The 144179-nt window shown below is 40.0% G+C and overlaps 2 protein-coding genes and 1 long non-coding RNA gene across 12 annotated transcripts; 2 read left to right on the plus strand and 1 right to left on the minus strand.

The window, feature by feature from the left end:
- Window positions 1–19958: 19958 nt before the first annotated feature.
- ZCCHC4 (zinc finger CCHC-type containing 4) lies at window positions 19959–70809 on the plus strand. Of its 7 annotated transcripts, none has more exons than XR_011567132.1 (13): window positions 19960–20126; window positions 21087–21205; window positions 21922–22004; window positions 35639–35914; window positions 36342–36422; window positions 45668–45740; window positions 51303–51453; window positions 53010–53110; window positions 61086–61207; window positions 61464–61539; window positions 61711–63098; window positions 64472–64523; window positions 65020–65136. XR_011567132.1 is itself a non-coding variant. In XM_070791242.1 (13 exons), the coding sequence occupies exons 1-13, from the start codon at window positions 20000–20002 to the stop codon at window positions 65844–65846; spliced, it is 1413 nt and encodes a 470-aa protein (XP_070647343.1). In that variant the 5' UTR covers window positions 19960–19999; the 3' UTR covers window positions 65847–70091. The 7 variants fall into 7 exon arrangements, 6 of the variants coding, with proteins under 6 accessions (XP_019818100.2, XP_070647343.1, XP_070647344.1 ...); XM_070791242.1 differs by lacking the exon at window positions 61711–63098 and adding an exon at window positions 65840–70091 and having other exon boundaries at window positions 65020–65164; XM_019962538.2 differs by lacking the exon at window positions 61711–63098 and adding an exon at window positions 70099–70809 and having other exon boundaries at window positions 19961–20126; window positions 65020–65164.
- A 1987-nt stretch (window positions 70810–72796) lies between these two features.
- On the minus strand, window positions 72797–77142 carry LOC109560376 (uncharacterized). 4 transcript variants are annotated; one of them, XR_011567134.1, is made up of 6 exons: window positions 76968–77142; window positions 76084–76160; window positions 75318–75535; window positions 75137–75223; window positions 73971–74069; window positions 72797–73182 (listed from the first exon to the last, which is right to left on the minus strand). It is a non-coding gene; the product is annotated as an uncharacterized lncRNA (long non-coding RNA). The 4 variants fall into 4 exon arrangements; XR_002180916.2 differs by having other exon boundaries at window positions 73971–75223; window positions 75444–75535; XR_011567133.1 differs by having other exon boundaries at window positions 73971–75223.
- A 42-nt stretch (window positions 77143–77184) lies between these two features.
- Window positions 77185–110333, plus strand: ANAPC4 (anaphase promoting complex subunit 4). Its single transcript, XM_019962542.2, has 28 exons — window positions 77185–77498; window positions 79799–79904; window positions 81871–82003; window positions 83541–83615; window positions 83757–83783; window positions 83878–83922; window positions 84560–84644; window positions 85259–85363; window positions 86647–86730; window positions 87887–87973; window positions 88389–88453; window positions 89194–89236; window positions 89343–89419; window positions 90869–90969; window positions 91053–91104; window positions 95058–95113; window positions 97788–97834; window positions 99539–99595; window positions 99910–99966; window positions 101802–101895; window positions 105712–105809; window positions 106424–106485; window positions 106565–106603; window positions 106703–106804; window positions 107741–107815; window positions 108674–108847; window positions 109514–109637; window positions 109993–110333. Exons 1-28 carry the CDS (start codon window positions 77370–77372, stop codon window positions 110218–110220), a joined length of 2427 nt encoding a protein of 808 aa, XP_019818101.2. The 5' UTR covers window positions 77185–77369; the 3' UTR covers window positions 110221–110333.
- Window positions 110334–144179: the final 33846 nt, after the last annotated feature.

Raw genomic sequence — 144179 nt, forward strand, 5'->3', positions numbered from 1 at the left:
ATCAACTTAGCAGGCACATGGATCAATGAAACTGAATAGGGAATCCAGAAAAAAAAAGTGTAAATATTAGTTATACATAGTAAACTAATTTTCAACAAAGATGCCAAGGCATTTCAATGAAAAGGGTAGTCTTTTCAAAAAATGGTGCTGCAATAACTAGACACATAAACACACACACACACTCACAGAACTTTCACCTTAACCCCATACAAAGACCTAAGTATGAGAGCTAAAATTTACAGAAGAAAACAGGAGAAAATCTTTCTGACTTTGTTTTCATAAAGATTTCTTAGAGCACAAATGGCACAAACAATTAGAGAAAAAATTGATAAATTGGTCTTGATCAAAGCTAAAACATCTTGCTCTTCAAAAGATACTTCAGAAGTTAAAATTTCTAGTCACAAACAGGGAGAAAATATTTGACAAATATATCTGATAAAGAATTCCAAAGTATATAAAGAGATTGCACAACTCAAGAATAAGAAGGTAACTTATTTAAGAGATGAACAAAAGATTTTACATAGACACTTCACAAAATAAGATGAATGGCCAGTAAGTACATGAAAAGAAGCTTGACATTATCACCAGGGAAATACAAATAAAACCCACAATGAATAAAGTTAAACTTACACCTATCATAACACCCAGGCACTCTTCTTTTACTAACCCAGGAGAAATGAAAGCAAATGGCTAGGTAGAACCTAAATTTGCCAACAGGTGAATGGATAAGCAAAAAATACATTTATAAAATAAAAAGGAAAAGATAAAAACTGATAGACCCAGCAACATGGATGAACTTCAAAATCATTATGCTAACTGAAAGAATTACTGCAGTGTTGCACTCATTCCACATGCTAGCAAAGTAATGCTCAAAATTCTCCAAACTAGGCTTCAATAGTACAGGAAACAAGAACTTCCAGATGTTTAAGCTGGATTTAGAAAAGCCAGAGGAACCAGAGATCAAATTGTCATCATCTGCTGGATCATAGAAAAAGAAAGAGAATTCCAGAAAAAATCTTCTCTGCTTTGTTGACTATGCTAAAGCCTTTGACTATGTGGATCACAACAAACTGTAGGAAATTCTTAAAGAGATGGAAATACCAGACCACCGTACCTGCCTTCTGAGAAATGTGTATGCAGGTCAAGAAGAAATTGTTAGAACCGGATATGGAACAATGGACTCGTTCCAAATTGGAAAAGTATGCCAAGGCTGTATATGGTCACCCTGCTTATTTAATTTTTTTTTATCTTGCCTTTTATTTATTTATTTTTAATTTATTTTATTTTTTTAATTTTTTAAATTTTATTTTATTTTTAAACTTTACAATATTGTATTGGTTTTGCCATATATCAAAATGAATCCACAACAACTGCCATACGACCCAGCAATCCCACTGCTGGGCATACACACTGAGGAAACCAGAATTGAGAGACACATGTACCCCAATGTTCATCGCAGCACTGTTTATAATAGCCAGGACATGGAAGCAACCTAGATGTCCATCAGCAGATGAATGGATAAGAAAGCTATAGTACATATACACAATGGAGTATTACTCAGCCATTAAAAAGAATAAATTTGAATCAGTTCTAATGAGGTGGATGAAACTGGAGCCTATTATACAGAGTGAAGTAAGCCAGAAAGAAAAACACCAATACAGTATACTAACGCATATATATGGAATTTAGAAAGATGGTAACAATAACCCTGTTTATGAGACAGCAAAAGAGACACTGATGTATAGAATAGTCCTTTGGACTTTGGGAGAGGGAGAGGGTGGGATGATTTGGGAGAATGGCATTGAAACATGTATAACATCATATATGAAACGAGTCGCCAGTCCAAGTTTGATGCATGATACTGGATGCTTGGGGCTGGTGCACTGGGATGACCCAGCGGGATGGTATGGGGAGGGAGGAGGGAGGAGGGTTCAGGGTGCTTATTTAATTTATACGCAGAGTACATCATGCGAAATTCTGGGCTGGATGAAGCACAAGCTGGAATCAAGATTACCAGGTAAAATATCAATAACCTTAGATATACAGATGACACCACTCTCATGACAGCGAAGATGAACTAAAGTGCCTCTTGATGAATTTGATAGAGGAGAGGGGAAAAGCTGGCTTAAAACTCAACATTGAAAAAAACGAAGATCATGGCATCTGGTCCCATCACTTCATGGCAAATAGATGGGGAAACAAGGGAAACAGTGAGAGACTTTATTTTCTTGGGCTCCAAAAATCACTGCAGATGGTGACTGTAGCCATGAAATTAAAAGACGCTTGCTCCTTGGAAAAAAAGCTATGACCAACCTATATTTCATATTAAAAAGCAGAGACATTACTTTGCCAGCAAAGGTCCATCTAGTCAAAGCTTTGGTTTTTCCAGTAGTAATGTATAAAGGTGAGTTGGACCATAAAGAAAACTGAGCACTGAAGAATTGATGCTTTTGAACTGTGGTGTTGGAGAAGACTCTTGAGAGTCCCTTGGACTGCAAGAAGATCCAACCAGTTCATCCTAAAGGAAATCAGTCCTGGCTGTTCATTGGAAGGACTGATGCTGAAGCTGAAATTCCAATCCTTTGGCCACCTGATGCAAAGAGCCAACTCATTAGAAAGACTCTGATGCTGGGAACGATTGAAGGCAGGAGGAGAAAGGGACGACAGGATGAGATGGTTGGATGGCATCACCGACTCGATGGACATGAGTTTAAGCAAGCTCTGGGAGATGGTGATGAACAGGGAAGCCTGGTGTGCTGCAGTCCATGAGGTCACAAAGAATTGGATATGACTGAATGACTGAACAACAAGCCAAAATAATCTGCCAGGCACAAACAGAACATACCATCTGATTCCATTTACATAAATTTTTTAAAAATGAAAACTAGTTCATTGCTAAAAAAAACAGTCCAGTGATTACTTGGAGACTGAGATTGGTCGGGTATGGGGTGGGAGGGTGGATGGTTTGCACAGGGGCCTGAGGAAATTTTGAGGGATGATGGTAATACTTTGTGTCTTTAGTGTGGTCCTGATTTCATAGGTGAATACATTCGTCAAAGATCATCAAATCGCACAACTCATTGTAAGTAAAGTATTCTTCATGAAACAAAAAACTGAATTACTACTGTAAACCTATCAGATTTGGGAGAAGTAAAAGCCTGTAGCTTGGTACAATCATTTTTGAGATCAATCTCTTGTAAAATTGAAGATACAAGTTTGCTGGTAGTATATGCATTCAAGGAAACATATACAAGATTGGTCAATGCTGTAGTGTTTATAATACTGAAAAATTGAGAACAACCTGAGTATTAGTAGGAAAATGGATAAGTAAATTGTGGTATACCCATACAATAGAAGACCACAGTGCACTAAAAATAATTGTTAGCCACATGTATCAAAATGCACACATAAACTTCAAAACAATGTTGAAGGAAAAAATGTTAAGTTGCAAAAGTATTTACACATTTATGTAAATATAAAGCAGGTTGATGGTACTTTCTTATGGTTGCTTTTTGATATATGCATACATCTAGTATAATATATTAAAAAGTCAACAGGAAACATACAAATTGGCCTCCAACTTAGAAAGAGTTGTTACCTCAGGGCTAAATAGGAAATGGAGTTCGTCAAGGCTGTATATTGTCACCCTGTTTATTTAACTTATATGCAGAGTACATCATGAGAAATGCTGGACAGGAAGAAACACAAGCTGGAATCAAGATTGCCAAGAGAAATCTCAATAACCTCAGATATGCAGATGACACCACCTTTATGGCAGAAAGTGAAGAGGAACTCAAAAGCCTCTTGATGAAAGTGAAAGTGGAGAGTGCAAAAGTTGGCTTAAAGCTCAACATTCAGAAAACGAAGATCATGGCATCTGGTCCCATCACTTCATGGGAAATAGATGGGGAAACAGTGGCAACAGTGTCAGACTTTATTTTTCTGGGCTCCAAAATCACTGCAGATGGTGACTGCAGCCATGAAATTAAAAGACCCTTACTCCTTGGAAGGAAAGTTATGACCAACCTACATAGCATATTCAAAAGCAGAGACATTACTTTGCCAACAAAGGTTCGTCTAGTCAAGGCTATGGTTTTTCCTGTGGTCATGTGTGGATGTGAGAGTTGGACTGTGAAGAAGGCTGAGCGCTGAAGAATCGATGCTTTTGAACTGTGGTGTTGGAGAAGACTCTTGAGAGTCCCTTGGACTGCAAGGAGATCCAGCCAGTCCATTCTGAAGGAGATCAGCCCTGGGATTTCTTTGGAAGGAATGATGCTACAGCTGAAACTCCAGTACTTTCATGCGAAGAGTTGACTCATTGGAAAAGACTCTGATGCTGGGAGGGATTGGGGGCAGGAGGAGAAGGGGATGCCAGAGGATGAGATGGCTGGATGGCATCACTGACTCGATGGACATGAGTCTGAGTGAACTCCAGGAGTTGGTGATGGACAGGGAGGCCTGGCGTGCTGGGATTCATGGGGTCGCAAAGAGTCAGACACAACTGAGCGACTGATCTCATCTGATCTGATCTGAGGAGGAAATGGAAGCAGATCTAAAGGGTACCAATTTTAAGTATGAACATTTTGTTTCTTTAAAAACAATCTGTTGTTTGCTCTGTTTGCAAAGGAGATGCTTCTGGCTGGAATGTTTGTACAGAGTTCTAAGACAAGGGCCTAATTGTTTTGTAACATTATCTCAACTTTTTTCTTGTTAAATTGCAAAGGAAGATCAATAAACAGATTTCTTTCATATGAATGTAAAAATAATTAAAAATAAAAAAAAAAAATTTTAATCTGAAACAAGTATGACCAGATGTCCACATATGTTAAAATCTGGGCAGCAGATTTTAGGTGTGCTTTTAAATATTCTCTGTTTTCCATATGTTTCAATTATTTCATTTTTTAAAATAAGTTTTTATTTGGGAACATTTATGTGAATGCTTTGTATACCACCTTTCTTAATTTTCTAGGTTGACATGAAAAAAATACCACAGAGTGGCTTAAACAATGGAAATAAATGTTCTCAGAGTTCGGAAGGGCTGGGAGCCCAAGGTCAAGGTGCCAGCCAGCTTGTTTCCTGGTGAGGGCTTTCTCCTGCCTTGTATGTGGCTGCCTTGCCACTGTATCCTCACACGGCCTTTTCTTCTTGCACTTATGTCCCTCATGTCTCTTCTTATTTTAAGAACACCAGTTCTATTGAATTAGGGCCTATCTCATTTAATTTTTTGTTCTGTTTTTTAATGTTTAATTACTTTTTATTGGAGTATAGTTGCTATACAGTGTTGTGTTAGTTTCTACTGTACAGCAAAGTGAACCAACTGCACATGTACATACATCCCGTCTTGGGATTTCCTTCACGTTTAGGCCATCGGAGAGCACTGACTAGAGTTCCTTGTGCTATACTGTAGGTTCTCATTGTCTATTTTATACATCGTATCAATAGCGTTTATGTGTCAATCCCAATCTCCGAATTCATCCTGTATGCCCCCAATTTATTTAATCTTAATTAACTCTTGAAAAGTTGTGCCTCCAAATATAGTCACATGGAGGCTAGAGCTTCAGCATATGAATTTGATGCAGGGACACAATTCAGCTGATAGCCCTATCCAAACCAAAAATTATTAGGCACCTCCATATGCATTAGTCTCTCTGAAAGTGGCCATGATCAGCCTCTCCCTTGGCCACTGCTGCAGTTCCAGCCACCTGCTTAGTCATAATCCTCAGTGGAAGACTGAAATAATAGGAACACCCATCTGTAAATATTTTCTGAAGTGAAGATTGAGAAACTTTCCTCTTCATAACGTGTGGGACTCTTTTGACCTTTGGATTTATAAGTATTTTGACAACTGAAATAAATGTCTTGCTTACTGCTGGCCTCCTGGTTCTGTTCTACATAGTTGTGAACCAGACCAGCTTGTTTCTCAAACATGGCACATACATGGATTTGCTTTACTCTTTCTCATTTGCTAAAATTCCAATTCCTTCATGGACAACAGTTTGTATGATATGTCACACATGGATTTCAACAAACATTCATGGGTATTAACGTGTGCCAGATTCTCCAACAGGCAGGAGGAAGACAGAAATCAGTAGCAGTTTCAGCCCTTGGAATCACTCTTTATGTACTTCTAGGACTCCCCAGGTGTCACAGCTGGTGAAGAATCCGCATGTCACTGCAGGAGACTCAGGAGATGTGGTCATGAAGATTCACCGGAGAAAGAAATGGCAACCCACTCCAGTATTCTTACCAGGAAAATTCCAAGGACAGAGGAGCCTGGTGGGCCACAGTCAATGGGATAGCAAAGAGTCAGACATGACAGAGAACAATGAGTTTGTCAGATACTGCTCAAAGGCAGAAAGAAAACCAGAAAATGGTGTTAGATCTAAAAGTGTTTTCTAGGGAATAATGTTTTCATCTTTGATTGTGTGTGCACATTTCTATCTTTGCTTCTTAAATTGTGCATTCTATGCATACAAGGTGGGGGGAATGAAATGCTTTGTAAACAAAGTGCTTCACTGGATTTGATTTGAGCACTCAACATTTTTCTTATTTATAATAGGAGCATCTACTCAACATCTAGATTTGTACTGTGGAGAGTGTGGATTTCATTCAATGGATATATTTAATCCGTTTTTTGGATGGAAGGGTGTAGATAGTCTCCAAAGATGGCTGTCATCACTCCCTTCCCTCTTTGCAAGCATTGCTTTTCCATCCATCAGGAAGTGGAGTCTACCCCTCCCCCATTTCTATCTGACCTGGCCTTGCAACTTGCTTTGATCATCAGAATGTAACAAAAGTATAGCAATGCCAGCTTTGGGCTTAACTTTAAAAAGCCTGGCAGCCTCCACTTACCCTTGGAAGTCAGCTGCCATGTAAAGAAGTTCAACTACCCAGAGTCCACCATGCTGTGAAGAAGCCTAAGCTAATCATGTGGAAAGATCATGTTGAAAGAGAAGCAGATAAAGGTCATTCTACTTACCACAAGGTTGTTGCTACTAAGAAAATTAACAAAAAAAAAATCCTATTTATTATATACACCATATTCAAATATCTTCAATTATTCACCAAGTGTATATTTTATAGCTGGGTTTCTTTGAATTGAGATCCAATCAAACTTCATACATTACATTTGTTTTTTGTATCTTTTCATCCAGAACAGTCCCTTAACTTTCCCCATGACTTTAATTTTTGGGATATCCCCCATTCTGGATTTGTCTAATTATTTCCTCTTAGTGTTCCACTTGATTCTCTATCCCCTGTATTTCCTCTAAACTGAAAGTGAGATCTGAAAGCTTAAATAGGTTCAGGTTAAACATTTTTGGCAATATTTCCCAAGTTATCCTGCATACTTCATAATGCATTTATATCAGGAATTAGATAAGAGAGATTTAATTTTTAAATTAATTTAATTGGAAGCTAATTACTTTTCAATATTGTAGTGGTTTTTGCCACACATTGACATGAATCGGCCATGGGTGTACATATGTCCCCCATCCTGAACCCCCCTCTCACCTCCCTCCCCATCCCATCCCTCTGGGCTGTCCCAGTGCACCAGCTTTGAGTGTGCTGTTTCATGCATCGAACTTGGACTGGTGATCTATTTCACATATGGTCATATACATGTTTCAATGCTATCATCTCAAATCATCCCACCCTAGCCTTTTCCCAGAGTCCAAAAGTCTGTTCTTTATATCTGTGTCTCTTTTGCTGTCTCTCATATAGGGTTATTGTTACCATTTTTCTAAATTCTGTATATATGTGTTAATATACTGTATTGGTGTTTTTCTTCTTGACTTACTTCATTCTGTATAACAGGCTCTAATTTCATCCACCTCATTAGAACTGATTCAAATGTGTTCTTTTTAATAGCTGAGTAATACTCCATTGTGCATATGTACTACAACTTTCTTATCCATTCATCTACTGATGGACATCTAGGTTGCTTCCATGTCCTAGCTATTGTAAACAGTGCTGAAATGAACCTTGGGGTACACATGTTTCTTTCAATTCTGGTTTCCTCACTATGTATGCCCAGCTGTGGGATTGCTGGGTTGTATGGCAGTTCTATTTTCAGTTTTTAAAGGAATCTCCACACTGTTCTCCATGGTGGCTGTACTAGTTTGCATTCCCACCAACAGTGTAAGAGGGTTCCCCTTTCTCCACACCCTCTCCAGCATTTATTGCTTGTAGACTTTTGGATAGCAGCCACTCTGACCACCATGAGATGGTACCTCACTGTGGTTTTGATTTGCATTTCTCTGATAATGAGTGATGTTGAGCATCTTTTCATGTGTTTGTTAGCCATCGATATGTCTTCTTTGGAGAAATGTCTGTTTAGTTCTTTGGCCCATTTTTTGATTGGGTCATTTATTTTTCTGGAATTGAGCTGCAGGAGTTGCTTTTATATTTTTGAGATTACTTCTTTGTCAGTTGCTTCATTTACTATTATTTTCTCCCACTCTGAAGGCTGTCTTTTCACCTTGCTTATAGTTTCCTTTGTTGTGCAAAAGCTTTTAAGTTTAATTAGGTCCCATTTGTTTATTTTTGCTTTTATTTCCATTACTCTGGGAGGTGGGTCATAGAGGATCTTGCTGTGATTTACATCAGAGAGTGTTTTGCCTAGGTTTTCCTCTAAGAGTTCTATAGTTTCTGGTCTTATATTTAGATCTTTAATCCATTTTGAGTTTATTTTTGTGTATGGTGTTAGAAAGTGCTCTAGTTTCATTCTTTTACAGGTGGTTGACCAGTTTTCCCAGCACCACTTGTTAAAGAGATTGTCTTTTCTCCATTGTATATTTTTTTGCCTCCTTTGTCAAAGATAAGGTGACCATGCTGCTGCTGCTGCTAAGTCGCTTCAGTCGCGTCCGACTCTGTGCCACCCCATAGATGGCAACCCACCAGGCTCCACCGTCCCTGGGATTCTCCAGGCAAGAACACTGGAGTGGGTTACCATTTCCTTCTCCAAGGTGACCATAGGTGCATGGATTTATCTTTGGGCTTTCTACTTTGTTCCATTGATCTATATTTCTGTCTTTGTGCCAGTACCATACTGTCTTGATGACTGTAGCTTTGTAGTATAGTCTGAAGTCAAGCAGGTTGATTCCTCCAGTTCCATTTTTCTTTCTCAAGATTGCTTTGGCTATTTGAGGTTTTTTGTATTTCCACACAAATTGTGAAATTATTTGTTCTAGTTCTGTGGAAAATACTGTTGGTAACTTGATAGGGATTGCATTGAATCTATAGATTGCTTTGGGTAGTCTACTCATTTTCACTATATTGATTCTACTGATCCATGAACATGGTATATTTCTCCAACTATTTTTTATCAACAAATTCATCATGGTAGGAGAGAAAATCCCAAAAAAGCCAGAGAGCCATGGCAGCAAGAACTCTTTTCACAAATCAAAATATATTCTTGTCTATGGAGCATGGCTAGATCTCCTTCCACTCCCATTTATTTGAAAACTTAATTCTTGTCCCATCTTTTTTTTTTTTTTTATCAATGAGATTTACTTATTTAGCTCTCTTTTTTGATAATGATGATGAGTTGATTTCCATCAAACAAATGTTCTAATCTGTCATGATATCAAAAGAATATTTTCATGAATGGTAGTAATTAAGCATAAAATCTCAGGAACAAAATACATAACTTGGAACAAAGTCGTGTTTAACTTTTGCTGCATTTATCCATTGCTGGGAGCTATTTTGCTTTTCTCAGTGCTTCTTGTATGAAGATCCCTAAATGTTAAGTGTGCTCATGGATTGAACTGTGAAAGTATATAACACAAATAAATGTATCTAAGCAAAAGTGAAAGTGAAAGTGAAGTCGCTCAGTCGTGTCCGACTCTGTGACCCTGTGGACTGTAGCCCGCTAGGCTCCTCTGTCCATGGGATTCTCCAGGCAAGAATACTGGAGTGGGTTGCCATTTCCTTCTCCAGGGGATCTTCCCAACTCAGGGATCGAACCCGGGTCTCCTGCATTGCAGGCAGATGTTTTATCCTCTGAGCCACCAGTGCATTATTCATCAGCGTCACTTTGTTTTCAGTAAGTTTTGACCTGCTTCAGCTGAAGCTGAAGCTCCAATATTTTGGTCACCTGATGCAAAGAGCTGACTTATTAGAAAATACCGTGATGCTGGGTAAGATTGAAGTCAGGAGGAGAAGGGGATGACAAAGGATGAGATAGTTGTATGGCATCACCGACTTGATGGACATGAATTTGAGCAAGCTCTGGAAGATGATGGACAGGGAAGCCTGGCCTGCTGCAGTCCATGTGGTCACAAAGAGTTGGACACAACTGAGTGACTGAACAACAAAACTGCTTCAGAACACATGTAAAAAGTTTTTTGATGAGAAATAAATCCTTAGGCTTGAAGTTTTTGTTCTAATACTAATACAACAGATGTAACTTTTGTCATTTTGAAATACACTAAACTTATATTCTAATATTGCTTATCTTCAATAATTAAAAGGCAGGTCATAGTTCTCTTTGGACTGAGAGTCTGAGGTTGAGAGAGACCTGTATTTAAGTCCCAGCTCCATCTTTCATTAGCTCTGTGCCCCTGGGCAGATCGGGCAACCTCTCAGAACAACTTCTCTCCATATGTAAATTACAAGAGCTAATGCTAACTTCAGAGTTTGCAACGAGGATGAAACATAACATATATGTATTTTGTGAAAAGTGCAGTACAAATTCTGTTATAGATTTGGTTTCTATCCGAGCAGCTGTCTGTGTGTATTAATGGCACTTTTGGATTTTAGGTTTCAGATGATAAAGCACACATCTGTGTTTATGGATTTGGATTATTGCATACATTTCTGGATTGAATATCATGTTTCCTGGAGCATGGTGACAGATTGGGAATCAAAGGCTATTTTAAAGTTTTCTGTCGTGTGACACCTGGGGTTGATCTGGGGTTGAGAGGAAAAGTCACCTGAGGTCACTGGGTAACCCTGAGAGCTTTATGCAAACCTGACTCCCTAGAAATTAAATGGCATTTCAAAAGGTATTTGCTCAGAATCCTGACACTCCTTTCCAGCCAGTGAAATGCTAACCTGGCAGTTGGTGGCTGGTACTTCTGCAGGTCGCCTTGTGGGGTTTTTTAAGATCCAAAAATTGAAAGTACATGATATCAAAAAGGAGCCTCTAATCTACTCTGTATGCAAAAAGATGTGTTTATTTTTCCTTTGACTCCAGGAACACTGGCTGCTCCTCAGCTCTGGATACACAACCCCCACCTGACTGTTAAGGCTTCTGAAACTACTGAAGCTTTCAGAAACAGTAGAAAAACCAGGTAGCTTTGCCTTCTGCAAGAGTCAGAAAGTTGTGTAAACATTTAGGGCTGATCCCCTGGCAGCTGGAACTGGTTTAACCAGATTCAGTGAGGCTTGTGCAGAAATGCCTGTCTGGGTGAAGAAGCCTGTCTTTAATTTCAGTGGGGCTTTGGGAACTATCCAGAAAGCTGCTCTACCCTTCGAGTGTTTATTTTAAGTTGTGACACTTACAGGTAATCAGGAGCTGCCTTTCAACCAAGGCACTGGTTTAAACCAAGGTCACCACCACTCTGGCACAGTGTTTAAGCAGTTTAACATTCAGCTACACTGGCTCGCCATGCTGCAGGTGAGGAATTGCAAACGCACAATTTCATCAATCTCTAGCCTAAATGCTGCTCATTTACTGGGACATCATCCACCCTATGTTTTGAGGGCAAATATTACTATTTTTTATTTTAAAAGTTCAAAAGTCTGTGGTTCAAAGCGGGCAAGTTGTCATTGCTGATGTGGAAATTTGATATATAGAGGAATGCAGTAGGAAAAAGTCTTTGACTCTGAATAAATAGATGGAAAGTAACAGAATATGCCACTTTGGCTTAAGCATGATTTGGAGCTTAAGGCAATTGAGAATCAGCAGATATAAGAAAAGCTCACTGTCCTCTTATTTACCTAAAAGGGGGACATACTCTGTAAAGATAACTTGTAAAGATGCCCCCTTCCCTCCCTTGATCCCCCCCACACCTCCCTTCTCTATCAAGAACAGAAATAAACCACTAGAGATAATTCTAGATCCTTGTTTACCATTAGTTTCACCATCTCCTTGCCTTCCTGAAATTTGCCATCCACAGGAGCTCAAAGTACTTCTCATATCTTATGTCTCTAAACATAATACTGTTCTTTTGTCAAGAGATTGAATATAAGCCTAGGTTCTAACCAACTCTGTGAAAGACTCACTTCTAATGTTCCCATGTGTATGGTTGACAAAAAATGTTCATAAATGTCTGCTTGTTTTATCTTATTAACCTAGGTTTTTTTTTTTTTTTTTTTTTTTTTAGTTTAATTTGTAGGGCCTCAGCCAGAGAACACAAGGTGAGTAGAGGAAAAGACTTTTTTCTTTTTCTTTCCCTACAAGATGAACTAGATTCTAGTGGAGTTTCTATTCATACTTTGGGGAGGTTGAGTTTCTCGTGTATGTAATATGTATATAATATATATACACTATACGTGGGTATGTGTGTGTGTTTGTTCACTTATTTAGTTAATGTGCTGCCACTTATGAAATTTCTTACTCAGCCGTGTACTATGTTGCATGTTTTTTGTGCTGTGTAAACATCTGTTTGCTCCTCCGTATCTACTCTCCACCTTCCCCCCTCTGCTCTATGTTCTGGGAGGCTGACCTTCATGGACACCATCAGCAGGCATCTCCACATCTCACTTCTGTGTTTTTTGTTTGTTATCTTTCTTTTTTTTTTTTTTTTTTTTTTTGCCCATAGGGGATGAAAAGATGAAAGATCTGAGAGCCAAAGGAAGAAAGTGAGGTTGGATATTTATTCCCCCAGCTTCTTCCCTGTGGGCCTGTCATGGCTGGCTGAGGCCCTCTGCTGAAAGCCATCGCTCTGCAGGGCTGTTCCTTCCACATAATTATTCTCTTTGGGTTTCCAGTAACTTCCTTGGCCCTGTAGACCTGGTGTGGAAATAACTTCCAGCTATTAATAGACCTATGGGAACACACTTTCCCTGGGTAGTTCACCTTAACTCTGCCCGCAACCTGGTAAACAGTCCCCTTACAAGACTTCCTTCAGTTACCCCACGTGATTGTGCCATCTGTTTCCAGCCAGGATCCGAATGTTGCACATGTGCTTTCATTTCATTCTTGCCACGATTCAGAAGCCACATGTATTATTACATATAGTAAACCTGAGGAAGACTCAAGATGCTGAGCACCTTGCCTGAAGTGGGTGGCATAATTAATTTGTGAACGGTGGAGCAGGATTCAAAGGGGGCTCTGTGTGGTTCAGTGACCCACCCTCACCAGGCTAAGCTGTATGCGTTGGATTACCTCTATGGTCCCAACCTTTCCCCTTTGTCCTCTTTTCATAAAAAATACTTTTCCAACCCCCTTGACTCCCTCCAAATGAAATTCATAGATGAGGCAATCTAACTAAACACCTAATTTTTAATAAAGTGTACAAAATGTTTTAAAAGGACAGTTACTTACAATACAGTATATATTTCACATGTACGTGCTTGGCATGACCACACTGTTACATGATAATGTAGCTGTCAGGTGTACATGCTTGCTTTATTTTTTTATAAAATAATTTTATTTATTTCTTTGTTTTTGCTTGTGCTAGGTCTTCATTGCTGCTCAGGCTTTCTCCAGTTGCAGCTGAGTGGGGGCTATTCTGTAGTTATAGTGCTTAGGTTTTTCACTGTGGCGGCTTCTCTTGTGGAGCACCAGCCACTAGCACCACCCGGGAGTGGTTGCAAACAGTACCACCAGTACTTGGTTGCCCCAGCAAAGAGTGCTTTTGTGGTAGACTGTGTCGCTGCCTCCAGTCCTTCAGCCCTTTGTGACCTATTCCCTTTGCCTTGTAACTTATTAATGTTTGACCACATGACCTGCTTGAGCCGAAAGAATGAGGTAGAAGTGACAGTGCAGCTGGAAGCCTAGGCCTTGAGAAGCTTGTCTGTTTCTCCTAGCTCTACTGTGTTTCTGTCATTCTCACGAGAAAAATGTGCCCGAGCTGGCCACTTGGTTACAGCAGGAGGCTGAGGCACACGTGGAGAAGAGCTGAGTCATTCTTGTCAAGGTGGATGCAGATCACCTAGACAATGACTTAGCTTAGGTAAGATTAGAGAGCTGAACCCCTCCGCTACAAGAAATCGCTGAGATGACAAAATGGACCTGTAACAGCTTCTTTTGCAGGCATTCCAGCAGAAGCTCCAAGTCATCTGCCCAAACCCAAGCCAGTCTATACGGTTCTTTGTACTCTCAAACTACAATGGACTAAGGACTTCCCTGGTAAAAGTGGTTAAGAATCTGCCTTCCGATGCAGGGGATGCAGGTTTGGTCCCTGGTTGGGGAACTAGGCTCCCACATGCTACGGGGCAACTAAGCCCAGACGCTTCAACTAGAGAAACCTGCATGCTGCAACAGAGAACCTGAACTTCAAAGACTTAGCACAGCCAAAAAAAACCCCAAAACTACAATGGGCCAAAACTGAGGATGGTTGTTTTCCCAAAGGAAAACCGGAAATCTGTTAGAGAAAGTAGAGAAGACAGTCAGAGAACCACTACCAAATGCTTCACCCATGTTCTATGCAGGAGATTTAGGGACTTAGGGCTTTTTATCATGGCTTCATCCATGTTCTCTGCAGTAAATTTGGGGACTGAGGGCTTTTATCCAGAAAGTCAAGGAGTAAGACTTCCTGATCTCCATAGGAAGATCACCAGTTTGTCCTCTGTTCAGGGTGGAGTACCAAAATCGATTGTTTCTTAGCAGCATTAAAGATCATGCTCTGAGATGGAAATGTGACAAGGGTCTGTCTCAGAGTCCTGCTAAGACTCGAGCTTTTCTCTACTCAAGGATTTTTGTGTACAAACTAAAAATATTATGAAACAATAAAATGAAACATTAAATTAATGCTCATATGCATGGCCTCTCTAGCAAAGAACCAACATATGCTATTTAACATTTTGTTGTTCAGTTGCTCAGTCATGTCCGACTCTTTGTGACCCCATGGGCTGCAGCATGCTAGGCTTCCCTGTCTTTCACCACCTCCTGGAGCTTGCTCAAACTTATGTTCATTGAGTCTGTATGTCAGTCAACCACCTCGTCCTCTGTCAGCCCCTTCTCCTCAGGGAGCAGGTTCAACCCCTGGCTGGGGAACTAAGATCCCATGTGCTGCAACCAAGACCTGGTGCAGACAAAGGTGTAGTCTCCAAAGGAGAGTAGAAGCAAGCCTGGAAGACATTTAAAGAGGCAGAGGCCGGCATTTGAGAACATATTTATTAACCTCCCACCCCAAAATTGGTAATTATTTCTAGTGATATGATTTCATGAATTCAATTGCAAATTTTGCAAACAAGCCTTTAAAAGATTACAGATATGTACCTATAAGCCAAAACTTTAAAAATAGAGGTGTTACTGCTAATGTGAATGAATAATTAGGGCTTGAGATACATCCATAAGTACCATCAACAGCAGGTCCTGAAAGTTTCCTAACTGGAAATGTAGAAGTGCAGATAATGTGCTCCAGAAATCCATGCTAGAGAACTTGAAAAGGGGCATTGTTATGTCAAAGACCAGATGCTACAGGTGCAGGTGAAGATCTGAGTGAAACTACTGCATAAAAAGTGCAGGAAAAGAGCAGTATTTCTAAATTAATATACATTAGTATTAAATGAGTGAGTCTAAATATGTATGAATAGCATCATTTTTTTTTACATACTATCAGTTTAGTTCAGTCGTGTCCGACTCTCTGTGACCCCATGGACTGCAGCACACCAGGCCTCATTTTCTATCACAAACTCCTGGGGTTTACTCAAACTCATGTCCATTGAGTCGGTGATGCCATCCAACCATCTCATCCTCTGTTGTCCCCTTCTCCTCCCGCCTTCAGTCTTCCCTGCATCCGGGTCTTTTCCAATGAGTCAGTTCTTCCCATCAGGTGGCCAAAGTATTGGAGTATCAGCTTCAACATCAAGTCCTTCCAATGAATATTCAGGACAGATTTCCTTTAGGATGGACTGGTTGGATCTCCTTGCAGTCCAAGGACTCTTAAGAGTCTTCTCCAACACCACAGTTCAAAAGCATCAATTCTTTGGCACGTAGCTTTCTTTATAGTCCAGCTCTCACATACATACATGACTACTGGAAAAAACATAGCTTTGACTAGATGGACATTTTTCGGCAAAGTAATGTCTCTGTTTTTTAATACGCTGTCTACGTTGGTCATAACTTTTCTTCCAAGGAGTAAGCATCTTTTAACTTCATGGCTGCAGTCACTATGTGCAGTGATTTTGGAGCCCCCCGAAATAAAGTCTGTCACTGTTTCCACTGTTTCCCCATCTACTTGCCATGAAGTGAAGGGACTGGATGCCATGATCTTTGTTTTCTGAATGTTGAGCTTTAAGCCAACTTTTTCACTCTCCTCTTTCACTTTCATCAGGAGGCTCTTTAGTTCTTCGCTTTCTACCATAAGGGTGGTGTCATCTGCATATCTGAGGGTATTGATATTTCTCCCAGCAATCTTGATTCCAGCTTGTGCTTCTTCCAGCCCAGCGTTTCTCATGATGTACTCTGCATATAAGATAAATAAGCAGGGTGACAATATATAGCCTTGATGTACTCCTTTTCCTATTTGGAACCAGTCTGTTGTTCCATGTCCAGTTCTATCTGTTGCTGCCTGACCTGCATACAGATTTCTCAAGAGCAGGTCAGGTGGTCAGGTATTCCCATCTCTTGAAGAACTGTCCACAGTTTGTTGTGATCCACACAGTCAAAGGCTTTGGCATAGTCAATAAAGGAGAAAGCAGAAATAGATGTATTTCTGGACCTCTCTTGCTTTTCTGATGATCCAGTGGATGTTGGCAATTTGATCTCTGGTTCCTCTGCCTTTTCTAAAACCAGCTGGAACATCTGGAAGTTCACGGTTCATGTATTGTTGATGCCTGGCTTGGAGAGTTTTGAGCATTTCTTTACCAGCGTGTGAGATGAGTGCAATTGTGCAGTAGTTTGAGCATTCTTTGGCATTGCCTTTCTTTGGGATTGGAATGAAAACTGACCTTTTCCAATCCTGTGACCACTGCTGAGTTTTCCAAATTTGCTGGCATATTGAGTGCAGCACTCACAGCATCATCTTTCAGGATTTGAAATAGCTCAATTGGAATTCCATCACCTCCATTAGCTTTGTTCATAGTGATGTTTTCTAAGGCGCACTTGACTTCACATTCCAGGATGTCTGGCTCTAGGTGAGTGATCACACCATCGTGATTATCTGGGTCATGAAGATTTTTTTGTATAGGTCTTTTGTGTATTCTTGCCACCTCTTCTTATTATCTTCTTCTTCTGTTAGGTCCATAACATTCCTGTCCTTTATTGAGCCCATCTTTGGATGAAATGTTCCCTTGGTATCTTGAATTTTCTTCAAGAGATCTCTAGTCTTTCGCATTTTATTGTTTTCCTCTATTTCTTTGCACTGATCACTGAGGAAGGCTTTCTTATCTTCCCTTGCTATTCTTTGGAACTCTGCATTCAAATGGGTATATCTTTCCTTCTCTCCTTTGCTTTTTGCTTCTTGTCTTTTCACAGGTATTTGTAAGGCCTCCTCAGACAGCCATTTTGCTTTTTTGCATTTCTTTTTTTTGGAGGGATGGTCTTGGTCCCTGTCTCCTGTACAATGTCATGAATCTCCATCCACAGTCCATCAGGCACTCTCTATCAGATCTAGTCCCTTAAATCTATTTCTCACTTCCCGTGTATAATCATAAGGGATTTGATTTGGGTCATACCTGAATGGCCTAGTGGTTTTCCCTACTCTCTTCAACTTATGTCTGAATTTGGCAATACGGAGTTAATGATCTGAGTCACAGTCAGCTCCCCGTCTTGTTTTTGCTGACTGGATAGAGCTTCTCCATCTTTGGCTGCAAAGAATATAATCAATCTGATTTCAGTGTTGACCATCTGGTGATGTCCATGTTTAGAGTCTTCTCTTGTGTTGTTGGAAGAGGGTGTTTGCTATGACAAGTGCGTCTTCTTGGCAAAACTCTACTAGCCTTTGCCCTGCTTTATTCTGTACTCCAAGGCCAAATTTGCCTGTTACTCCAGGTGATTCTTGACTTCCTACTTTTGTATTCCAGTCCCTTATAATGAACATCTTTTTTTGGGTGTTAGTTCTAGAAGGTTTTGTAGGTCTTCATAGAACTGTTCAACTTCAGCTTCTTCAGCATTACTGGTTGGGGCATAGACTTGGATTACTGTGATATTGATTGGTTTGCCTTGGAAACGAATAGAGATCTTTCTGTCATTTTTGAGATTGCATCCAAGTACTGCATTACAGACTCTTTTGTTGACTATGATGGCAACTCCATTTCTTCTAAGGGATTCTTGCCCACAGTAGTAGATATAATGGTCATCTGAGTGAAATTCACCCATTCCAGCCCACTTTAGTTCACTGATTTCTAAAATATCAATGTTCATTCTTGCCATCTCCTGTTTGACCACTTCCAATTTGCCTTGATTCATGGACCTAACATTCCAGGTCCTATGCAATATTGCTCTTTACAGCATTGGGCCTTACTTCCATTACCAGTCACCTCCACAACTGGGTGTTGTTTTTGCTTTGCCTCTGTCTCTTCATTCTTTCTGGAGTTATTTCTCCACTCTTCTCCAGTAGCATATTGGGCACCTACTGACCTGGGGCATTCATCTTTCAGTGTCCTATCTTTCTGCCTTTTCATAGTGTTCATGGGGTTCTCAAGGCAAGAATACTGAAGTGGTTTGCCTTTCCCTTCTCCAGTGGACCACGTTTTTTCAGAACTCTCTACCATGATCCGTCCATCTTGGTTGGCCCTACATGGCAAGAATCATAGTTTCACTGAGTTATACAAGGCTGTGGTGAATGTGATCAATTTGATTAGTTTTCTGTGATTGTGGTTTTCAGTCTGTCTGCCCTCTGATAGAGAAGGATAAGAGGCTTATGGAAGCTTCCTGATGGGATAGATTGACTGAGGGGGAAACTGGGTCTTGTTCTGATGGGTGGGGCCATGCTCAGTAAATCTTTAATTCAATTTTCTGTTGATGGGTGGAGCTCTGTGTATATATAGTATATATTACATACTATAGATATTGACTATTTCATCACAACCATTCATGTGTTTACTGCAGTTACATAATAAGTCTTGAAACTGGGTAAACTAATTTCTCCTACTTTATTATTTTTCAAAACTGTTTAGGCTATTGTAGTTTTCTCACCTATCCTTATGAATTTCAGAATAATATTGTCCAAATCTACAAACATCTGACAAAGATACGCTGTAAATATGGGTATAACTGGCATCTTTACTAAGTTGAGCCTTCAGCTATTTTTATCAGTCGTGGCTGGTGGTGGTAGTTATGTTGCCTTTTGGATTTTTAACCAGACAAAATCTTTGCTGCACTGCTAAGAGTCATCTGTGGTCATAACCTTCAAAGAGTGTAAGAGTGAAAGTTGTTCAGTTGTGTCTGACTCTTTGCGACCCCATGGACTATACAGTCTGTGGAATTCTCTAGGCCAGAATACTGGAGTGGGTAGCCTTTCCCTTCTCCAGGGGTTTTTTGCAATCCAGGGATAGAACCCAAGTCTCCCCCACTTCAGGCGATTCTTTACCAGCTGAGCCTCAAGGGAAGCCCAAGAGTCATTTCATCTCCTGGCTATATTCTTACGCAAGGAGGGTACTCACGGATCCTAAGGTATTAAGGCTGAGGCAGAAAATAGGTGAGCTTACTGCACAGGGTCCAACAAGATGCCTGTCAACCCATCCCGTCTCCCACTCACTCCCAGGAGAGGGACCTCTTAGCCTCCAGCTAGCTAGGGACAGGGTTTAGGGGCATGACCTCCGCTCCAGCGGCCGAAGTTCCTCCTAGGCGCGTGGGGGCGCTCTAAAGTGGCTGCAGGTCCAAGCGGCGCTCTTTCTCAGCCTCTTTGGTCCGGACTGAGGCTTTCGGGACGGCGGTGGGAAGATGGCGACCTCCAGGGACCGGCTTGGAACCTTGGAGGCAGAGGGGAGCTCAGGTCGCCAGGGATACTCGGGAGTCGAGGTGGTGCTTTCTTCTGATCCCGCCACCCCCGCCCCGCTGTGCCCTCACGGTGGGTCCGCGTCTGGGCTCTGCCTGGCTGTCGAGCGCCAAGGGGCGTGGTTAGCCTGAGGGCGCCTGGGGCATTTAGGGCTCCCAAATTTTTATCTGCCTCTCTCTCCCACTGAGTATAGTTCTAGAAGACGCTCCTTCCTCGGGAAGTTGAGCTTTTCCACTTACTTAAGAAACCTTCAAAGAAGCCTTCCTGTTGTGATTTTGGCTCCATCGCGGTGACATCTTTTTTAAAGGGACGAGGCAGAGGCTAGGCACAAAGGATGTGTGTTATTGAGTAATTCCCAGTGCCAAGTACTTGGATATTTCATTTGTTGATTTGCTTTATTTTTAGTTAAAAAAAAGTTAGGGAGGCGCGAAATAATGAATTCTTGCTTAGAAACCAGACCCAGGTTTTCTCTAACTCGCGGAGAGAAAGTGTGTCCAAATCTAAAAGCTGAGGGTTTCACTGAAAAAATAACTGAGCGGAGGTAACAGTTGTTCGAACTCTGTTGTGTCAGGACCTAGACGGTTCACCATGTGGACTGCAACTGTACTGGCACTAGCATTTTCTTTCTGGAGAGACTGGTTTTCAAAATATATTTCCTAAGTAGTCGGTGCCTGAATGTTGTGACTTTCGGTAAAAAAAAAAATATCTATATCTATATCTATCTCAAAGTATTGCATTTAAGCTCAGAAGGTAAAGCGTCTGCCTGCAATGCGGGAGACCCGGGTTCGTTTCCTGGGTCTGGAAGATCCCTGGAGAAGGAAATGACAATCCACTCCAGCACTCTTGCCTGGAATATCCCATGGACGAAGGAGCCTTTTAGGCTACAGTCCATGGGGTCGCAAAGAGTCGAACACGACTTCACTTTCACTTTCATCCATAAAACTAAAACATTTTATTTAAGGTCGGTGAAAACTAGAAATTTGAAATTTGATTGATATCGACTGTTTGACATGTTTTTTCTCTTGGAACTAGGACCTACTCTTATGTTTGTAAAGGTGAACCAAGGGAAAGAAGAAACACGGAGGTTTTATGCCTGCTCAGCTTGTAGAGACAGAAAAGATTGTAGTTTTTTTCAATGGGAAGATGAAAAGGTATATCACCTTTTTGGATATATTTATTTATTTTTGACATGTGTGACATTTTGTTGAGAATGTATGAGATAAACCTCTTAAGAGATGAAGATACCATGTTTTTTGGTCCAGAGATTGGAATTTATATTTACTTTGAACTTACTCTATTGATGTCTTAAACTACTGTCTCAAAGAATGAATTTCCTTTAAAACTTTCTGAGGTATTAATATTGAGTTTGCAAATATAGATTTCTTTGTGAAGAATGCAAGTCATGATCATTCCAGGAAATGTTTTAGAAAAACCCTTTTTGGGAAGTGTTTGCATCAAAGATCCTTTTTTCAGCTACTGGATGGCTGAGGAAGGCACTTAGAGATACATTTATGAGCTTGGTATCCTCTTGGCTCAGTGCCAATTCAAGTTTCTGAAAGTTTTGACTAGAAAACTTTCAGCTTTGTTAGGTTTATTGGCAAACAATCTGTGTGCCACTCTTTTGTAGACTTGTTAAGATCACCATGTGTGAATTAATCTCTCAGTGCTTCAATACGTTGTTTACTATTTGAAACTGCTCTAGAGTTTCCCCAGGTTAATGTCTTTTGTTTTCCCCTGAAATGAATGCCTGTTTACCGCTTTGAGCTGCTTGAGTTTCTGGCTTCTTGGTGTTTGAATATGATACCACTTTTTCTAGGATATTAGCCAGTTTGATGATTTACTAAGTGGGTTTTGTACTTTCTTTCAGTTGTCAGGAGCCAGACTTGCTGCCCGGGAAGCCCATAACCGAAGCTGTCAGCCTCCTTTATCCCGATCTCAGTGTGTGGAAAGGTACTGATGGGATGTCACTTTTAATTTATTATCCCATTGTTGATTTTTTTCGCTGTGCCTTCAAGTTTACTTTAAGTAATTAGTGTATTTTTGTTGTGGTAAAATGTATGTTTAACATTTGCCAGTTCAGTTGCTCAGTCGTGTCAGATTCTTTGCGACCCCGTGAACCACAGCACGCCAGGCCTCCCTGTCCATCACCAACTCCCAGAGTCCACCCAAACCCATGTCTATCGAGTTGGTGATGCCATCCAACCATCTCATCCTCTGTCGTCCCCTTCTCCTCCTGCCCTCAATCTTTCCCAGCACCAGGGTCTTTTCAAATGAGTCAACTCTTTGCATGAGGTGGCCAAAGTATTGGACTTTAAGCTTCAGCATCGCTCCTTCCAATGAACACCCAGAACTGATCTCCTTTAGGATAGACTGGTTGGATCTCCTTACAGTCCAGGGGACTCTCAAGAGTCTTCTCCAACACCACAGTTCAAAAGCATCAATTCTTCAGTGCTCAGCTTTCTTTATAGTCCAACTCTCACATCCATACATGACCACTGGAAAAACCATAGCCTTGACTAGACGAACCTTTGTTGGCAAAGTAATGTCTCTGCTTTTTAATATGCTGTCTAGGTTGGTCATAACTTTTCTTCCAAGGAGTCAGCGTCTTTTAATTTCATGGCTGCAGTCACCATCTGCAGTGATTTTGAAGCCCAGAAAAATAAAGTCTGACACTGTTTCCGCTGTTTCCCCATCTATTTCCCATGAAGTGATGGGACCGGATGCCATGATCTTCATTTTCTCAATGTTGAGCTTTAAGCCAACTTTTTCACTCTCCTCTTTCATCAAGAGGCTCTTTACTTCTTCTTCACTTTGTGCCATAAGGGTGGTGTCATCTCCATATCTGAGGTTACTGATATTTCTTCCAGCAATCTTGATTCCAGCTTGTGCTTTCTCCAGCCCAGCATTTCTCATGATGTACTCTGCATACAAATTAAATAAGCAGGGTGACAATATACAGACTTGATGTACTCCTTTTCCTATTTGGAACCAGTCTGTTGTTCCATGTCCAGTTCTAACTGTTGCTTCCTGACCTGCATACAGATTTCTCAAGAGGCAGGTCAGGTGGTCTCATAGTCCCATCTCCTTCAGAATTGGCAGGTCAGGTGGTCTCATAGTCCCATCTGTTTCAGAATTTTCCACAGTTTATTGTGATCCACATAGGCAAAGGCTTTGATGTAGTCAATAAAGCAGAAATAGATGTATTTCTGGAACTCTCTTGATTTTTCGATGATCCAGCGGATGTTGGCAATTTGATCTCTGGTTCCTCTGCCTTTTCTAAAACCATCTTGAACATTTGGGATTTCACGGTTCACATATTGCCGAAGCCTGGCTTGGAGAATATTGAGCATTACTTTCCTAGTGTGTGAGATGAGTGCAATTGTGTAGTAGTTTGAGCATTCTTTGGCATTGCCTTTCTGATCACGTGGACCACAGCCTTGTCTAACTCAATGAAACTGAGCCATGCCATGTGGGGCCACCCAAGATGGCCAGGTCATGGTGGAGAGGTCTGAATGTGGTCTACTGGAGAAGGGAATGGCAAACCACTTCAGTATTCTTGCCTCAAGAACCCCATGAACAGTGTGAAAAGGCAAAAAGATAGGACACTGAAAGATGAACTCCCCAGGTTGGTAGGTGCCCAATATGCTACTGGAGATCAGTGGAGAAATAACTCCAGAAAGAAAGAAGGGATGGAGCCAAAGCAAAAACAACACCCAGTTGTGAATGGGACTGGTGATGGAAGCAGGGTTCGATACTATAAAGAGCAACATTGGATCAAATCAGATCAGTCTCTCAGTCGTGTCCGACTCGTTGCGATCCCATGAATCGCAGCATGCCAGGCCTCCCTGTCCATTAACAACTCCCGGAGTTCACTCAGACTCACGTCCATCGAGTCAGTGATGCCATCCAGCCATCTCATCCTCTGTCGTCCCCTTCTCCTCCTGCCCCCAATCCCTCCCAGCATCAGAGTCTTTTCCAGTGAGTCAACTCTTCGCATGAGGTGGCCAAAGTACTGGAGTTTCAGCTTTAGCATCATTCCTTCCAAAGAAATCCCAGGGCTGATCTCCTTCAGAATGGACTGGTTGGATCTCCTTGCAGCCCAAGGGACTCTCAAGAGTCTTCTCCAACACCACAGTTCAAAAGCATCAATTCTTTGGTGCTCAGCCTTCTTCACAGTCCAACTCTCACATCCATACATGACCACTGGAAAAACCATAGCCTTGACTAGACGAACCTTTGTTAGCAAAGAAATGTCTCTGCTTTTGAATATGCTATCTAGGTTGGTCATAACTTTCCTTCCAAGGAGTAAGCATCTTTTAATTTCATGGCTGCAGTCACCATCTGCAGTGATTTTGGAGCCCAGAAAAATAAAGTCTGACACTGTTTCCACTGTTTCCCCATCTATTTGCCATGAAGTGATGGGACCGGATGCCATGATCTTCATTTTCTGAATGTTGAGCTTTAAGCCAACTTTTTTACTCTCCACTTTGACTAGGACCATAGCCTTGTCTAACTCAATGAAACTAAGCCATGCCCGTGGGGCAACCCAAGACGGGCAGGTCATGGTGGAGAGATCTGACAGAATGTGGTCCACTGGAGAAGGGAATGGCAAACCACTTCAGTATTCTTGCCTTGAGAACCCCATGAACAGTATGAAAAGGCAAAATGATAGGATACTGAAAGAGAAACTCCCCAGGGCAGTAGGTACCCAATATGATACTGGAGATCAGTGGAGAAATAACTCCAGAAAGAATGAAGGGATGGAGCCAAAGCAAAAACAATATCCAGCTGTGGATGTGACTGGTGATAGAAGCAAGGTCCAATGCTGTAAAGAGCAATATTTCATAGGAACCTGGAATGTCAGGTCCATGAATCAAGGCAAATTGGAAGTGGTCAAAGAAGAGATGGCAAGAGTGAATGTCAACGTTCTAGGAATCAGCAAACTGAAATGGACTGGAATGGGTGAATTTAATTCAGATGACCATTATATCTACTACTGCGGGCAGGAATCCCTCAGAAGAAATGGAGTGGCCATCATGGTCAACAAAAGAGTCCGAAATGCAGTACTTGGATGCAATCTCAAAAATGACAGAATGATCTCTGTTCGTTTCCAAGGCAAACCATTCAATATCACAGTAATCCAAGTCTATGCCCCAACCAGTAACACTGAAGAAGCTGAAATTGAACGGTTCTATGAAGACCTACAAGACCTTTTAGAACTAACATCCAAAAAAGATGTCCTTTTCATGATAGGGGACTGGAATGCAAAAGTAGGAAGTCAAGAAACACCTGGAGTAACAGGCAAATTTGGCCTTGGAATACGGAATGAAGCAGGGCAAAGACTAATAGAGTTTTGCCAAGAAAATGCACTGGTCATAACAAACACCCTCTTCCAACAACATTGCATAGGAACCTGGAATATTAGGTCCATGAATCAAGGCAAATTGGAAGTGGTCAAACAAGAGATGGCAAGAGTGAATGTCGACATTCTAGGAATCAATGAACTAAGATGGGCTGGAATGGGTGAATTTAACTCAGATGACCATTATATCTACTACTGTGGGCAGGAATCCTTTAGAAGAAATGGAGTAGCCATCATGGTCAACAAAAGAGTCCAAAATGCAGTACTTGGATGCAATCTCAAAAACGACAGAATGAAGTGGCGATAATTATATTAACAGTGTTGTGCAACCATCACACCACTATGTTCCTCACCCCAAAGAGAAATTCTGTCACTGTTAAGTAATAACTCTCCATTGCACCTTCCTCCAGTCTGTGATAACCTCTGATCTACTTTTTGTCTCTATGAATTTGACCATTCTGGGTACTTAAGATAATGGAATCATCCGTATTTGTCCTGTTGTATATGGCTTATTTCACTTAGAGTAGGGTTTTCAAGGCTCATCCATGTTGTAGCATGTATCAAAACTTCATCCTTTTTATGGCTGAATGATATTCCTTTGTATATGTGTACCACATCTTGTCTATCCATCAGTGGACACCCAGATGTTTCCACCTTTTGGCCGTTGTGTGTAATAGTCAACACATGTTGGTGTATAAATAGTTTGAGTCCCTGTTTTCATTTCTTTATATATATCTCTAGGAGTAGAATTACTGGATCATATGATAATACTGTTTAGTTTTTTGAGAAATTACCAACCCGTTTTCTACAGTAGCTGCACCATTTTACATCCCCCCCAGCAGTGTAGGCAATGGCACCTCACTCCAGTACTCCTGCCTGGAAAATCCCATTGGACGGGGGAGCCTGGTAGGCTGCAGTCCATGGGGTCGCTACGAGTCAGATACGACTGAGCGACTTCACTTTCACTTTTCACTTTCATGTCTTGGAGAAGGAAATGGCAACCCACTCCAGTTTTCTTGCCTGGAGAATCCCAGGGACGGAGGAGTCGGGTGGGCTGCCGTCTATGGGGTCACACATAGTCGGACACGACTGAAGTGACTTAGCAGCGGCGGCAGCAGCAATGTAGGAGGGTTCCAGTTTCTGCATGTCTTTGTTAATGTGTACTATTATTATTTTTTGCTAGGAGAGACATCCTAGCCGTTGTGTAGTGGTATGTCATTATGCTTTTGATTTTTGTTTTCCTTCTGTATTAATGGTGTTGACCATCTTTTCAAATGCATTTTGGCCATTTATATATCTTCTTGGAGAAATGTCTATTCATGTCCTTTGTCTACTTTAACAAGGTCATTGCTGTTTTTGTAGTTGAGCTGCAGGAGTTCTTTATATGTTCTAGGTGTGTGTGTGTGCATGCATGCACTCAGTCGAGTCTGACTGTTTGTGACCCATGGACTGTAGCTCGCCAGGCTCCTCTGTCCATGGGATTCTTGGACAAGAATATTGGAGTGGGTTGCCACTCCAGGGGATCTTCGCAACCCAGGGATTCAACCTGAATCCCTTGTGTCTCTTGCATTGGCAGGGGGATTCTTTACCACAGGAGTGTATCAAAGGGTCTCATCTTTCAATTTTTTTTGTTGTTGTTGTGTGTGCTTTTGTTATCATAGCTAAGAATCATTGCCAAATCCAGTTCCATGAAGATTTACTGTAACCTTCTTTATTGAAGTAGTATTAATAAAAGAACTAAACAAATTTTTTAAAGCTATAACATCTGTCTTTAAAAATCTACATTTTTAAAATGTTTTATTGGGTTAACTGGAATTGAGTCACAGGTTTAATTTGTTGGTAAACTTGTGAAGAAAATTCATCCTTTCCTTTGTGGTAGGCATTGTGCTGTATGTGCTGGGAGATGCTTACAAAGCCTCTAGTCTGGGTTGCTGATGACAAACAGGTTTTCACTCTCGTGACAGCTCTTTCTGGTTACCTGGGCTGCTGTGTTGAGAAGGATTCTGAAGTCTTGTCTAGGTTAAGTGGAAAGGATACTGGGATCTGTTAAAAATGTCTTCCTGAGCTTTTAATAGATTTTAAAGTCCTTTGATGGAGGTGACTTTTTTTAAGATAACTCGATTGCCCCTTAACTACAGTACTTAGTCATATCTACTTAATTTACGGGAATTAACTTGGTATCTACTTAATTTATGGGAATTAAATCAATAACGAAAAACGTTGAAAGGAGAATTAATGAAAATTGGGTATCACTGAGCCAGGCATTATGTGAGGTGTTTTCCATGAGAAGTGAAGTGAAAGTCACTCAGTTGTATCCAACTCTTTGCGACCCCAAGGACTGTAGCCCACCAGGCTCCTCTGTCCATGGGATTCTCCAGGCCAGAATACTGAAGTGGGCTGCTGTTTCCTGCTCCATGAGATACTATTTAATCCTGCCAAGGTGGTTTACTTAGATGAAAATTGAGGCTTGGAGAAGTTAAGTTAACCTCATCAACTTCATACTACTAGAATGACTGAGTGGTGACTCAAACTTATGCCTCTCTGATTCTGAAGTGGTATTTTTAAGCATATAGTTCAGTTGAGTTCAGTTAAGTTGCTCAGTCGTGTCCGACTCTTTGCAACCCCATGAATCACAGCACGCCAGGCCTCCCTGTCCATCACTAACTCCTGGAGTTTACCCAAACCCATGTCCATCAAGTCAGTGATGCCATCCAACCATCTCATCCTCTGTCGTCCCCTTCTCCTCCTGCCCCCAATCCCTCCCAGCATCAGGGTCTTTTCCATTGAGTCAACTCTTCACATGAGGTGGCCAAAGTATTGGAGTTTCAGCTTTAGCATCATTCCTTCCAATGAATACCCAGGACTGATCTCCTTTAGGATGGACTGGTTGGATCTCTTTGCAGTCCAAGGGACTCTCAAGAGTCTTCTCCAACACCACAGTTCAAAAGCATCCATTCTTCAGTGCTCAAACCAGATAGTAATTAATATATGATGTGTAGTAATTTAATTTAAGGAGATTTAAGAATATAAAAGTTATATAGAGATATATTATTATGAGGTTATTGTAACGAGATAGAATAAATGCAGAAAGTAGAAAGTAGGAAAGCATCATTGTGGTTTCTCCTTTTGAAGCCATCACTTTGGTCATTTTCTAGTACTTCTGGCCTTTTTCCTGTGCAAAGGGGTTGTGGTCATAATGTGTACTTAGTTTTGTACTCAACCATGTCACTTTTAGCTAATAAGCATGTATTTCATGTTATTGCATAAAAATATTGGTGATTCAGTTAAACTCCATAAGAAAATTTAGATGATCTTCTTTCCTTACATAATAAGATTTTAGCCTGGAGCTAAACCACTGTGCAAATCTTTGTACTGCCAGAGTATGGATTTTGATACTGAAGAATTTTTGAAATGCATATTTCATGATAATTAGAAATAAAAACACTGGCTAGAATATGAAAATATTAAAATTTTTTCAAAAGGTTATTTCCTGGGGGCCATAATTTCATCTGTTCCAGTGCTGATTATTGAGAGCTTGTCTTAAATCATCTGTGATCCAAAACCTCAGATTTTGTTTCCCAGGCCTCTGTCCGTTTATCTATCCTTCCATCCATCCAGTCATTTATTCATTCTTTGGCGAGGACTCAAAAAGAACTTAAAATGCTAGTAATAATGGAGTTGAGATATATTTAAAAATAATACAGTTCAAAGAAGAATGTACTGTGTTGCCAGTATTCTTAGAAAAAACTGGGTATTTTGGAAGGTCAGAAGCTTTACAGATTACTTGTGCCTTCACTAACTGATTTCAGTTTAAGGATATGGTATTTAAATAGGTTTTGGAGGATTGGTAAAAGTTTCCACTTTTTAAAGTGTAGTGTCATTGATTTTACTGTATCACTTTATAGCTGATGCTCTTATGCTTTCTTATTTGCTTGCTACAGAGTGAAAAGTTTGAAATTAGTCATTCTTCAAAATTAAAAATGTTGCCTTTCTAAAACCAAAGCTTATTAAATTACCTGTTCTATGCTATTAATTGCATATTCTTTTAGTGTGTCTTCAGTTTGAGACTAGCAAATTATTTTTGTGTGTAATGGACCTAAGGATGACATACTATTACTTGAGATTATAATTGTTTTCTAATTTAATTTTATACAACTCATTTGTGTTATCTTATTAAGTAACTATATTTGAAAGTGTTAAAATGCATTTAAACATTATATCTATTCTATAAAGCACACTTTTATCTGTTACTGTGACATAGCATTAGCTTTTCATTGATTTACTTTTGAAGTTGTTAGAAAAGAACAATTGTAGTTATTGAGATAAATTGACCTTTGCTACTTGATTTTTATTATGGAACTGGCAGTGCTGCACAGACTTCTAAGTTCTACAATATAGGATTTGATAATCATTTTCCTAATGTTACTCTTTGAACCATGCTTTATATTTCATATGTGTTCAGCTGACTGATTTACATTTTGTGCCTGAGACTTGACTTTCCTTACAGTTTTTAGCTGCCTGGTATGTATTCTATTATGTAGTATGGTGGCATCTTTATCATGATCCCTGAAGTCTTAGAGAAGATATATTTTAATGCTAAAATCAGCATTAATTTATGTGCATCCAAATAGTTTTGTTTAGTTGATAATTCATTTGGTTATATTTTTTTCAGAGCTCATTTAAACTCAGATTTTCAAGGTCTGCTATTAGGGAAATGCCATAAACATAATTTGTCTACTCCTGGAAAGGCAAATGGAACGTCAAATGGAGATCAATAAAAGTGACATTCAGAATGCTAGCCTGCAGTTTGTGAGTCATGCTGAGCCGTGCAGCAGAATGAATTTCTTCTTGCCCCCGGGTGTGTGTAGTAAGTACAAATGAGGAGGGAGCGCTGAGTAATCCTTCGCTCTGGAGAGTCTCATCTTCTTCCTACCAAGCTTAAAAAAACTCTTATGTCTGAATGTTACATAAAGCCATGTCTTTGAATGATGATGTAATTTTGAATAGAAATATGCCTAAGATCTCAGTTGTTCTTGTCAAGAGAAGGTTACTAAACTAGCAATAAAAACTTTCTGAAGGATAGTTTTGACCAGACACAAAATATGTAAGTGGAGGTTCATTTAACATTGTTCTTTTTCTTTTCTTAAAAATAATTATACTAAGTGCCTTAAGATAGTCCCATGTAGTTAGTGAATTGCCACACTAGCCCCTGGCTTTGAACTTTAGTCTCTTCCTGGTGATTTGCACTTTCTCCTGCCTTCAGTTGGCTTCAATGGGTGTGTGATAGGCAGTCTTTTTGACTGTTTTTAAGTAGCAGAAGCTGACATATCATCATGTCTTTGGGGAGCTTCCTTTCTCCTTTTTCCTGTAAAGCCTTTGATTGTTTTTGTCATTCATTCAATGATGAGTATTTACTTCTCTGATATCAAAAGTGTGCTTCGGTTCCCAGGGCTTCTTCAGGCGGTGCTAGTGGTAAAGAACCTGCCTGCCAGTGCAGGAGTTGTAAGAGATGTGGGTTTGACCCCTGGGTTGAGGAGATCTCCTGGAGAAGGGCATGGCAACCCACTCTAGTATTAATGCCTGGAGAATCCCATGGACAGAGGAGCCTAGCGGGCTATAGTCCATAGGGTGGCAAAGAGTCAGACACAACTGAAGCAACTTACATGCCTCAGCTCTGTTGCTCTGGTTTGGTCCTTGACTGCAGTACAATAACTTTGTGTTTCGGGACTGAGTCATAGGATGATGGCAGTGACACTCCACCTACAGTCTGGCTGGTGGCAGTTTTAAATCATGTCTCAATATCCTTGATGCTAAAATATGAAAATATATGCATCTTAGAAGTGATGAAATAGGCTGATTGGATTTTGCTTTTGTGATCCAGTCTTTCTTCTAATGGGTGGGTTTATTTAGCCTGTTTGAATGGTAGGTACGATAGATACGCTTGGTCCTGGTTTTGTTGTATGATTTTTATTGCTTCTTTTTATTCTCTTTCACTCTATGGTCTGTGTTTGCTTTTATTTTTTTAATGTGTGTTCCTTCTGTATTTTTGTTTTCATGGTTGCCTTTGTGGTTTTTTAAACCAGATTTAATTTTTTTTTTATGTTGCCTTCCTTCATCTAAAAATGAGAAATGGTGACTTTATATATTTCTCCTTCTTCTGTCTTTCCTTCTCTGTAGTTACTATCTGATTTCAGTTGATTATTTCTTTTTAGGGTTAACCTCATACCTTTGATTATTGCTTATAGCACTTTTACTTGATTTTTCAGTTTTAAATTATATTTGGCCTTTGGCTCTAAAACATGAGAAAATCATCACTGTACTTCTGCTAACTTCCCCTTTCTCTTCCCCTTCTTCTGCTGGTTTTATTTGGATTTTTATTGTTTCCATTTTATACTCTGATACTCATATTTTTTTCTCATATTAGTCTGTGGTCAAATGGATTTAGTGCTGACTGACAGTCTACTGTTGTTTCATTTGGCTGAAATTTATCCTCCAGCAGTTTTAATTCTTTCATAAAAAAGGCTTTTATTAATTAAAAAATAATTTACATCAAAATATCCATGTGGCTATTGTGTGATTCCATTTATATTAAAACATGTATTAATCATAATAACTTCTTTTCTGTACAACTTTTGTTTTCCAACTAGCTAATAACAGTTTTGAGTTTATTTGTTTTGTAATGACTGTCTGTTTAATTATTTATGTGCTTCAGAAATGATTCAACTGCGAACTCTCTGCCTGTTGTCCGAACTCCCTCAAAACATTTAGATGTAGCATAATCTCTCAGCTTCACCTTCTTGAAGAAATCTGTCCTCAAACTTTCTGAACTGCTCCTGACTGGAAAAGTTGCCCTTTCTCCTTGACATCCAACTGACCAGCAGTTTCTGCATGAAGTACCCAGATTACAAAACCGTATAACCCGTATTCTTCCAAGTCCAAAAATATTTAATGCCTTTATTCTTTGTTGTTTTTTTTTTTGCAATTAGAAATTTAATCTCTGTTTTTTTCTTTTCAGTCAGTTCAGTTCAGTTCAGTCGCTCAGTCATGTCTGACTTTTTGCGACCCCATGAATCGCAGCACGCCAGGCCTCCCTGTCCATCACCAACTCCTGGAGTTCACTCAAACTCACGTCCATCGAGTCGGTGATGCCATCCAGCCATCTCATCCTCTGTCGTACCCTTTTCCTCCTGCCCCCAATCCCTCCCAGCATCAGAGTCTTTTCCAGTGAGTCAACTCTTCGCATGAGATGGCCAAAGTACTGGAGTTTCAGCTTTAGCATCGTCCAATAACAAAACTTGCTTCCTAAGGCACTTTTATCTAAGAAATTGCTGGGAGAAATATTAATAACCTCATATACTCAGATAACACCACCCTTATGGCAGAAAGTGAAGAAGAACTAAAGAGCCTCTTCATGAAAGTGAAAAAGGAGAGCAAAAAAGTTGGCTTAAAGCTCAGCATGCAGAAAACGAAGATCATGGCATCTGGTGCCATCACTTCATGGCAAATAGATGGGGAAACAGTGACTGACTTTATTTTTGGGGGCTCCAAAATCACTGCAGATGGTGACTGCAGCCATGAAATTAAAAGATGCTTACTCCTTGGAAGGAAAGTTATGACCAACCTAGACAGCATATTAAAAAGCAGAGACATTACTTTGTCAACAAAGGTCCATCTAGTCAAGGCTATGGTTTTTCCAGTAGTCCTGTATGGATGTGAGAGTTGGACTATAAAGAAAGCTGAGCACCGAAGAATTGATGCTTTTGAACTGCGGTGTTGGAGAAGACTCTTGAGAGTCCCTTGGACTACAAGGAGATCCAACCAGTCCATCCTAAAGGAGATCAGTCCTGGGTGTTCATTGGAAGGATCGATGTTGAAGCTGAAACTCCAATACTTTGGCCACCTAATGCAAAGAGCTGACTCAATGGAAAAGACCCTGATGCTAGGAAAGATTGAGGGCAGGAGGAGAAGGCGATGACAGAGGATGAGATGGTTGGATGGCGTCACCAACTCAATGGACATGGGTTTGGGTAGGCTCCGGGAGTTGGTGATAGACAGGGAGGCCTGGCGTGTTGTAATTCATGGGGTTGCAAAGAGTTGAACACGACTGAGCGACCAAACTGAACTGAACTGAAGTTTGTTATTAGTCTTTGTTAGTTTGATTAGTATGTGTCTCGGTGTATTTGTCCTTGGGTTTATCCTGTGTGGGACTCTCTGTACCTCTTGAACTTGCTTATTTCCTTTTCCATGTTGGGGAAATTTTCAGCTATAATCTCTTAAAAATTTTCTCATACCCTTTCTTTTTCTCTGCTTTTGGGACCCCTATAATTTGAATGTTAGTGCATTTGATATTGTCCCAGAGGTCCATGACACTCTCCTCAATTCTTTTCATTCTTTTTACTTTATTCTGCTCTTGAGGAGTTATTTCCACCATTTTCTCTTCCAGCTCACTGATTTGTTCTTATGTTTCAGATATTCTGCTATTGATTACTTCGAGTATTTTTAATTTCAGTAATTGTGTTGTCTCTGTATGTTTATTCTTTAATTCTTCTGGTCTTCGTTAATTGATTCTTGCATTTTCTCCATTTTGTTTTCAAGATTTTTGATCACCTTTACTATCATTATTCTGAATTCTTTTTCAGGTAGTTTGCCTCTTTCCTGTTCATTTATTTGGACTTCTGTGTTTCTAGTTTGTTCCTTCATTTGTGTGGTATTTCTCTGCCTTTTCATTATTATTTTTTTTTTTTTAACTTACTGTATTTGAGGTCTCCTTTTCCCAGGTTTCAAGGTTGAATTCTTTTTTCCTTTTGGTTTCTGCCCTCCTAAGGTTGATCCAGTGGTTTGTGTAAGCTTTGAATAGGGTGAGGTTTGTGCTGAGTTTTTGTTTGTTTGTATGTTTTCCTCTGATTGGCAAGGCTGAGTGAGGTGGTAATCCTGTCTGCTGATGATTGGGTTTGTATTTTTGTTTTGTTTATTGTTTAGATGAGGCCTCCTGCACAGGGTGATACTGGTAGTTGGATGATGCCGGGTCTTGTATTCAAGTGGTTTCTTTTGTGTGGGTTCTCACTATTTGATAGTTCTCTGGTAGTCAGGGTCTTGGAGCCAGTGCTCCCACTCCAAAGGCTCAGGGCTTGATCTCATGAAATGGGCTGTTGTCCACCATAAAATGCCTGTGGTACTGCACACAGTTCCTAGTCTCCAGGTTCCAGTAACTCATTGTCAGAAGATTGTTGGCACAGGATCAAAACCAAATTTCTCTGCTTAACTTTAAGTGCTCGAGAGATGAAGGATTCCTCTGAGTCCTCCAAAGTGCTGGCTTAATGAGTTACTGGTCTCTGTGACTCCAGCTCCAAAACCCTGTGGAGCAGCAGAAAAGCCCCCGAGAAGGGCACTTCTGCACACCAGCCTGTGGAACCCCAGAGGTCAGCAGGACAGAATGTTTTGCTGTTTTGCACGTGAGCTTCTCAGAACTGCCTCCATCAATAGTGCTAAGAATAGAGGAACTTTGTGGGAACATTTTTTCTTTTAAGAGGTAATTTTTCTTGCTAAGTATGCCATAAGAAATTGAAGAATGATCTTAATTTCTCATTTTAAAATGACTGTCTTACTGAGCCAGACTGGTTAACACTTCCAAGTTGGAATACATGGATTTGTCAATAAATTTAAAGGTGATAGTAGTCTCCATTACTATTAAGTTGTTTGAGTAATATATTATATTCACATTTTAAATGAATATTGATCTTTATCCAGTGGCTAAATTGGAGCATCTCAATTCTTACGAAATCGCTGATCCTTTTCTACTTTAGGTATGCAGCCAGACATAAATTCTAGCCAACATTGTACAGTTTTTTGTACCTTTACTTCCTCATACAGCACTCTTTGGGCTTCCCAGGTGGTGCTAGTGGTTAAAGAACCAGTCTGCTAATGCAGGAGACATAAGAGACACAGGTTTGATCCCTGGGTCGGGAAGAGTCCCTGGAGGAGAGCACAGCAACCCAATCCAGTATTCTTGCCTGGAGAGTCCCATGGACAGAGGAGTCTGGTGGGCTACAGTCCATAGGGCTGCAAAGAGTTGGACACGACTGAAGTGACTTAGCATGCATGCTTGCACGCGCAGCACTCTTTAAGAAGTAATACTTTTTGCATATTAAAACTGGCAAAAATCAAATGCCTTTAAAGTCACCAACTGAGACTGTATTGCTTTGTGTTTTGTCACGTCTTGAAGGTACTTGAAGTTTATCGAGTTGCCCTTGTCTCAGAGAAAGTTTTGTCAGAGCTGTCAGCAGTTGCTGCTGCCGGATGATGAGGAGAAGCATCATGAACATCAGGTAGTGGGTGATGTTTCTATCACCCAGTTAAAAAGGCCCAGTAAACTCCTCTATCCACTGGAAAACAAGAAGACAAATGCCCAGTATTTGTTTGCTGACCGGAGCTGTCTGTTCTTGGTAGACCTGCTCTCGAACCTTGGATTCAGAAGAGTACTGTGTGTTGGGACCCCAAGGTATGTGATAACAGTGTTTTAAAGGCTTCTCCCATCACCACTTTCTAAACTGTAAGAAAATGTAGTGAGTAGTTATTTGCTGTATAGAGGGTACAACGTGCAACCTTAAGTATACAGTGTAGTCCTTCTCTGAAGGAGTTTGTAATTTTTATTCCATTCAAGAGAAATCTTTCCAGATTTCTGATGTATGGTAGAAGATTCTGGTTTGAATCTTCAGTTATTTACTATTAATTCTAGAGTTTTCTGTTTTAGATGAGATCCAGCATTTAAAAATACTTCAAAATTGAAACTTTGCCTATACCTGCCAAATTTTCTTCAGTGTTTCATTGAAATGTTAGAAATATCAGGAGACCACTGATGGGTTTTTTGTTTGTTACATGTGACATTAGTCGTTTCTTACTAAATTTGCTTTCACTAATTGCTTTAGGTTACATGAGCTGATCAGGTTGAAAGAATCAGGTGGCACGAAGTCTAACATTAGAAGCCTTTTATTGGATATTGATTTTCGGTAGGTTTACAAAGTATAATATTTATTCTCCTTCATTGTGTTCTGTTTTTTTTTAATGTTTTCCTTTTACTAATCCTGTTATAATCCTTTACTTAATATAGAAGTAGTAATTGTTTATAAGGTATTTTTTCAGTTAGATAAACTCAACATGTAAAAGTGAAAGGCACTCAGTTGTGGCCGACTCTTTGCGACCCCATGGACTATACAGTCTGTGGAATTCTCCAGGCCAGAATACTGGAGTGGGTAGCCTTTCCCTTCTCTAGGGGTTCTTCTCAACCCAGGGAGTGAACCCCAGTTTCCTGCATTGCAGGAGGATTCTTTACCAGCTGACAGGGAGGCAGTAGGCTTTTTGCTAGTATGCTTCCTAAATTTTTTCTGTGAATGTATCTAGTTGTCTTTGGCTTATAATTTAGACATACATTTCTACTGAGTGAAATTTCTTCTTATATACTTACTTTTCAAGGGTAATTCTGAATTTCGTCTAGGATTTTGTTTTATCATAATGTCTTAAATGGGATAAGATGTGTATTTTAATATTTTTAATGAAGGATGTGCATACTACCTTTCACTGGGGGAAGCCTGGAGTGAAGGGAGTGCTAACTAGGAAATAGGTTCTGAGGCGGAGGCTAATTAATAAGCAAACAGATAAGCTTTGTGGGAGAGAATCAGAATTTAAACAGCACCTGATATGTTCGAACAAATAGATGAGACAGTGGACCACGTTTTGAGTCTTCCCTCTGGTTGTAATTGAGAAGATACAGATTTTTGATTTACAGCACAGGATGGCAGATGTGTCCATCCACGGACTCTCTGATTCTGTAAACTTGAAGCACTCTTCCTGTTTTCTGTAATTGTTTGAATTCTAGGAGTTCATGGTAAGTCTGTGAGACACCATGTCCTTAGTATATTTTTCTTGTTCTTGAGTGTATTGAAGGAATGAGTCTTTAAGTTTTTTTTTTAATCTGATAGAACCTATTTGGCCAATAGTCCAGTAGTTGTTGTGTTCTCTCCAGCGTTACTCAGATTCTCTGTGAAATTACATATGCTTTTTCTCCCTAAAAACAAGGCAGACAGAATTTTAAAGTGTAGAAGTCACAATAAAAAGTACAACTTTCATCATTTATTTTTCTTTAGATTTCCAGGTTAGCTTTGGGTTATCTACTGTAAGCCTGTATGTGTCTCAGAAATAACCCACATTTTCTGCAACTCATTCCTTATTAACAAGACGAGCACACTCTTTACAAATACCTATTTGATGTTAGTAATCTTTGGGAAAATGAAATTCCATGAGTGATAATACAGACTTCTTAAAGATAAAGTCAATTTATTTTTTTAAACTGAGATATAACTCATTTAAAATAGACCATTTTAAAGTGTGTATTTTAGCAATTTTTGGTATATTCACTGTTTTGTGTCTGCAATCTATCACCCATAATTGCAGAACATTTTTAATCATGCTAAAGAGAGACTCCTTACTTCTCCTGATAAGCTCCTTACTCCTCCTGATAAGCGTCAGTCTTCTTTCTTTCATTCGGATTTGTCTCTTCTGGATATTTTATATAAATGGAATCATGCAATATATGCCCTTTGTGTCTGACCTTTTTCACTTAGCATAATGTTGTCAAGATTCCTCCATGTCGTAGCATCTAAGTGTACTTCCTTTTATGACCGTATACTATTCCATTGAGTGAATATATCAATTTCTTTTTTAACTACCTTGTTTATTTCCTAAAGTATTATTAAATGATTATAAAGGTATTATTTTAAAGGTAGAAATTTAACTTCTGAATTCTTATAATAACATGAAATATTAACTATAACTGATATTTAGTAAATGCTTGTCACATATCAAACCCTATTCTAAATTCTTTGGTCCCCACAGTAGCCCTCTAGGATAGATACTATTAACATTCTCCTTTCCTCAGAACAGAAAACTGAGGTACAAAGAAATTAAATAACTTGACCAAAGTCACAGTCATAATTGTCCTATGGTAATCCTATGTTTAACTTCCTGAAGGACTCCCAAACTGTTTTCCAAGGTGACTGCACAGTTTTTCTTTCCCAACAGCAATATATGAGAGTTCCAATTTCTTCACATGCCCATGAACACTTGTTACTGTCTGTCTTTTTGAAATAGTATCTCATTGTGGTAATGATGTTGAGCATCTTTTCATGAACTTATGGCCAATTGTTTATCTTTTTGGAGAAATGTCTATTCAGTCATTTGCTCAATTTTAAAAATTGATTATTTGTCTTATTGTTGAATTGAAAGAGTACTTAATGTATTCTGGGTACTAGACTCTTATATATAATTCATAAATATTTTCTCTCATTCTGTGAGTTGTCTTTTCACTTTTATGTAGTCAAAAGTTATTCTCTTTTCTTTGGTTGCTTGTGTTTTAGGTGTCATACCAAGAAACTATTACTAGTCTAAAAGCATGAATATTTATACTTCTTTTCTTCTAAGAGTTTTTAATTTTTAGTTCTTACATTTAGTTAATTTTGAGTTAATTTTTTAGTAGGATGTGAGGTAGGGGTCCAGTTTCATTCTTTACATGTGGATATCCAGTTGCCTTGGCATCATTGTTTAAATGATTATTCTTTTCCCGTGGAATGCTCTTGGAACCTTATTGAAAACCATGTGACCATATATGTGTGGATTTATCTGTAGACCTTAGATTCTGTTCCATTTATCTGTGTCACGTGACCATGTATCTGTGGATTTATCTGTAGACCTTAGATTCTATTCCATTTATCTGTGTCTGTCCTTATGCCAGGCCCATGCAATCTCAATTGTTGTTTTGTAGTGAGTTTTGAAATTGGGAAGTGTATATCTTTCAACTCAATTCTTTTTTGAGATTATTTTGGCTATTGTGGGCTTATTACATTTCTGTATGAATTTTAGAATTACCTAGTCAGTTTTTGTAAAAAGCTAGCTGAGCTTTTTAATAGGAGTCACATTGAATTTGTAGATCAATTTGAGGGGTTGTTGTTTAGTTACTTGGAGAAGGCAGTGGCAACCCACTCCAGTCCTCTTGCCTGGAAAATCCCATGGACGGAGGAGCCTGGTAGGCTGCAGTCCATGTTACTAAGTCGTATCCAACTCTTTTGTGACCCCATGCACTATATAGTCCACTGGGCTTCTCTGTCCATGGGATTTCCCAGGCAAAAACACTGGAGTGGGTTGCTATGTCTTTCCCCAGGGGATCTTCTTGACCCAGAGGTCAAACCCACATCTTTCCATCTTAAGTGTTCTGTTTCATGAATATGAGCTATCTTTCCATTTATTTAGCTCTTCTTTAATTTCTTTAAACAATATTTTATAGTTTTCAGTGTGCAGGACTTGCACTTCTTCTTTAAATTTATTCCTAAACACTTCATTCTTTCTGTTGTTTTTGTAAATTAAATTTTAAAAAAATTTTATTTTGTGTTGTTCATTGCTCATGCCCTGATTTACTTGCTTTTTTTTTAAAGTTGCAATAAAATATACATAGTATAACATTTACCATGTTAGCCAGTTTTTTAAGTATACCATTCAGTAGTGTGAAGTAAGTGAAGCATATTCCCATCAGTGTGCACTGTTCTCCAAAACTCTTTTTTGCATCTTATCTGATTTACTAGTATTATTTTTTTAAGTTAATCATTGTCACATTAATTTTTAAAAATTGCTTAAAAAGAAATTCTAAGTCTTATTACTGGTTTACTTTTAACTTGAAAGATTTATATTGTGCTTTGACTCTTTTGCCTTAAATGCCATACCTTGCAGTTTCACCTTTCTTGAGCCTATAGTTAAATCCCCTGGTCTAAGTAGGGAGTAGGTAATGTAGATAAAGTTGTTTTATAACCTATGGAACACACAGATGCTTTTTTCTTTCTGTGTCTGCAAACCTCTGTGTGTTGCAAACAAAAGCTGAAGGTATTGAACTATGGTCTCTTGGCTTAGCTTCTTTGAAAGCTACTCTATTTTTGAGTCAGTTCTGTAAAAGGTCAGCACTGAGTGCTAAGAGAGAGCAGGTTTAACTGAAATATGTTACTAGTCAGAATGAACTCTGCCTGTTGCCTGTATTTACGTTATGATGGAGTGTGGGGTTGGTTCACATTTTTCACAGAGACCACAATTAAATCAGGGAAACATTCCTGTGTAGTATAGTGTGGCAGTAGATAGTTCCTTCGGCACTTTGAATTTGGCTTGTTGTTGCCCTACAGAAGGTCTTTGCAGAGCTGCAGAGAACCATCTCAACTCTAGGGCTCTGTGTATACGTGCTGTACATGTTCTTTCCTTTCCTTCCCTCCCTCCTTCTATTTATTTTTGCCTGCATTGGGTCTCTGGGTATGGGCTTTCTCCAGTTGCAGCAAATGGGCATCTTATTGCAGTGGCTTTTCTTGTTGCAGAGCACAGGTTCTAGAGTGCAGGCTGAGATGCTGTGGCTCGCAGTCTTAGTTGCCTTGTAGCATGTCAAATCTTCCTGGACCATGGGTAGAATCCATGTCCCCTGCATTGGCAGGTGAATTCTTAACCACTGGACCACCAGGGAAGTCCTAAATGCCCTTTTCTGAACATCTAAGATATGAACTTCATAAAGAGATGGAAATACCAGATCACCTTACCTGTCTCTTGAGAAATCTCTATGCAGGTCAAGAAGCAACCGTTAGAACCGGACATAGAACAATGGGCTGGTTCAAAATTGGGAAAGACGTATGTCAAGGCTGTATACTGTCACCTTGGTTATGTAACTTATATGCAGAATACATCATGTGAAATGCCAGACTGGATGAATCACAAGCTAGAATCAAGATTGCCAGGAGAAATATCAACAACCTTAGATATGCAGTTGATACCACTCTATAACGGCAGAAAGCGAAGAGGAACTAAAGAGCCCCTTGCTGAAGGGGAGAGTGAAAAAGCTGGCTTAAAACTCAGCATTCAAAAAAAGAAGATCCATGACATATAGTCCCATCACTTCACAGCAAATAGATGGGGGGGAAAGTGGAAACAGTGACAGATTTTATTTTCTTGGCCTCCAAAATCACCACAAACAGTGACTACATGAAATTAAAGATACTTTCTCCTTGGAAGAAAAGCTATGACAAACCTAGACAGTGTTTTAAAAGGCAGAGACATCAGTTTGCTGATAAAGGTACATATAATCAAAGCTGTGGTTTTTCCAGTAGTCATGTATGTATGAAAGTTGGACCATAAAAAAGGCTGAATGCCACAGAACTGACTCTTGAATTGTGGTGCTGGAGAAGACTCTTGAGAGTCCCTTGGACAGCAAGGAGATCCAGCCAGTCAATCCTGAATATTCATTGGAAGGACTGATGCTGATGCTGAAGCTGAAGCTTCAGTACTTTGGCCACCAGATGCAAAGAGCTGTCTCACTGGAAAAGACCATGATGCAGCTGTCTCACTGGAAAAGACCATGATGCTGGGAAAGATTGAGGGCAGGAGAAGAAAGGGGTGACAGTGGATGAAATGGTTGGATTGCATCACTGACTTGATGGACATGAGTTTGAGCAAAGTCCAGGAGATAATGAAGGACAGTGAAGCCTGGCATGCCGCAATCCATGGAGTTGCAAAGAATCAGATGTGACTTAGCAAGTGAGCAACAAGAAAAAGAAGATATGAAGTTAACATTTGCTAAGATGGATTTCTGTATGCTCCAATTTTAGCATGAAAGATGTGAAATTCTGTTTGGCAAACTACATCCAAATAAAGTTATATCAAAAAGCTGAATTTCTTAAGTTCATTTCGTGAACTAATTTTATTCAGCTCTTGATTACATTTCCTGTGTGTAGAACATGTTTCATACTTGGTAACTGGCTCTCATTTAAAGAGAATGAATGGCCAAATTAAATGGATGTCCTTTTGAGCAGTTTTCAAGTGTATGCATTTCTGATTGGTTTTGTTTGCCTTATTCAATGGAGAGAATAATTCTTTGTGGCCAATTTCATTTTAAGAGGGTAATGTTGAGTGCTTTTTCGTAATTTAAAATATGAATAATTATGCTCCCTTATTTGTGTTTGATGGAAGCTTAGAGCTGAAACCTTGGCTTTTTTCTCTCTCTGGCTCTGCCCACTGCTACTGAGAACATTTTGGACAAGTGTGCTGTGCTGAATTTTATGTAAATAACATTTTCTTTTTTAATTAAAAAAAATATCTATTGCATTGTGAAGCAGTGAAAAAAGTGGAGGGCGGTAGAAATACATTTAAAAAGGGATTGTACACTGGGATGACCCAGAGGGATGGTATGGGGAGGGAGGTGGGAGGGGGGTTCAGGATTGGGAACATGTGTACACCCGTGGTGGATTCATGTTGATGTATGGCAAAACCAATACAATATTGTAAAGTAATTAGCCTCTAATTAAAATAAATAAATTTAATTAAAAAAAAAATTCCCACTGTTGGTGGGAATGCAAACTAGTACAGCCACTATGGAGAACAGTGTGGAGATTCCTTAAAAAACTGGAAATAGAACTGCCTTATGATCCAGCAATCCCACTGCTGGGCATACACACTGAGGAAACCAGAAGGGAAAGAGACACGTGTACCCCAATGTTCATCGCAGCACTGTTTATAATAGCCAGGACATGGAAGCAACCTAGATGTCCATCAGCAGATGAATGGATAAGAAAGCAGTGGTACATATACACAATGGAGTATTACTCAGCCATTAAAAAGAATACATTTGAATCAGTTCTAATGAGGTGGATGAAACTGGAGCCTATTATACAGAGTGAAGTAAGCCAGAAGGAAAAACATCAATACAGTATACTAATGCATATATATGGAATTTAGAAAGATGGTAACAATAACCCGGTGTATGAGACAGTAAAAGAGACACTGATGTATAGAACAGTCTTATGGACTCTGTGGGAGAGGGAGAGGGTGGGAAGATTGGGAGAATGACATTGAAACACGTAAAATATCATGTAAGAAACGAGATGCCAGTCCAGGTTCGATGCACGATACTGGATGCTTGGGGCTAGTGCACTGGGACGACCCAGAGGGATGGTATGGGGAGGGAGGAGGGAGGAGGGTCTAGGATGGGGAACACATGTATACCTGTGGCGGATTCATTTTGATATTTGGCAAAACTAATACAATTATATAAAGTTTAAAAAGAAAAGAAAAAAAAAAAAAAGGTAGCCTTCTCCAAACAGACATGAGAGCCTGTGGAAGGCCTGCATGCAGCCACCTGTATGCCAGGGATTGACTTTTTCACTCACTGTAATTTCCTTATGATCCATCCAAGTTGTTTGAATTTTTATTACTGAGTTATGCTTCATTTATTATTTTGTTTCTTATTATTGCCAAGTGATGCTCTATTGTAAAGAGATATCAGTTTATTCACCCATTAAAGGATATTTTGGTTCTTCCAAAAAAAAAAAGGGGGATTGTATTTTTCCCTTGCTCACACAAGGAAGAACACCTCAATGATGGTTGATCTACAGCTATACTGGTCTTAATATATATGTAAATTAAATAATTGATATGGATATATTATCAGCTATTTGGGATTTGGTTAAAGAGGAAGACATTTGTTAAATAATGGTAATTGACATTGTCCCACAGTTTTTGGAGTATTCCTTAGGTTACAGTGTATAGTTTAAATATTTTCCGTTATTTAAGCCTTCTGTTTATTTCTTCAGTTTAAATTTATGTCAGCAGATGTACTAACAGTATCTTAAATGATATTGAGGGATATTGTATTGAGAATGGTGAACAGATGTTCTTCTGTCTGCACAGAATAAGAGGAAATGGGTTTAGATTACAGGAGGAGAAATTTTGGTTGGACATAAACCTAATTCCTTAATATTAGAGACATTGAGACATAAATCTTTATAGCTGGTATTTATTAAAATAATGATACCTGAAATCTCAGTATGTGCTTTATAGCTGGCATTGTATTAAACACTTTACATAATTATCTTATGTATTCTTACCTAGTCCTATGGGGTAGAAATCATTTTCCCATTTTGCAGATGAAGAAACTGGGGCTCAGATAGGTAAAATAAATTACTAAAGTTATACAGCTAGTAACTGAGAGACTTAAGAGTTTGAAACCATGCCCCTGACTCTCGAGCTGTACTCTTAGTCACGGTGTAATAGAAAGAAGATAAACTAGGCTTGTCCATTGTATTAAATACTCAACATGGTTGGTGATTATGCAGATGGTATTAAATAACTATCAGTAGAAGTAGACGCAAAGAAGTGCCTCTATCATGATTCGGTAAAGAAGTTGTATAAGTAAATATGTGTCCATGATTTTTTTCAGTCTTTCCACTAGCTTATGTGTTCTGTAGAAGGATGGTGTGGTCCTGTGTGAATCGTTTTTGACAAAACTATGAAAGTTCAGAATCCTATTGAGATGAAAGAGGTTTCTATATTACACAAAGAAAACCCTCAGAAGTCAGCAAGAAAGACATTAAGACCCATAGACATAAATGGGGAAAACAGAGATAGGCAGTACAAATAAAATTAAGGAAGAAAGAAATTTCAGTTTTGTAAGAAATCAAGTAAATGCAAGTTTAAGCCATAAATGTGATATGAATTTTGCCTAGTAAATTAGTAGAAATTATAATGTGTTAATACCCAAAGCTGGTGTTCCCATTCATTAGTGATTGCATTTTCAAGTACTATGTTAGAAGAATAAAATGATTCAATCAGTAAATAAATATCCTCTTTCCTGGCACTAATTCAGTAAATATGAAATGCACATAAATTCTTTTTCTTATGTATTAAGAAGCATATTTTATTAAGCTAATGTGCAGTAGACAAAAAAAACTGTATTAAATACCTTTTTTGTTAGCCACAGAAGAAAATAACAGCTATTGAGCAGAAATGTTGATTCAGTATTTTCCTTAAAGTTATTAGCTTTTAATATTAGAGACATATTTTAACTGCCAAACCAACTCAAGCTTAAAATGCGTAATAATCTATCAGGAACATAATTATTTATTTATAATCTTCTGGTCCATAGGAATATGTGTGTTTTTTGTGTATGAGTTTTCTGTAGTTTTCCCACTGACTTGTTAAAACTTGGGACCATAATCTAAGTTTGTTATTCATCCACTATTGTTAGCTTCTTGAGGTTTGGGGAAAGTATTCTTTATTTCAGAAACCTGAAGGATGATGAAATTGATTTTATTTAAGGTGTGATTTCATAATTTTAAAATTTAGTTTACATTTATTTACTATATGTCTGTGACCAGACAAGTAACTACAGTAATAAATTATTTTACAGGTATTCACAGTTTTATATGGAAGATAGTTTTTGCCATTATAATATGTTTAACCATCACTTCTTTGATGGAAAGGTAAGAGTTATGACCATTATCTCTTTCTTCTTTTCTTGTATTTCCTTCATTATTTTTCTACAGTCTCTCAAGAGCAAATGGTGACTGTTCCTCTATTTATTGATATTTACTTTTGTTTGTTCACTGAGTGTTATCGAGCATCTAGGGGTGATCATGTTATTCACCTTTCATGCATTTCACTGCTTCTTGGGTAAAGACCTACTTTCTCAGCAAGACCCATGTAGCTTTGTGTGATTTGACCCTTCTGCCCTCCAGCCTGTCTTCTTTCCGTTCCTGCTTTGCTATTTGTATTCAGGGCATATGACATTCGTCTCAGGCTGGCCTTTCCATCACAGGGGCTTTTGCCATGCTGTTCCCTCTTTCTTCCACTCCCTCTTTGCCCTGTTAATTTCACCTCATCCTTCAGAACCCTGTTCCAAGTTCCTTTCTCCAGCTTCTCCTACCCTCAGACAAGGTCAGGTTCTCCTTTGTAGATTTACGATACTGTAATTAAATAATTCTGTGGTTAGTTGTTTGATGTCTTCCTCTCTGATAAATTTCATGTCCTAGTTAAGGGGATTTATGGTTTTATTAAACTAATCCTTAAAAAATAGACAGTGTCACGAAGAGTTAACCCCAATATATGAACTCTAGGTGATAATGATGTGTCAGTTTAGGTTCATCACTTTTAACAGATGTCCCACTCTGGTGGGGGATATTGGAATAGGGGAGGGGTAGGAGCAGGGGGTATGTAGGATATCTTTGAACCTTCCTCTCAGTTTCACTGTAAACTTAAAACTGCTCTTAAAAATTAGCCTTAAAAAAAGGAGAGTGGCTTAAAAAAAAAACCTTCTTTCAGTATGATGTTAATAATGTCCTTGTGAATAAACAACATAGCAAGAACTGATATTTCTAATCTTGTTTTGAACTCTTTGTTAGTCCCATTACAAAATAAAATCTGTAACCAACAAGTAATCATACCTGACAGAAGGCTGGCCTAAAATATTTGAAATTATCAAGACTACCTGAAGCATATCCACACATGTGCTGTGCTGTGCTGTGCTTAGTTGCTCAGTCGTGTCCCACTCTTTGTGACCCCATGGACTGCAGCTCTCCAGGCTCCTCAGTCCATGGGGGTTCTCCAGGCAAGAATACTGGAATGGCTTGTCATGCCCTTCTGCAGAGGATCTTCCCAATCCAGGGATCAAACCCAGGTCTCCCACATTGTAGGCAGATTCTTTACTGTCTGAGCCACCAGGGAAGCCCGAGAATACTGGCTGGAGTGGGTAGCCTATCCCTTCTCTAGGGGATCTTCCCAACCCAGGATTGAACCGGACGTCTCCTGCCATTGCAGGTGTATTGTTTATTAGCTGAGCAATAAGAGAAGCCCATGTCCATACATATATGCATATATATTTATATTTTTTAAATGGTGAACTATGCTTAAGTATATATTGTGCTTTAAGATATTAACTGACAGACTGAAAATCAAGAAGACCAAAAGACCTATGCATTTAGGAAATGAAAGTAGATTCTAAATTGTTGGTTGGGATTGAAAAGTGAGTCTCCTGATTTAATAGGTATAGCCAATGAAGTACTCCTTCCATCAGAATCAATTTAGCATTGGGATACACATTCTTCAGCAGTGAAAGCTATGAAAACCAAGTATTGAAGTAAATAGCAGTTACAATTAGATGTATTTCACTGTTTCCTGAAGGGCTTATGTGGTTGATAATCAGCAGAATTTGAGGACTGATTAGATGAGCTTTAAGGAGAACAAGAAATTGAAAAATCACTTGACAGTAGATGAAGAGGGGCTTTTCACCTCAGACAGTGACAGTAAGAAAAGGAGAGGAAAGAAGTGGATTCTGAAGACATTTCACTGATGGAAGCCAGCAGACTTGATGTAATTACTATGTGTACACATGGAAATTATACCTCATTTGGAAAAAAAAGATGACTTGGTGATACCTGTGTTGGGGAAGAGATCAAAGATACCATGGGGCCATGACCTGGGTTCATCTTTCACTCTTCAAAATGCAGAGTGGGAAGTTTGTAAGTGACATTTGGAAATGTTGAGTTAGTGGGGCTGGCAGAACATTGACATGCAAGTGTCCAGGGTGGCCTCTTGGAATTGTGGGGCCTTGAGCTCGGGGGTGCTGTCAGTGTTAGTGACACAGATGAGGGAGTAACTGAGCTTCTGTTACTGCTTGATGGTAGTGGTCAGGTATTCATTTGTTCTTAATACTAGACCATGACTTTGCTTTTTATTTTGAACCATAAAGACGAGTAAAATTATATTTAAATATCTAACAGTTGGCCAGCAATTTTGTATATTTCAAGAAAGTAACACATAATTAGCATTTCTCTAGGAAATTCTGTGTAAGTTTTATTGAGAGTTTATAGAATTACATTGCAAGTTTCTAGAATAACCGTTGGAATAAGCTGTAAAGACTGAGCTCCATGTTTTCTTTCCTAAAAGAAAACAGTCATCCAACTCAGGCTCTCCTTTCTCTGTGTTTTAGGAGCAGCCTCTAAATAGCACTGCGGTTGTAGAGAATGATCTGTAGAAAACTATTGTTTAATGATTTTATTGTCTGCCCCTTTTCTACCTACTGGGAGTCAAGGTTTTCAGTAGAGATTACCATGTAATAATCACTAAAGTATTTAAGTGTCTACCAGGTGCCTGTCTGTGAAGGCATATAAGCCTTTGAGGCACCAAATACCTTTGAGGATCTAAGCCTCTGCCACTGCACAGCTCTCCACAGTTGACTGGATTAAAAAGCAGAAGTTTACTGTACAAGATTTTTTTCATAACAATATAGTCTCTCGAAAAATAAAAAATGTCATACACCTTAATGGTTAAGTTGGTTAAAGTGTATACAGAGGGTGCCTATTTAAAATGCCAGCCACAAGTCGCCAGTCCAGGTTCGATGCACGATACTGGATGCTTGGGGCTGGTACACTGGGACAACCCAGAGGGATGGTACAGGGAGGGAGGAGGGTGGAGGGTTCAGGATGGGGAACACATGTATACCTGTGGCGGATTCATGTTGATATATGGCAAAACCAATACAATATTGTAAAGTTAAAAAATTAAAAAGAAAAAATAAATGCCAGCCACTGAGATGAAGAAAAGAGTTAAGTTATTGTCAGCTTTGGTGGCATATGCAAGCATCTTATTTCCCGCCTTGTTTCCTAAGGTGATCAACCTTAGGACCTTCAGCCACTCAGAACAGTACACCTCACCATTGATTCTTACCTGGAAGGATACTCTTTAATGTTTTCTAAAAATTTGGTTAAGTGTTCAGGCTTTGTTTACTTTTTTTTTCCTACTTAAAACTCTTAGGGATTTGAAGGTTTTTCAATAACATCATCTGTAATTTTAGTCCTTGATCATGTAGGCAGGTTAAGGAAATGCCAGGCAGCACTTGAAAAATGATTAACCTTCTTGACACCATCCTTTGCTGTAGGACTTCCAGGAGGAAGTTAATACTTTCTTAGAGAAAAGAGATTAGGGTGTTGTGATTTTTCCTTTCTTCAATTGGGTCTTCTAAGTTGATTTAATAGTAGAACAAAAGTACATATAGGTTTATTAAAGTTTAAATGCCATTAAACTTTAAAATCTACTGTTTTGTATACTAAAAGTGTTGATTTGGTTTTATAGATGAGTACTTGAAAGCTACTACAAAGTCAGTAGACTGGAGCTAGTATTATAGGTCTGTCTCTTGTTGATCTTTCCAGAAGCAAAAAAGGGATAAATATACTGGACAGTTTTTAATGTTAACTTTGCAGTTACTGGTTCAGTTCAGTTTAGTCACTCATTCGTGTCTGACTCTTTGCAACTCCATGGACTGCAGCACACCAGGCCTCCCTGTCCATCACTGGAGTCTACTCAAACTCATGTCCATTGCATCAGTGATGCCATTCAATCATCTCATCTTCTGTCGTCCCCTTCTCCTCCTGCCTTCAATCTTTCTCAGTATCAGGGTCCCTTCAGATGAGTGAGTTCTCCGCATCAGGTGGCCAAAGTATTGGAGCGGCAGCTTCAGCATCAGTCCTTCCAGTGAATATTCAGGACTGATTTCCTTTAAAGTGGACTGCTTGATCTCCTTGTTGTCCAAGGGACTCTCAAGAGTCTTCTCCAACACCACAGTTCAAAAGCATCAATTCTTTGGCTCTCAGCTTTTCTTTATAGTACAACTCTTATATCCATACATGACTACTGGAAAAACCATAGCCTTGACTAGATGGACCTTTGTTGGCAAAGTAATGTCTCTGCTTTTTAAAATGCTGTCTAGGTTGGTCATAACTTTTCTTCCAAGGAGTAAGCGTCTTTTAATTTCATGGCTGCAGTCACCATCTGCAGTGATTTTGGAGCCCCCCCCAAAATGAAGTCTGTCGCTGTTTCCATTGTTTGCCCATCTATTTGCCGTGAAGTGATGGGACCAGATGCCATGATCTTAGTTTTTTGAATGTTGAGCTTTAAGCCAAATTTTTCACTCTCCTCTTTCACTTTCATCAAGAGGCTCTTTAGTTCTCCTTCACTTTCTACCATAAGGGTGGTGTCATCTGCATATCTGAGGTTATTGATATTTCTCCCGGCAATCTTGATTCCAGCTTGTGCTTCATCCAGCCCAGCATTTCTCATGATATACTCTGCATATAAGTTAAATAAGCAGGGTGACAATATACAGCCTTGACGTACTCCTTTCCTCATTTGGGACCAGTCTATTGTTCCATGTCCAGTTCTAACTGTTGCTTCCTGATCTGCATGCAGATTTCTCAGGAGGCAGGTCAGGTGGTCTGGTATTCCCATCTCTTGAAGAATTTTCCAGTTTGTTTTGATCCACACAGTCAAAGGCTTTGGCATAGTCAATAAAGCAGAAGTAGATGTTTTTGTGAAACTCTCTTGCTTTTTTGATGATCCAGTGGATGTTGGCAATTACTAAAAACACTTTAGTTAGTTTGTTGGGAAAATATGTTAGTAACACAGTTTCATGGCCTGGATAAGCTTTGTTATTTGTGAACTTGCATTTATTTACTTTTCATTTTTCAAATATGCCTGCCATTTACCTGGCACTCAAAAATACATGCGTGTTTAACTGGTGATTTGGGGCTCATTAAATTGAAATTATGGTGGTGGACAAACCAGATAGGAAAAATATGTCTTATTCATCTTTGTGTCTCCAGTGTTTAGTACAGTCCCTGTTTGTTGTTTGTCGTATAGTTTCTGTTTGTTGAATTGAATTTAGCATTTTAGATAGTCTTCATGGATAGTGAGTTTCTCTCTTTTAGGTTACTAAGTTTAGTTTTTTAATATAACTATTTGAAATGTGTAGTCCTCTGATAGTGATGGTATTTGAATTTGCAATTTTATAAACCCACTTATCAAGGAACCTGAAGATAAAATCTTACGAGGCCAAATGAGAGAGGCTTCAGGATGTCACTGAGGGACTCTGGGGTGATAGGGTGGGTGAAGTTCAGGATGAAGAGAGAGACTGAGCCAGTGCATTCTCCTTGAAGTAGGGCGAAGTACCTGACTCTAGTCCTGATTTAGAAATGAGTTTTTGTTTGTTCCAGGCTGCCCTTGAAGTGTGCAAGACATTTTTACAGGAAGATAAAGGTGAAGGAGTCATCATGGTGACAGATCCTCCATTTGGTGGCTTGGTTGAACCTCTGGCTGTTACATTCAAGAAGTTAATTGCTATGTGGAAAGAAGGTCACAGCCAAGGTGTGTGATTTATTATTTACTGCAAAATAAACATGTATATGCATCTACTTCCTATCACATATTAGCAAACCTTAGTGAATCAGAGCACTGAAAAAATACACATGCCTTGAGTTCTCTTCTTTGTTGAAAAATAGGCTTATTTGATGATGACTTCATCATGATACACTTAGTTTTATTCTAATTATGTGTTTGAAAAATGGCTCATAAGTAAAATGTTTGATTTTGGTGGGCATAAGGAGGCATTATCCGTGAACATTTAACAGAATATCAGTGAACTCTTGTCACTTATTTACTATTTACTAAATGGGCACTATGTTCCAGATACTGTTTAGGTACTGGAAATGGAGTGGTAAATGGACACTCACCTCTGCCCTCATGGACCTTATATTTCATCTTCCAGAAGCCTTACCCACAACTCCAGAAGGGCACCTAGCCTCTGGGCCAAAGCTCTGAACTATGCACAGATTTGTTGGGGAAGGCTGGCCATCAAGTAGCCTAGCAGCCACGCGTGGACACCTGACTCTAGAAATGGGTTAATGACTGGGGGATATTCAGCTTAAAGTGGCTTAGGACTTCAAAGTGTTTTATATAATTGCCTAATTAGTCAGTTTAATCATTTTTCAGTTTCCAGCCTGCAAATTGATAAATATAAGAGTGTCAGAAATTAAGTGATCAAGCCTCTCCATTAATTGTGCTATATAAATAGTGTGCTTTGGGGATAGGATGCAAATGAAATCTGAAAAGTGACTCATAGTGCTAAGTATCCTACTTATTTTTGGTTCTGAGGTCTACTTTTCAGAGTGGACAAGTCATTGTTGTTGGGGAAGCAGTAAAGAACCCTGTGGGCTTGAATTTGTTTCTACTGCTTATTAGCTGCATAAATTTGAACAAAGTGCTTAAATTTTGCAGCTTCGGTTTCCCCATCTATGATATGAGATTACTATATTAATATCTGACGCCAGGTGTTGGTAAAGAGATAACATATAAAAAAGTTCCTAGCATTGTGCTCAGCCTGTATGAGGTGTTCTGTAAATAATAGCTATGTCCACTGTCTCTCATAAAAATTAATTTTGATGGAATTGTTCATAAGAATCTCCCATGATTCAGAAAAGATGTATCCACCCTGAAAGCTGGCATAGTGAGTTATGGCAGAGATAAGGATTCAAATCTAAGGCCTTCTGCCTTCTGGTCTAGGAATCCTTCCACTGTGTCACAACCACTTTTGTGCTTCATAGTGAAACTCATTTTTTATTTCTCACTTTTTAGGTAATATCTTTGCCTTTACCTAGACCACAGTGATATGCATATAAAGTTAACTTTTATATACATACCCCGTGTAGCTGTGGTTAAATAGACGAGAATGTTTCCATTGACTTTGGGGAAAAGTCAAGTTGTAAATGGTACTTCAGTAAATAGTCTCTCCTTTTGTATGATTTAAATGTATTGAAGGATTACAGTTTCTCCCAATACCATATTTTTTTCAGTAACAACTCTCTTCTTTATGTTTTCTCTGATATCAGTTTTTTCTTTTCTGTTTTTTTTTTGTGATCCATTAGATAACAGTCAGAAAGAACTACCCATATTCTGGATTTTCCCCTATTTTTTTGAATCCCGAATTTGTCAGTTTTTCCCAAGCTTCTGCATGTTGGATTACCAGGTATAGTAAATATTCTGTTTTCTGGCATGGTTGGGAAGTAGATATTCTGCTTAAATAAATATTCTGGTAGGACTATCCATCAGTTTTAGTAAATGCAAACACTATAAGCTATAGGAGACACTAAAACTCTATCATATGTAACTTAGTGCAGTGGTTCCTGGTGTCTGTAATCTCTAGGGTGCCTATTAAAAATATAGATTTTTAGGTACCAAAATAAGCCTACTAAATCAAAATCAGAGGGTAAAGCTGTAAGAAAAAATATTTTACCAAGCTTCCCAGGTAATTCTGAACTCAGCCAGGTTTTAAACTAAATGATCTAATGTTTCACATCACCAGGAGAGTGGGCAGCACCCCAGGATCATCATTATGAACATGGGATTTCTCCATTCAGAGGTGGTAGAGAAGTAAATCACTTTTTCTGGTGGGTGGAATGCCTTGTACACTTTACTTTGTTGTCCAGAGGATGCCAGGAGCTCCAAGGAGGGGTTTGCCCAAAGTCGTGTTGAAACAACTAGTGTTTCAGAGAAGTGAAGATGCTGAGGTGTGAGTGTGCTGATTCAGGGCACTGACCAGACCTTCTCCGTCACGTCCCTGCCGTTCAGCTCGTCTGCTTTAGTGTCCACTCTCCTGGATTCATTTCCTTGAGTTCTGAGTTTAACCCTGTTGTTGCCATCACAGTGTGTGGTCAGCAAGTGGGCACTGTTTCTTCTTCTGTAATGACATTTTTCTGTTTGAGTTTTCTGAGCAGTTGACTAGTCTCTGATCAAGGTTTTTCAGCCCCCAAACTGTAAAAGTCTTCACTAGTCATTCCAAGCCAGCAGTTGATTCTTTTCTTTTATTAATTGAAGCATAGTCCATTTACCATACTGTGTTACTTTCAGGTGTACAGCCTAGTGATTGTATTATATTATATAATTTATTATATAATATACATTATATTATATGCAGATTATATTATATTATATGCTATTACAAGATAATCAGAGAAGGCAATGGCACCCCAGTCCAGTACACTTGCCTGGAAAATCCCATGGATGGAGGAGCCTGGTGGGCTGCAGTCCATGGGATCGCTAGGAGTCGGACACAACTGAGCGACTTCACTTTCTCTTTTCACTTTCATGCATTGGAGGAGGAAATGGCAACCCACTCCAGTATTCTTGCCTGGAGAATCCCAGGGATGGGGGAGGCTGGTGGGCTGCCATCTCTGGGGTCACACAAAGTCAGACACGACTGAAGTGACTTAGCATAGCATAGCATAGCATTACAAGATAATAGGTATAATTCCTGTAGCACTTGGCTCTAATCTTTGTACGTCCTGAAGATGTATACTATTATGAAAATTATTTAGAAATAATGTGAGAAACAGTGTTACTAAAAATGAGGGCACAGATCCTACCTGTAATTCTACTCCAAACAGCAAATATATTGTTGAAGTAGAGTTGACCCTTGAATACCCAGGGGGTTAGGGGTACAATTGGAAATCAGTGTATAACTTATAATTAGCCCTCTGTATTTGAACTTTCTCCATATCTGTGGTTCCGCATCTGTGGATTCAGCCAAATTTGTTTTGATAGTATTTACTATTGAAAAAGATCCATGAATAAGTAGACCCACACAGTTCAAACTTGTGTTGTTCAGGGGTCAACTGTATTCACTTCTAGTCTTCTCAGAAAATAGTTTTACATATTTGTAATCATAGCAGATGAATATGAATTCTGTTTCCTTCATGGTGCCTTATATAAATGTATGTTTTAAAATGTAGCTATATAATCTTATGCTTTATTATTTCATTAGCAGATTGTATTGTTATTCTCTCTTTTTTCAGACTTAAGAGGTTGCTTCCACCTTTAAACATCTTTTATTCATAGAATTTTTTAATATTATACATAACTCCCTTAAAATAAATTTCTAAAACTGAAATAGAGTTAAAAAGTTACATTGTCAAGTTTAATGGACATTTTCATGGCTGTTGAACCACATTAACAGATTCCTTTCCAAAACTGTGTAGCACAAGTCATTTTAACCTTGATTTCTTGAGCTCTGCTTTAGGCAAAATCTGTATCATAATTCTTCTCAAAGCTGGTTTACTTTCCTTTTTAGGGCATCCAGTTTTCTGTTGCTTATCTGAAGGATGCTTCTACTGTAATATGGACACTTGCAATGCAGAGATAGCTGACATATCCTAGAGATGTTAACTGAGCAAGCCATTTCTGGCTTCCAGGTACACCTGCTGCCTTTGACAGTGAATAATCATACAGTATAATGTTTGGCACATAGTAGGTGCCCTATACACATTGAGTGAGTAATTGAATGAAAAAGAGAATGAACTCTGGAGTTGAAAAGGAACTAGGTTTTAATCCTAGTTCTGGCACTTAATAACTAGGCCTACACATTTTATCTAACTCTCTGAAACTTATCTTGTTAAATGAGCATAGTAACAATATATCTGGCTCATAAGGTTTTAAGAATTACTTGAGATAATATCTTAAAAAGCTTAGCCTTGTCTCTGACCCACAGCAAACGTAGAATAAAGGTCATTGCTATCAGCATTGTTGAAACCATCTTGATACTGTCATCATTCAGATGGTCCCAGAGTCAGGGTAAAACTTTCCTTCAGGTCTCGTTTGTACAGCATCTGAGACATTAAAATTGTGAAACACATCATTCCTCAGAAAACTTTCATCCACATTTTGTTGTTGTTCAGTCACTAGGTCATATCTGACTTTTTGCAACCCCATAGATTGCAGCGTGCCAGGCTTCCGTGTCCTTTGCTATCTCCTCGAGTTTGCTCAAACTTATTTCCATTTTTTCACTGTGGGCAAGAGTTTGAAATGGTGAGGAGGCAGAAGAAGGCAGATCCAGGATAAGGCAGATGCCAGCAATTAATGTGGATTAACCAGTTATTGTTTGTTTAGACAGGCTGTGTTACTACCAAAGAACTGTTACAAATGTTGGAGTTTTAGTTTTGAGAACTAGTTCCAAGGTCCAAGTTTACTGAAAGTAGTTATATAACTCAGTGCACTGGGGGAAAAGGTTCTAATTAGATCATGTATATCAGACAGGGTGAAAGCAGTGTTTTCAATTAGAGAGAAAGCCAACTTTTGAGAAGAATTAGAATAAAACTATAAAACAAAACAAATCTTCATTTTTTTGTGATTCCTACTAAAGATAAGAACTACTGCCCCATTACATGCTCACTGGGAGAAGATTTTGCCAGATCTCCTGGGGCGAATGTAAACCTCGTTTATTGTACTTCACCTTTGATGGTTTTTCTGTTTTTTGTTTTTGTTTTGACACTTTCTCTAGACTTATTATTATCCTTTCCAAACCTTTTGCATTCTTTCTTTTTTTTCTATTGTTACTTTAGCTTCATTTTGTGGTAATTTTTTCCCTTTTATATTAAACTGCCTTCATCAATTGAAAAATTTTCAAGTTTCCTCTCCTCCTTCACAGATCTTTTCCCATAGACCTTGATTAGGCTTTCTTTCTGACTTGGTCTGAGATAATTATATGCCCCCAAACCACAATACAGTAAAACACACACACACACACACACACAAAATCTCTTTTTTCAGAAATACTTTTTAGGTTAGAGGAAGGCAGAAATGCTGCAAATCTTCATAAAATATAAATCATGTAGAATCTTCAGTGATAAAGTACTTGATGAATACAGAATAAATAGTTATCTAAGACCTAGAAAGGAAGGATTTGGTAATGAAAAGAAATTCTGATTTAGAGTCAGAAGTTTGAGTCCTAGCACTGCCTTTTAGAAGCTATTTAATCTTGAGGGAAGTTACTTTATCTTTCCAGGTCTCTGTTTCCTTACCTGTAAAATAAAATAATTGAACCAGAAAAGGGATGGCAGATAAGTTTTACTTTTAGACGTAAGCCTGATGAATTGTCAGTGACTTCCTGGAGAATTTGTTGAGAATACCATACTCAGTGGCAGAAAGTAGTGAGATTGATTAGTCATGTCTGCCACAGGGTCAGGGTCAGAGAGTGGTAGATTCAGGTCCTGTATTTACCATATCTGAGCTGGATCATCTCACTTCCCTTCCACCTGGAACATGCTATGATCTCTTGTTTCTACTTAGTCTGGGACATTTATCTGGATTGTTAAAAGTAGAGATCTTTGCTTTTCTGGTTTTTTTTTAAAGCTATCATTTAAAAAAATCATCCCATTAGAAAACAGTTTTTCGAGGCTGATTTCATGTTAAGAAATGAAGACACTTTGACAGGAATTTCTGAGAAATGATTGTAAATTATAAGGTGACAAGAAATTCTCAAAACTCAATATATAGTAAACATAAAACATTTAATGGATTTGAAGTGATGAATAACACACAAACATGTCTGTGTATGTCTCTGTATATATCTATATGTATCTATACATATGATATTTAAAATAAGAGGTTACATGGAATAAGGTTTTTAACCTTTTAGAAGTTCTTTAATCTTGAGGGAAGTCACTTTATCTTTCCAGGTCTCTGTTTCCTTACCTGTAAAATAAAATAATTGAACCAAAAAAAGGATGGCAGATAAGTTTTACTTTTAAACTTAAGCCTGATTAATATATTACATATGTAATATATATGTAAAAAACCTTATTGCTATGGCAGAAGTTGAGTGATGGAGCTGAAGAGTTCACTTGGGATCTTTTGAATATAATGAAATTAAACAACATACTTTAGGGAGTTCTGAAAATACAAGTATGTACTGTTTTTATTTAATCTTTATTTCCCAGCATGACATTTCAAGCATAGTAGGTGCAGAGTAATTGTCAACTTGAATGTCTTGGTTTCCATAGAACTAGTTTCAGTCTTGTGTTGCAGAAGACATTTGCTTATAGATAAAATTAAAAGTTAGGAATTGCAGATATTTTGTACTTTCCCTCATTTCTATACAGTACTTCATCACATTAATCAGTTCCATGGGAGAAATTTTCTATTTGAAAATGCCTCTCATCATCATTGTGAGTGAAATGTCAGGGATAATGATGGGAAAATGGTGTATCAGCTCTACCACTAGTGATATGCAATTTGCAAAATTGTGTTTGCTTTACAGCACTTCCATAGGAGGTTTATTTGTGTGGATGAAGCTATGAAATATGGATGTATGTTAGAGGTACATTAATTTACCCTAGCAGCATGCATTTTACATACCATATGTTTATAGTTAATTAGCACAACAAACCCACATTTAAAAATAATAATAATCTCAATTAGGTTATGCAAAATCAAGTAATCAACCACCTTCCTGACACACACATTCTCTGACTCCTTGGGTAATCATAAAGAAATTGTTCTTTTCCCCCCTCTCTTCCATCTGCTATCTATTCTATTGCATGGAGTATTCCATTTACTTAAAGTCTTTCTAAGATACTCTTTTCCAGCATTTGAAAATCTTCATAAGATTCTCTTGGAAAGAATTTTTTTTCTTATGACACTCATAAATGTTCAGAATATCTTTGTTGGATTTAATAAGGTGCCATATATTTATTGAGTACATTGAGGAAGTGCGTTAGGGAAAACTTATGAATTTAAACCATTTTAAAAGAAAACTACTTAAAGTACTGTTTTAAGGTGATTGAAGTAAAGTCTGCTTTTGTGTCTTAGCCTCTAATAGGTAACATATATTCATAGAATTTTAAAGTTGGAAACAAGCATAGCTTTAGCATAGGCTAACTTCCCAATATAATAATCCTCTCCACTAAATTCATGACAAGCAGCCATCTAGCCTCACTTGAATGCTTTCAGTGAGCAAAGTCCTACAGCCTTACAAGGCAACTCAATTTATTTAATAGCTCTAATCATTAGAAAATTTTCTCATATGGAGATAAAATATGCTCCCTATTAACTTCTAACCATTGGTCCTACTTCTCTTTTCCAAAGCAATGAAGGAGAAGTCTAATTTCTATTCCACATGACACTCCTTCAGTTATAAAATAGCCATCAGATCCTCCCAGTCTTCTCTTTTCTGAATAAACACCCCCAGTCTGTAAAACTGTAAGTCCTATTTATCCTCATTACTTTCAGTAGAAATGAACTGGCTTTATTAATGTCTCTCTTAAAATGTAGCAACTGAATGCAGAGCTTTGAAAGTGATCTAACCTCTTCTCCTTTCCTTGTTAATGATACTGTAGTTGTTATACTCCTGAGCAATCCAGCTGTAGACCCACACCTACTCTTACATGCTTACTCTAGACTGTGGACTCACTACGCTGACCTGTGTATGCTCACCATGCAGAACACTCTAGGGCTTTTTTCCTCACTGTCTCTCATTTAGTTGGGTCTCCTCACCTTGTACTTTTCTTTCCCCCCACTGCTGAAGCTTGTTAATCAGTCTTCCTAGATTTGTTCCCCTGTACATCTAGCCAGCAGTGCTACGGCCATGGGAGAACCTAGGAGTCTCCCATTAAAGGCCTCTCTTTCCATTGTGCTCAGTGCCTCCAGTTCAGTCAGTTCAGTCGCTCAGTCGTGTCTGACTCTGTGACCCCATGGACTGTAGCACGCCAGGCTTCCCTGTCCTTCACTATCTTCCAGAGCTTGCTCAAACTCATGTCCATTGAGTCGGTGATGCCATCCAACCATCTCATCCTCTGTCGTCCCCTTTTCCTCCTGCCTTCAATCTTTCCCAGCATCAGGCCATAAGGGTCTTTTCCAGTGAGTCAGTTCTTCACATCAGGTGGCCAAAGTTTTGGACACTTTGACAGGAATTTCTGAGATGCCTTATGCCTTATATTTTTGCAGTTCTCTCATTAAATAGCTAGCTTGTGAGTTAGTTCTGTTGTAAATTCTTAAGTGTAATCTTATGTAGAATCTATGCAATTTATTACTTGAAAGTTGGGATCTATCTTATAAAAATCTCATAATACTCTTGTGGGTGATCTAAAGCAGTGTTTCTCAAACTTTAGTGTGTGAAGAGGGCTTGTTAAAAATAAGATTGCTAAGCCCCACCCCCAGAGTTTGTGTTTTTAGGTCCTAGGTGGGACAAGAAATTGCATTTCTAACATGATCCCAGGTGATGCTGATATTGCTGATCCAGACACCACACTTTGAGAGTTAATGATCTGAAGAAAGATGGACTTAGTGGCTAGGTGGAATTCACGGCAGTTTTAAAACCAAACTGAGAATGTTTATGGTTGATAGGCTGGAGGAGGAGACGGGAGCCAGAAGCTGATAGGAATCATGCTTGTTGGTTTCAGTTTACTTTCCAGATAATCTGTAGAAAGGGAAAGTTGAGTTAGGGATATTAAGGAGAGAGGTGAATGCTTGAAGTAGTCATTGTGGGGAGAACTGTAGTTGATTTCCATCTGTGTCTCCATCCTTCTATCGCCAACATATGCCAGGTCCTGAATTCAGTGTTTTACATACACTGGCTCATTTAACTTTCACAGCAACTCTAAGGTAAGTGTTAGTAACCTCCTTTTCCAGATGAAAATGATGCAGGCTTGCCTGCAGTCATATAACAAGTGAGCGGCAGAGCCACTGCCTGGCCTCGACCTGGCTCTGTCAGAAAGTGACGGTGGAGGGCCAAACCAAGGTGGCACTGAGCCTCAGGGAGCTGAAAACTGACATGCAGTGAATGCAGCCTGAAAAACCCTAACCAAGCTGGCACAGACCATCAAAGGTGGAATTTTTTAACCCCCAAAGCTAAATTCTTAATTATTTAATAGCACTTCTTGCAGAGTCTGTTGCGTTGGATACAAGATTAGAGTTCTTCTCTTAATCCCAGGTAACATGAATTTGTCATAACAAATTTTAACTTTTTTATAATAAAATTTTACTCTCATGGAGTCCTCTCTGAATCTGTTGACTAATAAATAAATTCTTGCTTTTAAGAACTTATTGTCAAATGCTCTGATTTAATTTGTATCTTGGCATCAGTTTGTTCACTTATTGGTTAAAGAGTCTTAACAAATGTTGACTCAGTTGAGGAATTTTTATTTTAATTTTTTTTTTTTTTTACTTTCTAGGTAGATTATGATAATCATGCACTTTATAAACATGGAAAGACGGGACGGAAACAGTCTCCTGTGCGTATTTTCACGAATATCCCACCTAACAAAATAATCCTTCCTATTGAAGAAGGGTACAGGTAGGATCATAGAGGGACCTTGAAATACATGAGTCACTGAAAATGAAGTTCCATATATCTGACACAAAAATGCCTTTCATATTGACTCATGTAGTACTTTTATTATTGTTAAATGTGGCCTAAAATGTTGTATTGAATTTAATTTGAATTATACCGAGTTTTTGTAACATGCCTTGTGAACTTTTATCTACCTTGTGAATCTCAATAGGTATAAATATATGCAGCTCATTTCATCGAGTCTTTCTTTTCTCCTTAGATTTTGCCCACTGTGTCAACGATATGTTTCTCTAGAGAATCAACACTGTGAACACTGTAATTCTTGTACATCCAAGGTATAGTTTTCTTTAGAATGTGTTTTTACTCAAATATGTTAGTTTTATTTTAGTTCACTAGTTTCATTACATTTGCTTAATGCTATTTTTTTAATATTATAATTCATATTACTGTATTAATGCCAAAGAATGTTCAAACTACTATACAGTTGTGTTCATTTCGCATGCTAGCAAGGTTATGCTCAAAATCCTTCAAGCTAGGCTTCAGCAATATGTGAACCAAGAATTTCCAGATGTGCAAGCCGGGTTGAGAAAAGCCAGAAGAACCAGAGATCAAATTGCCAATATTCATTGGGTCATGGAGAAAGCAAGAGAATTCCAGAGAAACATCTACTTCTGCTTCATTGATTATGCTAAAGCCTTTGACTGTGTGGATCACAACAAACTGTGGGAAATTCTTAAAGAGATGCAAGTACCAGACCACTTTATATGTCTCCTAAGGAACCTGTATGCAGGTCAAGAAGCAACGGTTAGAACTTAATATGGAACAATGGACTGGTTCAAAATTGGGAAAGGAGTACATCAAGACTGTATTCACAACAAACTGTGGGAAATTCTTAAAGAGATGCAAGTACCAGACCACTTTATATGTCTCCTAAGGAACCTGTATGCAGGTCAAGAAGCAACGGTTAGAACTTAATATGGAACAATGGACTGGTTCAAAATTGGGAAAGGAGTACATCAAGACTGTATATTGTCACACTGCTTATTTAACTTATAGGCAGAGTACATCATGTGAAATGCTAAGCTGGATGACTCACAAGCTGGAATCAAGATTGCCAAGGGAAATATCAACAGCCTCAGATATGCACATGATACTACTCTAATGGCAGAAAGTGAAGAGGGACTAAAGAGCCTCTAAAGAGGAGAGTGAAAAAACTGGCTTGAAACTCAACATTCAAAAATCTAAGATCATGAAATCCAGTCCCATCACTTCATGGCAAATAGATTGGGAAAAAGTAGAAGCAGTGACGGATTTTATTTTCTTGGGCTCCAAAATCACTGCAGATGGTGACTGCAGCCATGAAATTAAAAGACATTTGCTCCTTGGAAGGAAAGCTATGATAAACCTAAATAGCATAATAAAAAGCAAAGACATCCCTTTGCTGACAAAGTCCATATAGTCAAAGCTATGGTTTTTTCAGTAGTCATGTACGGGTGTGAATGTTGAATCATAAAGAAAGCTGAGCTTCAAAGACTGATGCTTTTGAATAGTAGTGTTGGAGAAGACTCTTGAGAGTTCCTTGACCAGCAAGGAGATCAAATCAGTCAATCTTAAGGAAATCAACCCTGAATATTCATTGAAAAGTCTGTTGCTGAAGCTCCAATACTTTGGCCACCTAATGCAAAGAGCTGACTCATTGGAAAAGACCGTGATGCTTGGGAAAGATAGAAGGCAAAAGGAGAAGGAGGCAGCAGAGAATGACATGGTTGTATAGCATCACCAACTCAATGGACATGAATTTGAGCAAACTCTGAGAGATAGTGGAGAACAGAGGAGCCTGCAGTCCATGGGATCGCAAAGCACTGGGCACGGCTTAGCAATTGAACAACAACAAGTTAGTGAATTATTGTTTATTAATTATATTTTAATACAGTACCTTTCTCTAATCATAAAGTACTGCAGGCTTTTAAAAATATTTAGTTGCCTTTATTATCATTAATAATCTTTGAGTTATTTTTATACGGTACTGTGTGACTGCTAAAATTATTAGTGTTTCAAATAAGGCACTAAATGAGGACTAAATTTTGTTGAGGGCAAAATTGTTTCAAATAAGGCATTGAATTATTAGATACCAATCACTGTTCTGATGAAGCAGCAGTTAATAACAGGACTTTTTATGTGCCAGGCCCTGTCTTAAGTGCTGTACATGGACTGAGTCATTTACTCCTCACACAGCACTAGTAGACAGAGCTTTTCACGGGTGGGGAGGGACTGCAGAGGACACGCTTCCTAGTGACATTGTTAGGGAGGCAGGATCACCCTTGGGATATTCTGTTATTTTAACTAAATCCAGTCAAAAAGAACATGTGAAGTTTAGTTGGCTGATAAGCACATACTATTCTCTAAAGGAAAGGCTATATTTTTATAACTATTGGAAAGTACATTTTTTATAACTTTATAATTGTATTACTGGTTATACTGGTTTTTTACTATGGTAGCATTGATTATATTTATTTCCAATTAGTTTAGAAAGTGTCTGTATTCTTCATTAAAAAAAAATTGTGCCCAAATGATACAAATTACAAAATGAGGAAAAAAAAGAAACAATTTTTTTAATTTAGAGATGCACACATAAGTGGAAAAGATAAAAACAAGGAAGTGAGCATCAGAAAAGCTAGGATAGGTGCTTCTCAGTGCGGAAGGAGGAATGCTGGACTAGAAAGGGGCATTTGGGGAAGTGTCTAGGGGACTGATGGTATTCTGTCTCTTGACTTAATTGGGTTCTTCAGTGTTCACTTTATAATACTCACTAAACTGGATGTATGCATTTCATGTACTTTTTAAGGTATGTTTTATTTCATAGTTTTTAAATTACCTAGATAGTAACCTCCATCCTTCTAAATTACATTTTCTCAAATATGAACGTTATTAAGGATTATGACAGATAGACTATAAAAACTATGAGTCATTAATTCTCTTGAAATTTTCTTTGAGTCCTTCTTCATGCAGTTTGGGTTGATTTATCTGGAGTGGACTTTCAAGATCATTTAAATAAATCCCCCAGTTTTAGTGTTAAGGAATCTGGGGCATTTGAGTTGAGTGGAGAAATGCATAAATTAAAATCAAAGTATTTAATTGTAAAGCTCAGGAAAGTGAGAAATAAGGAATGAATAATTTACATAGCTTTTAATAAGCCATTTTAATTTTTAATTATCAGACTTGATTCTTAATGACAAATTAATCATAATTTAAAAATTGTTTTTGTAGGATGGCAGGAAATGGAACCATTGCTTTCTCTGCAAAAAGTGTGTAAAGCCTTGTAAGTATTTAGACTTAGTGTTTGAGATCCTATGAAAACATTTGGGTTTTTCTTCATCTAAATAGAATTTTTATTTAACTGTATTGACAAAAGAAAAAAATTAATATAGAGACTTACATTAATTTACTTTCTTTTTAATTTTTACACTTATTAAAATGAACTTTCTCTTCTTCAGAGAGAGAGATGACTTTACCTTGTTTGGTTTGGCTTGTTTTAGTAGGATTTTGTATTGTTCAGCCAGTCCCCATTGTATCAGTGGTTTGTGACTCATTGCAGAAGGGTGGAATTTGTTGCCACGTATCAGAAAGAAGTTAGCTGGTTTATGTGGGATTCCAATCTCTTAACCTTGGCCTCTTTAGCCAAACTATAATTAACTAGGCAAAGCGATCACAATATTTGAAGTAAACACTATTCATACTTAGTCATCATAAAGATTAATCTAATGAAAAATTCTATTAAATGAACCTCTTCTAAAACCTAATTTTTTATTTTACAGCCTGGATCCACTGTAGCATTTGCAATCACTGTGCTCTTCCAGATCATTCTTGCAAGGGCCCTAAAGACGGCTGCTTTATTTGTGGTGAATTAGATCATAAACGGAGTGCTTGTCCTAACATCTCTACATCTAAGAAAGTTAACAAGTTAGTTGAATTCCTTTATTTACTAGAAAAAATTTTTCTTGTGTACAGAACAATCCACAAAAGTGTGCAATACCTGAAGGACCCATAAGTGCTAAATTAATTGTTGCTTTCAGTGTCAGGCATTGTTTGCATAGATGGGGAGGAAGGGTATCAAGGTGAGTCAGAGAGCTTAAGATTTTACAGGCAAGACCAGTAAATAACCAAAATATAAGGTAGAAAATGACTGACGAACTTTCCTGTATGTGTATGTAATATAGTAGTTACAATTCAGAGCAACATTATACCAATGACAGTAGTTGATTTAGAAATATTATTGGTATTTCAAATGGGCTGACTTGTGATTACATTTTTTTCTTTTTAAACTAAAGGGATGACATGTATTGATTGAGTTCTCTTGTTTTGCTGATGTGAAAACCAGATAGCTAAGTTTAATATTACATTAAAATTGAGATCAGGATAAAAATTTTGAGCAATCATATAACTTGTGATAAAAAAACATCTTTTAGTATTACAAGTGTTAGGTTGGTGCAGAAGTAATTGCGGTCTTGCATTGTTGAATTTTGCCATTTGATACTGAAATACATTCTTAAATAGATGTTACTTTATACATCCTTTTAATGCACATTTCTTTTCTTTTTTGCTAATGAGTTATTGTTTATTTTGTATTTATTTTAGACTATAGAAATGATATTAGACAAAAAAACAAATTTGAGCAATTCTTTTATTCGAGGTCAAAATGGGTTGTAAAGCAGCAGAGACAACTCACAACATCAACAATGCATTTGACCCAGAAACTGCTAGCATACATACAGTGCAGTGGTGGTTCAAGAAGTTTTGTAAAGGAGACAAGAGCCTTGAAGATGAGGAGTGTAATACAGCTGGTCGTAGGAAGTTGACAACGACCAATTGAGAGCCATCATTGAAGCTGATCCCCTTACAGACAAGTTGCTGAAGAACTCAACATTGACCATCCTATGGTCGTTTGACATTTCAAGCAAATTGGAAAGGTGAAAAAGCTCAATAAATGGTTGCTTCATGAGCTGACAAAAAATAAAAAAAGTAATTGTTTTGAAGTGTCATCTCTTATTCTCGGAGAAGGCACTGGTGACCCACTCCAGTACTCTTGCCTGGAAAATCCCGTGGCTGGAGGAGCCTGGTAGGCCGCAGTCCATGGGGTCGCTAAGAGTCGGACACGACTGAGCGACTTCACTTTCACTTTTCACTTTCATGCATTGGAGAAGGAAATGGCAACCCACTCCAGTGTTCTTGCCTGGAGAATCCCAGGGATGGGGGAGCCTGGTGGGCTGCCGTCTATGGGGTTGCACAGAGTCGGACACGACCGACGCAACTTAGCAGCAGCAGTTTCTCTTATTCTGTGTAGCATTTCTTGATTGGATTGTAATGCGTGATGAAAAGCAGATTTTATATGACAGCTGTCAATGACCAGCTCAGTGGTTGGACCAAGGACAAACTCCAGTGCACTTCCCAAGGCCAAACTAATACCATAAAAGGTCATGGTCACTGTTTGGTGGTCTGCTACCTGTCTGATCCACTACAGCTCTCTGAAGCCTGCTGACACCATTACATCTGAGAAGTATGCTCAGCAAATCGATGAGATGCACCAAAAATTGCAATGCCTGCAGTCAGTATTGGTTAACAGAATGGGCCCAGTTCTCCACAACATCGCCTGACCGCGTCACACAGCTGCTTCAAAAGTTGAATGAATTGGACTACAAAGTTTTGCCTCTTCCACCATATTCACCTGACCTCTCACCAACCAACTACCACATCTTCAAGCATCTCAACAACTTTTTGCAGGGAAAATGCTTCCACAACCAGCAGGCAGCAGAAAACGCTTTCCAAGAGTTGGTCAAATCCTGAAGCACAGATTTTTATGCTACAGGGATAAACAAACTTATTTCTCACTGGCAAATATGTGTTGATTGTAATGGTTCCTATTTTGATTAATAAAGATGTGTTTGAGTCTAGCTATAATAATTTAAAATTCATGGTCCAAAACAATTACTTTTGTACCAACCTGAATACTTGATGCTTTACTAACTACTTATGATTGTATTCTTTTCCATCTGTTTTTATTTTTTTGGTCAGTAGAAATTTTTTTCCATTAAAGCCCAGCCATTTGAATTCTGCCTACTATTTAAACTACCTTTTCCACTGAAAAGTGAAAATGAGAGTGTCAGTAACTTAGTCGTGTCTGACTCTTTGCGACCCCATGGACTGTAGCCTGCCAGGCTCCTCTGTCCATGGAATTCTCTAGGCAAGAATACTGGAGTGGGTGGCCATTTCTTTCTCCAAGGGATCTTCCCAACCCAGGGGTCAAACCTGAGTCACTTGCATTGCAAGCAGATTCTTTACCATTGGAGCCACTAGGGAAGCCCATATTGAATCTACTTTAAATAATTTAAATAATTTTATTTATTTACTTATTAAATAATTTAAATAAATTTAAATAATTATTCCCACTAAGTAATAAAGGGTAGAAGTGGTATTATAAAAATTAATTAAAGAGGTATATTGAGTCTTAGAAAATACTTCTCCTTATAAACCTTTAAGAATAGAATACAATCTCATAAAGTAGGGGTGATCTAGGGGTGTTTTACTATTTACAGTTTAATTCTAGTTGCAAACAGGAGTTGGTATCATGCTCAGCCTTTGATCCTGTGATTTTATGATACATGGAAACTGAATTTGCATTTTGGTAATACACTGTAGGCTCTTCCTTAGTTCTTAAATAGCTCTGACTAGTCTATTTGTTAGTAATATATTGTTTTCATTGAGGAAAATCATGTAGTATCTTTCAGTACTAGATTTTATCCATTTTAATTTAAGACCAAATCTTTTAGGACGTGGTATACCTGATAATTCTTGAATAATATCACCTTCTCTCAGAGAAGACACCTAAATTGTTAATGGTTATTTTCAGATATTGCTTTCAAAAAGTTTTTACAATGAATTGACAAGGCATGAACTTTTTACAATAGTAAAAAATAATTTTTATGCTTTTTTTTTTAGCCTATATGGCATAAAAGGTCTTTTCATCTTGTATGTTTCATAGTCGTCTTATGTTACTTTAGTTTTCCTTAGTGTTTTCGTTTGGTTATGAACTAGAATGATGCTGGCTCCCTCTTGTGGTTAGAGCTCGTTTTATCAGTCACATAAATACTTGTAATTTAGAGGACAAATATCAATACCAGGTCAATTTAATTTTAAGGCAAAATAAAACAGCCAGTTGATTTATGCTCAGTTTATCACTGTTTAAAGACTCTACCTCTGGAACATTTTGTTTATTCATATTACAAATGAGTATTTTCTTTCTGTTTTTGTTTACCATATCTTCTAGTGAAATCTGGTTCATGTTTAGTTCTTATCAGTGGATAAGCCAAAGAAAATTTGTTTGAATTTTGTATACAGGCATGCATAATAACATCATTGATTTTGCCATCAAGAGATTATACGTCATCACATTTGCTAAATCATCACTTTCCAGGACATTTTCCTACTTTAAAATAAATGGCTAGAAAAAAAGGAGACTTTTATAACATGCACAAAACAGAACGATGATGACTGTTTTGTTTTATTTTGAACTTAAAAGATACCCTAGTGCAAAATCTAAACACTTTGGAAAAATATTAAATTACCAAGCAAAATTCTGAGTAGTAGTCATGTGGAGCTACTAATAATAGCTAGTATTTATTTAGGAGTTACTATATGCGGAGCATTTTATATACCTGAATAATTTATAGTAGTGTATGTAGTATCAAGGTAAAATTAAGAGCACAGTTCCCTGAATCATGCTGGTTCTGCCACTTCCTCATAGATGATTTCTTAGCCTCAGTTTCTTTCCCTAAAAAAGAAAAAGTGAGGAGAAGGAAAGGGAAGGGTGATGTCTGTCTGTCTTGTCTGTCTCCCAGCTCCTTGAAGTCAGGTGTGCCCATTCATGTTTGTAATCCCAACACTTAACATGTATACTGAGGGAACCAAAAGAGAGGCTGGGTTTGTCCACTAGGAGATTATAGACTGTATATGAAGCTGCTTTCCCAGATTTTGGTCCTGGGAAGATCAAGAAGAAGCTTTCCCCTAGGACTTGTGGTGGTTTATAAGAAGGAGTCTAACAGTTGATATTGCTGGGCAGCCTTGGAAGTTTCCAGGTTTGCCAGTGCTGGCAGCCCCAGCCCACCCCTTTGTTCATGATATAATAAATGGCATGATTCTGCTAGCTTGGAGAAAGTGAATGAACAGACCAGTAATCTTTCTCAGCTATAGATTGCCTGTAACTTAGTTCAGAGAGCACCTGAAACAAAGGATCTGTTTTTGTTTTCTGGTATGATTTAATATTTTTTAGAGATTGACTTTCAGCTTATTCATTTTGAAGCTAGTCTTCAAGAGACCACTAAATGTGGACTTCCTGTATGGCACTTGTCAGGCTTTTAGGATACTGAGGAAAGGAAAATTAAGACTATAAGATGAGCTTCTGTAAGCCTTTTCAGAGCTGCAGCATTCTTCTACCATTGCTAACTGTCAGTGTATCGGTCTTTTTCTGAAATATGTAATTCAGGGATTTGGAGATAGAAGTGCTGAGTTGAGCGGTACAGATGTACAAGGGGAAAAAAAAAAAAAAAACCCTCCCAACTCATTGGCTTGACTATTTACCTCTGTGGTGTATTCGTCCTGAATAGATTGTTCTAAATCTGTAGTAACCATCTTTCAAAGAAATTTCTTCTCTAAAACATTTTGCTTGGTCAGGACTCTATCTCCTTGTTACTGTGGTTAGGATTCTGAGGATTTATACTTATAATACAGTAAATTCTTTCCCTTCTGTTTTCTTATTTGGTTAGCTAGTTAATTAAACTTCAACATAATTACATAATTCACTGTGCTCATTCTCCAAAATAATTTAGCACCTTGTTTTTCAGAGCTGTCAGAAAGCAGAAGCAAAGAAAAAGCAATAAGATGAAAATGGAGACCACTAAAGGACAATCCATGAATCATACATCTGCTACAAGGAAGAAGAAAAGGAGAGAAAGAACCCATCAATATCTTTGCTCTTAAATGTCCAGTGACTGGAGAATAAGAAAGATTTATAGTGCAACCTTTGATGCCATTTTCTGAAAGTGCCATGTTGGACTTAAATTCTGTTGCTTTCAAAGGTATGCACCTTTCTAAGCTTGAAAATAAGGAGGAGGTATTTTGCTGGTTTATAGACACCCCCCCTTTATACCCTCCTCCCCGCCCCCCCCACACACACACTGCAGCCCCTCTGGAGACCTTCGCTGACTCACTAGCTTTTGGTGCCTTTTTTCTCTCTTTACATCTCTTCCAGTCATACTATTTTAGCCTCTTTTATCTGAAAAATGGGCACAGAGCATTCTTTTGCAGAAAGAAAGAAAAAAATAAGAATGAAAACCTGAGGTTTTGTTTACATTGAACATAGGAATATGTTGCTAGATATTTTAAATTAAATATTAAAATATTGTACAGTGGCTTAAATCTCATTTGTAAAGAGAAATACAGTGTACAGTTTTTTTTTTAAGACAGAATCTGAAGATGGAAAGAATTTTGACAAAGGCAGTCTAAAACAATTATGATTATGGTTATATTAATATTAAATATTTATTTTTCAACTACTCTTTGCAGTTATCCTTTGATGGTATAGAATCACCTAAATGTTTGTTGAATTATGACTTGCTCTGTCATCTTATTGTCTTTTAACTTATGCAGGATGTTTCTTTATAAAAGTTGTAGCAGAGGCAGTCTATTTTGGTGATTCAAACTCTTCTTTCCTATTCTAACACTTCCTGGTTGTATGTCTTTGGCCAAGTCATTCACTCTCTAGAAGCCAGTGTTTCTTATCATTATAACAGGGACAACACATCTCAGGTTTGTTTGTGGTTAAATTAAATGAGGCACATGCACCTGGCTCTCAGTTCGCTTGTTAGCCTGGAGAAATGTTAACAGGTGAAGATGGTAATTATCTGGTGGTCCAGGGTTGCAGCACTAAAGAGGAGTTTGAACAAAGAATTCCCCTCCCCATTTCTCTGCTAGGTATCTGACATTATCTTCTTCAGACTTAGTAGTTTTGAATGGCTTGTATTTGCATAATGACTCTCCTCTCTTTCCCACATGACTAATTTAGAGCACGTTTGGAGGCATCTCTACTTGGGCTTAGCTGGAGCCCTCTAAGTAAAAGTAGAAGAACTGTACTTCATCTTTTATTTAAATTCCACCTGGTATTTTACGTTTGGATGGTTTGGTACCTGCTGTGGAATCCTCACACATGGCCCTGACAGTGTAGTCCTGATAGATCAGGTGACATCAAAAGATGAGCCAAGCTCCTGGATTTAACAAGCATCAGAAAATTCTTCTCTTGCCCCATTTTTGTGGGTTGCTGTAGTGATAGGAGGGGCAGGTTTTGAGGTGATTGGATGAGATATGAACCTTGTAGAGTCATTGTAAGAGTCTCTCTGATTCAGGCATAGGTGTGGACATTGCCTGACTTTCATGGTGTCCATGATACTATGGTTAAAATCTATTGAAATCTGCCCAGAAACTCAGACACCTGAGGGACCGTGACTGCTGAAGAATTGGGTCCTGATGGCCAGTGGTTATCATTACCACGTTTTCTTAGTTTTAAGATACCATCAATTGTAAAGTGTGCTATTGATGGAATCATCTTTTCAGGGGGAAAACACCCTTATCTTTTTAATTGTATATATTAAGTTTTAGATGTATCTTATTTCAGAAATACTGAAATGTGAAAAAAAGCCCATATTAGTATTGAGCAAATAGGGTGTTACTTATAATCAGGAATTCTGTACTTAAAAACTTCGTTACCTTCTCAGAGAGTTAAAAATAGGAAGTTTGATGGTTTTGTTCTTGTGTTCAGTTAATGGTAATTTTAAGGACTTAACCTCTTTCTTTTCTCAGAGGATAAACTAACAGAATGTGAAAATGTCTCTGGCAGGTATAAAGTGTGATGGGAGATGAGGTCATTTGTTCTAATTAGGAATCTGCATAGCTGAACATTAAGATAGTTACTTAAAACAGCAGTAAAAGAAAATCCCTGAAATTTGACAGACAAACCTTTTTAAGCTTTTTAAAAGGAAATTTTTTTTTGGCCATGCCTTGTGGCATGTGGAATCTTAGTTCTCCCACCAGGGATTGAACCTGGGCTCCCTGCAGTGAAAATGTGGAGTCTTAACCACTGGACCACTAGGGAAGTTCCCGAAAAGGACATTTTTCTTAAATAATTGCAGCTAAATTTCATTCTGTTTCTTGTTTATATTACATAACGTAATGAAATATGACGTTACTTTGTCATATTTTTGTACTTCGTCACTTTTTGTCACTTTGTAGGCCCTGAATGAGATTAGATTTTTTTTCCCCTACATTTAGTGTGACATTTGGACTAATTTGTTTCTCTGGTATGCCTCAATCTTTCCATCCCATTCTCTTTTTTCTGTTTGGAATATTTCCCTCCATACAGCCATCTTTTAAAGTGTTACGGAGCCTTTAGGCCCTGGTCCCAATCCCACTCTCTCCTGGTGAGTTTGAGACTGATACCAGCTAAGACCTTCCTCTCCAAGCCGATTACTATTCTGCAGCACACTTGAGTCACTTTTTATGTATTATTCCATGATTGTATTGACAGCTTCTGTTTCCCCGAAAGGTTTCAGTTTCTTAATGTCAGTGCCCACTTCCTAGAGTCTCATGTCTCCTAAGTGTTGTAGGTACTCAGTAGAAACTTGAAAGTATGGAATTTTCTACAGGTTTTCAGGTGGTAGGTATATTAATTTGCTAGGGCTACTATAACAAATGTATTGGATGGCTTAAACAACAGTAATTAACTTTGTCACAGTTCTAGAGCCTGGAAGTTCAGGATAAACGTGTTGACAGGCTTGGTTCTTCTGCGGCCTCTCTCCTTGGCTTGCAGGTGGTTGCCTTCTCTCTCTGTCCTCACATGGTCTTTCTTGGGTGTCTCTTTGTGTCCACATTTCCTCCTGTAAGGATGGTCAGATTGCATTAGTGCCCACCTTAATGGCTTCATTTTACCTTTATCTCCTTTTTAAAGATGGTGTCTCTAAATCCAGCCCCTGTCTGAAGTACTGGGAGTTAGGTCTTCAGCATATAGATTTGGAGAGATACAGTTCAGTCCCTAACATTAGGCTTGCCTAAGATATGGAGACAAATTGCTCTTTTTCTTAGAAGGATTGAAAAAAAAAAAAAACCTGGAGGCTGAGATGGTAAGGAATCTGCCTGCAGTGCAGGAGACCTGGGTCTGATCCCTGGGTCAGGAAAGTCCCCTGGAGAGAAGGAATGGCAGCCCACTCCAGTATTCTTGCCTGGAGAGTTCCATGGATGTAGGAGCCTGATGGGCCACAGTCCACGGGGTCACAAAGAGTTGGACACGACTTAGCAACTAACACACAACACTTTATTACTAAAAAATGCTAACCATCATCTTATAACAAAGGGATGCCACAAATCTTCAATTGTAAAGAAACAATATCTGTGAAATACAATAAAACATGGTGTGCCTTTGACTTAAATATAAAATGACAGCCTACGAAAGGTTGTGGTCTGATGCCACCTCCTTCATGATGTCCTCGATGGTGTCTCCAGTGAAACAGTCTTCTTTTGCCATTGAAATATAGGTGTGTGTTTGTGTGTCTTGGACTTGTTTTCAGGCACTTAAATCACACCCTGCACTACAATGACTCTCTGTGCTTGTTTCCCTCTCTAGCTTAGAAGCTTGTTGGGGCTGGGGCCTGTGGACTTCATGGTATACCTTCACTGGCTCCCTGAGCTGTGTCTTGCACACGGTGATGTCAGAGACAACCAGCTGCAGGACCCATGGCTGCCTTCCTTCTTCCACAAGCCTGGGAAGCTAACACAGTTAACTGGAAGTTAGTACCCAGGCTAACACTGTTCTTCACTCACCCAGTAGAAGCTCCTCATAAATCAGGGTTGGGTCATGTGAATGGAAATGGTCATTCATGCCTTCAAACCCAACTGTGCTGCCTAATAGTAAGACGCTAATACACTTAGAGCTGCCAAGAAAGAAAAGCTTTAAAAAAAATGCAAAGGAAAAATCTAATTTGACTTATTTGATGTGGTTTTAACTGGAAATTAGGACATGGATTAAATTACTTGAGGGTCAGCTAGAAGGTCATTGATAAAGTGACGGTAAGATCTCTACAATTTGATTTCAAGAGACTTAGTATAAATGTTAACTCTGCAAGATTGAGGGGGAGGGAAAGCATCAAAACTGAGCAAGCAGATCTCAGAGATTCAAGGGGTAAGTTATATCCCTTTAGCTGAACAGTCACAAGATTCTCACACTATTGCACAGCTTAGTACCCCTGCAGACTGCAACTGTGACATCCGTTTGTCTTTAAGAAACTAACCCTAATTAGATAGGCCAGTTTCTTCACTTGCAAATGTGGAGGTGAGGAGTGGGAAAAAACGAGATAGCCTAAACGTTCTACATGTTTAAAGAAGACAAAAGGAAATAAAAGTTGCTGCCTGTTAACTTTACACTTAATACATGAGCCACCTGAGTCAAAGAAAATGAAAAGTAACTCTGATTCTACTACCCAGAGATAACTGTCACAGCTTATGTGTATTTTCTTCCAAAAATAAGATTACTGTATAAATAGCTACAGACACTTTAAATTTTTAAAAAATAGAATTGTAAAAATAGTTTTGTAATCCTCTCATAAAGATGTGAACATCAGTTTATATATATAATGACAGTATTATTCTTAAGTATGGATATATTGTATTTAATCAGTCTTCTGTGGTTGGGCAGCTGTTTCCATTTTTCACTATTGTAAACAATTTGATGAATGTACTTACAACCAAATTTTTTCTTATTTCCAGATGGCCACATCTGGAACTTCACACCTATGATATTTCCTATGTTGTTATACTTATCTTGGGGGAAATTCATACTTATCTGTGAAGGTTTCATAATATGTAGGTAGTTACTCTCCTCTGTCTTGTAACACTGAGGGTATAGCTTTGTTCACAGTCCTTTTCCTGTGTGGTATGAGAGACCATATTCAGGATAAGTTTCAGGAAAGTGGGCATTCAGTTTTCATAAGATTGTAAAGCAGGTAGACAGTGGATTTACCTAAATGCACCCCACCATCTAGATTATTGCCATGTGTTAGAGGATGGAGAAGGTTATCATGAGACCCGGAAACCAGGCAGCCAGCTCCATATTATCAATGGATCAGTTTTTTACCAGGTAACTCACAAGTTGGGGTCAGGCAGACAATGATCTGGAAGCATTTGCAACTGCACTCAGCACCACCAAAGGAGCACTGCAACAGTTTTATATTAGTTCACCTAGAGAAACAGGAAGTGCATTCTGAAGTCAAGATTTATGAATGGGTAATTAGTCTTGGCCTTACCTAGTGGCTCAGACTATAAAGAATCCGCCTGCAATGCAGGATTTGATCCCTGGGTTGGGAAGATCCCCTGGAGGTGGACATGAAAATCCACTCACAGTATTCTTGCCTGGAGAATCCCATGGACAGAGGAGCCTGGCAGGCCACAGTCCATAGGTTGCAGAGTCAGACGTGACTGAAGCGACTTTAGCACTAGTCTTGTGGGTGCCAGGAATACGTCAGGGAAGGTCTTCATCATTGTTTGGGGACTAACAGAGCATAAAGGCCACCTGGGCCTAATAATTATTTAACAGTATTAACTGCAAAGCTCTTGATGACAGAGAAGTGATTTACCACACAGTACAGTCCTGGGTAGGGCAATGGAAGGACAGGTGGAACTGTACATGGCTCAAGGTGGCACTGGTTGTGCTAACAACTATACAACACTCCAGAACATTAATACCCGAAAATGCATTTCATTAATAACAAAAGCAAGTCCATTCTCACCTTGGGATACTGCCTCTGGACAAATTTGGGGACCATGCTTAATAGTTTGCAGAAAAAGCAAGGTAAAAGACCCATCTCTGAAAGGGAGCAGGGTAAACATCATGAGTTACAAACTGCCTGGCATAAAATATGCCTGAAATATTTGTTGCTGAATGAATTAGTCTACTTCTGTCACCTTTTCCCAGGGGCTAGATCCAGATAGATGGCAGGAAGATAGGGCTTATTTAGAGTTGAAGATCTTCCCACATTTCTTGTTTGAGCAAGTCAAAGGAAGTGAAAGGTAGATGGCTTTCTACCATAGATTTTAAGATGGAGAATCACAGGATGATAGTCACATTATTTTAACCAGGTCCATAACTTATGGGAACTTTTGAACAAGTTAACACGTTTAGATGTGTAACAAGAGGCATCAGATGGACACTGATTCACACAACCGCCCAGGCTGAGCCCATGTCCCCTGCACTTGTGGAGCCCAGATTCCTTCGTATAGTAGACGCTCCAATAGCTATGAGACAAATCCTGACTGAGCCCACGGTCCTCATTTATTACAATGCGGCTACTAATATCAGTAGTTATGAAGCTTAAATGGGACAAAGAATCAAGGTATTTGCCTATGTCGGAGATTTTAAAGCAGAACTCTCCTACGTAGGCTGCAAATTGGCAGCACTCTGAGTGTTCCATAAATCCTGGGTCCCATTCCGTACTGCGCTGTGCTGTGCTTAGTCGCTCAGTCGTTTCCGACTCTTTGCGTAGCCCCTAAGGCTCCTCTGTCCATGGGGTTTCCCAGCAAGAATACTGGAGTAGGTTGCTATGCCTTCTTCTAGGGGATCTTCCCAACCAAGGGATCGAACCCAGGTCTCCCGCATTGGAGGCGGATTCTTTACCGTCTGAGCCACCAGGGAAGCGCTTTTCATCAGTCTGGCTTGCTGCCTGGGCACGGTGTTTAAAGCAAAAGAAACAAAAAACCTCTACTGAGCAAGCAAGACTGAGGACCACCGGTTTGGAGACTGTTGAAGGGACTCTGGCTGATCGAAACCTCGCCTCCGTGCTCTCGCGAGGAAGTTCGGGCACCGGAAGTGCTCGGAAAGCGCGCGGCGGCGGCGGCAGCGCGGCTGGCGCGGGCAGGAAGAGCGGGAGGCGGAGACCGCCCGGGCCGCGTTGGCTGCGGTGGGGCACCTCGCTGGTACCGCCGCCGTCGGGGCTCTGCCGGAAGGGTCCGGGGCGGGAGCGGCCGCGGGGGCCCCCAGCCAGCCTCCGACTAGGGAAGTCATTGCAGGGCCGTCCCCATGTTGCGTTTCCCGACCTGTTTCCCATCCTTCCGGGTGGTGGGAGAGAAGCAGTTGCCGCAGGAGATCATCTTCCTGGTCTGGTCACCCAAGCGGGATCTCATTGCTTTGGCCAACACCGCGGGCGAGGTGAGTGAGCCGGCGCGCAGCCACGAGGACACCGAGCCCGGGCCACCTGTCTACCCTGCCCCTCTCTGCAGTCTTGCTGCATAGTCTAAGTGAATATAAGGGACCATACACAGGAAAGGTCTTTCGTATACCCATTTCGCGCATTCTGTGGCCAAGTTTTCACACAGCTTGACACAATCACACGGTCCTGCATCCCGGAGACTCTCATAGTTATTTGTTAAATGGGGCTTTTAAAGGCTCATGAATCACTTATGAGTTGACATAGTAGTGGGTCCACAGATTCCGCCCTTCGTTTACTTACAGTTCAGGCAGAACAAAGGTGAGTTGTCAGACTCGAGCTGTGAATATGCATGTCTGTAGCTGCCAAAGAGGATGTTTAAGAATCTTTATTCTGTTGTCCAGCATTCACAGTGTTGGTTGGTTGGCCACTTTCCATTAAAAATACCTTTAAATTGAAACAAAGAGTCATGCTTCACCTGATGGAATGTTCCTGATTCACTGATTCCTGATGGAATGTGCCTGAGTGTTGTCAGTATTTCTGCTGCTGCTGCTGCTGCTAAGTCGCTTCAGTCGTGTCTGACTCTGTGCGATCCCGTAGACGGAAGCCAACCAGGCTTCCCCATCCCTGGGATTCTCCAGGCAAGAGTACTGGAGTGGGTTGCCATTTCTGGTTCACATTATATTACACGTCATCAAGTGTAACCCAGTTGTAACTATCTACTGAAAGTTTCTAATTACTTGGCAGACATTTTGTAAGGAAACCTTCACCTTTGTGTCTTTACTCCTTTGTCCCTTTGGCAGGTGTCCTAATAGTTACTTGGCCAGGTGGGAGTTGTCTTCAGCCAGGCTTAGAAACTAGTTGGAAAAGGGAACTTAGCAGTAAGGGAAACGTAGCAGCCTGGAAAGTTGTGTTGATTGTCATGGCTTTGTCGCCAGGGTATTGATGTCTGCTTTCTCAAAGCCCTCTATGAAATCTAGTCTCCTTCCGCATCCAGAGTGTTCTGGAATTCTGTCATGGCTCTGAGAGGAGTGCAGTTCCTTCAGCCACAACTGTAGAAGGGAAGGGAAAAAATAGGAGCATCAGTGTGACCAGATGAGTAGGTATAATTGTGGGCACTTGTTGCTTCCATTTTCTTAGTGAAGAAGAAAGGGCACTGTTTAGGAGTGAGGATGGAGAAGAAAATATTGGACTTTTGAGGACGGAAGAGAAGTTTGAAGAAGCCGACAGGGCGAGTGGACTAGTGAATCTAATAGGATTGTTCTTCAGTGTTAGAAGGCACATGAGGTTCGTGGTTCTGTAGTGAAACTAGTGAGCACGGTTGTGTGTCTCGTCTGTTCAGCTGCGTGGGTGCAGGTGTGGTTGGGTTTAACCAGAGTTGTTGTGACAAAGGGTGACAAAAAGCAGGAGATGCAAGGGAGTCGAAGTTATGTACAAGAGAAATGATTGTAGTGATGAACTTGGATTCTAACCTGATTACGTAGGGAAGTGACGTCATGTGTGGGGTGAGGGAGAATCGGTGGTAGACTCATTGGATTGTATGTCTTGGTGAGGTTGAAGAACTGAAGTTGGGTATTAGTCGGGATGAGCAGGAAAGATACAGACAGTGATGGAAAGTGGGAAGTTTGCAGCTGAAGTTTATGGCAGCATTTGTAGTTGTCGGTAATGACAGTGTAACAGACATGACCCTGGGAATGACTGAGGTGAGGCAGAAGCTGTGATCATTGAAGAAGAGGTAGTTGAGAACCAAAAGCCAGGACATTGTTGCTCTTGAAATCACCAAAAATGATGATGAGTAGTGTTGGAAGGCATGAATGAGCCAGTGCATGCGTGTGTGCTGAGTCGCTTCAGTTGTGTCAGACTCTTTGCGACCATATGGACTGTAGCCTGCCAGGCTTCTCTCTTTCTGGGATTTTCCAGGCAAAAATACTGGAATGGGTTGCCATTTCCTTCTCTAGGGAATCTTCCCCACCCAGGGATCATACCTGAGTCTTCTGCTTGGCAGGTAGATTCTTTACCGCTGAGCTGTCTGGGAAGCTGTATTCCTTTCTAAAACATAAGTCTCTTGTTGACATAAAAGTTAGGAAAATGTGTAGAGTACAGGGTTAAATTAGACCTTGTTTCACTCATTTCTTTGAAAATACCTTAAGTTCATTCAGACACTCTTGACTTTGAATTTTTTCTGATGGCTAAATATTATACTTGGTACAATTTAAAAAAAAATTTATAGTGGGGTTTAGATTTATTTTATTTTTGGAAATGGATGTTTTTATTATCTGCCATTATATCTGTTTTGTGTTAGGTTTTACTTCATCGACTTGCAAGTTTTCATCGAGTTTGGAGTTTTCCACCAAATGAAAATACAGGAAAGGAAGTGACCTGTCTCGCTTGGAGACCAGATGGCAAACGTAATGACAGTATTATAAAATATATGTTTTTGTTTTTCAGAAAGAGTATTCTGTAAAAAGAACTTATAGAAAGAATTTATTTTTCTTACAGTGTACTAGAATTCTAAATACTGATTTGGGAATTTTGTTTTTTCAGATGCTTTATAGTATTTTCATGGAACTCAGATTAATTCTGCCATCTTGTTTCATGGCAGAGATATCTCTAAAATGAAATCTGACTTCTTGGCAAAGATAAGTCTAACAGGAAGTTTTATGAGAATATACAGGGTACTTTGGTTTTGTTCTTTTGCTGTCTTGTTCTGTACTGTTTTCCCAGAGCTTCATTTGCCACTTACTAGTCAGTTCAGGGAGAAGGCAATGGCAACCCACTCCAGTACTCTTGCCTGGAAAATCCCATGGATGAAGGAGCCTGGTGGGCTGCAGTCAATGGGGTCGCAAGGAGTCGGACACGACTGAGCAACTTGACTTTCACTTTCATGCACTGGAGAAGGAAATGGCAACCCACTCCTGTGTTCTTGCCTGGATAATCCCTGGGACAGGGGAGCCTGGTGGGCTGCCATCTATGGGGTCGCACAGAGTCAGACACGACTGAAGCGACTTAGCAGCAGCTGCAGCAGCAGTCAGTTCAGAGCCACCATGGCCTTTTCTTCCCAAAATGTGTTTTAGCATTAAATGGGTGTTTCGTAAATATTCCCTCTGCACAATTGTTTACCTCACCTGAAGGACTGTCAGTTTTGACCCCCTTCCTTCAATTTCCATGTGATCTTACTCCTGTTGGTACCCTGCATGTTGTAGCTTATCATGCTACTGCTCTGAGGACTGAACTCTCCTCTTCCATGTGTTGTTACACTGACAGTCATTTGAGCTGCTGTATATATCGGGTCAGCACAGGAAAATGCTGCAAGTCATCTGTATCATTGGTGCCTAAAAAAAAACAAATTGTTTTTGTAAAATGATATGTATTCCTCCTTGTTGCCTCCTTTTTTCCCTAGATAAATATAAGTATGTAAAAATGCCCTGAAAGCCTGTCACTCTACAGATAACAGCTATTTTGGTCTATATTCATTTTGCTCAGTTCTTGTTTCTTCTACTGGAAAAAAAAAAATAAGTATGTGCAAAATTAGAGAACTTGTTTAAGTAGTATTTTGAGATCTTGCTCTCTTCATCCAAAAACATCAGGATCTCAAAAATCATGAAAGTCAGTGTGTGTGAAAATGTATTTAAGTAAGTGATATTTTTATCATTAAAAAATGTCTTCTGTTTTTGGACAGTAAAATAGGGCTTAGCTTGGTAATGATTATTTCAAGATTGCTTTAAATTGTTTTAAAGAAGAGGAGACTTGGATTGCCTCTCATCTCACAGAGTTGTGTGTATTGGTATACAGTGAAACACACAGCCTTCTGTCTAGACGTTCTTCAATTTTATATGTTAGGAAGACATTAAAGACTTCTGTAGAGAAACGATACTAGATGATTCAGCCACAGTGAAAGGAAGAAGACCCATCAGTATTTGATATCCCTGTTCAATAAGGGTTAAAAATTAAAAAGAGGAATAAAAAACCTTCCCAGGAACCAAGCAGACGGAATCACTTTGTAACTTTCAGGTGGGGACTGGTATGTCTTGGTGATACAATATTATTGTTTATATGTTGATGTCTGTCTGTGTTTTCTGCTTGGCATCAAGGTTCCAGTCTAGAGGCTCTGAAATGTAAGATGTTCAGAACAGTACACAAGACAGGAGTAGGTTGCTCACAAAAGTCTGAGCATTTGAAAGTAAGTGTCGATACCAGCGTAACTGTATGCAAAGATACCTTTCAGTTTTTTACTTATTTAAAGGAAGGATTTAAGGGTTAAATCATTTCTATGATTATGATATATTTAAAATAGTAAAATTGGGCAAGAAATGAAATACCCATTTTTCTCTTAAAATTACACTGACTTATTCTGATTATTTCTTCTTGTTTTAGTTTTGGCCTTTGCTCTTGCTGATACCAAGAAAATTGTGTTGTGTGATGTAGAAAAACCTGAAAGCTTGCACTCTTTTCCTGTGGAGGCCCCAGTTTCTTGTATGCATTGGATGGAAGTGACTGTTGAGAGCAGGTAGAGTGATAAAGAAAAACCCCAGTGGTCCCAGTAGGATGTTCATGAAATTTTCATTTTTTAAATGAAAAAGTGGAAACTTAGGTGTATCTGAGTATTGAGTATGTGTATTTGCTTTTAACCTTTTGTCTTAAGCTTATCAAGATGAATTTTTTTAATGTTTGCTAGATTTCTTTCTCTTCTGGAAAAAAATCTGTTTTATTATTGGAGCAGCAATGCCTGAACGGCCAAGATTTTTCTTCTTGGTTATTTTTAAAAGTTTATATCAATGACTTATAGTTTCAAGTAATATTAGTTAATATTGCTGATTAGCGAATTAAGGTTCTGTTTTTCTGTTCACCATATATTTCATCCTGGAACTTTGTGTTTCTGTGTCTGAGTACATGTTCTTCGACGATGAAAAGTGCTGAATTGAGCATTTTGTTTTGATGCTGAATGAGTTCTTTTTGTTTTTGTGGTCCCTATAGGTTCCTTATTTTGTGCAAATAGTTTTGCCTTAGTCTGAAATCAAGTACTCTGCCACGTTTGCAGTAAAGATAGCCTAAAGGGTCAGTAGGCTTAGTGAGTACTGAACATGAAAGTTGTTTTGGTTTTTTTTTGAGGAAATAAGATCATTTTCTTCTTGTTAGCTTTTCTGTTCTAATTAGGTTTTAAGTTAATATCAAATGAATTTGTAAATCCTGATTATTAATTCACAAATTTCCTCAGGAGGGGCTTGTAAAAATATTAGATAATAAGGTCTAGCCTGGGGTTTAAAATTCACTGTAGATAAAACAAGGATCAATCCATCATCAAATAATAAAGGTTGCAAGTGGTCATGTGAATTTATAGAGGAACAGAGTATACCATGTAATTTCTGTCCCAGTCCAGTTACCTGCTAAGTGTATTCCTAACACACTTTCTGTTAAGAGTTCAGAAATGTTATATGGAGATTCCAGGGTCTTTCAGGACACCACTTTTCACCTTATTCATTTCCGTCTGTATTTGGAGGTAGGATTGAAAAAAATGGGAGGATAAATAAAACTGTTTCAAAATACTTGGTGTCATCTTATATACACCAACTGGATTGTTACGTCTCCAAATGTGTGTAAGTCATAGAACCCATCATTACATCATGTAATAACTGCAGTGTTCTTTAAAAGTACTCTTGGTACTCCTATGTTCAGTGTTGGTTTTTAGAGGAAAGATAAGGAATCATAAATTCTCAGTCCATATCTGGTACTGATACTGAATACATATGGATGCATTTCATATGCTGAGAAAATTGTTTATGTTCCTCTTAACATAAAGTGGGTAGGCTGATTTTTTTTCTTTCAGAAATAAAGTTCAAGATAAATGAAGAATTTCCAACTTTTCTATTTCTTGTGTGTGATTGTTAAATGCCATACACAGTTTTACCACTGTAAAAGTCACTATTTTATTTGGTAATGTGTCATATGTAAAATTGGGCCTTTAAAAATTAATATTTTTTAATGGAAAGAGAAGTAGAATCTTTGTTTTTATAAAACTTATTTTTGTCTTATTTTCCCCTTTGTAGTGTTCTAACATCCTTTTATAATTCTGAGGATGAATCAAATCTTCTCTTACCTAAACTTCCTACATTGCCAAAAAAGTAAGTATCAGAGTTTAACTCATTAGAATTAATCTTACAGGTTTCTTTCTTTTACTTTTAATATTGACAATTTTCTCATGTGTTTTAAAAAAATGCATTTCTATTGAGAGTTTTTTACCCTAATCTGTTTGTTTTTTTTAGTTATAGCAATACCTCAAAAATATTTAGGTAAAGTATGCCTTTTTTGTTTTCAAGTAAGATAAATCTTTTATTATTTGAAGCATATAGTTGAAAGATAACCCAATTTATTTTTATATTTTAGTGAAGAAAATTCTGATGAAATTATTAAGCTTTTGGGAGATGTCAGGTAAATCTTGCAGACATCTTAAATAACAAGTTTTATTTTCTTAAATTTGATACTTTAGGCAGTTTTATACCAGAGTTCCAAAGATATTTTCTTTGTCATTTTATTTCATTGCTGACAAATACCTCTGAACAATAAACAGACAATATCTATTATTCACTCATTTTTATTGTATGACATTTGTGTCAAGTTTAATATTATGGTATACTTTGATTTTTAAAAAGTAAAGGAGGATAGAAGTGCTTAAGTTTCTGAAATTTAAATTGAAATCTTCAGGTTCTTTAAGCCCACTTAATATGTTTAGCATCAGGGCCATGATAAAACTGATGGCGCTTTATATTAACTGGAAAAGAGATGATTTTATTATTGAGGGTATATAAATACAATTGTTAAAATAATATATTCTTATTTTACTGTAAACTGAGGTTTTTTAGGCCGAATGAAATTTATGTTGTTCTTTAGAGGGGAAAAAAAGAACAAACCCAATGTAATTGAAACTTGGTGAATTTATTTAGAGGTTCAGTCTCCCTGCTAGGCAGCTTGAGTGTGCAGATTATATGAGGGCAGCAACAACTTGTATCTTGGTGTAAGAACTTGGTCCTCTCTGTTGTCCTCAGCTTGTTGCATTATTTTTAATCAGGCTTAATATTCTTGTCCTTGGAGGAAGCTCTGGTTTTATTGAGCTTTATGCTTATGGAATGTTCAAAATTGCTCGAGTCACTGGGGTAAGTTTTTCTTTAAGATTCTTTATTTTTGTCTTAGAATGTAACAACTGACTGATTTATGGAAAAGAATAAAACATTACTTTTTTCTCAGTTTCATTTCTTGGATTTACTTGTCCTTAAATGTTAAGAGGATAATTTTCTTACTAAGATAAAATAGTGATATGATGTCTGTGAAGATCAGAGGTTCTTAGTAGAATTAGTCAAAAAATTTTTTCTTAACTAAAAGATTGCTATGGTATACTTGATTATGATTTAATGTTTTTCTAGCCTTGCGTTTAAGAGCTACCATTTGTGATTGGAATGTGATGAAAGTCATTAGAAGCAATCTTAGGCTCAGTCTTGGTCTTCTCCATACCTTTTTCTTATTCTTACAGTTCCCTAAAAGGATGGAAAATGTTGCAGGCTCTGTGGGCTGTATTAGTTCTCCAGCACTTGGGTGCATTGTTAGGGTCTGTGTCCGTGTCCTTGCAACTAAGTGGACACATGCCTTTATCTGCCACATACGTGGCAGGAGTTAACTGCTTTTTAGAGCTCTGAATTTTTGCTTCCTGTATTGTAAGCAGATGCAGTGTAGCAGTAACACTAAATATAATGGGGATTTGACTGTTTTACAGATTGTTGGTACTTGTCTTGCGTTATGTCTGTCAAGTGATTTGAAATCATTGTCAGTGGTCACAGAAGTTTCTGCCAGTGGTGCTTCAGAAGTTTCGTATTTTCAGGTGAGTATTTGAACCAGCAGAGAGTAAATATATATTTTTAAAGGTTTGATTTTTATTATCCATATCACTGGATTCTAATGGTCATTAAAACAAAAAATTGACTTGGAGCTTCTAAATCTTAGAGTGTTACTGGTGAATACCTTATTATTCCAATTGCTAAGCATAATTTTCATCAAAACAGTGTTTCGATGGTCTGTTAATGACCAATATTAACTTGTTGCTGTACCAGTTCATGTTTGTAACAAGTGTTTTCTTGGGATTTTGACCATAATAATAATAAAAGCTAATATTTATTAATTATTTAATGTGTGCCCAGTACTGAGTAATTCAGTATAATTTTATGTGAATCCTCACAGTAACCTAATAGATAGGTACTGTTATTATCCCCATTTTGTAGTTGAGTAAATGGCACGCAGAGGAACTGTAACTTGCTTGGTAAGGACTTGAAGGTGATACTGGGCAGTCTGGCTCCAGAGCCGGGGCTCTTAACTAACACATCGCCTCTTGTGTGAGATGCCTACTGAAAGCCAGGGAAAACCTTTTCATTGTGTGCTGTTTGTGTCATAGACTGTGGAAACTGGGCTCCTACAGAGTATTTAGATGGTAGCTTTGCCTTCAAGAAAATCTTCCCGAAAATTTCATCTCAAATAACCGAGCCACTTAATCTAAGTATGTGTGAACTCTTAAACAAAAGTAGGACGAAAAGATGCAGGATGTGACGCAAATGAGGCCTTAGAGTTTCATTGTGTTCACAACAGCAGAGAGCTCTTGACTTCCTGCTGTTTGCTGGAAGAGTTGTTCATGGTTGCTCTTCATCTTAAGGGTCTGTGAAAATACGATTTCCTGAATTGTGTTTGGTGCTATAGTAAAACAATTCACTCTTTATGTGGAAATTGTAAGAGATGATTTTAATAACAACTCTATTGTGATCATTCATGTACCTCTGTAATAGATAACTTGTATTTATTAGTAGCTATAATTCCTTAAAAATTTTTTAGATACTTGTGATCATTTTAAAAGTCTCTCATAATAGTGGTATAAATTAGATTATTACATTTATTCTAAGTAGAGAGTACTGCTAACTTAGAGGGGGTAATCTGTACATAGTTAGACGCTGCAGATGAGAGAATCCTAAAATTATATTCTGTTATTTTTTAATTTGTTATACTGAAAAGGAGCAAAATTCTGAGGTAGTCTTTCTGATACATAGTTATACCTTGACTCTTCCTTAAAAGTAGTAAATATATCTGTTTGTGACTCACTTTAGTATTTTGATTTGACAGCTTGAAACCAATCTATTGTACTCTTTCTTACCTGAAGTAACTCGAATGGCCAGAAAGTTTACTCACATTTCAGCTCTTTTACAGGTATTTATTTATAGCTTGTTTTATGTGACTGTTTACTATAAGTTTCTAATGTTGTATAAATAAAAAACTTGAAAATCTTACTTTTTAAAGCCAACTATACATGGCAGAGGGGTCTAGTCTGATAGATAAGCTTATAATGTCCACTGAAACAAGAAAAAGAAATTTAATTGAAAATCTATTCCAACCCATCTCTATATCTCCAAAAGAAAAGAAAAAAGTAGTTTAAATCTTTTTAAACATTCTCATAAATAAGATACTTTGTAATTTTAAAAGTTTCTTTGCAAATCAAATATTATGGAAAATAGTCATTCTAACAGCTTTTGAATATAATAAATACCCCCAATTAGCAGGTGATTAGTGTTTTAGTTAGTTGACTGTTTGGGCCAGGCCCAGCTGAAGGTTCTGTTGTTCTGGGCTAGGTTCAGCTATTCAGGCTGGTCTTGGTCGTACAGCAGTGGTCAGCTGGCTGGTCCAAGTATCTCTTAGCCATGATGGCTTTATCTGAACTCCACACTCCCCATTTCCCAACAGGCGAGATCAGGCTTGTTGGGTAAGTGGTGTCGACAGCGGGAGTGTCAGGAGTGTAAGTGGAAGCTTGCAAAGCCTTCTGGAGCCTTGGACTCAGTGACATTCGTGCTACTTGTCACACTGAGACACACGGCCAGCCCAAATCGACAGACTAGAGAAACTGACTATACACCCGGATAGAGGAGCTACAAAGCGCTGTGACCTTCTTTCTTCAGTCTGCCACAGTCACTAGTGTACTTCGCGTCAAAGATTTCTGGAGATCAGTATCTTTTTAAAAGGATACTGTTTGAAGATTGAATAGCTGATGAATCAGCATTTTAACAGTTAATGTACATAAAACACATCGTATATGTAAAAAGTTGAAAAATATCTATTTTACCAGATAAAAACTTAATTTGAGAATGTTTGGTAGTTAAATAAAAACTTAATTTGAGAATGTTTGATAGTTAAATGATTATCAAGTGTGAGCCATGGTCTCTTCTTTCTCAGGCTTAACTGAGTTAAAAGTGGTTTACAGTAAATCCTGGATTTCTTTGAGACAATTGGCAGTAAGAAGCATGTATTATTTAGTTAGCATATTGACTTAAATATTTTTTGCTACTTTAATACTTTTTCTTTTTGCTAATAGTATATAAATTTGTCACTGACGTGTATGTGTGAAGCCTGGGAAGAAATACTGATGCAGATGGATTCTCGTCTTACCAAGTTTGTGCAGGTGATGTAACTGGAGTTTCCCATGGAAGGTGTTTAGAGTGTATGATGTCCTTACTCAGTTCATGAGGGACATGAGAAAAATCGGTCTGATTTGTTCAAGGCTCAGATCATGATTTCTTTGAGATGGCTTATCTAACCTCAGACTCTTGTCTCAGAGAGAGATAATGCCAGTCCTTCCCATTGGAAAAACTTAGGTGGGGACAGGATTGTGAAGTGGAGCTAATAGGATGTGGCGATTAAGGACAGTTGTTGGAAGAGCTGACTGGCTGTTTCCTCATAACTGCTATTCAGATAATCAGTTTAAATATGGATTTGAGAGAAGGTTAAAGGTAAGAAAGGGAGTCATGTTCCTGTGATTTTGAATAAATAATGCTTATTTTAAAACACTTATCATGAGTTTATCCATCTTTCTCTAGGAAAAGAACACAACCACATCAGTGCAAGATGAATTCATGGACTTGTTGTTGTGGGGGAAAGCAAGGTAATAAACTTACATTAGATACTCTTGCTTTACCTTCTCTTTTTAAAGTAATTTATTTCAAAAGCAGTTCATTGTAAAAAAAAATAGAAAATTCTGATGCACAAAAAGCAAAGAATAGTATGTATCTTTCTAGGCTTTTTTATTCACGTATTTATTTTCTATGTAAATGTAATCATTTTACATGTATGTACCATGTGTACATATATCTGTACTTTTTAAATGTATAAATTAAAAATTTTTATGTAGCTAAATCACTCTTTTCCTTTATTGTATTTACTTTAGCATTATTCTTAAAAAGATCTTTCCCATATTAAGCAGTCAAAGATCTTTATTTTCATCCAGAGATTTTTTTGGTGGTTTATGATTTTATTCCATTTACATGTTCCAGATATGATTTATTTGGTTGTATGTTGTGAAAGACATAACAACTTATTTTTTTCTAAGTGTCTAGATAATTGCCCAGTATAACTTAATGAGTAGTACATCTTCTCCTTACTGACGTGAATTACCATTTTAGTGTATAGCACATTTCTCGTGTCTATTTCAGTCTTTTGTGGACTTTAATATTTCCTGTTTTTGTCTGTTTCTCTGAGTACAACAAAGTCTTAATTTTTGTTGGGTTATTTCTTTTTATTTGTTTAAAATCTTTGTTTAAATTTGTACTTTGAAATTAAATGTTTTAAGTGATGCATTCAGATTTTAAATAGAGAAGACTAAAAATACTTTCTTTTTCATTCTAGTGCTGAACTTCAGACCCTCTTAATGAACCAGTTAACAGTAAAGGTGTGGTTATCTTTGTATTTTACTGGCTATGAACATAGTCTTAATTTTTTTAGAATGGCATATAGTATCTTGTATGCTAAATGTTATATTTTTTTCTCTTAATCAGGGCTTAAAGAAGCTTGGCCAGTCTATAGAGTCGTCATATTCCAGTATACAAAAACTGGTTATAAGTCACTTACAGAGGTATGAAGATGACGTAGAATCTTTTGGTGTTGCATCCGCACGTACTTAGCGTTGGTTTCTTTCTTAGCCTTCTTTTCATCATCTGGCATTCTCTGTTTGAGTGTCTTCTAGATGAAATTTTTGCCTTAGCATTTGAGGGGAATCTTAGAGTGCCCAAGATTTAAAGAATTGATAATAGTGACTGCTCTGTGAAATAACTTTCCAACATCTTTCCACCACCCTAGGCCCTATCTGGGCTTTTTTCTCCCCCAGACAACCATGAGTTATGTCTTGAATAGGGCATATACCCTTTTTTGAGCAGTTAAATTAAGTTTGTTTGTATATCATTTTATATGTTATGTAAAAGCATGTTATATATTTTTGCATTTAAGTCCTTGGCAAGGTGTTGGTTGTGATTATCCTCATTTTCATAAGAAGAAACTGAAGTTCAGAAAGGGCATATGGCTGCCCCAAAGTTATTACGTGTCAGAGCCAAGACTGTTCTAGATCCTCAAGTCTCATGCCATTTCTAAACACCGCCACCTCAGTGAGGCGGCTTGCAGGTTGATGTTCAGTGTTTGACTTAGATTTTGATAGATTTCTTTTGCTGAGACCCCTGGCCCTACCCCTCTTTGAGCTGAGGGGTAGGGCTGTCTGTAGGGCTGTCGGCCTGCTCTCCAGTCCACACTGTGTCCCTCAGATGTGTTCTCCACAGTGGATCTGATCATGTTACTCTTATTAAAACTTCCAGTGCCTTCCCATTTCTTAGCACCCATGTCCTTGGTGGCCTTCTCAAACTTGGCATTTTTGTCTCCTACCTGGGGCTTTTGTACGTCTCTTGTGCTTTTTGGAACACTCCCGCTCTGTTCTTCACTTATATTTTCCAGCTCTCAGCTCAGATGTTCAGGGAATCCTTCTCTAATTCCCAGACTAGTTCAGGTTCTTCTCTTTCACCTATACCTGGTGTGTTTTCCTCTAAGGCATTTATGTAGTTGAAATGGTCTGATTATGAAATTATGAAACTGTCTGATTATGTGGTTATGACTCTCTCCCCCATTAGACTATCAGTGTTATAAGGACCCTTTCGTTTTGTTTACCATGAAGTCCCCATAGTGCCTGACCTGAAGTTGGGGCTTAATAAATATTTGCTCAGTGTTAAATACATAGCTGTTCGGTGAACAAGATGACCATATGACTATCTTAACAGTGCCAGGACCAACTGTGGGACATAATTTGATCTTATAAAGTTTAATCATGTGGCCAATTCATCTCACTAGTCATGACAACCAAACGATTCTGCTACAGTTTTTTGAAATAATTTTGAGAGCTAATAGTCTCTCACAGAAAGAAAATTAAAGTTACTTTCAGTTTTTATTTCTGAAAACTTAGAAATATTCAAGCAAGATGGTAGGTGCCTGCCACCATGATGATGGTGATGATACTAATTTATTTCTGCTCTGTTTTTGATAGTGGCTCAGAGTCTTTATTATACCATTTGAGTGAACTGAAAGGAATGGCTTCATGGAAGCAAAAATATGAACCTCTTGGACTAGACGCTGCAGGAATTGAAGGTGGTAATTTTATTTCTCAATAGAATGCTTTAAACTCACTTTACTTATTGGACAAATGATATTATTTATTTACTTCTTTTCAGATGCTATTACTGCAGTAGGTTCTTTCATTCTCAAGGCAAATGAACTTCTTCAGTAAGTATTGGGGATACTTGAATATTGAAATCATTGACTTGAGAATATTTCACTTTTTGTAATTGAGAACCTAGCAAATTGTTGTGATTTTCTTAAAATGAGATTTTAAGTTCTTATGAAAATTGCATGTTTATAGGATTAAAACAAACCAATAGCACAGTGATTGTAAAAATTCGCATGGTATTTTCCTATCTCACCCATCCTCACCTCAGGTCCTCTCTTCAGAGGGAATCCTTTAAACTCTTATAACTGTTTCTGGTTTTAGTTCTCTAGGTTACTTCCATATTTCTAAATTGTATGACTGTACTGCATTTCTTTATCAGTTTTTTGAAATTGTTCCTTTGTTTCTGTTTGTTTTTCCTAGACTCTCTTTGCTTTCTTTTTTCCTTGCACTGTCTCTCTTTACCACATTTTTAGGTTTTCTCCCTGTCTCAAGGGTAGCATCACATCCCTGGAATTCCCCTCTGTCCCTGGTGCCTCCTCTGTTAGCCTCCCACCTCACAACACCCGCAGCACCACCACCCCGCACCAATCTGTCCATTGGTTCCGGCTCTTGTGCCAGCTACCACCCAGGCGTTTTCTTCATTGCTTTCATGGGTTAGATCCTTACTTTCAGGATCTCCTCTGTTTCTTGGTTCATTTAATCACTTTGTGGAAAATGTCCTCCAATAACTTAGAAAACAGATGTGTAAGGGTAAGCTTTCTGTGTCCTTTTGTGTCTTTTCTCCTCCTGCCACACTTAATTGACGGTTTTGACTGGGTATGGATTATGAAGGGAGATTTATGTTCTCCGAGAGCTTTGAAAACATTGCTCTGTTGTGTTCTGACCTGTTTGTTGCTGATGGCAGGTCTGGTGCTTCTAATTCTCATTCCTTTGTATGCTGTTTTTTTTTTTCTTATCTTGAAAACTTTATTCTTCATCCTTGATACATTGAAATTTCACAGTAGTATTTTAAATGTGGGCCTTTCTATATATTGTACTGATAATAAAAAAAAACACTATTTTTAAGCTGAATTCTGTTGTATTACTATTTTGATAATTTCCTCTTCTCCCCCACTTTCTAAAACTAGATTTTTGTTCTAGAAATCTAGTTGGTCATATTAGACGTCGTGGATTGACCCTCTATGTCTTTTATTTTTACTCACATTTTTTAAATAGCTTTGTCTTTACTGTTTCTTATGAAGTTTTCTTGACTTGATTATCCAGCCCTATCATTCATCATATACATTTATTGTGCGTTTTTAACTATGTTTTAAACACTATTCTAGATGAGAGTATAGTAGTGAACAAAACTGATAAAAATCTTACCTTCATAGGTACTGTATTCTAATGTGATGAGACGGATAATAAAGAAATGGATAATTAAAATCTATAGCAGGTCAGATAGTGGTTTGTAGTGGTGGGAAAACCCTTGTAGGGAAGGAGGATCTAGGGTGTGCTGGGGTTAGAGGTGCAGTTTTTTGGTCGGGGGGACCTTGAGGGTGGAAGGAGTGAGGCTTGCTGATACTTGGGGCAAAGGGGACAGCAGGTATAAAGGCCTGGAGTTTGGAGCATGCCTGGCATACTTGAGGGGAACCTCCAGGAGCCACTAAGTGAACTTAACAAGAGTGTGAGCGATAGGATGAGTTGAAAGAGGTCATGGAGGATGGGCCAAGTTGTGTAGAGCCTGTAGGCCGCTGTAAGGACTTTGGCTTTTATGCTGGACATGATAAAGAATAACATAATAAGCTCTTACAGGCAGTCGGGGAACAGGATATGACCTAGGATCTTTTTGATCCCTCTTTTTATTTACTTAGTGTTGAGAATAGATTATATGAGGGCGAGGACAGAAGCCAAGAGAGAAATGGTGGTCAGAATCTGAAATGGTCAGAACTTGAATATATTTTGAAAGTAGAAATAAGTGGGTAAGAGACAGTGAAAGACGGGAAAACTAGTAGGGTAAGTCTTGGTGGTACGACTGTTGGGATGCTGGCAAGAAGTCACTGGAAAGAAAGCTGGTGGCTGTGGTTGAGTAGGATGCTTGAAATTGAGATTTAGAAGGCTCAGGTTGGTAAAGAGGGTCTAGGGTGTGAACTTTGGAATAAGAGCCCAGGTAGAATGGAGAGTGAGGTCATTGGCCCGAGCCATGCTGCTGCATGTTTTATTATGGCAGTCCTGTCTTTTAATTACTAAGTGTTTTCTTATTTGTTTACTCATTTTTCAAAGCAGCGCTCTTGCTCTGTAGATATGACATTTCATGGCTCTCTGAGGACATTAATTAGATTTTTTAAGTCTTTGCTGCTTCCTGAATTATCTCCTGTTTATATGTCACTTTGCTGTTTGTTTTGGTCTCTTGTTGCAAGCTTTCTTCAAAAACTTGATGCCCGATTGTTTACTCATATTTATTCCTGAGGCAGTTTAAAGTTGCTTGGAGTTACTGGGTGCAGGGTGGACCAAAGCCAGCACGAGTGCCAGCGCATGCAGGCCCGTGCTGTGCCCTCTGTTTCGGTTTGTCCTCCTTTGCCCAGCCCCAGACGTCATCGCATGTCTTCTGTTGAACTTGATGTTTCTAAGGACTGAGTGTCCCCGGGGTTCTGCTGGCTGGATGACTCTGTGCTGCTCCCTCTCTGAAGTGCCTCACATGTGGCCCCTGCTGGTGACCTTCACCAGTCCCCAGTCTTCTGTCTGCTTTTGAGATTTCTGAAACTTAAAAAAGCTTTTTTTTCTATCATCTTTTTGTATGTGAGTTTATAACATGTACACCCCTCCCCACTGTCGTTTTAATGGATTTTAGAATATAGATGTGTGTGCTCACAGAACGGAGCAGGAGGGAAATGACATTTCTTTTCCTGAATGTTGAATAATTTTTTGGTTCTGCATATTTGCAGAGAGTAAACATAAAATACTAAGTTTTCTCTGATCATGTTTTAATATGAATGAAAGGTCGTTGATTGAACTTCTTGCTCCTTGGAGATAAGTGAAATATAGCATTATTTTAGATTATAATGGAGAAACTGAGACAGTGAGAATTTTAACATTAGCCTATAACAGATCAGTGATTGCCTGGGGTTGGGGTGAACTGAGAAAGACAGGAATCTTTTTTTTCCCCCATTTTTGCTGCAGGAGAATTTTGATCGTGGTGCTTGGTAATGCAAGAGATGTCACAGTTTTTTACGTCAGGTGTTGTACTGTGTACAGAAAGGTTAATGATACTGACCTACTTCTCCAGTAGTATTATGAGACTTAATGCTTAGAAGGGACTTTGAGATTTAGGGGTAAAAAGGGCACATATTATTTGCTTAGAGTAATTATCTTACAGATGTGAGCTTAAAGAGCTTTTAAAAAAATGATATCCATTTCTATATTCAGAAACAGAAAAAGTGTAGATGACTTCCACTTATAACACTTAATCTTCAGGGCACATTTATGTAAAGCCCAAGGAAATTCGATTTTTGAGATATGTTACTGTAAGGATAAAAATATCAACTTCCATAAGTAATGTCTTATTGATATCAGAGGTAATGGTAGTGACATAGTATACATTTATAATAATGATTTTCTGTTATGGTTGATATTTTTTCTTCTTACTGATCAGTGATTTTTTTTAAAAAACTGAGAATAGTGCTGAAAACTGTTTTTGTTTTTTTTTTTTTAATTTCTTTTGGTTCCAAAGTTAGAAAAGGATTTCATACTTTACTGAATGCTTGGAGAGACTATTACAGTTTGTGGTAAGGCTGTTATGACCAGTTAGAATCTGAGTTATTTGGTTTATTTTTGAAAAGAATCAGGATTTGCTCTTTTGAGATTTTATTTTTAGCTATGTGTTTGATTTGTTAAATCTGTTCTAAAGCTTTAAATGTCATCCAGATAGGCTATACTAGAACAGTAAGGATTATTATATTCCATAGTAATTGAACAATGATATATGAACCTCATGTAATAATTTCATTTCTGATTTACTTTTATCTTTTAGAGTTATAGATAGCAGTATGAAAAACTTCAAAGCATTTTTTCGGTGGCTGTATGTGGGTAAGTTAATTGAATGAAGCATTCTTGTATTTTTAACACTTTTGAAGAAAAAATGTGGGAATATAAATTTGGAATATTCAATTACACTAGTAAAATTTTAAATACTTGTCAATGTAGAAAGAATAGTTTAAATGACCCCATTTATACACTTCACTCAGTTTAAGCAGTTTTCAACACATGGCCAATTGTATTTCTTCTTTATACCCTCCCATTCCCGCCCCCACAGATACAACTTCTAACATTGATTGTCTCTATCACTTACTGATAATTGACCTTTTTTTTTACTCTGTAATGTCTCTTAAGGTTCAAATAACATTTTTTAATCTCTACTTTGTATTAGGCACTGTTAAGTGTTAGATTTGGAGTGGAAAGGGGGAGAGAAAATAAGACAAAGCCTCTGCCTTGAATAGTTGAACTCCTGTTTTATACTTTGATCTTCTGTCTGTAGATCTGTGCCGTTCATTATGGTAGCCACTAGTCAATTATGGCTGTTTAAATTAGTTGAAATTATAATTACATATGCAATTCCTTAGTCATGCTAGCCGCATTTGAAGTGCTCAGGAGCTGCTTGTAGTTAGTGGCTGCCACGTTGGCCAGCACAGAACTAGAACATTGCCGTTATCACTTCTACTGGACAATGATGCCCTAGCTAAATAGATTGCAGGTGCACAGAGTCGGACACGACTGAGCGACTTCACTTTGACTTTTCACTTTCATGCATTGGAGAAGGAAATGGCAGCCCACTCCAGCCTTCTTGCCTGGAGAGTCCCAGGGACGGGGGAGTCTCGTGGGCTGCTGTCTATGGGTTCGCAAGAGTCGAACATGACTGAAGCGACTTAGCAGCAGCAGCAGCAGCAGCAGCAGTCCTTTCTTTGTGTCTCCGCATCTCTTTGCATTTGTATGTAATTAACAAATGGTTACTGACATGATATTAAATGTTTTAATGTTCATCCTACAGAGTGTGCGTATCTTATGTATGTAGTCCATTTGTACTGCTATTTTTGTGACCTCTCTTAATGTCTTTGAAATAATTTAGCATCCATTTCCTTCCAACACATGGAAAATTTAGTTGTAAATAGAATTTATTCCATAGTTCTTAAAATTCTAAAGAGTAAAATAGAAAGTAAATTACCTGTACTGTGCTAATATCCTTTTAAACAAATGCCCAAATCTTTTTTTAATTGATGTTTTTAAAACGTGACTTTTCATATTTGTTAGCCTAATATAATTGCTTTTAATAAAAAAATGAATGCAGTCAGTGGATGTTGACATTTAAAATTCTTGGATTTTTCTCAAAACCATACCAACACTAGCCAGAATGGGGAGCCAGAGTGTTTATCAGGCCAGCCTGTTTAATATCAGAGTTAATTAGAATAAATTGCAATGTTCAAATTAAATGAAACCTTAGAAGTGACTTTCTATTAGAGAAATAGTAGCTTGGTTTTACTTATAATTACTGGAGTAATTAGGCAGTTTATATTCTTATTGCATGTCCTAACTGTAATAAGAAGCTGCATTAGAAGATAAATGAATTACCACTCAGTCCTTATCATTAGAACAAAGCACACTAAATTGATCCCTGGGTCGGGAAGAGCCCCTGGAGAAGGACATGAAAACCCATTCTGGTTTTCTTGCCTGGGGAATCTCCCGGACAGAGGAGCCTGGCGGTCTACAGTCCATGGGGTTGCAAAAGAGTTGGACAGGACTTAGTACTAACAACAACAAAACAAACTGGATTGGAGAACTGGAGACCTAGCTGTAACTGGATGCTGCCACTAGTTAGCGCTCTAACCCTGGTTTGCTTTTTTGTAAAATGCAGTCTCCATGAAGGCAGGGATTTATTTATACTGCTTTGTTCCCAGTACCTGTATTACGCTCAGTAAGTAATTTTTGAATGGATAAATGAATGAATGGAACTAGATTATGGCTGGTTTTTTTTTCAGATGAATTAGAAGTCTGAATTAATTAAGAACAGTTTCTTAAAATAATCCCTATTTGCAGAATCATGTCTAACATGCTTTTTCCTGGCCAAACATTAGAAGCATATTCAAACACTATGCAAAGCACATGCAATATATTTCTTCACTTAGGTGGATGTATTATGTATAGAAAATACAGTATTGATGAACACGCCCCATGAAAGGACAAAAAGGGTCAACCACAAATATTAAAGAAGGTATATAAATACATATATACACATATATAAGTGTGTGTATACACACATAAATCTTAGTGCAAGCATCTTCATGTGGCAGAAAAGCCCAAGGGGAAGAAACACATCTGTTTGGCATTCTAAGCCTTTTGGAGGAAAGAAAGAATTGCCTGCACATTTTAAGAAAAGAAACATGACTAAGTCAGGAGGGATTCCTGCACACGCAGTCTTTGCTAAAGGCAGCAGTTTGGTTTGTTTGTCTGGAGTGGTAATGGGTTGTATTGAAGGAGAAAAGGAAAAATGGTTTAAGATGGCTATATCAACCGTTTTGAGCCTAAGAATATAAATCAAATTCTTCACTCTGTAGTTCTTAGAAGAAAAATAAGTTTTCCTTGGTGACAAGAAGCTGTTGAAAATAGAAAATGTAGTCCAGTGAAATACATTTAGACTTGAAAGGCGTCTATAATTAAAATTATGTTTGGAGTTTCCCTTTAAAGATAGTTTTAAACTTTATATTTTCAGCAATGTTGAGAATGACAGAAGACCATGTACTTCCCGAACTGAACAAGGTAGTATATAATAGTATTTTTCCTATATGTGTTAATATTGCCCTGGTTGAGCTCAGCTGTGCTGGTCATCTTAGTAGTCTTATGCAGTTATTGTTAAGAGATGTTAGGCTGTAGGCACAAGAGAGATTCCTAGTAAGCCCTTTTTTTTAAATATGCATGTTTGATATTTTTTATCTCACAGTATACTTTTATTATGGCTAAGCTTACCATTTTCATGTTTGTATAAGATTTTATAGTCTGTATAACATAAGGTATTTGGATTGCTTATTTTAACTTCCTAAAATCTTAAATGCATTTTTATTTTCCTTGAAAGTCTAGTATTTAGATATTAGTACCTATGTTCATGTCTGGTGAGTACCAGTTTTTTCTGACTGTAATAAGGATTGCTACTGTGACAAGTAGCAATGGAATCTCCTTCTCAGAATATCTTACAGAATAGGGCAGAATTCCCTTTTGGTTCCTGCAGCTCACTCATTCTCACCCCTCCCCAAAGTGTGATTCAGATAGATTAGGTGGTTTTCAGTTCAGTTCAGTTGAGTTCAGTCACTCAGTCCTGTCCGACTCTTTGCGACCCCATGAATCGCAGCACACCAGGCCTCCCTGTCCATCACCAACTCCCAGAGTTCACTCAAACTCACATCCATTGAGTCGGTGCTGCCATCCAGCCATCTCATCCTCTGTCGTCCCCTTCTCCTCCTGCCCCCAATCCCTCCCAGCATCAGAGTCTTTTCCAATGAGTCAACTCATCGCATGATGTGGCCAAAGTACTGGAGTTTCAGCTTTAGCATCATTCCTTCCAAAGAAATCCCAGGGCTGATCTCCTTCAGAATGGACTGGTTGGATCTCCTTGCAGTTCAAGGGACTCTCAAGAGTCTTCTCCAACACCACAGTTCAAAAGCATCAATTCTTCGGCACTCAGCTTTCTTCACAGTCCAACTCTCACATCCATACAGGACCACAGGAAAAACCATAGCCTTGACTAGACGGACCTTTGTTGGCAAAGTAATGTCTCTGCTTTTGAATATGGTCTCTAGGTTGGTCATAACTTTCCTTCCAAGGAGTAAGCGTCTTTTAATTTCATGGCTGCAGTCACCATCTGTAGTGATTTTGGAGCCCCCAAAAATAAAGTCAGCCACTGTTTCCATTGTTTGCCCATCTATTTGCCATGAAGTGATGGGACCAGATGCCATGATCTTAGTTTTCTGAATGTTGAGTTTTAAGCCAACTTTTTCACTCTCCTCTTTCACTTTCATCAAGAGGCTCTTTAGTTCCTCTTCACTTTGTGCCATAAGGGTGGTGTCATCTGCATATCTGAGGTTATTGATATTTCTCCCAGCAATCTTAATTCCAGCTTGTGCTTCTTCCAGCCCAGCATTTCTTATGATGTACTCTGCATATAAGTTAAATAAGCAGGGTGACAATATACAGCCTTGATGTACTCCTTTTCCTATTTGGAACCAGTCTGTTGTTCCATGTTCAGTTCTGACTGTTGCTTCCTGACCTGCATATAGGTTTATGCATTAGGCATAACATAATAAATAGCCTTAGACCATGAAGAGATCTCTAGCTGTTGGAGTTGCTGATTGGAAAAGTGGGTTTAAAATACTTAATACATGCTTGTCACATTTATTGTTATATAATTTTTTTTAAGAAGCTTTTCTTTATCTTGATTTGTTTTCTTTATGTTCCTTTTGGATTTGATAGATGACTCAGAAAGATATCACATTTGTTGCTGAATTTCTTACTGAACATTTCAATGAGGTAGGAAATTGGCATTTCTATAGTGCTTTTTCAACAATAATTACAATAAATCTGGACAATGGTAAGAAGTAATCAAATTTAATCCAGTTTAAGTGACCTTATAGCAATTATGTATGCTTTTTCAACTACTGAACTAATTAATGGCAGTACTTATTTATTAAATGTAAAGCATATAAATTGAACTTTGTTTTTGTGTCTTACCATCCACAGAAGAAAAGAGTAACTGCTACTAACAGCTTTCTTAAAAAATAGAGTTTTTGGTTAAAATGTAAGATGATTTTTTTCTTTAATTAAACTTTATTTATTCTTTCTAGGCTCCAGATCTTTATAATCGAAAAGGAAAATACTTTAACGTTGAAAAAGTTGGTCAGGTATGGGCTCTGGATTGAATGTAGTTACTAATTTTTTAAAAATTAATTTTAAAACATTAGCAGTGTTAGTCTTTATTATACAAAACTTTCTGAAAGTAGCATAATGCCAAATTATATAGTAGCCCTCTCCTTTTACTAAAATCACCAAAGAGTAGCTTTAAACTTTTGGGGGGTCTTCGAACCCTTTATATTAAAGTTATTGAAAACTCCCAGAGAGCTTTTATGTGGGTTGTGTCTATGAATAGCATATATTGTTAGATATTAAAAATTAAACAGAAAAAAGAATTATTTCTTAATTCACTTAAAAGAACAAACCCTCTTTTCATTACATGTTAAAATGGAAAATAACTATTTAACAAAACAAAATTATGTGAAGAGTGACATTGTTTTATATGTTTGCAAATCTCCTTGATGTATGGCTTAAGAGAAGGCAGCTGCATTTATTCTGTTGTGATATGTTGTTTGATCAGAAAGCCTGGTTTTATACAGGTGTATAGTTGGAAAGGCAGAAATATTTTAATAGCTTTTTAGAAAATTGTGAATATTCTTTGATACTACACCAAATTCTGACAAACAGTAGTATCTTAGGTTAGTTCTAGTGTGGAATCTACATTGCAACAGTAGACTTTCCATATTATGATTCATTAAAATTTATTCATCTGCTTTTCACTTTGGAAGGATCTTGTTACCCTGTGGTTGATTTTGTAATATCATGTATTGATCTTTGGGAAAATACTGATTCACTGAATTACAGAGATCTTCCGTAGGCTGAAACCTTTCTTCATGCAGTATCCAAAAGTCAGATTTTGTTAATATCATTACCAATCTCATCAGACAATCTTTAACTACTATGAGGCTGTCAAGCACATAGTAGCAGATATGGGTTTTCCAAATTTTTAATTTTTGCTTGAACGTTTAAATTTTATCACTGACAACAAATACTGTCAGTCATTTTGCTTAAAGTGACAGGATCCCTTTCTTTAGTTTCAAGAAAATACCTGCCACATACCCAAGAACAAATAATCAGAGTTTGCCTGCCAGTCATTCTTTTGAGTAAAAATGGAATTGCAGGAGCAACAAAGACGTGCCTAGCTTGACTCAAGTGCATTTGCATAAATGCTTTTCCTCATGGTAACTGTCATGCTTTGGTATGCAGCGAAAGTGCTTTATTCATACTCAATTCTGTCTCTCAGAATATTAAAAAGATTTTGTTGAGATTTAATAAAATTAATAATTTTAATAGCCTTATCAGAGATTAGTGAAACTGTATGTGGCAAAAAGGAATCCAGTGACTACTAGCATGGTTTGATTCTTGGTGGCAGTGCCAGCAGTTGTCCCCACCTGTGCTTTTGACCACCAGGGCAGATGTCATGACAGTGGAAAAGCAAATAATAGCTTTATACCATTATAGAAATAGAAATGACCTCATGGATCTTGGAAAGCATCTTGAAGACTCTCTGAGTGATGTGGACCACACTTTGAGAATTACTGCCATGGAGTAGATTGACAGTTGATAAACAGTTGAAAATTAATTTATAAACTTGAATATCTTAAGTTTAAAATATGTAAGGTTAAAAGTTCTATTTTCTATGAAAATAGAACATGATACTTAAACTCAATTTATGATTTCTATGTCTGTTGCATTCTAATCTTTTAGTAGTCTGCACTTTGTTCAGTAGCTTGGCATTTAGTAAATTTTGGTCATCTCACAGAATAATGTGGTTTCAGAGGACTTGAAGTAAAAATAACTTGAGTAGAATAGTGTTAAATATAAGCAATTTTAGAGCCTAATTCTTTGGTTTACAAAGCTGAAATGTCTAATTGTCTATTTCTAGTACTTGAAAGATGAAGATGATGATCTTGTGTCACCCCCTAACACAGAGGGAAACCAGTGGTATGACTTTCTTCAGAACAGCAGCCACCTTAAAGGTATTTCATGAACCAAGCAGATTTGGGCCATGTTCATATTTATTTGAGACCAGTACCTCAGCAAGTATACTTGCTGAATACTTATTTAAGTTCTTTGATTTATCTTTTTGTGTCCATTTTATTTGATTAGAGAAACAGGAAAATAATAACAGGGTATGATATTACCATGTTCAAAAACACAGTATGTTAACTGTGATGTAGTAAGATTGCTTATTTTAAGTATTGTCTGTTATAAAAAATAGGATATTGGGAAGAAAACTATAGAGCCTATCAGAGAAGTCTGTTTAAGTCAGTTCCAATTTATTAGCTTTTAAAAGCGTATGATGCTTTTAACTCCTATAATGATGCATCACTGTATTCTCCTGAGGTGGCTTTTTTTTTTTTTTTTAACTTGTTATGCCTTTTAGTCTCTGGACTGTTGATACGGTAAAATTTTATTAAGCCAACATTATTGGGGATGCAACACAAAATAGCAACCATTATGTATCAAAACTTCTCCATTTTAGATGAAAAGATGTTTAAAGCATCTATTTCTTGGCTTTCTCAAAGAGTAATTTAACCAAGATTTAGCTGTTTCTTAGATCCTTGGGGTAATAGCCACCTGCTGCTGCTAAGTCGCTTCAGTCGTGTTTGACTCTGTGCGACCCCATAGACGGCTCCCCCTTCCCTGGGATTCTCCAGGCAGGAACACTGGAGTGGGTTGCCATTTCCTGCTCCAGTGCATGAAAGTGAAAAGTGAAAGTGAAGTTGCTCAGTCGTGTCCAACTCTTCGCGACCCCATGGACTGCAGCCCACCAGGCTTCTCCGTCCATGGGATTGTCCAGGCAAGAGTACTGGAGTGGGTTGCCATTGCCTTCTCCCTGCTAACTTGAGAGCCTGTGTTTTTAACTGCAGTCAGTAATGATCTCTGCTTCTTTCTGTTTGCTGTTTATCTGAATGAGGAGTGAGTGGGAGAAGTAGAGAAATCTCAGGCATAGAACTTTGCTTGTTCCTCTCTTGATTTAACCCTAGAAGTCCGCATTCTTTTTCAGAGCAGAACATGTTTTATATTGCTTGAGAGTCTTCAAGATCACTAGAGAGATGTATTAACATAAGTTAGTATTGAATGGAGGGATAATAAAAGTACAGCTGACTCAGCTCATTTATTGTATTGAATCGGGATGCCCACGGAGTAAGGAACGATGCCTGGGGAGGCTGATAGCAGTGTGCGAGCAGTGATGGCACCAGGACCCTGTCACTGTTGGGTTCGTATCCATCCTGAGGACTTTGGAAAAAACTGGTCCTACCCTTTTTTCTCCCCACATCTTCTGTAGCTGAATAGAAAGGCCTAACCTTAGTTACAGGCCTCATATTTAACTTCAAATTAATTCCATCTCTTAAGATGTTAGAATGTGACTTCAGACCAGCTCATTAATTTCCCAGTTTCTTAGTAGAGTATGAAGTAGTACAAAATGTCACTACATATCTTTTAAGAAACCCTTGATGAAACTTCTTCCTAGAACTTTGCAAAAATCAAGTGCCAAATACTCAATGTACATACCTTCGCAGGGGAGGTGAGAGAGTTGGTGTCACATGTGGGTGAGAGTGGGTGTGCTGGAGGCAGGGCTTGGGGACCTGCCCTGCCACTTGCTGGTGTGTGGCTGCGGGCACATTGCCTGACCTCTCTGTGCCCCAGTGTTCTCTTCAGTAAAGCAAGGTGATCACAGTGCCTCCCTCAAAAGCGGTTGTGAAGATTCAATAAGTTGATCTAAGTGGAGCACTTAGGATAGTGCCTGCCACATAGCACGCAAGCAGTCAGTGTGCATTTCAAGTGTTTTTACTCAAAACACTTCTGACTCCAAAGTGAGAGTATTCTTTTCCTCCTGAGATTGTCTCTGATACCACCTGGGTATCCCACACTTCCGTTATGACACTAACTCTGCAGAGTTAGCTCAGACTCCAGGGTTCAGGGCTTAGTCCCACAAGACTGCCCCCACTTCAGAGTTCTGTCACCAGGACTGGGTTCCCAGGTTACCCACATTTCTGTTCCACTTCACTACAAATTTGAGGGTTCCCATAATTCAAATTTAATACTTTGCTAAAATGGCTCACAAAACTAAGAAACACTTGACTTACATTTACCAGTTTATTATAAAGAATGCAATTCTGGAATAGCCAAGTAGAGTTGCACATGGGGTGAGGGATGGAGTGGGGGATGTGGAGTTTCCATCCCCTCTCCAGAGGCACACCCTTCCCAGCCCCTTAATGCAGGCATCAACCCAGAGGCCCTAGCTCTGTCATCTAGGGGTTTTGTGGAGTTTTCATTATGTAGGTGTGGTTAACTTACTGGCCATTGGTGACACTTCATATTTTCCCTCCATTGTCCTTAGGATCCCACACTGTATTGAGTTGTGTCTTCTTAGTCTTCTCCAATCTACGATAGCTCCTCAAATCTTTCCTTATCTTTTTATGACCTGATTTGATGAGTACTAGTCAGGTTTTTCTTGGGGGCGGGGGGTGCACAGCGCTTCCCTGGTAGCTTATATGGTAAAGAATCTGCCTGCAATGTAAGAGACTTGGGTTCAATCCCAGGGTCAGGAAGATCCCCTGGAGAAGGGAATGGCAACCCACTCCAGTATTCTCGCCTGGAGAATCTCATGGGCAGAGGAGCCTCTTGGGCTATAGTCCATGCAGTTGCAACTAAGCAACTAACACACACAGTCATTTGCTTTGTAGAATGTCTCTCAGTTTGGGTTGTTGATGTTTTCTCATTGTTAGAGGGACTCAATGCTGACTTCTCTTTTCTACCTGGTTGGGGTATGGGGCTGAAAGTTCCAAGCTTCTAATCGGGGCTTGGTCTTTATGGTGACCAACCTGCATCCTGAAGCTATCTAGGGGCTCTTTAAAACAGAGGATGCTCCTATCATTGTTATCACTCAGGAAATTCCAAAGGTTTTAAAGAGTTCTGTCCCAGGAGCTGGCAACAGAGGCCAAGTATCTTTCTGTGATACCACAGCATCTGTCACCTGTTGGGAGCTTAAAATGTTAACATGATTAAAAACTCCTTTATCCAGCATAGCTGGGGCAGGAGGTGCTATGAGGGAGGGCCAGTAGAACACAGTGGAAGAGGGTGGGCTTGGGAGTGGGACCCGGGCTTGATTCAGAGGTCTCACTTCTTGGTCATTCTCACACTGGGTGATTGCCTAAACCTCCTAGGGTTCATTTTTTTAAAGAAAATTAGTAAAAAGTATGATACTTATTTTATACAGTTTTTATAAACAATAGAATTAACAGATATAAAAAGAATCTAACATACTTGGTGTCAGTAGTTGACAAATTATATATTACTTTCTACTGATAAAAGTACCCTTTTCAGAAATGAAGAGCTTATTTTCATAGCACCAATTTCTTATCTCCTCTTTTTGTTTTCACCATCATACTCTTCCAAAGTGATACTGGGTTGATATTGTTACACCGTTGTGGCAAAGAAGAGGGAAGAGTGAACTTATTGTATGTCTTCTGGTTTTCAAGTCATCCTTTTCTTCTTATAGCCTTTTCTTCTTATTTTTTGGTGGAAAAATAAAAGAATAGTAAACTGCCCAGACTCAGCTTGTAGTAAGTGTGGTGGTTTTCAGTGGGCTGGCCGCCAAGGATGTTGCAGAGCAGGAGGCCTTGGTCGTTTTTAGTGAGTTTGTGTGAAGGTACAGGAGAGTGGCCAGGGAGAATTCCACCATCAGATACGCTGTGAGGGCTGGCTCTAACAGTAGGTTAGTTTTGCCTAACTATCTGGTTTGTTATAGCTTTTTGTTTTTTGTTTTTGTTTTTGTTTGAAACCAGAAAGTCCTTTGCTGTTTCCTTATTATCCTCGAAAATCATTGCATTTTGTGAAAAGGCGGATGGAGAACGTTATTGATCAGTGCTTGCAAAAGCCAGCAGTAAGTTTGAAAGAAATGCATATTTTTGTATAGGAGCAAGAATATCTACAATATGTGGCTCGTTTATGTAAATTATTATTTACATAATTCTTAATTATCATATTTTTATATCTTTATTAATCATAATTATTAAGATGAACCATATGAAAATGCTGATACTCAACTGTTTTTGACTAACAGAAGTGGCAGTTTCATATGATTCACCCTAATAGTTCCTCTTACTGTTGGTTTCTTACATAAATTAAAAAATAAATACATGGTTATTGAATATGTTGGCATCTTTAGTATTTTATTGATCCCCAGAACAAACTTATTATAAATGATCTTAGTTACAGAGCTGATCTGTCTGTTAACTGCTGAAGGATGGATGATTGATGCTGTGAAACTTAAAAGAGATGGTTTTTCACCTGCCATCACTTATCTCCAAGGTCCTTTGGCACTCAGAGTTTTCTCTCTTCTTTACTGTCGTGACTGTCATTAAAATTTCTTGCATGAAGGTTTGGTGACATAGATGAATTTTCACTAGACTTAAACGGTGATGATCAGTCACTTTCTGTGGAGTATTTATTTCTGTGTATGTACATGCTTTAATTATATTTTTAAATCTTATTTAGGATGTAATTGGAAAATCAATGAATCAAGCAGTATGTATTCCATTATATAAAGATAGTAGAAGGTAATTCTGTTTACTTTTTGGGTGGTATAATTCAACAGCCGATTAAAATTTTTCTTACCTTTCTTTTCTTTTGTTTTAGTGAGGACTCCACACGTAGACTATTCAAATTCCCTTTTCTGTAAGTGTGTGTTTCTTCCCTGTCTTCTGTGAACAATGCAGTTTTGTTGTATAAATTGATAGCTAAATGTCATGTTTTGACATTAACTTTTTTCCTTAGGTGGAATAATAAAACCTCAAATCTACATTATCTTCTTTTTACTATTTTAGAAGATTCACTTTACAAAATGTGCATCTTAAGAAGACATACTGATATTTCCCAGTGAGTATTAATCTGAAGCTTGAATCAAGGAGATAAGATTCTAATGTTTTTAATAATAAAACATACTGCTTCCCTCCCCTCCATTTCAGCTTTTAGTTAAGCTCCTTTGACTTTAGACTTGCTAACTTAACTCTTCTAAGTCTTAGTTTTCACATTATTAAGGTGGTAATGCCAAATTAGGAAGCTGTGTAATCCCTTTTAATTTTAGATTATTTAATTTTGTACTGGTATATAGCTATTACATATAGGATTTCTTTAGGCTTAGGGAAAGTATAACAGCAAAACAGTTGGTATTATATCTCGTGAACTTGTGGAACTTCAGAATTGTATTTGGGCTTCCCTGTAGAAAGGATTTTTCCCTCAGGTTTAGTGTTCAGTTCAGTCTCTCAGTCGTGTCCAACACTTTGTGACCCCATGGCCTGCAGCACGCCAGCTTGCCTTTCATTTGAGAATGCAAATAAAAGTTTTGAAAGATAAATCATATTCAGAATGTCACTAGGATCTTAAATGGTTTTAAATCTAAACCAAAGGAAACTTTTTGAAACCAAGATGTAGCCCAAGAGAAATAATTTGGGTCTGTGGCCATACCACCCTAAACGCACCCAATCTCATCTGATCTCAGAAGCTAAGCAGGGTCGGGCCTGGTTAGTACTTGGATAGGAGAAATAACTTGGTTGTCCAAACATCCTCATTTTGTAAGGTATCTTGCTGCTTTGGTGACTGTGAGATTTTAAACCAAATTGTAATTTTGATGTTAAGTTTGTCAGGGATTTGCATTAGTTATCAGTATTCTAGAGTGAGTGTTATAGTATTTTGGTCTGGGGTTTGGTGATTATGTAAATGTAATGACAGTCATTTTTTTTTCAAGCATATATAGATTATTGCCTATCCAAGTTGTTCTACAAAGTCTCTCCCCACCCCTCTTCTTTCTTCAAGATCTGTAAGTAATGGACTAATTGCTGTTAAATTTGGGAGCTTCACGTATGCCACAACTGAAAAAGTGAGAAGAAGGTAAATCTTGAACCTTGTCTGGATGAGCTGTTTATATAGTAAATACAAATATAGGAATATGGTTAGAATCAGTTACAGTGATGATATTCTTAGGCCTTTGTCACATGCAACATAGGGTGGCTGGGTTGGTTATGTGTTTTATACTCAGAGGGTGATTTGACATACAGTTGAAAAGAACCTTACTGGCCTACAGGAATTTCGTAGTATGGTTTCCTACAGTTAATACTTCTGAAGTCTCTGTCCCCTAAGAAAGTAATGGGATTGCAGGGGGCAGATGGCTAAAGGTCTTCTTGTGACCAACAGGGATGTGGGGTGGTGGTGTCCTTCTTACTGCTCTGGGGCTTTCTTAGGTTAAGTGTAACAATACCGATATCATCTGGAGGCTTTGCAAGAGAAGGAGCTGACACTAATCCTAAACTTACCTTTTTCTTACTGTTTTCCATACATAAAGGAAGTACTTTGAAGTTGTATCTTTTCATATGTAAATCTTATTTTTACTTTTCATTCTAGTTAACTTTGATTACTCAATATGTTTATATGGTGTCATTCATAGAATTTCCAGAGGCTTAAGTCCTGACCATTGATGTCAAGAATTTTCTGGCACTGTGAACCAACCTCACAGATTTTTCTTTTTCCATGATTACCTGTTTTCAGGGCCTAGTTATATTTGTGAATAATCAGTACCATAGGTAATTGTGACTTTAGCGTAAACTAATGATATATTTTAAATGTTACTGCATAGAATGTCAACTTGACATTTTCATTGTCAGTTTTTGGTTTGGTACCAGTATAATGCTATATATATAGTGTTTTCTCGGTCATGATAACTTTGATATAACGGAACTTACTTAATTCTAGCACCTACAGTTGTTTAGATGCCCAGTTTTATGATGATGAAACAGTCACGGTAGTCCTTAAAGACACTGTAGGACGGGAAGGAAGAGATAGACTCTTGGTGCAGCTGCCACTGTCTTCAGTGTACAACAGTGAAGACTCTGCAGAATATCAATTCACTGGGACTTACTCTATAAGGTAACTCATATTAGTAAGGTTGTCTTTCTGATAGAACAGTTAAATGTTCTTTTTTTAAAATATATATTATACATTATAGTTCTTTAGGTATGATAAAGTCAACTGAGCAGAAGTACTTCTATTTTCTTAATTGAAAAAATACTGGCTTCAACAGCTCTCTTGTCCTTTTGCTTTGTTAGTAAATCAAGGATTTTTGCTGGAACAAGGTGGGGGATTATTTTGTGTGGAGAACAGCACTTCTGTTTTCAAGGATGACATTAGCCCTAGTTTGTAGTAGAATTATTTTATATTTGTCTTTAGTATTTTCCTTTCAGAATTAGGACCTTAATAGCCACAGAAGGGGTTCAAGGTCACTTCCAAGAGCTACCTTTAGATTGAGATTTAAGTAAGCAGATCTCTAATTTATTAATAAAATGAGTTCGTTTGCTTACCTTAAAAGTGAATCAAAAACCTTATTTTCTAAGGTTTCTGCTTTAATAAGATAATTTGGTCCATTTGGAAGTGCAGTGTTTTCATAGAATATAGTATCACAGCTTTTTTATACAATAGCTGGGAGAATTATGTTGGAAATGGGAATGTTGGTAGGAATCAAACCCTGATGCCATCCCTAGTAAACGAGGAGAAGAGCCTCGTTTCACTCCTAGGTCGGCTTTCTTCCCTCTCTAGGCTAGATGAGCAGCGTCATGCCATTCCCACCCGCACCATGCACTTTGAGAAGCACTGGAGACTACTGGAAAGTATGAAAGCACAGTATGTTGCTGGGAATGGTTTTCGAAAGGTGTCCTGTGTGGTAAGTGTTTACAAACTGTTACTAAGAGTAACATCAGTGGCAGGATCTGTAAGGGCCTCTCAGTGCAAACATTCTGTGATGTAAAGCTTTTATTGATTATGAACATGTAGTGGTCTTAGCTATTTAGGTCTCTTGTTCTAAGAAAGCTTACTAAGTAATTATTAACTGTTTTAGATTTTATTAATCTTGAAATTGTCACTGTATATGTGGAGTACAGAATGAAACCTGAGTTGAGTGATTTTGTTGTAAGTTGATGGGAAAATAATTTTCCTATGAAACTACTCTTCAGATTTCTGATTTTTAATATATAATATATTAAGCCATTTAAATTTTCTTTATTTGGCCTTTTCTTTAGTTAAGCTCAAATCTCCGTCATGTGAGAGTATTTGAAATGGACATAGATGATGAATGGGAGCTTGATGAGTCTTCGGATGAAGAGGAGGAGGCTGGTAACAAGCCTGTAAAAATAAAGGAAGAGGTGTTGTCTGAGTCGGAAGCAGAGACCCAGCAAGCTGGTGCTGCTGCTTCAGCTCCAGAGATGGTTATTAAAGTAGAAAAAGTAGACCCCGAGCTAGACTCATGATCTGGCTTGCCTTTATTTTATATGTTCTCATGTCAGGAAGGACATAGATGATGATCGAAGATGTGTTGGACCGCTTAATTTTCTTTACAAAATAAACAGTAAATTTTCCTTGAGTTTTTTATTCTGCTTCTTCTCTTAATGGTATAACCACTGTGAGAGGCTTTCTCCTTTTACCGAGATTTCTTTTTAATACTGGGTGCAGCTGCTGCTAAGTCACTTCAGTCGTATCCGACTCTGTGCGATCCCATAGACGGCAGCCCACTAGGCTCCCCCGTCCCTGGGATTCTCCAGGCAAGAACACTGGAGTGGGCTGCCATTTCCTTCTCCAATGCATGAAAGTGAAAAAATAAAGTGAAGTCGCTCAGTCGTATCCGACTCTTAGCGACCCCATGGACTGCAGCCTACCAGGCTCCTCCGTCCATGGGATTTTCCAGGCAAGAGTACTGGAGTGGGGTGCCAACTAGTGTTAAAGAAAATATAAATTGAATGTGAAGAAGTTTAGTCTTTTCTGTCAAAAGGTAGTATCAGGAATCATCCCTGTATCAGGAAGAGTTACCTTTAGTCATTCATCACTGGAAGTTTTGATGCATTTAGTACTTTTAAAGTGCAGACAACATTTATTTGTATTTTTCTGTCTTCCCTTTCTAGTTCATTTTAGAGCTACAGAATGTTTTCAAAATTACATTTGTTTTAATTAATTTATTTTTAATTGAAGGATAATTGCTTTACAGAATTTTGCTATTTTCTGTCAAATCTCAACATGAATCAGCCATAGGTATACATACATCCCCTCCCTTTTGAACCTCCCTCCCATCTCCCTTCCCATCCCACCCCTCTAGGTTGATACAGAGCCCCTGTTTGAGTTTCCTGAGCCATATAGCAAATTCCCCTTGGCTATCTATTTTACATATGGTAATGTAAGTTTCCATGTTACCCTTTCCATACATCTCACCCTCTCCTCCCCTCTCCCCATGTCAATAAGTCTGTTCTCTATGTCTGTTTCTCCATTGTTGCCCTGTAAATAAATTCTGCAGTACCATTTTTCTAGGTTCCATATATATGTGTCAGAATATGATATTTATCTTTCTCTTTCTGACTTACTTCACTCTGTATGATAGGATCTAGGTTCATCCACTGCCAGGGTCCAGCCCCCGTGGATCCAGGGAATTCAAAGCAGAGACGGCATCGGCGAGGATCAGGAAACAACTGCTTAATTAAACATTAATTAAGGATATAAAGAGTGGTTAAATAAGGATAGCTCAGTGAGGAAATTCAGTGGAGAAAAGAGGCTGAATAACTTGGTTTACGTGGAAAGCTAATAAAATTCCAAAATAAGGAATTTGCATCACCTATGTAGGCCGCAGGCATCCTCCTGTTCTCCCAAAGGAGAGGAGACACTAAGGCCTCCCCGGTCAGATTTTAGAAGCCCAGGCAAAATTAGTAGGCTTGATGAGCCTTCCCGCCCCAGATGGGAATTCAGCTGGAAGGTGAGAGAAAGAACGACATGGGGAGACCAAGTTTCCGTGAACAAGGCCCGCACTTTATTTTCCAAAGTAGTTTTTGTACCTTAAGTTGTGCATAGAGGATAATGGGCAAAGGGGCAGAGTCATGCAGGGACAGCAGTCCTTGATCCTAATCGAAGCCAGGCTTTCAAACTTATCATATGCAAAAGTTTAGGTGATTTACATCATCTTCTGGCCAGGAGGCCTGTTAACATTTTAAGATCCTTTCTTCAGAAAACTTATTTTTCTCTAAAGGTGATTATTCTAAAGTCAGGTGCCACCCTCCAAAAGCATTAGATAAAGTTGCATTCCTATAGGGCAAAGGTGTGGTGGGCTATGACAAGGAAAGAATTAACTCAAGGGTCCAAGGTTACAAACATAATCAATACACTGCCAGGGACACAGTAGGTAAGGGATATGGAAACTTAGCAAACATTGGCCCAACAAGTGAAAAACCCTTCACCAATACAATTTCTAATCAATCTTTTAACTGCTCAAAGGAATCTGTATTTAGACAGTTTAGAACACCTCATGCCTCTCACGGTTGGGAGGCTATGAACAATCACATGTGGCCGGAAGAACCTATTCAGGCAGGCTAGAGGACTTCCAAAGGAGTTTGTAGGTTGAAACACTCTTGTCACGCCCAGGAACTTTATTAACTGGAGCTGTAAGTTAACTCTTTTTTCAGAGAAAGGTGGTGGGGGACAGCCCCCCGTAAAGTCAGAGGTGTAGGTGAGAGCACAAAGCAGAAAGTAGGCAGACTCTGGTTTTGGGGGTAGATGCTCGAGAATTTCCAGGGTGACTCCTGAGGCTCGATCCCGCCTTTGCATATGCCAAGCCTCCTTCCTCATGACCTTTGCCACGGGCGGAGTTCCTCACGCTGGCTCCCGGCAATCCACCTCATTAGAACTGACTCAAATGTGTTCCTTTTTATGGCTGAGTAATATTCCATTGTAATATACCACAACTTTTTTATCCAGTCATCTGTGGATGACATCTAGGTTGCTTCCATGTTCTAGCTATTGTAAATAGTGCTGCGTGAACAATGGGATACATGTGTCTTTTCAGTTTTGGTTTTGGATAGAGATGGTGTATTTGGAAAGGTGATTTTTAGTATAAAAATGGTGACACAGTGTTTCAGAGGAGTGTTGGTAGCAGAGGCCCTATTGGAGTAGATATGAAATAGATGTGAAGTGAGGAAGTGGACACCACAGAAGTAGGCAAGTCTTGAAGAATTTTGCTGCAAGAGAGGAGAGAAAAGAGGCTGGAGACAAGACTTCGGAGGCTTTTTTTAAAAAGATGGATGCTCTGAAGGCATATTTATATTACCAGAGGAGTGATCCTCAAGAGAGACATTGACCATTAAGTGAAACCTTCGAGAAGGCAAAGGGCCAAGACCCAACAGCCAGAGGAATGGTCAGCCTCGGGTTGGAGCATGGTGTTCCTTCTACATTCACAGGAGTGTGTGGGGACAGATGCTTGTGGCTGATGGAACTGTGGGTACGACAGTTTTCCTCAAGAGATATTGTCTCAGCAGAGAGAGATGACGAGAGGAAATCCTTGACCTCAGAGGGAAAGTGAATTCACTGAAGAAGTGTTAGCATTGAAGGTCCACTGGAGATTTGTAGCATAAATTAATAACGAACCCAATTAATGGAATCATTTTCTCCTGCTGCTCAGATGTTGGGTGAATTAAGTGGATCTTTGGCTTTAATCTGGGTTATGGTTTTGTCAAACCACTGCAACAAGAAAGGGATGAGCAGCTTGGAGAAAGTAATAACACCGTGACAGGGTCAGTGGGTTAGAAGGTGGAGGACTGTGGGGTTTTAGATTCAGAGGGATGGAGAGACGGGTGTGGTTTGCAGTGAATGGTACAGAGGACAGGAACTGGGGCCATGGTGGCTGCTGTTAGGGATGGAGAAAATCACTGGGGCTCAGTAGGTCAAGAATTGAATGCTTGGTGCTTTTGGATGACTTATCCATGTGGCTATTCATGTAACAAAAATGACAGCAAGCAGGATGGAGAAAGTTACCCTGAGTAGGGTGCTGGGATCACCATTGCAGGAGGAGGAGGAGCTGACAGCTCTTTGAAAAGCTGCCTGTGCTCAGGGCTTTCAGAGGCCCAGGGGAGGATCTGTGACTTAGGTCACTTAGGAAGTTGGGAGGAAGCGGGGAATTGGACCCAGGCAAGGCCGGGCTCCCAAGCCCCACACTGACCTCTGGAGAGATTGAAGCAGAGCCCAGGGTTATAGAGGACCCAGTGCAGAATAAAATTATGAAGCCAGCTTGTGAGCACAGCAGTGTCTTCCAGTCCTGTATCAGCTGTAGGTTGGCACTGCCTCCATCTGGGAGATTTGACTAAAGGCCATGATGAGGAGCGGGGGGTGGGGGGAGGTCCTTAAAGCTGACTTTGCAGCTCTCCTCGCTGGTTCTGGGAAATAGGTGTTTGTTTCCCTGGGGGGAACAAACTTAGCACAGTGCTGGTCACAGAGAGAATCCTGTGGGGTGAGGATGCGGCCCAATCTGATGGCCTGGGAGAGTGGACCAGAGTGAGCCCTGCTCAGAGGCCCAGGGCAGGACCAGGGATGGGCAGGCACTGAAGCACCCGTCTTTCCCCTGGTGTGGGGTGCATTTCAGGGCCTCTCTGGTGCTGGGTGCTGTCCTGGGTCATCTGAAGCATGACTGGGAGGGGAGCTACCCTGTTTAGGGCTCCGGCTGTTTGAAAAACCAGGCAGTTCCCAGGCCCCCAGGAGATGGCACTAGGCTGCTTAGCAGACCCAGGAGGGCCTAGCCCCAGCTGGCCCATGGACCTTTGCATCTACCAAAGTGTACACAAAAATCCCAAGTGCTCAGGGCCAGATGTTCTGGGGCCAGGCCGGGCCAGACCCGAGGCTGGTTGTAATCAGAGGGTCTCTACCTGCACCTGCTGCCGCCCATCCCCCTCCTCCTGGTCTGCGTGCCTTTGGTTTTTCAAGGTTCTCCTGTGCAGAAGCCTGTCATGGAAGAGAAATAGTGTGGGAGAGGCTTTGTATACATTATCTCATATGGTTCTCTGAACACCTCTGCAACAAAGGAATTGCTCTCTTTAGTTCACAGAAAAGAAAAATGTTCAGAGAGGCTCCATGTATCCCAGTTACACAGCTAGTCAGTGTAACAGCCAGGATGCAAAACCCCAGGTAGCAATAATTGCTGCAGCTGAGAACTTAGTAAGAGCCAGGTGCCATTCCAAGCACACTGCACAAATAACTCATTCAAGCCTCAGCCCAGTCCTATAAGGAAAGTGCTGTTATTAGCATCGCCTCCATTTCACAGATGGAGCAGCTGAGGCACAGGAAGTGTTTGCTTGTTCATAGGAATCACACAGGCTGCAGGGGCAGGATGGGGATGCCTGGTGCAGCCCCCTTGCCGCCAACCGCTACACGTGCTGCCTTTCTGGGGTCTGTGTTCCACAGCCCCACTCTCCCTCCCGTGTCTTGGCTGCCTTGCCCCTAACCACGCTCTGGCCCACAGTCTTCCTGCAGTGGCACAGCCGCTGTGATGTCTGTATGGCACGACTGACAGTGATGCCAGGGCTTCATTCTCAGAGCTCCGTCCTTCATAATCACCATCAGCTCTGTGAGGAAACAGGCTGTGAGGGGAAGCAGTGCTGCCTTTCCTGCTGATTTGGGAATATGTGGGGGAACCCCAAATCCTGCCCCCCAAGGTCAGTGTAGTTTCCTCCAAGACAGCACTGCCCATGCCTGTGACCACGGCCTCTCACTTTGCCTACTCAGCAGGCTCATGTGTGTGTGTGTTCAGGATTCGCAGAGACAGAGCCGTGCTCTCCCCAGAAAGGTGACAGTGGGGAAGCTACCCACTGTATTTGTGCTGTGGATGTCCTCTGTCTCATTACCAACGTGTCAAGATATTTTGCATTTTGTTGGTCTACAGACTTCCACTGGGTAAAGGCTTCCATGGAAGATGGGAAGCAGGTAAGAAGCAGAGATGATCTGAATAAATACATGGCCCAGGCAGGGGGTGAATCTGCAGTTTGCAGCAGAGAAACCATTCAAAACACGAGATGCTTGGTGGTGAACACTGAGAGGGACTGTGTCACTCTATGGAATACAGACGAGAAAACACACTTGGCCCGTTAGTTGTGGGCTAGGATCGATGATAATGCAGTGTCGAGAAAGTAAGTTCCGTCTTATGTTTTCCCACAAAATAGCTCAGAGCATGATGTGTCAATTATCCCATTTACTCATCCAACATGTAAAAGGGACTTGAGGTGACAGTCTTGGGATGGAACAGGAACTGTAATAATGTAGTTTCCGTTCCATAGAAACAGAAGTTGGAGGAAAAGATTTGCAAATTGGCTCAGCAACTCGGTGAAAATGTGAGCCTTAGAACTCTCAAATGTCTAACCCAGTACTTTTCACTGCCCTTAGTTCCAAAATTCGTGTAAGCGTCTGTTTATGTTTAAATGCAAGACTAATTTACAGCTAGTTTGCTCTGGGCTGCACACTAGGTGTGTGACACATGCCACGTGGTCCAGCACACTTCTGGAAGCCGGAGGGACGGATGATGGGCTGCTGCCAGAATGTGGTGAAGATGATAGTTCACAAAATCACTGGTAACGGCAATGAAGACATGTTTTATGGGTTGAAGCAGAACCGAGTGGTGTGGCTCTAAGGGGAGAAGGGTGCAAAATGTGCCCACCTAGTTTGGAAGAATAAAGACTTGCTACCCCTCTGTTGGTCCCAGAGTCCAGTTCAAATGCTTTTCCAAAGCCTCCTTTCACTCCTCCAGCCCTCACCATCCCAGTCCCAGGCTAGCTGTCATCTCTGCCTCGAATCCTCACCATACCCGTTGTGTTTCCTGAGCACTAAGCCCGGGAGAGGACCTGGACTAATCAACCCCATACTGTGGGTATGAACTTGTCCAGCTGCCCCCACCCCAGAAACAGGGAGCATTGTTAGTTCCCTTTGTACCAAGGAGGACGGAGAAGCCCAGAGAGGTTAGATGATTTGCCTAAGGTCACACAGCTGGTGAGGGAGGGGTCAGCCGAGTTTCCTGACACAGTACATCTCTGACATCAACCACTTCCTCCCTTGCTTGTGAACAACAAACGTTCCACTTCTGGCAGGCGAACTCCTCCAGGGCAGGGACCCCTGCTGCCTGGTGGTAAATCCTCACTAAAGATCTGTGCCCTATTGGAAGCTCTGCTCTTGAAATTGATGTTATTCCAGCACTTTGAGTCCTATATTGGAAGCCACAGCGCCCCCTTGTGCCTGAGAAGTCTTAACTTTAGCGCCAAGCTGGCCAGCATGGAAGGTTCCCAGGGCTCTGGGCCAGGGCAGCAGAGCTGAGCCACCCAAGGTAGGAGGGGCTGCTCCCCACAGCTGCCACATGCGGATTGCTGAGCCTGACCTGTGGAAATGCCTCAGTCCAAGAAGCTCGGGCACCACATGGCCTTTCTGACTGATGCTGGGTCGCCGGGCAGCACTCTGCCAGGCCCAGTGGCCTAGGAAGAACATTCTAAAGAGGAAGATGTGTGGGAGGGTCCCCATCAGGAGATGGGGTTCCAAAGGTCGAAGTGGCCTGCAAGTTGGAGGATGGCTGAAAGGCCCTGCAGAGGGCAGCAGTTTGCTTGTCTCTGCTGTTCCTGCTGGGCTGGTTTCCTGACGTGGGTACAACACAGGCCTCGTGCTCTGAAGGGCTCAGGCCCAGTTTAATGCTCTGTGGAACTAATCACATGAGAACAAGCAAAGGCTGTTTACTCTGAGCTTTCCTGAGAAGGGAGGCAGTCTTGCCGTTGGGTAGAGACTGGAGAGCAGGCTGCAGGGCTGGGAATGCTTCAGAGGGAAGAAGAAGGAAGGCTGCAAGCCTGACGCTGACTAGAGGCAGTGGGCCCCGGAAGGCTGAAGGAGGCCTAATAGAAGCAGGACAACCTATGTGGCTGTTAGGAGTGTGTATTTGGCCTTATCTGGTTGGTCCTGAGTTGGAAGCAGGAACAGAAAGTAGGAAAGCTGTCAATTACTTCAGTTCAGTTCAGTTGCTCAGTCATGTCTGATTCTTTGCGACCCCATGGACTGCAGCACACCAGGCCTCCCTGTCCATCACCAATTCCCGGAGTTTATTCAAATTCACGTCCGTTGAGTCGGTGATGCCATCCAACCATCTCATCCTATGTCGCCCCCGTCACCTGCCCTCAATCTTCACCAGCATCAGAATCTATTCCGGTGAGTCAGTTCTTTGCATCAGGTGGCCAAAGTATAGGAGTTTCAGCTTCAGCATCAGTCCTTCCAGTGAACACTCAGGACTGATCTCCTTTAGGATGGACTGGTTGGACCTCCTTGCAGTCCAAGAGACTCTCAAGAGTCTTCTCCAACACCACAGTTCAAAAGCATCAATTCTTCGGTGCTCAGCTTTCTTTATAGTCCCATTCTCACATCCATACATGACCACTGGAAAAACCATAGCCTTGACTAGATGGACCTTTGTTGGCAAAGTAATGTCTCTGCTTTTTAATATGTTGTCTAGGTTGGTCATAGCTTTTCTTCCAAGGAGCAAGCATCTTTTAATTTCATGGCTGCAGTCACCATCTGCAGTGATTTTGGAGCCCAAAAAATAAAGTCTGCCACTGTTCCCCCTGTTTCCCCATCTATTTGCCATGAAGTGATGGTTACTGATCATTGGCTATTGAAGCCGATTGTTGCAAGAAGATTCTTTGGCTTCCTGGATTGCCACTGTTGAGGTGGCCGTCTCCCTTCCTGCATAAATGGCTTATAGAAAGCAGATAGTTTCCTGGGCAGATATCCTTGATGAGTCGGTTTTCTGGGCAGGCTGCTGTAGGCTGCAGGTCAGAGTTCCATTTCATGCATGGTCTGGCCGTTGACTGTATATTCAGTTTCTCTCTGCTGTCACCGTCTTGAAATTCTTGACAAGAGGCCCTGTATTTTCATTCCATACTGCGACCTGTAAATGATGTAGCCATTCCTGTGTTCTTTGGACTTGTGACCAAGGAAGCTTTCATGATCTAGTTGCAGTTTTCAAACTTTTACTTAGAATTCAAGTTTGTGCTGTTTGCAAGGACTGAAGGCCTCCTGGTGAAGCCCAGGCACAAACACCCTGGAGAATGTCTGCCTGTTGATGAGTCTGTTTCATGTCTGTTTCATTTTCAAGCCTGCAGAACTTCTGCTGTTTTTTTCTGTCTTGGTATGGCGGGGGTCTTCTGGGCAGTAAGGATAGTCAGTGAGCCTGGCCTGAAACAAACATCTAACTTGGGTCACAGCTCACTAATTTAGATCCTGTTCATTTTAAATAGAAAAGGTTTGATCAATATTTGATGAAAAGATTAGCTAAGCAAATGCACTGTGCAAAAAGTTTGCAGGAGGAGGGCAATATTTAATCTGTCTAGAGCAAAATTTTCAAGGACCTAATCAACACTGTGTTATGCAAAACCAATGAATTACCTTATAAGCATAAAATCTAATTTCAATGCATTCTTTGCTGTTCATGTATTTGGAGGAGGTCATTGAGAGGTCGTGACCACCAGTTGACCTGTGCGGGGACCTTAGCAATCAGAGGCTCCTACCCCATCCCCTGTCCTTGGAGTCTACATTCTTCCCACTGTTTCCACACTAGGAGCTGTCTCAAGAATGCAACCTTGAGATAATGTGCTGTTGAGACCATTTGAACCCATTTAAGGCCTCTACATAAATTTTAAGACCAATAGACAAGTGTGGAAATCTGGGGCCACCCCAGACAAGCCTCATTTGTTAGCTTCCTTTGCTTGTTGAACTTGCCACCTACCAATCTGGAGCAGCTTTCTCTTTCTTAGTCTCTCCTTGTCCCCTCTAACCTATTAGGGAGTTTCTGATTTCACCTGGGGGAAGATCCTGAGTTTATTATCATGAAAGTGGCTCTGAATCCTCCTGCCTCTGGACATAGCCTCACGAAAGCGTCCTGAAATACTGAAAAGCCTTCTGCAGGGATTTGCTAATTTAGGCTTATTGCAAAAAAAGCACATCTTTTTCGGGTCCCTGCACCCAAGTGCTGAGGCGTTTCTGTACCTCTGTTACCCAAACTGCTCCCCGTTTCAGGTTTCCCAGGGACACCAACCCCACATGGGTTTCCCTGCAGTACTTTGTCCTTCCCTTCCTTCCTCACTGTGAGTCTTTCTGCCGTTGTCTCTCCTTCCTGCACAAAGACTGCCTTCTCCAAGTGGTCCCTGCCTTCTGCCCCTCCCCTACCTGGTCCCACTGAAAAGCTTTGGAGGCAGACAGAGCAGCCTCCAGGCCACACTCTGCCACTTAGTCACAATGAGAACTTAACCAGGCTACTTAACTACTCAGAGCCTCATCTTCTTTATCTGTGAAATGGGGACACTGATCCTAGCCTTCCTGGGTCCTGGTGAGGGCCAAGGGGATAACGTTCATGGAAAGGGATGAACTAGCGCTAGCCCAGCCCACACTCAGTAAACTCAGCCTGTGGTGGTGAATTCCAGAGGGTAATGCCATTCACCTCATTGCTTTGGTTACATTTGTCTTTCTGGTGAAGGAAAATTTCCTTATTTATGTGTCACCTCAGACATCAGCTCTGGTTTCAATGCCCCCAAACTCAAAGGATGAAGACTTTTCTCCACTGAGGGTACTCAAGAGAAGATGCCATGGAGGCTGGCAGCAGCTGCCAACGAGTCCTGGCTTAACCTTTTGGGAAGACAGTACTATGGGCTGGAGCACAAGAGTGGCCTCTCAGGTGGCCATTTGCAAGGGGGCGGGCTCGTTTGCACACACAGTTTTGAAGGATTGTTTTAGGAGGAGTCCCTTTGCTCTGCAATCACCCATCTAAAGGAGAGGGATGGGGAATGGCACTGATTCATAACCAGAGGCGTGGGCACCGCTGCCTCCCTCTCTCCCAGGTTCCTCCTGGCTCTACCTTCTGACACTTTGGGTTTGAAGACTGCTGTGTTTGGCTGGTACCTGCATGGGGCAATGCAATCGTTTGCAAATACTTGGTGCTTACCTTCGTTCTCAGTGGCTAGAGGCACACAGTAAGTGCTCACTAAAATGACTTACCTGGCCACATGCCCCACTGCCCTGGTTACTTGGTGACCTTCATTTACCCTCCAGGCCTTCAATATTTGCAGTCTTCATGAAAGTCTCTGGGAGGCCTGAGGAACACCTGAATTATGGATCAGAAAACAAGACTGAGATGTAGTTTTTTTCTGATTGAAAAAAACTCAAGATCTTTGTTCCAGGGTTTTTTCAAACGCGAGTACCAGGCTTCTTATAATTAAAGAGGGAGAGGTGGGACCATAGAAAACACAAAACAAGAAGAGGTGTTTGACCGGCCCAAGCAGCCCTGCAGCTGTGGCTGCTGGCATCCCGTACTCCCTCCCACCACCCCCAGCGTCTCTTAATTCCTGGTCTGTACCTTCCTCTTTCTCAGCCAAATCCCCGGATCATGTTTTCTAGAAGCTTCCTGAGGGTGGGTACACAGAAATAAACTTTCTAAAATGTCTTATCTCTGAAACTGTCTTTGCTGTGCTCTGACTTCCACTGACAGGTTGGTTGGGTGCACACTTCAAAGTTAGAGATGGTTCCCTCACAGTTTTGAAGGCGTTGCTACCTTATCCCTTAGCTCTCCTGTTGCCAGTGACTTGTCTGTCATGTGTGATGACCTGCTTGTTGGTCTCGTTTCTATTTTCTCTTCTGGGTGCCTTTTGTACCCTCCCTTTTCCCCTAGTATGCTGAGGTTTCATGATAAGGTGTTTAAGTGGGACGATTTTTATTCATTTATTGAGCTATTAATGGACTTTCATCTGGAAAGTCATGCCCATCATTTACAAATGATAATAAAATATGCAGTACTCTCTGCTGTCAATTCAACAGGGCTGATGGACTCTCAGAATGCTTTCATTGCCGTTGTTGTTTAACTCTTTACACCTTTCGTGGCAATTCGGGCATGATCTGACAAAACCGGAAAAAATGAAGCAATACCTGTTTACTGTTCCGTTCAGGAGAGGTGTTCACGTCACTGATGAGCAAGTGTACATCCCGTATCACTGTCAGTGGGTATTTTCATCTGTGTTAGAGAGTGAGACCAAAGTCAGGCCACAAAGCTGTTGGACCTCACAGATACAGATACGTAGGCATTAATAACCTCGAAAGATATATAATAGTGACGTGTTGTAAAAAGGTAATAAAATGTGGTAAAGTAATTAGGAAATAATAGACGAGTATTCATTACATTTGCTTTTAACACAATTTACTTAACTGTAAGTTTATATAACTGTGAATAGTGGCTTTGCTTAGCAAACAGCTTAAGAAATTCCTGAAAATTTTAAAAATGTTCTCTCAAGTCAGAATGAGACAGTTACAATTCACCACTAGAACTGAATATCCTTCAGTTTGGGGACTTTAAAAAAAATGTTTCTTAATTTTTTTCTGCTCTTCAGTTTCTCAGTTCGCTCTCTCTGGAGTTCTTGTGGACTGATTCTCTTATTTTTTTTATCTTTCTCTCATTATTTTTGAAAGTCTTATTGACTTTTGTGTTATTTTTTGAAAGATTTCTTTCCTCAACTTTGTCTTCCAATCTTCTAATTATTTTTTATTTTTTCTAGCTTATTTTAATTTTGAAGAGCTCTTTCCTATTCCTTGATTGCTATTATTATTTTTTTCCTCCACCTCCTCCTTCGTATAGAGCTGCAATATCTTGCCTAATGTCTCTGAAGATACATGTGAACATCAGGTACGTGTGTGTGTGTGTGTTTAGTTTTTATTTCCATGCAGTCTTTAGCTTGACTTTGGACACATAGAATTCAAGATGCCCTTGATATATACAAGTGTGATTGTTAGCTCTCTGGGAATGTTCAGAAGAATGGACTAAATTGTAACATAAATTCAGACATTGGCCTGGGTGTGATGATGTCATCTAAGGACAGAGCAGAGAGCGGTCTTGGTAGTGCTCAGCTTAACACCCTGTTTATTGCCTGGGCACCCTGATCTCCCTATTCTGTGGTGTTTTTCCCCACCTCTAAGGCACCCATCACCTTTGCCCATGATGATATATTGAATCCATGCCTGACTGCCCTCTCCACTGAGAACAAAGGCTTCTGCTGTTCTGTTCTCTGATGCATATGGTAGGTGTTCAGTAAACTTCCTGGCATATAGCAGGTACTCAAAATACAGTTATTGAATAATTGAACAAATAAATGGCTATTTTCCCAATTTCCCTAGGAATGCCTGAGCCTGTGTCATTTCCTTCTTACTTCTGTTGCCATTTGATTCTCAGTGAATCTTAAAGCTGATTAGGACAGAAGTGGAGGCCGTATGTGGACTGTGAGTTTCCACCTGACCTTGGGTGGGGATGATGGTCAAGGCCTCTTCCCCAGGCTGAGGGGCAGAAGGAAGAAGTGGCTCCTCTAATCCTGGTTCCTCTGCCCAGCGCCTTCAGCCTTACTCTGGTTTCTGGCCCGTCTAAGGTAGGTGGGGAGGAGGAGCCCAGAGAGGGGTTCAGAATTGGTTTGCATTTCTTGGTAGGAATGGGGGCAGGAGGATCAAGACTTAGGCACCAGATTGATTTTTTTTTTTTTTTCAATCTGAAGAAAGATGCTTTTCTGTCTCTCCCATCTTTAACTTCTGCTGCAGCCAGCACAGCAGGTAGGGATCAAAAATGATTGACCCACAGTTTGGGAATAGAAATTAGAGACAGAATTAAAGTTTTAAAGATGGGACCGGGGGACTCAAGACCTCTTGGATCAAGAACCCTGTTCCTCAGAGCCACATCACTTTTATTTAGTATCTTGGCAAACAGAAAGTATCTGTTGTGCTATCATAAAATCAGCCTCCTGTATCCCTGGTCATGTCTCCCATTTGATTGATTTCTTTGAACTATCTTTGCTAGTTTCTTGTAGAAGGGGTATCACCCAGCTGGAGGTCATAGACTCACATATGCTTTGGGAAAACATCCTAGTGTGTGCACAAGCAGTGTCCTGAACTTGCACTGACCCGGCTTTCCAAGGTCCATACTATGTTTTTCCTCAGCTTAGCAGGGCATGACGACCCCGACTAATCAACCTGATGTACTTTTGTTCAGATTGTACTATATTGCTGTATTTTTCTTTTGTTCTTTTCCCATAGTGATTTCCTCACGGCTTAGCCAGAGCAACAGCCAACTGATTATTAACCCCTGCAAACTTCTCTGCCTCTGGCTAGATTTTCAAACTCAACCCAGTCTAACAAGGACACTATAAGAAGAGCTGAAAGGAAAATTTCTAGGGGCTTGCTAGGTAGGTGGTCCAGTGGTTAAGACTCCATACTTCCAGTGCAAGGGGTATGGGTTCAATCCCTGGTTGGAGAACTAAGATCTCACATGCCACATGGCAAGGGCAAAAATATATAATATAATATATGTGAAGTGTGTGTTAGTCGCTCAGTCGTGTCCGACTCTTTGTGTCCCCATGGACTGTAGCCCACCAGGTTCTTCTGTTCATTCTTGCCTGTCCATTCTCCAGGCAAGAATACTAGAGTGGGTAGCCTTTCCCTTTTCTAGAGGATCTTCCCTACCCAGGGATCTAACCCATGTCTCCTACATTGCAGGTGGATTCTTTACCTCTGAACCACCAGGGAAGACCATATAATCTATATTATTATATAATAAATATAAAGAACGCTTCCATTTTGGTGCTTTGCTGGTAAAGCTGGGCTTTCCTGTCGCCTTTTCTCCCCTGATCTGGACTCTGCATCACCTTTCTCCTGTGCATTGCCAGCTGCTCTGGAGCGGCTGTTGGCTCCTTTGCTAAGGAGGAAGTTCGCACCCCGAGCGCTCGGCCCCCTTGGTGACAGCTCCTTCAGGCTGAGCCATGCCAAGATGGGAACATGGGTGACCTCATTTCCAACTGGCTTCTCCACCACCTGTCTTCACAGAGCTGTCATTTTCAGAAGCTATAACTCTGTGACCCTTATGCTCTTAGTGGAAATTCTAAAGGCTGTGAAAACCAAAAATTGTTTGCTATTTATTTTTGTAACTAGCTTGGCATCAAAATATGACCTGAATTTGGTGGCAAAACCTCACCTGAATGGAGGCTATTAATAGCTCCACTGAGTGTGAAGATTTATATATTTTGGTGCAGAAATATTACTATGTCTGATTTTGTCATGCTATGTTCATATGTTTAATTGTGTGCTGTCCTGGATCCCCTGGGTGTATCTCAGATTGTGCCATACCAAACTGCATGAGCATTCTTAAATTAGAGTTTCCTGGATTTCGACTCACAGCTGATCCAGGATTTGGATATGGGCCGTGGATCTGTGTGTGTCCTATGATAGGGAGAAGGGGAGCAATGCCTCTCAGAGTCAGACAGCCTGGCTTCAGCCAGCACATACTGGCTGTGGGGTCGTGGCAAGCCTCGTATCCTCCTGGACCCTCTTCTCTTCCTCTGTAACATGGCGGCCATGACAGTGCTCTCACGGCACTGGGGCAAGGTCTGCCCTGGTTGCCTCACCACCTGCATCTCCCATCACATCCTTGCTGGTCCCTTTTCTTGGATTCATTCTCCCCGAGATGTCTCCACCTGGCTCCCACCCTGTGTTCTCTTAAGTCGCCTCCCCCATGAAGGCTTCCTGACCCTGAAAATGAGGCATGGTCTTTCCCTACTTCCATGCACTGCCTCTTTCTCCCACTTTGCTTCTGCACCTAGCACGTGTCTCCACCTGCAGTGATATTGTGTGACTATTAGTTTACTTGTAAATCGCCTGTCTCCCCCACTGGGAGGTAGGCTCATTCAGGCATGACTCTGGCCTGTTTCATGGCCATCTGCCCGGCAGGTCCAGCAGCCCTGCTGATGCTCAGTGAGGAGCAGAGAGGTGCCCAGAGAGAAAACAGAGGTGCCCAGAGAGAAGGGGAGTGGCTCCCTTGGATACATGCCCTCAGGGAGCAGGGTGATGATGGGTACAAGACCACGGGGGGCTCACCACGCCCCTGCACTCTGGGGTGCTGCCGGTTCATCCCTGGAGTTGGTGAGTTCTCCTTTTATATTTAGAAAGGATTGGAGGAGGCAGCAGAGGCTGCATGTGTTTGGGAGTGGGGGGTTCTGAGACAGGAAAATGGAAGGCAATTTTGGGTTTTTGTCAGGACTCAAGTGGAAGCCGATTAGATATTTCCTTGAAGGCCTTTTTAGTATGGATTTCAGGAAATAACTCAGAGGGGCATTGCACTCTGCCCACGCTGTGAAATCCTTGAAACCCTGGAGTTGGTCTCTGCTTTTGGCAAAGGCAATCCCCAGAAGCCTCCTGAGGGTATAGATAAGCCGAGGGCTCTGCGGGGAAGCCAAGCCTCTGGGTGCCACGGTTGCTGGAAGAGCCATTCTCTCTGGACCTATGTCCTTAGGTTTCCTGGTACCTGGACTGGGCAGGGTTCCCTGGGAGGGAGACTGTGTTTCCTGAGTCCTTTTGCAGGACTTGAAGCCTCTCCAGTGATGAAGCAGAAGCAAGTCAAATGTGCTTGGTGGCAGCCTGCATGTCAGATGATTCTGAAAACAAACTGAAGCAAATGCTGGACTTAACAAGAGAGCACTTGCCCAAATTTCAGGGCAGTGGGGTGAAAACTGAGAGCTCTTACACAGCGGGAGGGCAGTGTTTTAGAGGAGGGTCAAAGTGTTTAGGAAACATGTGACTGAAATTGGTTAATTAGAGGTGTGATTTGAAATATTGAGCCCAAGGGTCCCAGAATGAAATATGTTAAATATTAGAGATCTTCAAAATGTATGCACGATGCCAACACGCAGAATAGCCTGGCAGCCATGCACCTGCTATCCGGGTTTATAAAATTTCACCATTTTGCCAGATTTCCAATAAAAGAACAGTGGTACAGACACAGTTGGAGTCCCCTATGTACCCATGCATTTCCTCCCTCCCTCTAAATTTGGCTACTACTCATAGGTATGTTTTTATATTATTGATACAAATACTGTCTCCTTAAATAATTCTATTATTATATGTTTCTAAAATTCTATTTATTTATAATATAAAGTTTTCATTATGTAATAATATATACTATGTACATACATGCATTAGAAACTATTATGCCACTGCGTACAGCTTTCTGCAACTTACCTTTATGTTGTTCAATATTATGCTTTGGAGAGTTGCCCATGTTGGCCCACAGAGCTGTACTTCAGTCATTTCAACTCTGTAGAACATTCCATCATGTTAATACATCACAAGTTATTTATCCATTTTTCTGTGGATGGCCATTCTGAGACTGTTTCTGCCATTACAAACACTACTTCAATGAATATTTTCATGCCACATTCTTGTGCTCTTGTTTGAGTTTCTTCAAAGTATTTATCCATGAGCGGAATTGCTAACTCAAGAGGTCTGCAAATATCCAGCCTCGTTTACTTTTGCCAGATTGGTCTCCAGTCGGTCAACACCAATCTAGCCTCCCATTAGCTGAGTAGAAGAGTTCCTCTTGCTCCACACCCTCAGCAACTCTTCAGTGTTGCCCAAGCGCTTCACCCAGAAAGATGAGGGCTCTGGACTTTGAGCCCACCATGAGGGCAGACAGCTGAGGGCAAGCTGCCAGCAACACCCCCGGCCCCTGGAAGCTGAGGAAAGCGTCCGTCTCTTCTTAGAGGGAAACAGAGGCCACCCTCCGCCTTCCCCCAGCCCCATGGCTCACTCCAGTCTTGAACCCTGTGTGGAGCTGGCTGATCTCCATGGACCAAATCACCCCAGCTCCCTGTCCTCTGCCTTCCCCTCGGGTCTGACCTGAGTGAGAGGCTGGGACAGCAGATCAGGAGATGAGAGTAAACAGGTCAAGGTGTCTATTCCTGCCACCCCCTTCTTTGGCCTCAGTCCCTCTGGGCCACCTCCAGTTCATCCTACTTCCAGGGGTGCTGTTCTCTCCTCTCGCCCCTCTGGGCTTTGTGTGTTACCTGTTCCCCACTGCTACTGGTCTCACTGGCTCCCTTAATCAGCCTGCTTGTTATGAACAGTAACTAAACCCTTGGAAGTGTGCCATCTCCATCTTTCTCTGAATGATATTCTTTTTCATTTTTTAAAATAATTCAAATACTTATGAATACCATCCTCCATCAAGTTTTTCCATAAAAGGAGAAACAATGAGATATAACCAAGTGACACAGAGAGCTGAATCCAGCCTGTGAGCAACTGAGCCACCCCCCAGCCAGATGACCTTCCCACAAGGATTTAGATTTAAGCCCCAGCAAAGTGACCAATGATGTCACATCACAGACCATGATGTCACATCACAGACCCACTCTGGGGGGGGGGTCTTGCAAATAACTGAACTTGTCAGTGTTAAATCTATGAACTTGTCATGGGGGGGTTGAGGGGGGGCACTGCTATACCTTCCTGAGAGGGTTATTGAGAAACAAGAGGAAATAGTCTAGGTCAATGGCAGAGAGGCCCATGGCTGACCCAGCCCCCCTGGATGAACTAGGAAAAGATGCCCCTTCCTTGGGTGCTCACAGCCCTACAGGTAGTCTGGCAGGAAAAGCCCTTCCTGCTAGGGGAGGAGGAGGCCCTTGTACAATCCACAGCCTATGCAACAGCATGCAATGGCCCTGCTGAAGTCCTCACCCAATGTCCTTGCCAATAGTGGTGAAGATACAGTGGCTCCTGGATTCAGACAGATCTAGGCTCAAGTCCTGTTCCAGTCTAGTCTACTCCAGAAAGTTCTGCGGCACATCCAGTGAATCACCTGAACTCTTCTTGCCTTGAAGGAATATAAACACAGTCTCTACTTTGGAGAGCTGCAGTGAAGATGGAATGAAGAAAATGTCTGTACTGTGTATGGACTTCCCAGGTGGCTCACTGGTAAAGAATCCACCTTCTAATGCAGGAGATGCAAGAGTCACAGATTCAATTCCTGGGTCAGGAAGATCCCCTGGAGAAGGAAATGGCAACCCACTCCTGTATTCTTGCCTGAAAAATTCCATAGACAGAGGAGCCTGGCAAACTACAGTTCATGGGATTGTAAAGAGTCAGACATGACTGAGCGACTGAGCCCAGACTGCACAGTGTAATATGTATACAAATGTCGGGCACACAGAAGGTGCTCAGTGAATGCTACTATTCTGACTTAGCTACTGTTATCTTTATGTGCAGTCAGCGTGGTCCTCATCTTTCCTTGCAGGTGAGATCTATAATTCTCACTGGGAGGGACTCATGTTAGGGAAGGGGTGCTGCCATCATTTGGAGTTGGTGCTCTGAGATAATTTTCCTTCTCTGAAATCCTCCTGCTGCAATTACCCCAAAGACAGTTTTTCACTCAGAAGACCAGCCTCAACATCATCACTTTTGCTTCTTAATGTCTGGCTCCTTCCTCTAAACTGTTCTCCAACCCTCCTCTCTCCCCCCTTCTCCCCTCTTTCTTCTCCGGTCCTTCCCTCTCTCTGTCTCCCCGTCCCCTCTCTCCTCTCTCTTCTGAGCAGCCTTCAAGCTGCACAGATGCAGTGCTGGGTCCGAGGGGAGAAGCAGCTTCCCTGGCTCCCAGGTCTCAGGGTAACAATTGCTGTTCTGGAAGGAAATAATCACTCAGCTTCTAAAGGGAACCTATGGCCTCCCCAGACCCATGCCCAGCCTCTGCTCTGGGGGGAGAGCTTGGCATAGCAGGAAGGGATGATGAGGAGGTCAGGAGTGTGTCCACTGCCCCACCCTACCTCTCAATACCCAGAATACACTTTCTCCTCCCAGAGAAGTCGGGTCAGGGTTCCCAGAGAGGGCAGTGGAAAGGACCAGGATGCTGGGAGCACATGAAGACCAACCAGGCCTAACCAGTCAGCATCCCCTTGACTGGGCAGCTGGTTTGGCTCCAGGTAGCATCTTGCAAGGTGAAGCCCCACAGTTTGTAATTGGTTCAAATTTATATGATCCAGTAGATGACTTTGTTTCTTGATGAAGACTGTTTTAGAAAGATCATAGTCATGTGGCTTTACTTAGAAGAAAGAGCACTGTTTCCCTAAGCAGCTGTGCTTGTGCGTGTGAATGTGTGGGTGTGTGTGCATGTGTGTTTGTGTGTGTGTGTGTGTGTGTTTGGGGGTGGGGTGGGGGAAGTGACTCCCTCTAGTGGGCAGCTGTGGTAACACTGTAAACATGAGCAGTGAGCTGTGGGTTGAGAAATGCAGAAATGTACGGAAGGAGCTGCAAGTTGACTTATTTCTCCTCTTGGGATCCCCTCTCCACCTCCACGCCAACCTCCACCCCCACCCAAAATAGCTTCCCTGGCAAATAGGCTCCTCTGCCCCGCAAGATACTTTATTTCTTTTCATTTTTATTTTATTTTGGAGTACAGTAGTTTTGTATAGAGCAAAGTGATTCAGTTATACATAGGTCCATTCTTTTTTCAGATTCTTTTCCCATGTAGGTTATAACAGAACATTGAGTAGAGTTCCCTATGCTATTCAGTAGGTTCTTGCTGACCATCTATTTTATGTGTAGCAGTGTGTATATGTTAACTCCAAATTTCCAATTTATCCATCCCCCACATCTTTTCTCTTTGATAATGATAAGCAGCCGTGCTTGTGCATGTTTTTGAAGTCTATGAGTCTGTTTCTGTTTTGTAAATAAGTTCATTTGTATCATTTTTTTGATTCCACATATAAGTGATAATATAATATTTATCTTTGACTTCATCTAATCCATTCATATTTCTACATATGGCATCATTTCATTATTTTTTATGGCTGAGTAATATTCCATTCTATATATGTACACATCTTCTTTATCCATTCATCTGTCAATGGACATTAAGGTTGCTTCCATCTCTCGGCTATTGTATGAACACTGGGATGCATGTATCTTTCTGAATTATGGTTTTCTCCAGTTTTATGTCCAGGAGTGGGATCGTTGGACCATATGTTAGTTCTATTTTTAGTTTTTTTTTTTAAGAAAACTCCATACTGTTCTCCACAGTGGTTGTACCAATTTGCATTCCCACCAACTGTGTAGGAGGGTTCCCTTTTCTCCATAGCCTCTCCAGCATTTATTGTTTGTAGATTTTTTGACGGTGGCCATTCTGAGCAGTACAAGGTGATACCTCACTGGAGTTTTGATTTGCATTTCTCTAATAATTAGCGATGTTGAACTGTACAAAAAAGATCTTCATGACCAAGATAATCACGATGGTGTGATCACTAACCTAGAGTCACACATCCTGGAATGGGAAGTCAAGGGGGCCTTAGAAAACATCACTACAAACAAAGCTAGTGGAGGCTATAGAATTCCAGTTGAGCTATTTCAAATCCTGAAAGATGATGCTGTGAAAGTGCTGCACTCAATATGCCAGCAAATTTGGAAAACTCAGCAGTGGCCACAGGACTGGAAAAGGTCAGTTTTCATTCCAGTCCTAAAGAAAGGCAATGCCAAAGAATGCTCAAACTACCGCACAATTGCACTCATCTCACATGCTAGTAAAGTAATGCTCAAAATTCTCCAAGCCAGGCTTCAGCAATACGTGAACCGTGAACTTCCAGATGTTCAAGCTGGTTTTAGAAAAGGCAGAGGAATCAGAGATCAAATTGCCAACATCCACTGGATTATGGAAAAAGGAAGAGAGTTCCAGAAAAATATCTATTTCTGCTTTATTGACTATGCCAAAGCCTTTGACTGTGTGGATCACAATAAACTGTGGAAAATTCTGAAAGAGATGGAAATACCAGACCACCTGACCTGTCTCTTGAGAAACCTATATGCAGGTCAGGAAGCAACAGTTAGAACTGGACATGGAACAACAGACTGGTTCCAAATAGGAAAAGGAGTACGTCAAGGCTGTATATTGTCACCCTGCTTATTTAACTTCTATGCAGAGTACATCATGAGAAATGCTGGGCTGGAAGAAGCACAAGCTGGAATCAAGATTGCCGGGAGAAATATCGATAACCTCAGATATGTAGATGATACCACCCTTATGGCAGAAAGTGAAGAGAAACTAAAAAGCCTCTTGATGAAAGTGAAAGAGGAGAGTGAAAGAGGAGAGTGAAAAAGTTGGCTTAAAGCTCAACATTCAGAAAACTAAGCTCATGGCATCTGGTCCCATCAGTTCATGGCAAATAGATGCGGAAACAGTGGAAACAGTGTCAGACTTTATTTTTGGGGGCTCCAAAATCACTGCAGATGGTGATTGCAACCATGAAATTAAAAGATGCTTACTCCTTGAAAGCAAAGTTATGACCAACCTAGATAGCACATTCAAAAGCAGAGACATTACTTTGCCAACAAAGGTCCGTCTAGTCAAGGCTATGGTTTTTCCAGTGGTCATGTATGGATGTGAGAGTTGGACTGTGAAGAAAGCTGAATGCCAAAGAATTGATGCTTCTGAACTGTGGTGTTGGAGAAGACTCTTGAGAGTCCCTTGGACTGCAAGGAGATCCAACCAGTCTATTCTAAAGGAGATCAGTCCTGGGTGTTCTTTGGAGGAACTGATGCTAAAGCTGAAACTCCAATACTTTGGCTACCTCATGGGAAGAGTTGACTCATTGGAAAAGACTCTGATGCTGGGAGGGATTGGGGGCGGGAGGAGAAGGGGATGACAGAGGATGACATGGCTGGATGGCATTACCAACTCGATGGACATGAGTTTGGGTGAACTCCGGGTGCAGGTGATGAACAGGGAGTCCTGGCGTGCTGCGATTCATGGGGTCACAAAGAGTCAGACACGACTGAGCGGCTGTACTGAGCTATCATCTTTTCATGTACTTATTGGCCATCAGTATGTCTTTGGAAAAAAAGTCTTTTTATATCCTCTGCTTATTTTTTGATTGGGCTGTTTGTTTTATTGATATTGAGCTGCATGAGCTATTTGCATATCTCAGAGATTAATCTCTTGTTGGTTGCTTTCTTTGCAAATATTTTCTCTCATTTTGGGGGTTGTCTTTTTATTTTGTTTGTGGTTTCCTTTGCTGTACAAAAGATTTTAAGTTTAATCAGATTGCATTTGTTTATTTTTGTTGTTATTTTCATTACTCTAGGAGGTGGATCCAAAAAGATATTACTGTGATTTATGTCAAAGAATGTTCTGCTTATGTTTTCTTCCAAGAGTTTCATACTATCTGATCTTCTATCTAGGTCTTTAATCCATTTTGAATTTATTTTTGTGTGTGATGTTAAAGAATGCTTACCTGCTGATGAAGTACTTCCCCACCACTGATGGCTAAAAGCAGGTCCTGAAGTTTCAGGTGTCAGCTCTGTGGGATCAGTGTTACCTGAAGGGTAAAGGGTGAAGAAGACATAGAGAAAGTGATTTAAAATGTTCCTGGAAGGTGATTCAAACCCCCTCATTTATTCTTACTAACCCACAAGTCCCTGGTGGTTTCAGGAAAGATAGGTCCTGGTTCAGAGCTATGTTGGATTCCCAGCTTTGACCAAATCACACAGCTTTGTGACCTTGGGCAACTTAAACTTTCTGACTTTAGGTTCACTTGGGTTCCTCATCGTTAGTGGGAAAAATAAAACATAAAACATAATCACTAGACATTGCAGCGCTGCTTACAATAGCCAACACGTGAAAGCAACCTAAGTGCGCATCAATGGAGGATTGGATAAAGAAGATGTGGTACATATATACAATGGAATATTACCCAGTCATTAAAAAGAATGAAATTATGTCATTTGCAGCAATGTGGGTGGACTTGGAGATTATCATACTAAGCGAAGTAGGTCAGGCAGAAAAAGACAAACTTTGTATGGTATCATTTATATGAGGAAGCTAAAAAAGTGATGCCAAGGGACTTACTTATGAAACAGAAACAGACTCCAGACTTAAAGAACAAACTTATGGTTACTGGGGGAGGGTTATTTTGGGAGTTTGGGATGGACATGTACACGCTGTTATATTGAAAATGGATAACCAACAGGGACTTTCTGTACAGACAAGGAACTCTGCTTACTATTCTCTAACAACCTAAATGGGAAGAGAATCTGAAAAAGAATAGATACATGTCTAATTGAATCACTTTGCCATACACCTGAAACTGACACAGAATTGTTAATCAACTACATATATAGTAATGTAAGATATAAATAATTTAAATAATTATAAATAATTTATATATAATTATAAATAATTTAATTATAATTTAAATGATTCCAATATAAAATAAAAATTAAGTAGGAATGAACAAATTGTATGAGAAAAATCATGTTATCATTAGAGTTGCCATGAGGAGTGAAGGAAATAATGCAGTGAGGCAGGAGGTTACTTGGTGGGCATCCAGAATGAATGACTTCCCCTTCCTCCTCTGTTCCTCCTTTCTTCCAGAAGGAAATGTGAGACATCGCGATCATGATGTTAAGGCACTCCACTGAGCGGGTGGCTCTTTCTCTCTGGGAAATCTTGCTGCATGGATGTGTAGGTGGTGGATCAATATGTGGTAACACACTCGTGGCAGCAGCGAACATGAGACAGCTGTATCCATAGACGCTCTTGTTGCTCCACAAACTCTATAAGGCCATGATATTTGTTTCCCTTTTATAATGAGGAAACTGCAGCACACTTCCATCACGCCCATCCTCATCCAGTTATTGGATGCCTGCCACATGCTGGTTTTCACTAGTTGAAGGGGACGATGGGAGAATTTGCAGGAGAGGATGTGTAGGGCTAGCCCAGCTCCAAGTTCTTTGCACTTGCCCAAGGTGCTTCCAGCTCAAGAGTTGGTGGTTCCAACATTTGTAATCGGGAGTTATTGAATTCCTGCTTATTATTGTTGAGAAACATCAATAAGTTATTAACCAAAAGATGAGATAACATAAAACTTGATTTGTAAATAAAATTGGAAGGACAAGGGTATATCCAGGTTGCTTTCAACCTCTCTCTTTGTTCTTTGCCAGGTTCCTCAGGGCTTCCCAGGTAAGGAATCTGCCTGCCAATACAGGAGACGCAAGAAACGCGGGTTTGATCCCTGGGTCAGGAAGATCCTCTGGAGTAAGAAATGGCAACCTGCTCCAGTATTCTTGCCTGGAAAATTCTAAATGGACAGAGAAGTCTGGTGGGCTGCAGTTCATGGGATCATAAAGAGCTGAAGACAACTGAGCACGCATGCATGCAGTGTTCCTCAGGGTCATTGGTTTGGAATAAGCAGATACTTATCCCAACACATTGCTTTGGAATACTCTTTCTGGAACCCCATGGGTGTGAAACTAGCTCCATTGACATAAGCATCTAGGTGCTTTGAGATCTTCCAAATACAGTGCAGCACAATGGTTGGTGGTAAAACCTTGAACTATTATACCAAAGGACAAGGCCACTGGACGGGAGGGAATCATCCCCTCCTGCCTCCTTTTGTCAAATGATTTGGTTGCCATGGTGGTGGGAGTTGGGAAGGAGATTGAGTACACATTGTCATACTGGAACTTTAAAGCCTTTGTGGGAGTGTGACAGCTTCTCTTGTCACTGAGTCCACCTTGGCCTGGGACATGCCTGACCCTGGTAGATGCAGACCCCGGTAGAAGCAGAGTGGATGCTATGTGAATGTGTGATTTGCCATATGTGTGGTTTGACCAAATGGATTCTGTGTGCCTTTAAGTTGTTCCCCTGGTAACAAGCACAGAAGTGGGTCCTGGCAAGTGGCTGGTCTGCACTGGTGTAACCCTTCTCTTTTGATGTTTTAGTCTAATCTCTCTTGGTCCTTCCTTCCTCCTCCCAGGTCCTATTTTTAGACTGTTGTTTCCTCTTTGATCTGTCTGGGAGTTGAGGCTTCCTGCCTTGTCCCAAAAGATCCACTGTGAGTTTTTCCCGTTATGGCACTATGTCTATTTCCTCATGCCCACCACCCTCCTGCCTTATCCTCCTTGCTGCAATCAGGCAGTTATTTCTGCCCAGAGCTGGAGACAGAGTAGAGAGAACTGATGGGCAGGATAGCTGGCTGCTGGTCAGCGGCAACAGCAGGAAGATGGCGTTGTGGGGACTCTTGAGTCCATTTTCATGCCAAAGCACATCCTTCATGCTAAACTCCAGTGTGGTTCTACAGATGCCTGAGAAGCCAGCCCTGCCCACCCCAGCCCTGCCTTTGGCTTCATTCCTGGCTCCTATTTTCAATTAATCGAGAGAAGAAAGGCTGGTTAAAAACCTTTGGGGGTGGGCTGGTTTGAGACTGGGTGGTTGTATTAGTCTGTCCTATCCTCTCTCAGAGAAGTTTCATACAGGAAGGCTGCTGGCCAGTAGTCACTGCTATCATCTGCAAGGTTCCTTTACTGAGCGCCTTCTATGCATTCCACTGTCCTACATATCGTGGGGGATGCAGACCTGATCTATGTACTCAAAATAAAAAAAAGTTGTGTGCAAGAATAATGGCATATATAGATCAAAGACATACACCTGAGAGCTGAAACTGTAAAACTGTTAGGGGGAAACAGAGAAAAGCTTGATGACATTGGATGTGGCAATGGTTTCTCAATATGACACCAAAGGCACAGGCAGCAAAAGAGAAATAGAAATATTGAGCTGCATTAAAATAAAAAATTTCTGTGTTTCAAAGGACACAATTAGAGTGAATAGGCAACCTATGGAATGGGAGAAAATACTTGCAAATCACATATCTGATAGGGGGTTAATATCCAGAATACTCAAAGAACTCCTACAAAGCAAGAGCAGAAAAAAAAAAAATCAAACAGCCTGATAGAAAAAGTAGGCAAAGGAAACATCTCTGATGGTGCAGTGGTTAAGATTCTGCACTTCAACTGCAGAGGGCACAGGTTCAATCCCTGACTGGGGAACTAAGATCCCACATGCTTTGCAGCTCAGCTAAAAAAACTAAAAAGTAGGCAAAGGACTTAAATAGATAGTCTCCAAAGTAGATATAGAAATGGCCAATAACCACGTGAAAAGATGCTCAATATCACTAATCATTAGGGAAATGCAAACTAAAACCACAATGAGATACCACTTCACACCTATTGGGACGGCTACTATCAAAAAACCAGAAAATATGCGTGGCAAGGATGTGAAGAAACTAGAAAACTCGTGCATTGCTGCTGGAAATGTCAAATGATGCAGTTGCTATGGAAAACAATTCGGTAATTCCTCCAAAAATTAAAAACAAAATTACATTGTGATCCAACTATTCCACTGTGGGTACATAACTGAAAAGAATTGACGGCAGGAATCTGAAGAGACATTTGTACACTCATGTTCATAGCAGTATATTCACAACAGCTAAAACATGGAAGAAATCCAAGTGTTCATCCATGGGTGAGTGTCACATACACACAGTGTGGTGTATATATACACAGACCATGACATATGACTCAGCTTTTTAAAGGAAGGAAATCCCAACACATGCTACAACATGAGTGAACTGTGAGAAATTAAATAAGTGAAATAAGCCAGTCATGAAAGGACAGATAATGGAAGATTCCATTTATATGAAGTACCTGGAGTTGTCAAATTCATAGAGACAGAAGGTAGGATGGCAGTTGCCTGGGGCTGGGAAGGGGAATAAGAAGTTATCGTTTAATGGGAACAGAGTTCCAATTTTACATCATGGAAAGAGTTCTAGAGATAGATGGTGGTGACGGTTGCACAACAATGTGAACATACTTAATGCCTTTGAAAAGTACACTTAAAAATAGCTAAGGCAATACATTTAATTGATGTGTATTTTGTCACAATTAAAAAAAACAAACCTCTTAATTCTATGAAGTAGGCAAGATTCCCATTATACAGGTGACAAAACTGAGGCATAAAGAAGTTAGGAGACTTCCTTAAACTTACACAGGTAATAACTGATAGATCTGGGAGTTGAATCAGTTAGCCTGCTTCCTGTAAATATCCATATGGCCCATCCTCACTTGCTTCAGGGCTCTGCTCAATGTTCCCCCAGTGCCCCTTCCCCTTCCCTCCCTGCATAAACAGCTGTCCCTTCTCTAACACAGCCTCATCCTTGTTTTTCTGCTTTAGTTTATCTTCCTGGAATTTGCCATGACTTGAGTTATAATATACTTATATGGTTAATTTGTTTTACTTGTCTGTCTCCTGGCTTCATGATGACAGGGAGTTGGCCTTTTTGTTTACTCTGGTGTTGGTGTGCCAGGCATATAGCATGTACTCAGTAAATATTTGTTGAATGAATGAATCAGACATGTATTAGGTGTCTTCCATGTGCCAGGCGCTGGGAACATTAATATATCAGTGAAATCTGGTCCCTAGCCCCAGGCCTCCTGGCCTGGTGGCAAGACGGGCAAACAGGTAGATGTCCACAGTAGATAGAGAGGAAACGCACAGCCCAGCCTGGGAGGAGGCCAGGAAGGCTTCCTGGAGGAGGAACAACTCCCTGAGCTTAGTTATGAAGAACAGATTGGGAGTGTCCAGGTGAAGAAGAGGAAGAAGGGCTTTCTAGGTAGTGGGAATAGCATGTGCAGAGTCCCCAAGGCCTGAAAGAGTGCTGACATTTAGGAGAACTGAGTTAGTGAGTGGAAGGGAGGAAGAGGTTTGAGTGCTGAGAGCATCTGCCCAGGCAGATCTTAGCTTTCTGGGGGCCCCTGTTAAGTCTGGAGAGCTTAAGTTTGGAGAGCTGTTCCTCTCTTTGTCTCCTTTCCTGTTTCCTGTGTTCTAAGGGATGCCTTATAGTAAACCTATTCCAGCTTGGTGGGGCCTGGATTTCCATCAGCGATGTTTAGAATCACCATAAAAGGAATTCCCTGGGAGCCTAGTGAACTAAGGTCCCGCAAGCTGTGTCAGTTCAGTTGCTCAGTTGTGTCTGATTCTTTGCAACCTCATGGACTATAGCACACCAGGCCTCCCTGCCCATCACCAACTCCCAGAGTTTACTCAAACTCATGTCCGTTGAGTCGGTGATGCCATCCAACCATCTCGTCCTCTGTCGTCCCCTTCTCCTCCCACCTTCAATCTTTCCCAGCATCAGGGTCTTTTCAAATGAGTCAGCTCCTTGTGTCAGGTGGCCAAAGAATTGGAGTTTCAGCTTCAGCATCAGTCCTTCCATTGAATATTCAGGACTGATTTCCTTTAGGATGGACTGGTTTGGATCTCCTTGAAGTCCAAGGGCCTCTCAAGAGTCTTCGCCAAGATTTTGAACCACAGTTCAAAAACATCAATTCTTCGGCGCTCAGCTTTCTTTATAGCCCCATTCTCACATCCATACATGACCACTGGAAAAACCGTAGCCTTGACTAGATGGACCTTTGTTGGCAAAGTAATATCTCTGCTTTTTAAAATGCTGTCTAGGTTGGTCATAGCTTTTCTTCCAAGGAGTAAGCGTCTTTTAATTTCATGGCTGCAGTCACCATCTGCAGTGATTTTGGAGCCCTCCCCCCCCAAAATAAAGTCTGTCACTGTTTCCCCATCTATTTGCCATGAAGTGATGGGACCAGATGACATGATCTTAGTTTTCTGAACGTTGGGTTTTAAGCCAACTTTTTCACTCTCCTCTTTTACTTTCATCAAGAGGCTCTTTAGTTCTTCTTCACTTTCTGCCATAAGGGTGGTGTCATCTGCATAAAAAGTCATCATAAGTACAAACCTCACTGGGAAAGGGATGGAAACTGGCCTTGTTGGAGCAGCCCTCCTTGGGGTCTGAAACTTGGCTTGCCTTAGCCATGGAATCCGCACACCCGCCCTGAGTGGCAGGTAGAGGAGTGCGGCCAGCCTGCCCGCCTTGGCACCCTGGAACTACTGCTCAGTGTTAAGATCACACAGGTGGAAGAATTAGGACCTGAACTCAAGGCCATGGTTCCAGAGCCTGGGTGTTCTTGCAGCATGGAGGACAATGGACCTCCCCGTTCTTGCTCTTCTTGACTCCTCTGAGCCCTCTACTGGCTTATGTCACTTGATTGGCCTCACCCTGCTGACCAGGGCAGCAACAGAGGAACCTTACTGAAGTCTTGGATGCAGACTACCACCTGGAAGTTCTTTCCAAAGCCTCTCAAAAGGTTGTAAACCAGGCTCACACTCTTCCTGGCTTCCATCATTGAGCCAGGCAGCAATAGGACACTGGGTTTAGCGGATACAACAGGACTCAGGTAGCTACCCTGCAGTGCAACCTGGGGAGGAATTGCTGTTTCTCTTGGGATGCCTGTGTGTGTCTCCTCTGCCAGAGAAGGCTGTACCATGCTACTGGCACTCACAGCAGAGCCAGGAGGCTGTGCATGGCCCTGGGGTCTTGGTGGTTCCAATAAAGGTGGTGGATGCAAATAAGCTTTGGACCCTGACAATCGCTGGCTCTAGAGCAGAGACAAAAGGTGGCGGTTGGGCATTTAAAACGCAGCAATAGATGGAAAAGTAAATCTCGTCTTGATGCCTGATGGGCTGATGGAAATAGCCCTCATTGTGTTTTCTGCGCTCTTTTCTCTCTGTTTTCTTGACACGGGTGCATTTCTGGAAACTTCCCACCTGCACTCAGAGAGGGAGGGAGGGAGGTCAGTCCTCTGGGTTTGTGTGTCTGCACGTGTTTCTTTCCAGGGAGTGTTGGTGCCCCATTTATGTGTGTGTGTGTGTGTGTGTGTGTGTGTGTAGCAGGGTGGATCAACGTCACATCACTGGCAGATACATTTCTGCCTTCCAGAAAGTGGGTGAACCAAATGTTGGTTTCCCTGGGGAGGGAGCCATCAGAGCTTTGTAGTTTATTGGGGGGTGAACTCTTAGTCACTGTTTGAGGAGGGAAAAGGTCGCTGGATGATGTAGGACGACCCTGGTCTCACTGCTATCACACACATCTGCTTTCTAGAGGCTTCCATTTTGCATAAGTGTTACCTGCATTTGTTTTTTCCCTCTAGACCACAGCCTTTCATCTTTGTGCCCCCAGAGCCAGTTGTGGCTTGGCCCAAGTAGGTAATAAATCAATATGTGTTGAAAGGATGGATGATTAAATGGTAAATGATGGAGGCACTTCAGTAATCGGGACCCTAGTGTCTGAGACATTGTTCTCAATGTTTCCATGTGGCCCACGCAGGAGTAATGTTGATTCTGAGGAGTTTAGTTGAGAGTTTTGAACAGGCTCCCCAAATCAATGAGGATGCTATTGGAGCTTTCTTGTTTTCCTACTAAATTGAAAATTCTCTGCTCTTGTCCCATCAATCTTCATTGAGGGACAGAGTCTGGCCTCCTGTAGAGTGAGAGGAGGCTGTCTGACTCCATCTGATCAAAGTCCTCAACAATGGACAGCCCAAGAGCCAAGGGGAGTGTGGATGCAGGGAGTTCTGCGTGGAGTCAGGCTGAGCCACAGGCTTGGTTTGCAAGTCAGTGGGACAAGGAGATATCCATGAATGCACAGATTCTCATGAGCCTGTATACAGTGAATTTAGCATTCCAGACACCCAGCACCCTGCACCCTTAAAAATTCAAGCCAACAAATTCCAGGCTTCCTCTGTGACCCTGCAGGGTCTGTGCAGGTTAATAGTTGTCACTCTGGGTTATAATTATTGTGGATGCATGTATTCTCCATGCAGTGAGAGTGGGGGATCCTTTAAGGCAGGGCCCATGCCTGGTCTTTACTTTCTGGGACCTCACTGAGGTGATAGTGCTCCTGCATCCCCCAGTAAAGGTTAGTTGAATGAATGATGGAGCACCAGTTGCCTATTACCAGTGATTGAATAGATACTATGAGGGATATTAAAAATGACAGGAAATAGTAAGTTCCCTCAAAAACACTATGATCTATTGGCATAATGGATATGTTGGTTTGAATTTTAAAAAGCCCATGGAAGAAAGTTTTCACAATGTGATTCAGAATTAGACCAAGCAAAGGTGAAGTCCTCTTTAGACGTTAATTTATTGTTTCTTCCTTCCCCAGACAATGAAAGAGAGAAGAGAGAGAGAAATCAAAGAATTTCTTAGTTTCTGCTCAGGTTTGGAGGCAGCGATGGGATATTCCACATGTGATGAAGTGGGTGAAGGGAGACCCTGAGACAGAACTATCTTTTTTCTCTTTCTTGTATAAGGAATAGTTTTTCATGGCTGACATCAGAGATGAGTGAAAAGAAAAAAAATCTTATCATTCAGAAATAACCACTGTTTCTATTTTCTCTTTTTTAAAAAAAATTGTTTTTATTTTTTTATGCGGCTGAGCCAGGTTTTAGTTGCAGCCAGGTTTTAGTTTAGCCCTGCACTTCAGTCGCTTAGTCGTGTCTGACTCTTTGCAACCCATGGACTGCAGCACACCAGGCTTCCCTGTCCATCACCAACTCCTGGAGCTTCCTCAAATGGTGATGCGATCCAACCATCTCATCCATGTTCACATGTAAATGGGTTCACATTTACCAGCTGTGTGGTATGCGGTATCTATAGTTGCAGCATATGGGATCTAGTCCCCTGATCAGGGATTGAACCCAGGTCCCCTTCATTGGTAGCATGGAGTCTTAGCTGCTGGACTGCCAGGGAAGTCCCACCACTGTTTCTATTTTCATATAGTTTATTCTGTTTCATTTTTTTTCTCTCAGCTACTTTTTTTTTAAATGTATTAATCTGTATAGTTGCTTTACAAGATTGTGTTGGTTTCAGGTGCTCAGCTTCAGATTCTTTTCCATTATAGGTTATTTCAAGATACTGAATAGAGTTCCAGATGCTATACAGTAAATCCTTGTTGTTTTGTCTTTTTCACTTTTTAAAAACAAGACAGAATCCTTATTGTTTTTTGTTTTATGTGTAGGGATTTTTTTGTTGTTGTTATTACAAAAGCAAAGAATGGTCATTGCAGAAAGAGAAGAAAATGTAAATGAGAAAAAGCAAGAGAAGAGCGATTGCCTTTGGGCTCCCTGAAGGAACTCCAATGTCGGTATTTTGTTAAATTTCCCTTGAGTCTTCGTTGCTATTCCCCTTCCTTGTTTGGCTTCTGTCACACACACACACACGTAAATAATAAAAGCCCCGAAGGTTTCCCCCCATCCTGTTTTGTACCAAATTAGAGAACACAAATAAACAAATAAAAAGAAAGCAGAGATCAGTGGTCCAGGATCACCAGGTGTGTTTCAGAGCCCATGTATCTGAGTCAGGATTTCCTTCCCTCCCCTACTCCGTTCCTTTTCGTTCTTCTTTTATTTTTAAGGAGAAATGGGAACAAACATTGGGTTAGGTTGAGGCAGGTCAGAGGAAGATACAGAAAACCCCCCTGCTTTGCAACTTGTTTTCTACTTGGTGTTCACATTTACCAGCTGAGGAACAGAGTCACACTTAGGCTTGTCACTCACTTGAAGAACACTCTTCTCCTCTGCTTAAAAAAATCCTGAGAGGAGGGGGTGGGTTTATCAACAAAAGGCATGCTTAACTTGCTCTGGAAAAGTAGGGAGAAGGGAACATTTTGTCACTATCTTAAATAAGAATGTAAACAAATTCTTTCAACAACCTTCACTCATCCATCCAGGAGGGCTTGAAAGAAAGAAAGAGTTAGTCACTCAGTTGTGTCCGACTCTTTGCAACCCCATGGACTATAGCCTGCCAGGCTCCTCTGTCCATGGAATTATCCAGGCAAGAATACTGGAGTGGGTTGCCATGCCCCCTCCAGTGGATCTTCTAAACCCAGGAATTGAACCCAGGTCTCCTGCATTATAGGTGGATTCTTTACCAGCTGAGCCACAATGAAAGCCCAAGAATCTTGGAGTGGGTAGCTTATCCCTTCTCCAGGGGATCTTCCCAACCCAGAAATTGAACTGGGGTCTCCTGTATTGCAGGTGGTTTCTTTACCAAGGGAGCTATCAGGGAAACCTCACCAGAGGGCTTGGGTAGAGGGAAAGCAGGGAAGGGCTTACAAATGGGAAATACCCAGAATGTCCACGGGGGCTCTGGGCTGATTGAACAGAAAGGTTCTCAGCCATGTAGGACACCTGGGGAAGGTTTGCATGTCTCCATCCTCCAGAACTAAAACATTGCATATTCAGTGTCTTTATTTCACCCTACAACTCTTCTGTTTGGAGCCAGCTATTGTTTTAATTTACAACATGAGCCACTATCACTTCTGGAAGTATTAAATATTTTCAGTTCACTCCAGTCACTCAGTCATGTCCAACTCTGCAACCCCATGGACTGCAGCATGCCAGGCCTCCCTGTCCATCACCAACTCCTGGAGTTTACTCAAACTCATGTCCCTTTAGTCAGTGATGCCATCCAACCATCTCATCCTCTGTCATCCCCTTCTCCTCCTGCCTTCAATATTTCCCAGCATCAGGGTCTTTTCCAGTGAGTCAGTTCTCATTAGGTGACCAAAGTATTGGAGTATCAGCTTCAGCATCAGTCCTTCCAATGTATATTCAAGACTGATTTCCTTTAGAATTGACTGGTTAGATCTCCTTGCAGTCCAAGGGACTCTCAAACGTCTTCTCCAACACCACAGTTCAAAAGCATCAATTGTTTGGCACCCAGCTTTCTTTATAGTACAACTCTCACATCCATACATGACTACTGGAAAAACCATAGCTTTGACTAGATGGACCTTTGTTGGCAAAGTAATGTCTCTGCTTTTTAATATGCTGTCTAGGTTTGTCAGAGCTTTTCTTCCAAGGAGCAAGT

The sequence above is a fragment of the Bos indicus genome, chromosome 6 (assembly GCF_029378745.1).
Source record: "Bos indicus isolate NIAB-ARS_2022 breed Sahiwal x Tharparkar chromosome 6, NIAB-ARS_B.indTharparkar_mat_pri_1.0, whole genome shotgun sequence".
Taxonomy (NCBI): domain Eukaryota; kingdom Metazoa; phylum Chordata; class Mammalia; order Artiodactyla; family Bovidae; genus Bos; species Bos indicus.

Coding starts and splice junctions, on each gene's coding strand:
- ANAPC4 (XM_019962542.2), top strand. CDS start 77,370: ATGTTGCGTTTCCCGACCTGTTTCCCATCCTTCCGGGTGGTGGGAGAG. Junction 90,970..91,052: donor AGACGCTGCAGGAATTGAAG/GTGGTAATTTTA, acceptor ACTTCTTTTCAG/ATGCTATTACTGCAGTAGGT. Junction 99,596..99,909: donor TTACTGAACATTTCAATGAG/GTAGGAAATTGG, acceptor TATTCTTTCTAG/GCTCCAGATCTTTATAATCG.
- ZCCHC4 (XM_019962538.2), top strand. CDS start 20,000: ATGGCGACCTCCAGGGACCGGCTTGGAACCTTGGAGGCAGAGGGGAGC. Junction 61,208..61,463: donor CCTATTGAAGAAGGGTACAG/GTAGGATCATAG, acceptor TTTTCTCCTTAG/ATTTTGCCCACTGTGTCAAC. Junction 64,524..65,019: donor CAAAAAGTGTGTAAAGCCTT/GTAAGTATTTAG, acceptor TTTATTTTACAG/CCTGGATCCACTGTAGCATT.